Source organism: Gorilla gorilla, chromosome 4 (assembly GCF_029281585.2).
Source record: "Gorilla gorilla gorilla isolate KB3781 chromosome 4, NHGRI_mGorGor1-v2.1_pri, whole genome shotgun sequence".
NCBI lineage: Eukaryota > Metazoa > Chordata > Mammalia > Primates > Hominidae > Gorilla > Gorilla gorilla.
Genome location: NC_073228.2, coordinates 136,314,022 through 136,457,259, shown reverse-complemented (window position 1 = coordinate 136,457,259; position 143,238 = coordinate 136,314,022). Strand labels below are relative to the sequence as shown.

At 46.1% G+C, this 143,238-nt stretch overlaps 3 protein-coding genes across 5 annotated transcripts; 2 read left to right on the top strand and 1 right to left on the bottom strand.

Annotated features, from left to right (window-relative positions):
* The first annotated feature begins 8,482 nt into the window (after window positions 1-8,482).
* IL5 (interleukin 5) lies at window positions 8,483-10,582 on the top strand. The gene is made up of 4 exons (XM_004042475.4): window positions 8,483-8,711; window positions 8,920-8,952; window positions 9,903-10,031; window positions 10,137-10,582. The coding sequence occupies exons 1-4, from the start codon at window positions 8,568-8,570 to the stop codon at window positions 10,233-10,235; spliced, it is 405 nt and encodes a 134-aa protein (XP_004042523.1). The 5' UTR covers window positions 8,483-8,567; the 3' UTR covers window positions 10,236-10,582.
* A 44,497-nt stretch (window positions 10,583-55,079) lies between these two features.
* On the top strand, window positions 55,080-62,900 carry IRF1 (interferon regulatory factor 1). Its single transcript, XM_004042471.5, has 10 exons — window positions 55,080-55,410; window positions 56,465-56,556; window positions 57,923-58,022; window positions 58,823-58,999; window positions 59,109-59,158; window positions 59,267-59,396; window positions 59,580-59,702; window positions 60,241-60,290; window positions 61,461-61,596; window positions 61,883-62,900. The coding sequence occupies exons 2-10, from the start codon at window positions 56,470-56,472 to the stop codon at window positions 62,005-62,007; spliced, it is 978 nt and encodes a 325-aa protein (XP_004042519.1). The 5' UTR covers window positions 55,080-55,410; window positions 56,465-56,469; the 3' UTR covers window positions 62,008-62,900.
* Window positions 62,901-69,864: 6,964 nt separating this feature from the next.
* On the bottom strand, window positions 69,865-135,363 carry LOC101137216 (transcription factor ATOH8). 3 transcript variants are annotated; one of them, XM_031010941.3, is made up of 4 exons: window positions 134,862-135,359; window positions 125,962-126,079; window positions 96,219-96,258; window positions 69,865-70,243 (listed from the first exon to the last, which is right to left on the bottom strand). In XM_031010941.3, exons 1-4 carry the CDS (start codon window positions 135,293-135,295, stop codon window positions 69,873-69,875), a joined length of 963 nt encoding a protein of 320 aa, XP_030866801.2. In that variant the 5' UTR covers window positions 135,296-135,359; the 3' UTR covers window positions 69,865-69,872. The 3 variants fall into 3 exon arrangements, with proteins under 3 accessions (XP_030866801.2, XP_055242551.2, XP_055242549.2); XM_055386576.2 differs by lacking the exon at window positions 69,865-70,243 and adding an exon at window positions 76,410-81,224 and having other exon boundaries at window positions 134,862-135,363; XM_055386574.2 differs by lacking the exon at window positions 69,865-70,243 and adding an exon at window positions 83,539-85,348 and having other exon boundaries at window positions 134,862-135,363.
* Between the last annotated feature and the right edge of the window lie 7,875 nt (window positions 135,364-143,238).

Genomic DNA, 143,238 nt, shown 5'->3' with positions numbered 1-143,238 from the left:
CAAATGTGAGCAATAGATACATTTAAGAAAGATTCATAAAAGCAAGTAAAATAAGTATTTACCCAACTATTCCAGTTCAAGTTTGCAGGTGGCTGGAGCTTTTCCCATCAGCTCAGGGTGCGAGGTGGGCACCAACCCTGAACAGGATGCCATTCCATCACAGAACACACACACACGCATGCACGCACACACACACACACGCAGACTGGGACCATGTAGACATGCCAATTCACCTCACATGCACATATTTGGGATGTGAGAGGAAACTGGAGTACCCAGAGGAACCCCACACAGACATTAGGAAATGTGCAAACTCCACACAGCCTGGCCAAGAATTAATTATTGTTTTCTCGTGAATGTTATAACAAAGTTATTCTAGGACCTGCTATATATCTTTGCATCCAACCTTCCTATGTTGTTTTGCATTGTGTATCTCTTGAAGATAGCTGATAGATGATTTCTAATGCAATTTTATAGTATTTGCCTTTTAATAAATGACTTGCATCTGTTTTCAATTACTGTGATTGCTGGTAAATTTAGGCTTATGTCTTATTCCTGTGCTTTTTCTTTGTTTCTTTGTCTCCTTTCCTGCTTTGTAGAATATCCAGGCTTTCCTTATTCCTTGTTTTACTCTACTGATTTGGAAGATACACATTCTATTTCTATTCTTTTAGTGGGCACTCTTAAATTTTTCACATTACTATTTTGAAGTCCAGAGTTAATATCATTAGGATCCTTCTGAACAATACAAGGACTGTAAAATGTGCCAGAAGATCACCCCCCACCTTCCACATTATCACTATTTAGCATTTTTGTTCCTCATTGTCTTCAAATAAGAAACAAAACAAATGAAATCAGTTATTTTTAAACCAGCATTATTCATTTAGGTTTACCAGCATATTTATCAAACTCTTTGATTCCCACTGCTTCTGCGTCACTTCTTCCTTCTGGGTTCATTCGCTCTCCATTAGCAAAACCTTTAAAGCCTGGTGCTAATGGACCTTCAGAGAAAGAAATCTATATCCTGGTGCTAATATCAAGATTAAACAGGCCAGGCGCGGTGGCTCACACCTGTAATCCCAGCACTTTGGGAGGCCGAGACGGGTGGATCACGAGGTCAGGAGATCGAGACCATCCTGGCTAACACGGTGAAACCCCGTCTCTACTAAAAATACAAAAAATTAGCCGGGCATGGTGGCGCGCGCCTGTAGTCCCAGCTACGCGGGAGGCTGAGGCAGGAGAATGGCGTGAACCCGGGAGGCAGAGCTTGCAGTGAGTCGAGATCGCACCACTGCACTCCAGCCTGGGCGACAGAGCGAAACTCCGTCTCAAAAAAAAAAAAAAAAAAAAGATTAAACAAAGCTATTTTTGTGAAAATGCTTTATAAATTGTAAAACCCTGTGAAAATATAAGAGTTATTTTTTCTGGCCAGGCGCATTGGCTCACGCCTGTAATCCCAGCACTTTGGAAGGCCGAGACGGGCAAATCACGACGTCAACAGATCCAGACCATCCTGGCCAACATGTTGAAACCCCGTCTCTACTAAAAATACAAAAATTAGCTGGGCGTGATGGCGCGTGCCTTTAGTCCCAGCTACTCCGGAGGCTGAGGCAGGAGAATCGCTTGAACCCAGGAGGCGGAGCTTGCAGTGAGCTGAGATTGTGCCACTGCACTCCAGCCTGGCGACAGAGTGAGACTCTGTCTCAAAAAAAAAAAAGATTTCTTTTTTCTGCATTGAATATTTTCAGAGGGTAATCTGGTAAAATGTAACAAAAGCTATAAACATGATTATACAAGTTCATTAGCATAAGGAAAATTTTTAAAATTTTACACAGGTGTTTATAGTAGCATTGTTTAAAATTGTGGAAGGCTAGAAACAACCCCAGTGCCTAAAAGTTGGGAAATGGTGATGGAAACTATGGTACATCAGTTTCACCTAATAGCAGGTTATCACTAAAATAATAAGTAGGTAAATTGTATAGATATGTGAAAAAGAAATACTCATAAAAAAGATAAATACAAACTGCATATATTCACTGATTAAAACTGTAAAACTGTCTATGTGTTGGTAAGGATTAGAAGATGATTTCAAAAAACTGATAGTTGCTATACCAAGAAATTCTGTGCTTATTTTCCTATAATGTTGTTTATTCAATTAAAAAATCATATTAAAGGGAGATTGAAAGGATAGAATTTCGAATAGAGTCAAGAAGAAAAAGAGATGTTATCAATTTACATTTAGTCATCATGAAAATTGCGAGGCATCATGCCCAGTTGATTAGAATCAGTTCATGGAAAAGTCATTTGACCTTAAGGACTACACAGTAAAAACCACAGTTATCAGTTTTAAAGACATGTTGCCAATTTGTTACCCACTAATAGAGATAAAAGTTTTAGGGCAAAAGGATGGATGTTACCCACCAATGTAACTTTTCAATATTAATCAAAGTGCTTTTTTTAAATTATAAAATTACCAACCAGTAATTATTTAAAAATCAAAGTACTAATTGTTTATTTCTTTCTATTTCCCTAAAATAATGTGGATTTTAAAAAATCTAAATGGTAGTTCACATTGCCTCCGTCTCTGTAGCTGAACTTTAAAGCTTTGCTCTCTTTTGCCCAGGAGTTCTGCCAAAGAACTCCTGTTGTTTGTTACTTTAGGCTCCTAGCTGCAGGTAAAAGACTCCTTGAGGCCGGGCACGGTGGCTCATGCCTGTAATCCCAGCACTTTGGGAGGCCGAGGCGGGCAGATCACGCGGTCAGGAGTTTGAGACCAGCCTGGCCAAGATGGTGAAACCCCGTCTCTACTAAAAATACAAAAGTTAGCCGGGCATGGTGGCAGGTGCCTGTAATCCCAGCTACTCAGGAAGCTGAGGCAGGAGAATCACTTGAACCTGGGAGGCGGAGGTTGCAGTGAGCCGAGATTGCACCACTGCCCTCTAGCCTGGGTGACAGAGCAAGACTCTGTCTCAAAAAAAAGAAAAAAAAAAGACTTCTTGAGTTTCCACAGTATAGTAATCCTCACTTAATGTCATCAATAGGTTCTTGGAAACAGACTTTAAGGGAAACGATGTATAACAAAACCAATTTTACCGTAGGTGAATTGATATGAACAAAGCTTACATTCCTATGGCATATTTCTGGCCACAAAAATATCATCACACTTCTAAACAAAGACCAAACACTTCTAATATTAAACATTGAAACAATTATGAACTATATGTACATTTAAGAAAGATTCATAAAAACAAGTAAGATAACTTACCCAACTATTCCAGTTGAAGGTTGAAGATGGCCGGAGTTTATCCCGGTAGCTCAAGGTACAAGGTGAGCACCAATCCTGGATAGGGCGTCATTCCATTGCAGAGCACACAGACACACACACATACGCACACACACACACTCACAGACTGGGACTGTGTAGACATGCCAATTCACCTCGCGTGCACATCTTTGGGATGTGAGAGATTGTGCAAACTCCACATAGACAATGGCTTTGGCTGGGAAGCGATTGTTTTTCTTATCAACAGTATAATGAAATAACGTGGAACTAAGCAAAGTTATTCAAGGACCTGCTGTATTCACATTAACTCAACGAGTACAACAAAAGATAAAGTTGTTGTAAGTGCCTGCTTGTTCATTCAGTTACTTATTTAACAAATCTTTATTTTACTGTCTACAATAGGCTAGTCCTCAAGGATGAAGAGATCGATTCAATAAAAACCTTATTCTCAAGGAGCTCATAGTCTACTGGTGAAATAAAAAGGTGCCAACTGCATTACACTCATGGAATTCAAAGTTCTGCTTTTTTTTTTTTTTGAGACAGGGTCTCACTATGTTGCCCAGGCTAGTCTTAAACTCTTGGGCCCAATTGATCCTCTGGCCTCAGCCTCCTGAGCAAAGCCTTTTAAATAATAATGGTAAAAACAATCATTAACTTTTTCAATGTGCAGTATTATTTATTTATTTATTTATTTATTTGAAATGGAATCTCGCTCTGTCACCCAGGCTAGAGTGCAGTGGCACTATCTCAGCTCACGGCAACCTCTGCCTCCTGGGTTCAAGTAATTCTCCTGCCTCAGCCTCCCAAGTAGCTGGGATTACAGGCGCCAGCCACCAAGCCTAGCTAATTTTTGTATTTTAGGAGAAACAGGGTTTCACCATATTGGCCAGGCTGGTCTCGAACTGCTGACCTCAACCAGTCCACCCACCTCAGCCTCCCAAAGTGCTGGGGTTACAGACCTGACCCATCACGCCTCGCCGCAGTATTATTTTTAATACACTTTTTATTTTAAGTAGTTTTAGATTTATAGAGAAGTTTCAAGACTGTTAGAGAGCGTTCCAGTGTGCCCCGCACCCAGTTTCCCCTGTTGTTAACATTACTATGGTACAATTGTCACAACTAAGGAAATAATATTGGTACATTACTAAACTCCAGGCTTTTTCCAATTCCCTTAGTTGTGCCCGTTGTCCTTATTCTGTTCCTGAGTGTCATCCATGATACCACATTGTATGTAGTCATCATGTCTCTTAGAGGCCTCTCTGGCTGTGTCAGTTTCTCAGACTGTGCTTGTTTTTGATGACCTTAACAGTTTTAAGGAGTACTGGTCAGGCATTTTGTCTTTCCATTTGGGTATGCATAGTGTTTGTGTCATGGTTAGGCAGAGGTTACTGGTTTTGGGGAGGAAGATGACAGGGATAAAGTTCCTTTCTTATCACATCAAATCAAAGGTACATGCTGTTAACATGATGTTTCACTGCCGCCATTGACTGGGATCACCTAGCTGAAGTAGTGTTTGATCAGGTTTCTCCACTGTGAAGTTATTCCTCTTATTCTCCCCTTTCCATACAGTTCTCTTTTTTAAAAAGTTACTCTGTGTATCCCACTCTTAATGAAAGGGGGTTGTGTTCCATCTCCTTGAGGGTGTAGTAGCTACATACATTATTTTGAATTCTTGGGCACAGGAGATTAAAATCATTAACTTTTATTTGGAGTTTTGCATTAATAAAGCTCTTTCTTTTTTTTTTTTTTTTTTGAGACGGAGTCTCGCTCTGTCGCCCAGGCTGGAGTGCAGTGGTGCAATCTCGGCTCACTGCAAGCTCCGCCTCCCGGGTTCACGCCATTCTCCTGCCTCAGCCTCCTGAGTAGCTGGGACTACAGGCGCCGGCCACCACGCCCAGCTAATTTTTTGTATTTTTAGTGGAGATGGGGTTTCACTGTGTTAGCCAGGATGGTCTCGATCTCCTGACCTCGTGATCTGCCCGCCTCAGCCTCCCAAAGTGCTGAGATTAAAGGTGTGAGCCACCACGCCTGGCCAATAAAGCTCTTTCAAATACGTTATTTTACAGGTCCAACTCCGAGACAGTTTACAGTCAGGTTGGGGAGATCACACTTATAGAGGAAAAGTTAATGACATGAAAACTTTATAAGAAATTTAATTTTGTACACCCATGTTCATAGCAGCATTATTCACAATAGCCAAAGGATGGAAGCAACATTAGTGTCCATCGACAGACCATGGATAAACAGAACATGGTATAGACATCCAGTGAAATATTATTCAGCCTTAAAAAGGAAGAAAATTGACACATGCTACAACATGGATGAATCTTCAGAATAGACATTATGCTAAATGATATAAGCCAGTCACAAAAAGCCAAGTACTGTATATCAGGTACCTAAAGTCATCAAATTCATAAAGACAGAAAGTAGAAGCATGGTTGCAAGGTGCTAGGAGAATGGGGGCGGGGGTTGGGAGCTGTTGTTTAATGGGTACAGAGTTTCAGTTTTGCAAGATGAAAAGAGTCCTGGAGATTTGTCACACAACATTATGAATGTACTTAAGGCTACTGAGCTGTACACTTAAAAAAATGGTTAAGATAGTAAATTTTATGTGTATTTTGCCACAATTAAACATTTCTAAAAGAAATACAATTTTGAATAAGAAGTATTTTTTATAACTAGCCTTCCAATAAGAACCCACAGTTTTGCTGTAAAACAGAGGCTGCAAAATGGTACATTATACAGTTGCCAACATTTGAAAAATCCAGAGATTATATATAATAAGCAGGATTTCAGGCTTCCTTTTTTGTTGTTGTTGTTGTGCTTTTTTTTTGTTGTTTGTTTGTTTTGAGACAGAGTCTCACTCTCTTGCACAGGCTGGAGTGCAGTGGTGCAACCTCAGCTCACTGCAACCTCCGCCTCCTGAGTTCAAGCAATTCTCCTGCCTCAGCCTCCCGAGTAACTGGGATTACAGGCACACACCACCACGCCTGGCTAATTTTTGTAAAGGCTTCTTTGAAAAACAGAATGATCGGGTAATGTGAGCCCAGGTGTGTCACCTGGCAACCATCAGCTGGAGCTGAGCAGCACCTGCCACCTTTAGACAGATCATGCATGCTATAGTTTCATGTGACCCCCACCAGCTTTGATGTATTACACCCTGCCCATTTCACTCACTGGTCTTGAACTCCTGGGTTCAAGGGATCCACTGCCTGGGCTTACCAAAGTGCTGGGATTACAGGCGTGAGCCACTGTGTTTAGCCCAATTTTTTATTTTTTCTAGAGATGGAGTCTCACTATGTTGCCTGGGCTGGTCTCAAACTCCTGGGCTCAAGCAATCCTTCTGCTTCAGCCTCCCAAAGTGCTGGGATTACAAGCATGAGCCACCTTGCCCGGCCTCCTGTGATAGAATTTAAGCACTCAGAACTTTGTGTATTTAAGGTACTAAAATAACAAGTTATTTGGCAATTCCCGTGAAACTTTCACCTAAGCCCTAACTTCCTCAGTGTAACACAAAGGTGTCAGGGGGAATCAGAGAGAACGCTCTCATATTCTCTGGGAAGAGAAAGCTCCTGCCAGAACTCAGCTTCTTTTCTGAGAATACCATTTTAAGAGCACTTTGACCAAGCCTATTGTGATTCCTACCTCACTCCCGAAGGATTTTCTGAAGTGAGCCAAACTTCTGCAGTCTCAAGGAAACATTTCTCAAGGAAAACATTTCTCAAGTGCGCAAATCAGACACGTCTAACCAAGAGTCCAAAACTTCAGCACAAACAAAACCAAACGTGGTACAAGAAGGCCGCCACTGAAATCCAAGACTGTCTTTATCTTTCCAGTGCAGAGCTGGGATTGCATATGTATGAAAGGTGTGTCTACCTCCCAGCTGCCTCTACTTCTCATACACAACTGCACCTAGCTTTGGAAAACTGTTCTGGGCAACAATTTGTGTTTGGTACCATCTGTTCTTGATGCTCAAGACAGGCCTGAAGTCAGGCTTCTAGGCTGCCAACATAGAGCCACTCTGGGATGCTCACTGAAGCACTCTATTAAAAACAATGACCCACATACACCTCCTTCATATGTGTTCAGGCCAGGGAAAAAGGAAGTGTGTGATCTAGGAGGGGGCCTCATTTGTACCTTTCTGGGATTACAGGTCTGAGCCTAAGGAACAAAGGCTGATTCCCCTAATTTCATGGCCTGCCCAAGGTGTGAAAGGACACCTCCACCCTTATGGGACATAAAGGAGAGGACACATCCATGTATTATGTATCTGTGACAGATATTTATTGGTTGCCTTCCTAGAATCTGTGTCCCCCTTACTACTGGGACCCCACATTTCTCAGCTATGCAGTTGAGGTGGGATTAGGGTCACCTCTAGCTCCAGGGAGAGCCAATCAGTATATACTACACCCTGGTCACAGTTGAAGGATGAACATGCGACCCTTGTCAGAAAGAGACTGAATTTGAAAGCTTTTGATTAAACAATCAGAAAAGCACAGCTTGCTTTTTCCTGCCGCTCATGAACAGAATACATATAGATCCAGGAGTCTGGACATCATCTTGAGACCTCAATGGGAAAGGTGCCCAAGGATGGAGTCAAGGAAGAGTCACTGAAGCCATCAAAATGTAAAAGAGCCTCCATTCCTGGACTGTTAGGTTCTATGAGCCAATACCTTCCCTCTTTATCTTCAACAACTTTAGGTTAGGTTTTTAGTCACTGGCAACAGAAAGGATCCTAATCAAGACCCCAGTGAACAGAACTCGACCCTGCCAAGGCTTGGCAGTTTCCATTTTAATCACTGTCTTCCCACCAGTATTTTCAATTTCTTTTAAGACAGATTAATCTAGCCACAGTCATGGTAGAACATAGCCGATCTAAAAAAAAAAACATTCCCAATATTTATGTATTTTAGCATAAAATTCTGTTTAGTGGTCTACCTTATACTTTGTTTTGCACACATCTTTTAAGAGGAAGTTAATTTTCTGATTTTAAGAAATGCAAATGTGGGGCAATGATGTATCAACCCAAAGATTCTTTGTAATAGAAAATGTTTTTAAAGGGGGGAAATAGGGATTTTTATTATTAAAAGATAAAAGTAAATTTATTTTTTAAGATATAAGGCATTGGAAACATTTAGTTTCATGATATGCCATTATTAGGCATTCTCTATCTGATTGTTAGAAATTATTCATTTCCTCAAAGACAGACAATAAATTGACTGGGGATGCAGTCTTGTACTATGCACTTTCTTTGCCAAAGGCAAACGCAGAACGTTTCAGAGCCATGAGGATGCTTCTGCATTTGAGTTTGCTAGCTCTTGGAGCTGCCTACGTGTATGCCATCCCCACAGAAATTCCCACAAGTGCATTGGTGAAAGAGACCTTGGCACTGCTTTCTACTCATCGGACTCTGCTGATAGCCAATGAGGTAATTTTCTTTATGATTCCTACAGTCTGTAAAGTGCACAGGTAATCATTTGTGATGGTTCCTTTACTATATATAGAGATCTGTTATAAATAATAAGATTCTGAGCACGTTAGTACATGGGTGATAACTACATCACCAGCAAACATTCCATTAAAAGTTATGAATGCTGGTGTGCTGTAAAAATTATTGTATTTCCTTTCCTCTCCAGACTCTGAGGATTCCTGTTCCTGTACATAAAAATGTAAGTTAAATTATGATTCAGTAAAATGATGGCATGAATAAGTAAATTTCCTATTTTAAGCTGTAAATCATTAGTCATCATTGGAACTATTTAATTTTCTATACTTTGTTTTCATATGGGTGGCTGTGAATGTCTGTACTTATAAATATGAGGCATGACTTTTTATCAAGTAGAATCCTTTAAACAAGTGGATTAGGCTCTTTGGTGATGTTGTTAGTTTGCCTCCCAAAGAGCATCATGTCAGGGATTCTTTCCAGAAGGATTCCACACTGAGTGAGAGGTGCCTGCTAGTCTCCGTGCAGTTCTGACTCTTTCTCACTCTAATGTGTTTCTGAAAGTATTAGCAACTCAGAATTATATTTTTAGAACCGTGATCAGTAGACATTAAAATATATAACAAATGCCCTATATTAATAATTTCTGCATACTTAAATAATTATGACTATATGATGGTGTTGTATGCATTTGAATATGTCCTGGTCATATTAAAATGTAAAATATATAGTTTTATTAGTCTAAATAGAATAAAACTACCAGCTAGAACTGTAGAAACACATTGATGTGAGTTTAATGTATAATGCATTACACTTCCAAAACATTTTTTTCCAGTTACATAATTAAGTTATATCCTTTATAAAACTCCTCAGTAATCATACAAGCTTCATCTACTTTTTGAAAATTTTATCTTAATATGTGGTGGTTTGTTGCCTAGAAAACAAACAAAAAACTCTTTGGAGAAGGGAACTCATGTAAATACCACAAAACAAAGCCTAACTTTGTGGACCAAAATTGTTTTAATAATTATTTTTTAATTGATGAATTAAAAAGTATATATATTTATTGTGTACAATATGATGTTTTGAAGTATGTATACATTGCAGAATGGACAATGGACCAAATTTTTATACCTTGTCTTGATTATTTGCATTTTAAAAATTTTCCTCATTTAGCACCAACTGTGCACTGAAGAAATCTTTCAGGGAATAGGCACACTGGAGAGTCAAACTGTGCAAGGGGGTACTGTGGAAAGACTATTCAAAAACTTGTCCTTAATAAAGAAATACATTGACGGCCAAAAAGTAAGTTACACACATTCAATGGAAGCTATATTTGTCTGGCTGTGCCTATTTCTATGGAACTGACAGTTTCCTATAATACCTATTGTCATTTTTCTTTTTTCACAGAAAAAGTGTGGAGAAGAAAGACGGAGAGTAAACCAATTCCTAGACTACCTGCAAGAGTTTCTTGGTGTAATGAACACCGAGTGGATAATAGAAAGTTGAGACTAAACTGGTTTGTTGCAGCCAAAGATTTTGGAGGAGAAGGACATTTTACTGCAATGAGAATGAGGGCCAAGAAAGAGTCAGGCCTTAATTTTCAGTATAATTTAACCTCAGAGGGAAAGTAAATATTTCAGGCGTACTGACACTTTGCCAGAAAGCATAAAATACTTAAAATATATTTCAGATATCAGAATCATTGAAGTATTTTCCTCCAGGCAAAATTGATATACTTTTTTCTTATTTAACTTAACATTCTGTAAAATGTCTGTTAACTTAATAGTATTTATGAAATGGTTAAGAATTTGGTAAATTAATATTTATTTCATGTTATGTTGTGTTCTAATAAAACAAAAATAGACAACTGTTCAATTTGCTGCTGGCCTCTGTCTTAGCAATAAGTTAGCACAGCCCATTGAGTACATGCCCAGTTTGGAGGAAGGGTCTGAGCACATGTGGCTGAGCATCCCCATTTCTCTGGAGAAGTCTCAAGGTTGCAAGGCACACCAGAGGTGGAAGTGATCTAGCAGGACTTAGTGGGGATGTGGGGAGCAGGGACACACGCAGGAGGTGAACCTGGTTTTCTCTCTACAGTATATACAGAACCTGGGATGGTGCAGGGTAAATGGTAGGGAATAAGTGAATGAATTGCTTTCCAAGACTGATTGTAGAATTAAAATGAGTTGTAAGGCTTCCCCTGGAAGAAGGGCAGTGTGGGAACCTGTAACTAGGTTCCTGCCCAGCCTGTGAGAAGAATTTGGCAGATCAATCTCATTGCCAGTATAGAGAGGAAGCCAGAAACCCTCTCTGCCAAGGCCTGCAGGGGTTCTTACCCCACCTGACCCTGCACCATAACAAAAGGAACAGAGAGACACTGGTAGGGCAGTCCCATTAGAAAGACTGAGTTCCGTATTCCCAGGGGCAGGGCAGCACCAGGCCGCACAACAATCCATTCTGCCCGCTTATGGCTATCAGTAGCATCACTAGAGATTCTTCTGTTTGAGAAAACTTCTCAAGGATCCAGAAAATATGCTCTTTAAAATATTTTAAAACTGATATAGACCCAAAGGAGAGACCCAGTAACAATATTCAGCTATATTATCCATTCTCTCTTTCTTTCATTCAACAAATCTGTATTGATCACAGGCTCTCTGCTGGGTGTGGGATGCAGCTGTGGGCCTGTGCTGGAGGTCCTTAGAGGCCAGTACTCCTAGCCTGGGCTTTATCTGCATGGATTGCTGCAGTGTTGGGCTCCACTGCTGTGTGAAGCAATTGCTCCTGCTCTTTCTGGGCATGGGAGAAGGGTCAGAGCAGTCAGACACAGATTCCCAGGCAGGAGAATGGAATTCCTTCCAAGGAAGAAGACGTGTTTTCCTTCCAGCACACACCCAGGCATGGTGGTCAGGACCGTGGACCAGGTCCCCAACTTGTGCATGCACCAAGCCCCAGGATCAGGAGCAGAGCTAGTGAGGGAGCAAGATGGATGAGCACAGCACGGTGCTGACCACTCTAGACAAAGACAGGAGACAGGAAACAGGAAACTCAACTTGCAAAAAGACTGAATCTCAACTTGATTCAATTAGGCAGATACTGAGTTCCGGTATACTCCAGGACTATTCTAGGGGCTAGGATTCAACAGTGAATAAAACAGACAAAATCCTTTCCCTTGTACACTTATATCCTCCCAAAAAATCTCCTTTCCCCTCTTTCTTATCAGGGTCTAATATAGTTAATAAGGACTTAAGACTGGAATATCACATCTAAATCCCCAATAATGAGCCCTCACCAATCTGCCAGGTCCCAGAGAAGCTAAAAACAATCAGGGCTGTTTGCAACTAACTGAAATAAAACTTGATTCGAACTCGTCGTGTCAAGCCTGTTGACAACACACACACATGTCCACGTGTCACTGCTGTGCATAGAAACCTCTGACTCACTACCATCTGAAGTCCAGGCTCCTTCACAGGTCATTCGAGGTCGACCTCTGCCCCCTCTGACCCCTGACATACAGAAATACAGGCATCATCCATGTAACAACCTTGGCAAGAAAACATTAACCAGGTGTTTCATTCCCATTATTTTAAGTGGGAAAAATTTTAATGCATTATGTCTCAACCCAAAATCTTCAACCAACTTCTTAAAACATAAAACATAGTAAAATGCCTGTATATAAGGAAAAAACACATTAGGGTGTAAAAATTTAAACAAAATATTTTGTATTTATTTATTTAATTGTAGTAAAATAAGGATATAAGATATTTAAAACAGTACTTCCTGATCACTCAGCAGTTAATATAATGGTTGCTTTGTCTGTATAACATGCTGCACGTCCCCTTAGTTAACATTCAGAGCCTTTCCGATTGTCTTCTGTGAACTCTGATTTGCTGCTAATCATATGTGGAATAAACCTAAAGACTTTGTCCATTGACTCCCCTCATCACTTGGTTAAAGAATTTCTTATGTTTAGGGGACATAAATATTTTTCCAATATAAATATTGGTGGGAAAGCATTGTATTGAGAGACACGTTCTATGAAGAAGAACTGTATGTGGAAAACATTAATTGTGGAGATGTTCAGGCCAGGCATGGTGGCTTATGCCTGTAATCCTAGCACTTTGGGAAGCTGAAGCAGGAGGATCACTTGAGTCTGGGAGTTCAAGACTAGCCTGGGCAACATAGCAAGATGTCTCTACAAAAAGAAAGAAAAGTAGCCAGGCGTGGTGGTGCACATCTGTAGTTCCAACTACTCAGGTGGCTGAGGTGGGAGGATCACCTGAGCCCAGAAGGTGAGGCTGCAATGAGCTCTGATTGTGCCACTTTGGGCAACAGTATGAGGCTGTTTAAAAACAAAAAACAAAGAGATGATCTGTAAAGTACGCTAGCTCTTATTCTTCACAGAATATCCATGAATTTTCATACCTCTGTGCCTTGGTCCACACTATACCCTCTGTCTCAGTATCTTTTTTCTTTCCCACCCAACAAACTTGTAATTGCCCTTTAGATGTTTTCATTCACCATATCCTTCTTTTTTTTTTTTTAGAGACAGGGTCTTGCTCTGTCTGTCACCCAGGCTGGAATGCAGTGGCGTGATCATTGCTCACTGCAGCCCTGAACTCCTGGGCTCAAGTGATTCCCCTGTTTCAGCCTCCCCAGTAGCTGGGGCTACAGGCACTTACTACCATGCCTAGTTAATATCTTTTAAAATTATTTTGTAGGGATGGGGTTTCACTATGTGACCTGGGTTGGTCTTAAACTTCTGGCCTCAAGTGATCCTCTCACTCTGGCCTCTCAAAGTGCTGGGATTACAAGTATGAGACACCACACTGCCCTCTTTTTATTTTTATTTATTTATTCATTTATTATTTTTTTCAAGACGGAGTCTCACTTTGTCACCCAGCCTGGAATGCAGTGGCATGATCTCGGCTCACTATAACCTCCACCTCCTGGGTTCCAGTGATTCTCCTGCCTCAGCCTCCCGAGTAACTGGGACTACAGGTGCATGCCACCACGCCCAGCTAATTTTTATATTTTTAGTAGAGACAGTGTTTTACCATGTTGGTCAGGCTGGTCTTGAGCTCTTCACCTCAAGTAATCCACCTGCCTCAGCCTTCCAAAGTGCTGAGATTATAGGTGTGAGCCACCGTGCCCGGTCTTTTTATTTATTTATTTATTTATTTATTTATTTATTTATTTTTTGAGACAGAGTGTCACTCTATCACCCATGCTGGAGTGCAGTGGCATGGTCTCAGCTCACTGCAAGCTCCACCTCCCAGGTTCATGCCATTCTCTTGCCTCAGCCTCCCTAGTAGCTGGGACTACAGGCACCCACCACCACACCTGGCTAATTTTTTTGTATTTTTAGTAGAGATGGGGTTTCACCATGTTAGCCAGGATGGTCTCGATCTCCTGACCTCATGATCTGCCCATCTCAGCCTCCCAAAGTGCTGGGATTACAGGCATGAGCCACAGTGCCTGGACTGTTTTAATTTTTTTAAGAGATAGAGTCTTGCTATGTTGTCCAGGCTGGACTCAAACTCTTGGGTTCAAGTGATCCTCCCATCTCAGCCTCCTGAGTAATTGGAACTATAGGCAAGTGCCACCATGTCCAGCAGTTTTTTTAATCTCAATGTACCTGCCTGTGGCCAGCTGACCTACTGCTTTCATGGTCTCACATCATTGTATACATTTACCATCAGGATCATGACATAGAGAGAGTAAAATGCACAGGCCTATAAATGTAATGAGCTGTTACAAAAGTTTCAAAGCCACAGGAAGGTTCTACCAGGCGCTTAGAATGTTTATTCCATTTATACAATAAAGAACTAGAAAAACAGTCCCAGAATATAAAAGACTCAAGCCTAAGAGTCTCCATTTATCACTTGTCCGATGGAAGTCCCATTCTTACCAAAGAATCATGGCAGATTTAGGTTTTCCTGGTGTCAGTATTAGCTCAGACCTCATATCTAACAATGTTTGAAAAGTTTGGGTATCTCCTATACTAGTGTGTACTTATCCTGATGAATGGCTCCAGATCGCTTTGGTAAAGGATTAAAGAAAGTTTACTGCATGTATATGTAGTGGGATTATAGAGTCCTCCTGTTCAATCAATGGACACTGGGTTTATGAATGCCTTAGATGTGGGAACTGGATGAAGAGCTTGATTTCCACTGTGGTGGCTGATGTCAGCCCTTTACCACCTGATTACATATACATGCTAATTGATTATCAACGTTTCTTGTCTCTAGGAACACTTTAATTTCTTAGCTACCACAATAGATCCCTGAAGGTTAAGAGTCAAGGCACCCTGGTTGGCACCATGGCCTTGCTGTTTGTGGTGGTAATTATGTCCCCCTTGCCTCTAATGTTTGTAAGTGCTTCCAACCTGAGCTCTGCCATTCTAGGGATCTCATGTTGCCTATTGATATTAGGGAGTCCATGTCATTGGCAGCATCTTTCACCTTCAACCCAGCTTACAGGGGACATCCACCACCAATGTTTGCAATGATGCCTGCTTCTCTTCACTAGTGTATCTGTTGCTGTGTTAGTAAAAGGAGTATATTCTGTGTCCTCCAGGAACATACTCAGATAGTAGGTTCTCAGGCCAGATACAAAAAAAATCCATTTTAGTATTCCTGCTTCTCTGAGCTATCTGCTCTTTTCTTCAATACTATGGGAGGAAGTTCAGGTGTCTCCACTTCATATTCTGTACACCATCATCAGGATCAGGCTTCAAGGAGCCACTCCAGCAAACTATTAGGACTAACTCCAGTTGTTCTTGCGAAAACTTAATTCTGAGTCATAAGTATACCCACACCAATAAATCCAATCCCATTCAACTCTATATTCTTCTGGACAAACAGCTGCAGGATGCACTCGATTCTGGATTCTGACAGTACATATTAGTAAACTCCTGCACACCTTACACTTCCCTGACAAGACTGTATGTCAGCTGTGAAGCTATTGTCTCTCAGCTTCAAGCCCACTATACTATACTCTGCTGCAGCTGGGATTCTGCAAACCAATTTCTCCTTTGCCAGCTGCAACCCTGTTAGGATCTGTCAATGGAGGGTGTAGACTAGGAGGCTGGAGGAAGAAAACGGGACTTGTTTCTTCCTGTAGCTTCCTATTCTTTGTTTTTGTTTCCTGTTCCTGTCCTCTTATATTCCTATTCCTAATCCTAATCCTAACATTAACCCTGGAAGCAGTAGTTGACTCTAGTAGCAACATTTGATTATAGTTTGCAGTTCTTCCACCATTCATAGAACCGACCTTAGCACACCTCATTTCCCTCTGAGACCCCAGCAACAGCCAACCAGCATCCCCTTAGAGGTCTGGATCCCATTTCCATAGGACCCCTTTTCTGAGCTCAGGAACTGCACTGCACGCAGAGCAGTGTCCCCTCTACAGATGTCTGAGTTTCAAGTCCACAAAGCCCGTCCTCCAAATTTATAAGTTTTAATAATTTTCACCTGTTCCCTTTGCTGCCCAGACATAGAAGTGCTAGCTGCTTCCCACAATTGCCACCTCCTTGATACCTTATTTTTCCCTTTTTGCCTGCCTAGTTTTCCAATACCTGGCTAACAGTTCTTTATATTTAATTCTGCTTATTAAAATAACTGGTATAGTTCGTGTCTCCTGGTTGGTGCCTAGTTAACACAAGATGTTCTTAGATCTGACTTTAATTATTGGCCTTGAGGCAATAAGGGGTGTTGAGGGAGGGTTGTGGGCAGAACAAATGTCATCTTGTGAAGTATATGTTTCAAGTGAAATAGTTATTCTGTTTCCAGGCAAGGAGAAGCTAGTCTACTCTGGCAAGGGGGAAAGGTCTGCTTCTACCAGTTAAGGAGGGCTCAGAGAATTTGGAGGTTGAAGAGTTTTAGGTTTGTCCACCCAAATGTTTCTATCCCAGGTCTCATGGTCCCAGCCTTTTCTCATAAGAGCCCTGACTTTGACACAGAATGTCCAAAATCCACTCTTCTCCTTTGAAGCTCTTCAAAGGCTGCAAATAATCAGATCCTGAGCCTAATTTTCAGATCGGTTTGCCCTGCAGTTGCTGGAAATAAGAGTCTCCTCTAAAGTTGCCATGGGAGTTGTCAAGCATTCCGAGAATATGTTAAGTTAGAATTAGATTGCCATGAGCCTATCATTTTCTTTTGGTGAGGTCTTCAGTGCTGTCAGAAGAGTCATTGTACTCTGCAATCTTTATAATTAACATGGTTCTCATATAACCCTGCCACTTTATCTTTCATTGTCTTGCTGTCCACCTGCCCCTCATCTAAATTAACCAGAGCTAAAAGCTTAAGAAATTGCAAAGCCACTGCCTGCCAGAAGTTATTATCAACCTACTTATATTCAGCAATAGGTTCATATTATTTTAAAATAGTGAATAATCCAATGTCAATGTTCCATTTCCAAGTGTTTGTTACCTAAAACTACATCTGATACTAATTGTCATAGCCAGGTCTCTTCAGAAAGCAGAGCCTGAGATCAGGCTCTGCTTGCCTTCTATGCCTGGAAATTAAGGGTGCTGTGTTGGTGTTGGTGCTGACAAAGAGACAGATAGGAGGCAATGAGGGCAATCTGAGAAGGCACACAAATATGTATCCAATATAAACATAAATTTCCACAACTGATGCAAGAAGACATAGAAAAATCTAAACAGATCTAGAACCACTAAAGAAATTAAACCAGTCATTTAAAATCTTTCTTGAAAGAATACACCAAGTCCAGATAGTTTTCTAGGTGAGTCCTTCTAAACTGTCAGGTCACATATAATTCCAAACATATATAAACTCTTATAGAAAATAAACAAAATGAGATATTTCCCAGCTCATTTTGTGAAGCTAATATGTAGCATACGAAAGTCAGAGGAGGAAAATATATGAAAGAAAAATTATGATCCCATACTCACTCATGAATGTGGACATAAACATTGTTATCAAAGTTTTATAAATCCAAATCCAGCATGTATAAAAAGATATTACATAACAACTAATGTAATGTCTTTCTTTCAGGAATATAAAATTAAGTGTCAGGAATATGAAATATTCCTTTATTTCAGGAATATAAAAATTAAATGTCAGAAAATCTATTAATGTAATTTACCACATTAATCACTTTTTAAAGAGAAGAATCAGGCTGGGCACAGTGGCTCATGTCTGTAATCCCAGCACTTTGGGAGGCCGAGGCAGGTGGATCACCTGAGGTCAGGAGTTTGAGACCAGCCTGGCCAACATGGTGAAACCCTGTCTCTACTAAAATTCCATAATTAGCTGGGCATGGTGGCGGGCACCTGTAATCCCAGCTACTCTGGAGGCTGAGGCAGAAGAATCACTTGAACCTGGGAGGCGGAGGTTGCAGTGAGTTGAGATCGTGCCATTGCACTCCAGCCTGGGTGACAAGAGCGAAACTCAGTCTCAAAATACAAAACAAAAAAAAAGAGAGAGAGAGAGAGAGAAGAATCACATGATGATATCAATGCAGAAAAAGCATTACTGAGATTTTACATTCATTTATTATAATTACTTTTTAACAAAGTCAAAATAGGAACTTTTTTAACCTGATAAACTTACAGAAAATACTGTGCTCAATGGTAATATGTTCAAATCATCTCTTTGAAAAAAGAATAATGCAAGAATACCTGCAGGACCACTCTGTGCACTGCACAATCCCAGGAAGCACCATTTACATCAGAGACATTATATATTTGAGTATGTATGACAATTTCATACCAGATAGAAGTATCTTTTTCCAATTTGCACAGAGGCTTTATATGATGTAGTAGTGTCCCTGGAGACTAACTTTGTTTCCATTAAAAACTGACCAAAGGTCCCAGCCTTTGCAAAAAGATCATTCATATTAATAGAACTAATAAATATGAGGATTATAAAGGAAGAAACAAAAATCATATATATATTTGCAGATGATACACTATGATAAAAATGGAACTCAAAAACACGTAGAGTCAGTAAAATGATTATAAGGAATAAGAGAGTTCAGCAAGTTGCTGGATAAATATGCAAAATCAATTACAAATTATACATTACCAAAAAACAGATAATGTAATTTTAAAGAAGACATCATTACAAATAAGTATAAGCATTATTATAATACTTATAAGACTATAAAGTGCCAAAGAGCAGGGTATGGGGGCACGTGCTTGTAATCTCAACTACTTGGGAAAGGCTAAGGCAGGAAGATCATTTGAGGCCAGAAGTTTGAGGCTGCACTCCAGCCTAGGCAACAGAGTAAGACCCCATCTCTCTCTCCCTAAAAGAAAAAAAAAAAGCAATGTAAAGTGCCAAAGAATAAATCTAACAAAACACGGAAAACATTTAAAAACTTTATTGAAAGATAGTAACAACAGCAAATGCAGAGACCTAGTATGTCCACGGATCAAGACTTGACACTGTAATTTGCAAACTGATTTATACATTTAATGTGACTCCTATCAAAATCCCAAGCATTTTTTTCATGATCATACTATGCTGATTCTAAAATGTACATGGGAAAATGAGAGTCCAAGAATAGCCAATACAATTCTAAAGAAGGAGCTCAAAATGGGAGAACTTTGGCCGGGTGTGGTGGCTCACACCTGTAATCCTAGCACTTTGGGAGGCCAAGGCAGGCAGATTGTCTGAGCTCAGGAGTTCGAGACCACAATGTGCAATATTGCAAAACCCCATCTCTAGTAAAAATCCAAAAAAATTAGCTGGGCATGGTGGCATACACCTTTAGTCCCAGCTACTTGGGAGGCTGAGGCATGAGAATCGCTTGAGCCGGGGAGGCAGAGGTTGCAGTGAGCTGAGGTTGCACCACTGCACTCCAGCCTGGGCAATAGAGTGAGACCCTGTCTCAAAAGCAAACAAACAAACAAAACAAAACAAAACCCAAATGGGAGAACTTGCCTTGCTAGATATCAAGCCTTAATAATTAAGTGTGGTTTTGACAAGGGGTTATAACAGTAGTTCCCAACAGAGGGTGATTCCCCAACCCCAAGGGAACATTTGGCAATTTGGGGTTGTCAGAATTGGAGGGCAAGGAGGGGATGCTACTGGCATCTACTGGGTAGAGTTCAGGGATGCTGCTAAACATCCTACAGTACACACAACAGCCCTCCACAACAGAATTCTCCCATCCAAAATGTCAGTAGTGGCAAGGTTGAGAAATCCTAGGGGTAGACAGATAGACCAGTGAAAAACTAATTTAAAAACAGAAAATATGACCTGGGAGTGGGCTTATCCAGCAGGAAACAGATGGGACACTCATATTGAGTAACTTAAGGCAGTTTATTTAATAAAGGGACCATTATAAAAGAATAGAGCGTAGGGAAAACAAAGCCCTTGGCTACTGGTAACAGGAACTGCAACAGGAGAGGGACTATTTACTGAAACTCAGAGATACAGAGCACTACATGCAGACGGCCAATTGGCAAGAGCTTGGACCTTAAGTCAAGGGACACAACCAGCTTGCAGCAACCTTGCAAGGAGAGAGCTAAGGGCATACATACCTTGCTTCACGCACCTCCTACCTTTTGATCACCTGTCAATGCTCCCATGGTCAAACCCAATGGGAACCTGTGGGCAAATAAGCTATTAATGTAGTTCATACTGGTCAGCCTCCCAGGACACAGAGGCTAAAAGGGGGTGGAGAGCAGATCTGGAGAGGCAAATAGGAGCTTTCCAGAGGGAATGGAAGGATTTCATAAATAAAACCCCCAAAGAGCAGAGCACCAAGGAAAAGACTGATACATTCAATATTCATCAAATTTACCATAAGGAGAGTGAAAAGACAAACCGCAAGCTAGGACAAATATTTGTTTCATATATAAATGACTAAGGATTAGTTTCAAGAATGTCTAACAAAATCCTCTTAATCAGTAAGAAAAAGATAAATTACCCACTAGAAAAAAAAAGGTAAATGACATGAATAAGTATTTCTTAGAACAGGAAACACAAATGGCCAATAAACATATAAAGAGATGTTCAACCTTGTTAGTAGTCAGGAAAATCCAAAATTAAACCACAATGAGATAACATTTCACACCCACCAGACTGGCAGAAATTAAAAAGTCAGACATTACAATTCTTGCCCAGGATGTAAAGTAAAAGGAATTCTTACACATTGTCCACAAAAGAGTAAAATGGTACTTTTGAAATGTAGTTCTTAGTAAAAAATCGAACGTGCATGTACCTTATGACCCCGAATTTCAACCTAGTGCATATTCTAGGGAAATTCTTGCCCATGAACGTCAGGAGAGATAAACAACCACAATCATAGTAGACTGTTTTCTTAAATAAACTTATTTTAGGAAAACTTTCAGGTTTACAGAAAAATGGGGAAGATAGCACAGAAAGTTCCCATGTACTCCATATCCAATTTTCCCTATTCTTAACATCTTTTTTTTTTTTTTTTAGACGGAGTGTCCCTCTGTCACTCAGGCTACAGTGCAGTGGCACAATCTCAGCTCACTGCAATCTCTGCCTCCCGGGTTCAAACAATTCTCTTGCCTCAACCTAGCTGGGATTACAGGCATCCGCTACCGTGCCCTGTTAATTTTTGTATTTTCATTTTTTAGTAGAGATGGGGTTTCACCATCTTGGCCAGGCTGGTCTCGAACTCCTGATCTCATGATCTACCACCTCAGCCTCCCAAAGTTCTGGGACTACAGGCGTGAGCCACAGTGCCCAGTCCTTAACATCTTACATTAGTATGCTATACATGTCACATTAATGAATCAATATGGATACATTATTGTTAACTAAAGTCCATATCTTATTCAGATTTCTTTAGTTTTACTTACTTTTTGCAGCATGTTCTTAACAACTAAAACTTTTAAACCCCCCAAAATGGGCCAAGAGCGGTGGCTCACGCCTGTAATTCCAGAACTTTGGGAGGCCGAGGTGGGCAGATCACCTGAGGTCAGGAGTTCGAGACCAGCCTGGCCAACATGGTGAAAGCCCGTCTCTACTAAAAATACAAAAAAAAAAAAAAAAAATTAGCTAGGCATGGTGGCACATGCCTGTAATCCCAGTTACTCGGGAGGCTGAGGCAGGAGAATCACTTGAACACAGGAAGCAGAGGTTGCAGTGAGCCGAGATGGCACCATTGCACTCCAGCCTGGGCAACAAGAACAAAACTACATATCATAAAAAAAAAAATCTGTAAAATGTCCATCAATAATAAAATAGTTAAATAAATTATGGCTTACTCATTTAGAAGATTATAGTAAAGTAAATACAGTAAATAAATAAACTACAGTTATATGTATCAACATGGATGAGTCTGAAAACATTTTGTTGACCAGTAAAAGCAAATCTTAAATAAATACATCCAACATGATTCCATTTATAAAGAGGGCAAAAATAGGAAAAATGAAATCATATATAATTAGAGGATATTTACATATATAATAAAACAAGAATAACAAATAAATGATTAACCAAAAACATAAGGATAATGGTTCCCTTTGGTGGGGAGGGACATGGAAGCTGTTGGAGGGACACCTTCATGGGGAGAGGGAATGTTCCCTTCAGTTGGGTGGTGGACACATGGGTTTTTGTTATGTTTTAAACTATACATAGAGATTATAATTTTTTTGTATGTATGATGTTTCATAATAATAATTTTAAAGGCTCTGATCCCTGCTCTTTTCTTTCCCCTTGAAAGCAGGTTGTCTAAATAGTCCTCATCCTCCAACATTCTGGCTTAAGGGAAAAGGTGACACTTTAGAGTCAGAGCAAACAGGAACCCCAGCCCTCTGTGCCCCAACCAAAGAAATGTGATTATGTCTCTTATCATCTTCTTCAAGCCCCACCACACATCATGATGCTTCCTGTTTCTCAGAAGCTGAAAAAGGTGCTGACATAATGTAATGAGTAGAATCGAGGCAGTATACACAGATCCACCCAGAGCCATGTGTGTCACCCAAGGGGCAGGTTGGACTCTCAGCTGTGGTTGGGAACGTAGGCCAAATCTCTGCCTTTAGGTGGGAAATGACCCCAAATTTGAAGATTCATGGAGCAGGGTGACTCTTGCTGTTAAGAATGAGAGACTCACCGTCATCAGCCCCAAGAGATGCCTTCTGCAACAGCGAAAGGCCACCTCTTGGCAGATCCCTTTACGTGGGTACAGCTGGACTGGGCACTGGGCTCCAGCTGGGGCCTGGGAAACTGCCACACTGGCACCCCCTATTCCTCCACAGTCATCCCTCACTTGTCTGTTCATTTGGTTGTTTATTCATTCACTCAGCAAATACTCACACAGCTGCAATGTGCCAGGCACTGTTCTAAGTATTGGTGACACAGCAGGGAGCAGGACATAGCCCTGCTCTAGCAGCATCATACACATTTAGGAGGGTCAGACAACAAACAAATAAAACAACTATAAATTGTGGTAAGTGCCTTCAGTGAAAGTAGTAGAAGCAAAACAACCCAGTGTTAAGATGCTAAAGTCAGGCTACCTGGGTTTAAGTTCTGTTTCTACTGCTACCTGCCATTGGGCAAGTTAATTAATCTTTCTAGGAGTCAGTTTTCCTTTCTATAGATTGGAAGTGATCATCAAACCTACTGAACAGGATTGATTGAAGATTTATTCTTTCCAAAAATATTTATTGAGCACCACTATGTGCCAGGCACCATGCCAGGCACTAAGGATTAATAGTGAAGGTGACAGACAAGGTTCTGCCCTCCAGGAACATACATGATAGCAGAGGAAGAGTCACTGGACAAGCAAAGGCCATGTCGGATGTGATAAGGGCTAGGGACTAACGTGATCCAGGGAGATTCAGGAAGTGCCAGGGAGAGAGGGCCACTTTATATGTCTGACAAGGTGACATTTGAGAGCTAAATGATGAAAAGGAGCCATCTATGTGAAAGCCTGGGGGCTGGCGATAGTTAAACAGAGGGACAGCAAGTGTGAAAGTATAGTAGCAGGAATGAAGTTGGTGTGGTTGAAGAACAGCAGGAAGACAGATGGCTGGAGCACATTAGCAGGGAGGTAGGAGATGAGGCTAGGGAGGGAAGAGAGGGCTCATGCAGACTCATGCAGGCCAGAGAAAGGACTTTGCATTTCATTCTAGTAATGGGAAGTCCCTGAGGGTTTAAAGCAGAGGAGGGTCAGATGACTTACTTTTTTTTTGAGACAGGGTCTCACTCTGTCATCCAGGCTGGATTGCAGTGGCACCATCACAGCTCACTGCAGCGTCAACCTCCTGGGCTCAGGTGATCCTCCCATCTCAGTCTCCTGGGTAGCTGGCACTATAGGCATGTGCCACCATGCCAGGCTAATTTTTGCATTTTTTGTAGAGATGGGATTTCTCCATGTTTCCTAGGCTGGTCTCAAACTTCTGGGCTCAAGCAATCTGCCTATGTTGGCCTCCCAAAGTGCTGGGATTACAGGTGTGTGCCACTGCACCCAGCAACTTACATTCTTAAAAGATCTCTAGCTTTTGTGTGGGCACAGATGAGGTTGTAATGTTCGACCAGGGAAACAAGTTAGGATGCTATTGCTCCATGGTGAGTGACATGGTTATACAGGGTGAATGGTGCAGGGTGGGCAGGAGGAGAAGACGGAATCCTACAGTGCAGGGCATTGTAGTGGGCATCTGATCTCTCTCTTCTCCCACCTCTATGCAGCTGCTTCTCTCTCCTCAGAATCCAGACCCAAATTTTACCTTCTGCTGGGAAAGCCTTCCTTCCCCATTTTTTGTTTGCAGGTGGCGGGGGCTCCCTGGACCTGGGATTCCCACCTTCTTCCTCCTAACTTGCTGCCTCGTGGCCCTAGACCCCTCTTGTGTAACACAGACATCAATCAGGCTCTCTCAGGCTCCTAAGACCTGGCGACAGGCTCAAGCTCCTATTTGCTCACGTGCAAGTGGAAAGCTTTTGCCAGGGTGTTTGCAAGTTCCCTTGTGCATGACTGTGCATGACTAGCACTGACTCTCTCCTGATACAGCATGGTTAGATCTGTGTGTGGCTCATCAGGACATTCAACAAGTAATGCCCCTGTTCCGCACCCCACAGAAGGCAGTCCTTTCCACTGAGTCCCATTCACACAGCCAAGCTGACCACTCACCCGGATCTGCCTGTGGCAGAAGCAACTTCAAAGTGAGCGCTAGTGCTCCTATTCTTGAAGTCCTGTGGTCACGCTACAGTGGTAGAACTTCTTCTTCTTCACCCCCTTTCCATTCTGTCTGCAGCTTTGTGCCATCTTGCCAGTTCCCCCTCTCTCTTCACCCAATTGCAGTTTATTTCTAATACACAGAGCAATTTCTGTAGCCCTTTTGTAACAATTCATTGCTCACCTACGGACCCAAGATCTCGGCTTCCTACCTCCCTCTAGTGGCTGATGCAGGTATTTCCAAAAAAAGGTCCTAGAGCAGGATCCTGGCTGGCCACACGGCTGTCGAGTGCTGCTCCTGCCCACAAGGTTCTAAGAGGTTAAGGCTTGACATATCAGAAAAGGAAAGGAAGCCTGTGTGACACGGAAGCCTGGGTTGAGGGAGGCTACGCTCTGTGTACTGTCCTCGGGCAGAGGCGGTTTTCTGGGTCACCTGGATGTCCCGACACCGGCCTCTGGTGGTCGGCAGATGTTAATCCTAAAACCCTTCTGTCCCCACCTCAGAAGTGAAGTACCTGTGCACTAGCCTTCCCCGTCTGGGTCCCCCAAGGCCCCCACACTGGGCGCACAGGGTACAGGGAGGAGCCAAGCCCTCTGCTCCAGTTCTGCCTTCTGCGCAGGAGCCCTTTGACTTCTGGGAGTCAACCCCAGCTCACCCAACAAGGAGATAGGGCAGGTGGGAGACACCCTAAGCTCAGAAGGCCTACAGGAGATGGAGAGCACCCATCCTCCACCTCTACTCCTTCTCCAGACCACTCCACACCTCGCAGCTTCTTGCTCCTCACCCTCGCATTTGGCCCAGTGGGCACCAAGAACAAGCCAGGGTGACTGGCTAAGCTGGGGCCAAACTCACTGACAGAATTGGAATTGTGTCAAAACACCACTTTTGTGTCCTCACCTTTCAGGCCTGCATCAGTGTGAGCTCTGCAGAGAAAGGGGCCTGTCTTACTGAACCCTCAGATCCCAGCACGCTGCTGTCCTATGGAGGCATCCATGCATATCAGCAGCAGAATGAATGGATGGAGGGAGGAATGAATGTAATGAATGCTGCTCCTTCACTGCCACCTGCCTTCTCACCCTGCCCCTAGAGGGCAGAATACTATGGCTTTTCTTTCCTTCTTCTTCTTCTTCTTCTTCTTCTTCTTCTTCTTCTTCTTCTTCTTCTTCTTCTTCTTCTTCTTCTTCTTCTTCTTCTTCTTCTTCTTTTTTTAATGAGGTCTTGTTCTGTTCCCAGGCTGGAGTGCAGCAGTGTGATCATGGCTCACTGCATCCTCCACCTCCCAGACTCAAGTGATCCTCCTTCCTCAGCCTCCCAAGTAGCTGGGAACAAAAGTGTGTGCCACTATACCTGGCTAATTTTTTAGCTTTTGTAGAAGGGTCTCACTATGTTACCCAGGCTGGTCTCAAACTCCTGGCTTCAAGCCATCCTCCCACCTTGGCCTTCCAAAGTGTTGGGATTACAGGCGAGAGCCACTGTGCCTGGCTTGCTATGGCTTTTTAGAGTTTCTCACCCAATCACCTCCTCTACTCAATTTCTAGCTCCCATTTTTGGTTCCTCCATGGCCTTTGTCCCCCAAATCTGCCCTTGTTGTCAGAGCACTGGACTAGGAGTCAGGAGTACCAGATTTGTCATCATTTAGCCCTTTGTGTCTCATGGCCCCATCTGTAAACTGGAATGGGGTTTTCTCTTGATCTCAGGATGTAAGTGGGATGGAAAAGTGCCCAATCTCACTTAAGACTGTGGTTTCCTGACCCAGAGTTTCAGTTCTCTCTTTTCTTTTTCAGTATCAGGAGTGTTACATGCCTGTTATCCTAAACACACACTCACACTCATAAAGGTATAAAACTGAGTCCTCCCAGAAGTATTATCTGTCAGTTGGGTATCTGTTGTTATGTTACAGTTGATTCCTTCACTCCTTACACCAACCCTGGCAGTTGGGTATGTGGATTACCCATGTGTATTAGTTCATTCTCACACTGCTATAAAGACATACCCAAGACTGGACAATTTATAAAGGAAAGAGGCTTAATTGACTCACAGTTACACATGGCTGGGGAGGCCTCAAGAAACAATCATGGAAGAAGCCAAGAGAGAAGCAAAGGCACGTCTTACATGGCAGCAGGCCAGAGAGACTGCAAATGGGCGAAACGGGAACAGCCCCTTACAAAACCATCAGATCTCGTGAGAACTCACTTACTATCACGAGAACAGCATGGGGGAAACCTCGCCCTGATCCAATCACCTCCCACCAGGTCCCACCCTCCACAGGTGAGGATTATGGGAATTACAATTCAAGGTGAGATTTGGGTGGGGGCACAGAGCCAAACCATATCACCATGTTTCATATGAAGAAAGTGAGAATTAGAGAGGCCAAGGAACTTGCCCAAGGTCACATGCTGTGAATGGTAGGCTGCTGTACCGCAGGAAGACATAAGATGAAATGCATGAAGAACATTCTGAAAAAAGTGAAGTTTTCTCCAATGCTTGGCTTTATCGTGAGCTGATCTTGTGATTTCTGTCACTCAGGCTGTGGATGCAAGTTAAAAAGCATCAGCTGTAACCAGTCACAGGAGGATTTCTGAGTTGGGCAGGGCTAGGGGAGAGAGATTTCTGCTTTGGGTCCCCATAGTTTCTGTAACTCTGGTTTAGTTTCCTTGTCACTGGATCCTGCATTCCTTGAGGGTAGCCATTGTATTTTATCTTTCAGCTTTACTAAAGTATATGAAAAGCCGGGCATGCTAAAGTGTACAATTCAATAAGTTTAGAATATGTATTCACCTGTGAAACTATCAGAACAATCAAGATACCGAACACATTAATCACCTCCAAAATGTCCTCATGCCTCCCAGCAATCCCTTCTTCCCAGGCAATCACTGACCTGGTTTCCATCACTATAGATTAGTTGGCATTTTCTAGAATTTTATAAAAATGGAATCATAGTCTAGTTTCTTTCTTTCTTTTCTTTTCTTTTGTTTTCTTTTTTTTTTTTTTTAAGAGTCTTGTTCTGTTGCCCAGGCTGGTGTGCAGTGGCGCAATGTTGGCTCACTGCAACCTCTGCCTCCCGGGTTCAAGCAATTGTCCTGCCTCAGCCTCCCGAGTATCTAGGATTACAGGCGCGTGCCACCATGCCTGGCTAATTTTTGTATTTTTAGTAGAGACAGGGTTTTGCCATGTTGGCTAGACTGGTCTCAAACCCCTGACCTCAGGTGATTAGCCTGCCTCGGCCTCCCAAAGTGCTGGGATTACAGGCGTGAGCCACCGTGCCCGGCCAGTCTGCCTTCATTGACTTGGAATAATTATTTTGAGACGTATCCATGTTGTTGCATATATCAAAACTTTATTCCTTATTTGGTTTATTATATTTTTAACATATAGTAAAAATAACATCCTTTGGTGAACAGTTCTACAAATGTATAGATTTGTGTAACCACCACACAGGATACAGGACAGTTGCATTAACCCAAAAAACTCTCTCATGCTATCCCTTTGTAGTCCTACTTCCCTCTACCCAGTACCACGACAACCACTGAACTGTTTTCCACGAATATAGTTTTGTTCCCTCAGGAATATCATATTAATGAGACTGACTTTTTTACTCATCATAATGACTTTGGAAGTCTCCCAAATTTTGTGTTTGCTCCTTTTTTGCTGAGTAGTATTCCAATGCATGGATGTATTACAATTTGTTTATCCATTGGTTGAATGATATTTGGGTTGCTTCCAGTATTTGACAATTAGGAATAGAGCTGCTATACACATTCTTACAGGTATTTGTGTTATCATATATTTTTATTTCTCTAAAATAAATACCTGGAGTAGGACTGCTGGATCACATAGTAAGTGTATGTTTATAAGAAACTGCCAAATTGTTTTCTAACATGACTGCCAGCCTGGTGCGGTGGCTCACACCTGTAATCCCAGCACTTTGGGAGGCCGAGGCAGGTGGATCACCACTTTGAGCTCAAGAGTTCAAGACCAGCCTGGGCAACACGGCAAAACTCCGTCTCTACAAAAAAATACAAAAATTAGCCAGGCATGGTGGTTCATGCCTGTGGTCCCAGCTACTCAGGACACTAAGGCTGAAGGATCCTTTGAGCCTGGGAAGTGGCAGCTGCAGTGAGCCAAGATCAGCCTGGCTAAGTGAGACTGTATCTTAAAAAAAAAAAAAAAAAAGGGACTGCCATTTTGCATTTCCATCTGTAATGCGTGAGAGCTCCAGTTGCTCCATAGCCTTGGCCTTGCCAATATTTTTTATTTTAACCATTCTAACAGATGTGTAGTGGTATCTCATCATAGTTTTAGTTTGCATTTGCCTAACAGCTAATAATGTTGAAACATTTGCATTTAATGTAATGGTTGATATATTATGGCTTGAGTCTGCCAGTTTATTTTTTGTTTTCTTTTGTTTTCTCATTTCTCATTGCTTTTTCCTGCCTTCCTAAGAGTTACTTAAACATTGGTCATTCATATATCTTCTTTGGTAAAATGATGATTCAAATTTTTTGCCCATTTAAAAATGGGTTTATTTTTCTTATTATTGAATTGTAAGTGGGCTGGGTGCAGTGGCTTATGCCTGTAATCCCGGCACTTTGGGAGGCCGAAGTGGGCAGATCAACTAAGGTCAGGAGTTTGAGACCAGTCTAGCCAACATGGTGAAACCCCCTCTCTATTAAAAATACAAAAATTAGCCTGGAGTGATGGCATACGACTGTAGTCCCAGCTACTCCGGAGGCTGAGGCAGGAGAATTGCTTGAATCTGGGAGGTGGCGGTTGCAGTGAGCCAAGATTGTGTCATTGTACTCCAGCCTGGCTGACAGAGTAAGACTCCATCTGAAAGAAGGAAGGAAGGAAGGAAGGAAGGAAGGAAGGAAGGAAGGAAGGAAGGAAGGAAGGAAGGAAGGAGAGAGAGAGAGAGAGAGAGAGAGAAAGAAAGAGAGAGAGAAAGAGAAAGAAAGAAAGAAGGAAGGAAGAAAGGAAAGAAGAAAGAAAGAAAGAAAGAAAGAAAGGCATTTTTTATATGAGTCCTTTATCCATTATAGGATTTGCAAATATTTTCTCCCAATCTGTGGCTTGACTTCTCATTTTCTTGATGTTGTGTTTTGATAAGAAAACATTTTAAATCTTGAAATCCAATTTGTTAATTGTTCACATATGAATTATGATTTTGGTGCTGCAGCTAAAAAATCTGTGCTTAACCCAAGGTCACAAAAATATTCTTCTATGTTTTCTTCTAAATATCTTATAATCTTATAGCATTTGCTCTTGCATTTTGTATTCATTTGGAATTAATTTTTGTGTATGATGTGAGGTAAGTGTATAAATTCTTTTTATATGTAGATATTCAATTGTCCCAGCACAATTTGTTGAAAATACAATTGAATTGCCTCAGCATCTTTATTGAAAATGAACTGACTATAAATGTGAAGGTTTATTTTGGTACTGTCAGTTCTGTTCCATATAAATATATCTTTATGTTACTGCCACACTGTTTTGATTATTATAGCTTTATAGTAGGCTTTTAAATAGATGAGTGTGAGTCCTCCAGCTTCGTTCTTTTTAAATATTGTTTTCGCTATTTTGGATCTCTTTCACAGGAATTTTGTGATCAGCTTGTTGATTTCCATAAAAAGCCTACTGGGATTTTCACAGGGATTGTGTTAATTTAGGAAGAATTGCCAACTTAATAATATTGAGACTTTCAATTTTTAAACATGAAATGTCTCTCCACTTATTTATGTCTTCTTTAATTTCTCTCATCAACATTTTGTAGTTGAGTGTATAAATCTGGTATCTTTTTGTTGTATTATTCCTAAGTAGTCTCCTTGATACTATTACGAATGGAATCACTGTCTTAATTTCATTTTTGATTTGCTAGCATATATAAAAATATAATTGATTTTATATATTGATTTACTATTCTGAAAACTTGATGAACTTGTTTATGGTTGTAGTAAATTTTTTCTCGTGTGTGAATGCCTTAGGATTTTCTATATACAGGATCCTGTTGTCTGCAACAGTTTTACAACTTCCTTTCCAATCTGTGAGGCTTTTATTTCTTTTTCTTGTCTTCATGCACTGGCTAGAACCCCCTGTATAATGCTGAATAAAAGTAGTGAGACATGACTTCCTTGCATTGTTCTGAAACATCCGGCAAATATGATGTTAACTATAGGCTTTTCATAAATGCCTTTTATCAGGTTGAGGAAATTCCCTTCTATTTCTGGCCTGTTGAAAGAATTTTTTTGTTTCACTTTTGTTTTTGCTAAATCATGAATGGGTATTAGATTTGGTCAGTTGCTTTTTCTGTACCTAGTAAGATTTTTTTTTTTTTTAAGACAGAGTTTCACTCTTGTTGCCTAGGCTGGAGTGCAATGGTGTGATCTTGGCTCACTGCAACCTCTGCCTCCTGGCTTCAAGAGATTCTCCTCCCTTAGCCTCCCGAGTAGCTGGGATTACAGGCAGGTGCCACCATGCCCAGCTAATTTTGTATTTTTAGTAGAAATAGGGTTTCATCATGTTGGTCAGGCTGGTCTTGAACTCCTGACCTCACTCAGGTGATCCGCCCACTTCAACCTCCCAAAATGCTGAGATTACAAGCTTGAACAACTATGCCCAGCCCAATCATATGGTTTTTGTCGTTTATTCTGTTCTATTAGCATGGGGTATTAAATTTCCTTAAATTCCTGGGATAATCCCATTTGGTCATGGTGTATGCTCCTTTATATATGTTCCTGGATTTAATTTACTAATGTCTTATTGAGGATTTTGCATTTCTATTCAATAAGGAATATATCTTAGTCTGTTTTGTGCTGCTATAACAGCATACCTGAGACTGGGTAATTTATAGTGAATGGAACTTTATTTTCCCATAGTTCTGGAGGCTGGGAAGTCCAAGATCAAGGTGCCAGTAAGGCACCTGCTACATCATCATGTCACAGAAGGTGGAAGGGCAAAGAGGCAAAAGGAGCCCAAACTTGCTCTTTTATAATGGTGTAAATCTTATCTTTGATCAGGTTGAAGAGTTCCCTTCTATTTGTAGTTTATTGTAGTTTATTGTAGTTATTAAAAAGATTATACCCAATAATTGGATTCTGTCAAATGTGTTTTCTGCATTGATATCTGCATCAGTCAAAGGTAAAGAGATTTTTCCTCTTCATACATTTAGCATGGTGGATTACACAGATTAATTTTTGTATGTTTAATAACTCTTACATTCCTGGGAGAAATCCCACTTTGTCATGGAATATAATCCTTTTAATACGTTGCTGTATTTGGTTTGCTAGTATTTTATTAAGGACTTTTTCATCTATGTTCATAAAGTATATTGGTCTGTAGTTTTCTATTTTCTCTTGAGTCAGTTTTGGTAGTTTATGTGTTTCTAGGAATTTGTCAATGTTATCTAAGTTATCTAATTTTTTGGCATACATTGCTCATAGTATTCTCTTATAATCTTTTGTTGGTAAGGTCTGTAGTAATGTCCCCATTTTCATTTTTTATTTTAGTAATTTGAGTCTTCTCTCTCTCTCTCTTTTGGTCAGTCAAACTATAGGCTTGTCAGTTTTTAACTTTTCTATTGTTGTTCTATTCTCTATTTTGTTTATCTCTGCTCTAACTTTTATTATTTCCTCTCTTCTTCTTGCTTTAGGTTTAGTTTGCTCTTCTTTTTCTAGCACCTTAAAATGGAAGGTTAGGTTATTAATTTGAGATCTTTCTTTTTTTAAAATGTAACTGTAAAGGTGTAAATTTTCCTCTGAACACTGCTTTTGCTGTATTCTATCAATTTGGGTACATTGTATTTTCATTTTCATTCATCTTAAAATATTTTGTAATTTCCCTTTTGATTTCTTCTTTGCCCTATGGGTTCTTGAAAAGTACATTGTTTAATTTCCACATATTTGTGTATTTGCCAGATTTCTTTTTGTTGTTGCTTTCTAATTTCATTCCTTTTTCATACAAGCTATTTTATTTGATTTCTTTTTTTTCTTTTGTTTTTTTGAGATGGAGTTTCGCTCTTGTTGCCCAGGCTGAAGTGCAATGGTGTGATCTCGGCTCACTGCAACCTCCACCTCCTGAGTTCAAGCAATTCTCCTGCCTCAGCCCCTCAAGTAGCTGGGATTACAGGCATGCACCACTACGCCTGGTTAATTTTGTATTTTTAGTAGAGGTGGGGGTTTCACCATGTTGGTCAGGCTGGTCTCGAACTCCTGACCTCAGGTGATCTGCCTGTCTTGGCCTCCCAAAGTGCTGGGATTCCAGGTGTGAGGCACCACACCTGGCCCTGTTTGATTTCAATCTTGTCTAATTTATTGAGACTTGTTTTGTGGCCTAACACAATGTCTCTTCTATAGAATATTTCCATGTGCAGAGAAGAATATGTATTCTGCTGTCATTGACTGAAATGTTCTGTAGATGTCTGTTAGGTTTGGTGGCTTTTATTGTTGTTCAAGTCTTCTATTTCTTTGTTTACCTTTTTTCTAGTTGTTCTAGCTATGATTGAACATGAGTATTAAGTCTCCAACTTTTTTTTTTTTTTTTTGAGATAGAATCTCATTCCATCATGTAGGCTGGAGTGCAGTGACATGACCTTGGCTCACTGCAACCTCTGCCTCCTGGGTTCAAGTGATTCTCGTGCCTCAGCTTCCTGAGTAGCTGGAATTACAGGTGTGCTTCACCATGCCTGGCTAATTTTTGTATTTTTAGTAGAGACGGGGTTTTGCCATGTTGGCCCAGCAGGTCTCGAACTCCTGACTTCAAGTGATCTGCCTGCCTCAGCCTCCCATTGTGCTGGGATTATAGGTGTGAGCCACTGCACCTTGCCTCCGACTATTTTTTAACTTTTCATTCAATTCTGTCAGTCTTTTGTCGTAGGTTCTTGGTCTCTGTTGTTAAGTGCCTATTTGTTTATAATTGCAGTATCTTCTTAGTACATTGAGCATTTTATCATATTAATGTACTTCTTTGTTTTTTGAAACATTTTTGTGTTGATGTCCATTTTGTCTGATATTAGCATAGCCACTTCAGCTCATTTTTGGTTACTGTTTGCATGGTATGCTTTCCATCTTTACACTTGGAAATTATTTGTGTCTTTGAATCTAAAATAAGTCTCTTATAGACAGCATATAGTTGGATCATGGTTCTTTTTAAAATCCATTCTGCCAATCTCTGCCTTTTCATTGAAGAGCTTAATTCATTTACATTTAATATAATTACTGATAAGAGAGAATTTAATTCTGTCATTTTGCTATTTGTCCTCTATTATGTCTTTTATCTTTTATGTTCCTCAGTTCCTCCATTATTGTCTTCTTTTGTGTAAGATAGATTTTTGTAGTATACTCTTTTGATTCCTTTCTCATTTATTTTACTACATATTATATTCTTAGCATTTGTCCTGGGGATTACAATTAACATCTTAATTTACAACACTCTAATTTAAATTAATAGCAACTTAGTTTCAATGGTATACAAAAAACGTTACTGCTGTATAATTTCATCCCTAACTTTTGTTGTTAATGTCACAGATTACATCTTTATGTAATGTGGCCGGGGTGGTAGCTCATGCCTTTAATCCCAGCACTTTAGGAGGCTGAGGCAGGCAGATCACTTGAGGCCAGGAGATCAAGACCAGCCTGGCCAACATGATGAAACCCCATGTCTACTAAAAATACAAAAAATTAGCTGGGCGTGGTGGTATGTGCCTGTAATCCCAGCTACTCAGGAGGCTGAGGCACAAGAATTGCTTGAACCTGGGAGGTGGAGGTTGCAGTGAGCCAAGATGGTGCCACTACACTCCAGCCTGGGTGACAGAGTGAGACTCTGTCTACAAAAAAAAAAAAAAAAAAAAACCCAAGAAACAAAAAACAAAAACAAAAACACCAAACCATCTTTATGCAACCTATGCCCATCAACATAGTTTTACGATCATTGTTTTATGATTATATTTTAAATCATATAGAAAATAAATAGTTTAAAACAAAAAATATATCATTAATACTAATGTTTATATTTACCTACATAGTTATCATAACTGGTGTTCTTTATTTTTCATGTGAATTTAAGTTACTGCATAATGTTGTATTAGTTGTATTAGTCAGGGTTCTCCAGAGAAACAGAACCAGCAAGCTGTATATATATATATTATATATGTATATACACATACACATGTTTGTGTGTATGTGTGTAGAGAGAGAGAGAGGAGATTATAAAGGATTAATTCTCATGATTACAGAGACTGACAAGTACCAAAATCTCCACGGTGACTTGGCAAGCTGGAGACCCAGGAGAGTTAATGACTTAGTTCTAGTCTGAAGGCCAGCAGGCTCCAGACAAAGAAAGAACCAATGTTTCAGTTTGAGTCTGAAGGCAAGAAAAAGCCAATGTCCCAGTTCAAAGATAGGCAGGCAGGAGAAACTCTCTTTTACTTGGGGAAGGGTCAGTCATTTTGTTCTATTTAGGCCTTTAACTGATTAAATGAGGCCCACCCATATTAGGGAGGGTAATCTCCTTTACTCAGTGTACCAATTTAAATGTTAATTTCACCTGTAAACATCCTCACGGAAACATCCAGAATAATGTTTGACCAAACATCCAGGCACCCTGTGGCTCAGTCAAGTTGACACATAAAATTAATCATCACAAGTGTTCTTTCATTTCAGCCTGAAGGACTCCCTTTAGCAACTTTTGTACAACAGGCATACTAGCAAAGAACTCTGTTAGTTTTTGTTTATCTGGGAACGTCTTAACTTCTCCTTCATGTTTGAAGAATAGTTTTGCCACATATGGAATTCTTGGTTGACAGTTTTTCTTTCAGCTCTTTGAATACGTCATCATATTGGCTTTTGGCCTCTGTGGTTTCTGATGGGAAATTAGCCATTAATCACATTAAGTATCCTTGTATATGACTCATCACTTCTCTCTGACTGCTTTCAGGATTCTCTCTCTTTGTATTTATCTTGACCATTGGATTATAATGTATCACAATATGAATATCTGAGTTTATCCTACTTGGGGTTTGTTGAGCTTCTTGCATGTATAAATTCATGTCCTTTACTTTTACCAAATTTGAGAAGTTTTGAGCCATTATTTCTTCAAATATTCTTTCATCCCCTTTCTTTCTTTCCTCTCCCCCTGGGTCTTCTGGTATGCATATGTTGGTACCATCAGTGGTATTCCACAGGCCACTTACGCTCTATTTGTTTTTTTCTGTCCCTCAGACTGGGTAATCTCCATTGACCTGTCTTCAAATTCACTGATTCATTCTTTGCCTACTCACATAGCTGTTGACCCTTCTAGTGCATTGTTCATTTCACTTATTTTACTTCTTAACTCAAAATTTCTAAGTCCTTTTTTATAATTTCTATTCTTTTACTGATATCTGCTATTAGGCGAGACACTGTTTTCATGCTTTCCTTTAGTTCTTTGCATATGGTTTCTTTTAGCTCTTTCAGTACATTTAAAAATACTTGATTTAAAATCTTAATCTATTAAATTCAATTCCTGGGCTTCCTCAAGGACAGTTTCTATTAATTATTTTCGCTGTGTATGAACCATACTTTCTTCTGTCTTTTCATGGCATGTAATTTTTTTTGTTGAAAACTGGACATTTTTACTGTTATAATGTGACAACTCTGGAAATCACATTCTGCTCCCCTTTCAGGTTTGTTGTCATTGTTTGCTGGTTGTTTTTTTTTTTTTTGTTGTTGTTGTTGTTTACTTAGTGACCTTTCTGAACTAATTTTTTAAAGTCTGTATTCTTTGTCACGTGTGGCCACTGAAAAGACTTTTCCATTAAACTTTTCCACTAGTGGTTGGCTAGTGATGACTGAAATTTCCTTTATACCTAGAACAACATAAAAAAAAAATTCCCAATATCTTCAGATGAGCTCTGTATGTGTTTTGAGGTGTGGCTTTTAACACTTAGCAAGGCTGTTTACAACTCTGCTTTAACCTTCCTTTTCTGCTTGCAGAGTCTGGAGGTCAGTCAGAGGTGAGAGTGTAGAGTCTTCTAGGATATTTTCTGAGCATATGTGTGACCTTCTTAGATATCCAGAAAGCTTTTTAAAGCCCTTATTTCTTAAAGTGTTTCCTTCTCCAGCCTTTCTTAAGCTTTTGGTTTGTCTATTATTTCCCTAACTGTTACTATTAGTGAATGCATTTGTTTTTAACTCTGTGCGTGTGTGTGTGGTTTGTTTGTTTTTCCAAATGCCCCAGGTAGCTGCTTCAGCCCTGGGAGAGTTCTAAGTTAGGTGAAATTAAAGTAAATCTTTTGTGCTCATCCTTCAGGGAGCCAACAGACAGGTCAAAACAGGCAACCACAATCCTTTGAGAGTAAGTTCCATTCTGCTCCCTCGAACACTAAGAACCTATATCAAGAATGCAGGCTGTTGTCTTCAAGGCTGCCACCAAGCTGGGAAAGAGGAGAATGGAGCCCAGGTATGTTAAAACACCACAGTGTTTTCCCACTGAGATTTAGCCGTTTTTCTTCTTGATTAAAATTTATTGGCTGGGCATTGTGGCTCATGCCTGTAAACCCAACACTTTGGGAGGCTGAGGTGGGTGGATCATTTGAAGTCAAGAGTTCAAGACCAGCCTGGCCAACATGGTGAAACCCTGCCTCTACTGAAAATACAAAAATTAGCTGGGCATGGTGGAGGGCACCTGTAATCCCAGCTACTCAGGAGGCTGAGGCAGAAGAATCGCTTGAACCCAGGAGGTGGAGGTTGCAGTGAGCCAAGATCACACCACTGCACTCCAGCCGGGGCAACAGAATGAGACTCTCCCTCAAAAAAAAAAAAAAAAGAATTTATTTTATTTATTAAACTTTTTATTAGTCTCCAGAGTTCTAATAAAGTTGATTTTGCCAGTTTTTTTCACTGTTTTTATGGAAAAAGGAGTTTTGGAGTTCTCTATTCCATTTTTGCTGATACCATTCTTAGATCATTTACATTTAATGGAATTACTGATATGGTTGGATTTGTGTCTACTATTTTAAGGACATTTATTGTGTTTTTAACTTTATCTGCTTGTATAGTTCTGTTTGTTTTTGTTTTTGTTTTTAGTGGTTGCTCCAGGGATTACAATATACGTCTTTACCTTTTCATGGTCTACTTAGAATCAATATTTTACCATTTTAAGTGTAATGTAAAACTTTAGTTTCTTTTATTCTACCCTCTTTATGTTGTAGTTGTCTTATGTGCTATCTACATATAACATTGAAAACACCATCAAAAAATGTTATACTTTTTGTTTTAACCATAAAACGTATTTTAAAGAACTCAAGAGCAGCACAGAATGTTGCATTACCTCAGATCTTTACCATTTCTGTTGGTCTTTTTTTTATTCCTGATATTCCAAGTTAACTTCTGGTATCATTTCTCATCTGTCTGAAAAACTTCTTGTAGCAATTATTTTAGGACAGGTCTGTTGTCAAAGAACTCTCTTAGTTTTCCTTCATCTGAAAACGTCTTTATTTCACTCTCACTCCTGAAGCATATTTTCATTGAGTATTCTTGAAATTGTGAAGAGAATGGTGGGTTGATGGCTCTTTTTCTTCATTTTAAAGATGTGATTCCACTTCCTACTGGTCTCTACGATGAGATTTCCTTCTCTCCTCATGAGAAAGCTGAAGTCATTTGAATTGTTCTCCTATGTGTGATGTGTCATTTTTCTCTAGCAATGGTACATGTATGCTTAAATGTATGTATGTGTGTATATATATATATGTACATATATTCTTCAGTTTTATGTCCTTTTCCAAATTGAAGATGTTTTTAGTCAATATTTCCTCAAACATTTTTGTCTTCACTGCACTCTCTCTTCTTTCCTTCTGGAACTCTAATGACATAAATATTAGACCTTTGGTATTGTCTCACTAGTCTCTGAGGTTCTATTCATTTTTTAAAAATCTTTTTCTCACTGTTTTTCTGTTTGGATAATTTCTGTTGGTCTGTCTTCCAGTTACTGGCTTCCTCTTTCCTCTCATTTATATTCTGCTCTTGAGTTACCTAGTGAGCACTGAAATTTTGGTTCTTATATTTTATTTATTTATTTATTTATTTATTTATTTATTTATTTATTATTTATTTATTGAGACGGGGTCTTGCTTTGTCACTCAGGCTGTAGTGCAGTGGTGTGATCACGACTCACTGAAGCCTCGAACTCCCAGGTTTGAGCTATCCTCCCATCTCAGCCTTCCAAGTAGCTAGGACCACAGGTTCATGCCAACACACCTAACTTATTATTATTTTTTTTTAGAGACGGGGTCTCACTTTGTGGCCCAGGCTAGCTTCGAACCCTTGGGCTCAAGTTATCCTCCTGCCTTGGCCTCTCAAAGTGTTAGGATTATAGCATGAACTACTATGCCCGGCCCTTATATTTTTAAGTTCCAAAACTTTTACTTCCTTATTCTTTATATCTCCTATTTCTTTGCTGAAACTGTCCATCTTCCATTCATTCCAAGAGGGTTTACTTGGAGCATTTTCATAGTAGTACTTTAAAGTCTTTGTTACTTAATTCCAACATCTCATCATTGGTCTCTTTTGATTGTCTTTTCCCACGCAAAATGAGATTTTTCCTATCATAGGCCAGGAAGATCATACTTTGGTTTTGTATCCTGGACATTTTAAATTTTATGAGACTCTGGGTATTATTTGAACATTGTGGAGAGTGTTAATGTTTATATTTTAGCAGGCAATCAATGCAGCTGGGTTTGGGCCACAACTTCCAACCAGCCTTCTGTGGATTGTAGTTTCAATGTTTGTTCCATTTTCAAAGCCTTTATAGTGCTGTTTAGATCTGTCCTGTGCATGCACCCTCCAGTGGTCAGCTTGAGAAAAGGGTGGTAGTTTATCCTTACGTTCAGTTCTCAAGTCTTTGGTATGCTAGATCCATGCAAGCTCAGTTTGGAGTTGAGCCCAGGAATTCATAAACAACTTTGTGGGTTCAGTTTCCAGCATTCCTCCCTTTCCATGATCTCCCTGGTACTTTCTGATTCCCTGGGTCTCCTCCTTTTGGTCCTCTGGCCAGAAATCTGGAGTTTTAGCTACCTTGCTCTGCTGTGTACTTACTGCGACTGTGCCCTCAGCTAAGGTCAACTGGCAAAAGGAGAGAGATATTGAGAAAGAGAGAGAGAGAGAGAGAGAGAGAGAAGGGGGGAAGGAGGGAGACCCTCTTGGGGCTTGTCCAACAGACAGTTTTCTCTCCCTTAGAATTTTAGGTGCCTTTAGTCCTCTCATGCCATTGCAACAAGAATGCCAGGGGTCTGAGGCATGAGAGAATGGAGAAAAGAAAAAAAGGTGGGGTGGGGGTGGTTATTTTCTCACTCTTTCTGAGCATTAGGAGTTCCCTCCCCACTCCTCAAAGCAGAACTAGAGGGCTCTGGGATTCCCACTGTCTGTGCCTGCTGCTCACTTCCAGGTTTCAGGCTGTTTTGAGTCTAGCCCAGGAAGTACTAGAGGGAAAAATGGGAAACTCCTTCAATTCCGTGGTACTCCAAATTCTGATTTTTCTTTCCTAATTCATCTGCTGCTATTTACTCTTCAGAGTCCTTCATACATTCTGCACAGGTTCTATTGCTTCACTTAGTGGAAGAGACAGGGTGGAGTATGTTTACTTTATCTTACCTAAACCTGGAACCTGGTGGTAATCCACTGCATAGATACCATAAGCTATTTATCCACTGTCTTGTGGATGGTCATTTTTGTTTCCAGGTTTTGGCTATTACAAATTAAGCTGCTGTAAGCATTCATATCCAAATCTTTGTGTGAGCACACACTTTCCTTTATTGTGGATAAATACCTGGAATTGAATGGCTAGGTTGTATGATAGGCATATATTTAGCTATTTAAAAAACTGCCAAATTGCTTTCCAATGTAATCATGTATTGCTTAGTAACAAGGATACAGTCTGAGAAGTGCTTCATTAGGTAATTTTGTCCTTGTGTGAATATCATAGAGTGTACTTACACAAACCTAGATGGTATAACCTACCAAACACCTAGGCTATATGGTATAGCCTATTGCTCCTAGGGTACAAGCCTGTACAGCAAGTAACTCTGCTGAGCACTGTAGGCGACTGCCACACAAGGGTAAATATTTGTGTATCTAAGCATATCTAAACACAGAAAAGGCACAGTAAAGATACAGCATTGTAATCTCATGAGATCATTGTCGTATATGCAGTCTGTCCTTGACCAAAAATCATTATGCAGCACGTGACTGTAGTTGTATTATTTTACCTTCCCAGCTGGGCATGGTGGCTCACGCCTGTTATCCCAGCATTTTTGGAGGCCAAAGTGGGAGGATTACTTGAGCTCAGGAGTTCAAGACCAGCTTGGGGAACTTACTGAGACCCTATCTCTATTAAAAAGTCAAGAAAAAATAAATATTTTACATTCCCACCAGCAGTTTAGGAGCATCCCAGTTGTTCCACGTCATTGCCAACACTTGGCACAGTTAGTCTTTTTCATTTTAGCCATCCAGGTAGATGTGTAGTGGCATTTCATCGTGGTTTTAACTTGCATGTCCCTGATGACTAATGATGTTGAGCATCTTTACATATGTGTATTTACTATTTGCATATCCTTTTTTGGCGAAAAATTCATTCAAATCTTCTGTCCATTAAAAAAGTTGGTTGTCAAGATGGGTGCAGTGGCTCACGCCTGTAATCCCAGCACTTTGGGAGGCTGAGGTGGGTAGATCACCTGAGTTCAGGAGTTTGAGACCATCCTGGGCAACATGCTGAAAACCCATCTCTGCTTAAAAGACAAAAAATTAGCTGAGCGTGGTGACACGCCTGTAGTCTCAGCTACTCAGGAGGCTGAGGCGCAAGAATCGCTTGAGCCCCTGAGGTGAAGGTTGCAGTGAGCTGAGATCGTGCCACTGCACTCCAGTTTGGGCTACAGAGTGAGACTCTGTCTCAAAAAACAAACAAACAAACACACAAACAAAAATGCATTGCCTTATTGAGTTGTAAGCATTCTTTACATATGCTAGATACATACCCTTTACTAGATATATGTTTTGCAAATATTTTCTCCCATTCGGAGCCACCACATTTTATTCATCTCTGTGTGTCCTCCCCTCTATACTCTGCCTGGGTTCATTCCCCATTCTCATCATTGCCACCACCACCACTCTAGTTCATCCCTCCTACTCCAATCTCCCCAGTGGTCTCCTTATTTCCACACTTGCCCCACTGCAGCCCAGTCTGCAAACAGCAGCCAGTGAGCTTTCTAAAATGCACACTGAGCCAGGCACAGTGATGAGCACCTGTAATCCCAACTACTCAGGAGGCTGAGGCAGGATAAATGCTTGAGCTCAAGAGTTCGAGACCAGCCTGGACAACATTTTTCCATCTAAAAAAAAACAGAAAACTTAAAAGTTTAAAAATAAGTAAAATGCACACTGGCCCATTTCACCCTGTGCATAAGGCCCAAGCCCCTGATCAGAGGCCCCAAATGCCCACCTTATCTGACCCCTTCCTACCTTATGAGCTGCATGTTCTATCATTCATCGTCTATCAGTCACCTCCTTGCCCACTATGCTGCAGCCACACCAATCTTTTCCTGCAAACAGACTGAGCTTGTTCTTTTCCCAAGGCCTTGGCACTATTTATTTCCTCTGCCTGGAATGCGCTTCCCCTTGTTCTGCACATTGTCGCCCCTTCTGTCACTTAGAGAACTAAAATGTCACCTCCTCAGATAGACAGTCCTAGAGTGCCAAATCTAATGTGACCACCTCTGTACTCTGTATGATATCATGCTATTTTATTTCTCAGAATAATTATCACGATGTGACACTTTCCTTGTTTATTTGTGTGTTGTCTGCCTCCACCGGTATATGAGTTTCATAAGAGCAGGGGTGTTGCCTTATTCATTTCTATATCCCTAGGGTCTAGAGCCATGTCTGGCACATAGTATGGGCTCAATAAATTCTTGTCGAATGCCTGTGCCCATAGCACCTACTTCTGTGCCTAGCATCTGGGCACAGAGTAAATGTGAATGTGTCAAGTAATCCACTCCCAATAGGCCACCAGTGGTCAATAAGCATTTCTGGGCTAGAAGAGAGAGGGAAAAGACATACATACAGGAAAATGACAAGAAAAAATGAGCAGAGAAGACTAAAAAAGAAGATTGATTCCTCCAGAAGTGTCTTGGGAACTTTATGACACAACTGCCACTTCTCTGGTCCTAGTGTTGGCTGCCACCCAAGGGAGGGCCAATGGGCTTCCCTTGGCCGCTGGGGCTGTTAGGTTCACACAGAACACACACAAGAATACACTACAGTTGGCAGTGCAGCTCAGAGGCCTTCCTGAGGCCTGCTTGTCCAAGGAAATTGGACCCTTTTGACCTCAACTGTTGTTTACTCTGCTCCTGTACTTCCTGGTGGCTGCAAGTTGATTTTCCCACCCCACCAGCCTCAGCATGGCAGCCCAGCCCTCCCATGCCTGATGACAGCTTGTTGCATCTATGGCTCCCACCTGCTCTCAGGCTGTGTGGCACCAGGGCTGCTAGCTGAGCATGGCATCTGGGGTGCGTGGGCAGTTTTGGCAGCCAAGCCAGTTTTTTCTCTTTGTGGACTCTCCAGGAGGCCTCATCTCTCCCTGAGAGCCCGGTAGGTGAGGGTCTGAGGGTGGTGTGTGGAGCTCACATTGTCCTGGTGAATCAAGATGGCTGCTGAGCTCACATCCAGGGCATGGGAAGGAGCAGCTCTCCTGAGCACCAGGCCCACACTGAGTCATAAGAGAACAGCAGCCATCCACACCATTGGCCCGGGAGAGAAGTTTCCCTGGGGTAGGGCAAGGCCCCGGTCTTCACTGTAATCAAGAGCCATGATGTAAGTAAACTCCTAGAAGTACTGGCTTCTTATCTGAGGTGAGGACTCCAGGTGCCAGGGTCATGCAGGGCAGGGAAGGCCACTCTCTGTTTTGCAGCAGAAACTTTTCTGGGAAGTGGCTGCCCAGGGCATGGCCCTGCTTGTGGCTGTGTCTGCCTGGACTTCCTGGCTCACAGCTGAAGGGTCAAGGTGGCATACACTGGGTCCTCTCACTCCTCTGTCCACTGGGCACCTCATCCAGCACTCCGAGGTGGTCCTTGTGCCTGAGCCATGGGCCTAGAGCTCAGGAGAAGCGTATGTCTAACCAGGTTTGCATCTGAAGAGCCAGGCAGCTGCTCAGGGACGCTCTGAGATTTTGTTCTGCTGATGTGTCCCTGCCTCTGTTCCTAGCCTTGGATAGTTGTGGGAGGAATTTTAGGGACAAATCCTCTTTTTGGGGTGCCTGGGGCACTACCCTGTCTTAGGCCTAGCTCTCAGCCTTCAGTCCTAGGCCAAATCCTCTGTGGGGCCAGGGGGCTTGCTCAGGGGGAATCTGAGGGAGTTCCTGAGCCCACCTGAGGAGAACAGTGCTCAACAGAGGATGCAGGCCTTCCTGGGCCATGATGCTGTAGGAGAAGGCAGGGACTCCCACGAGAGCCAGCCTCGCTCAGCAGTTACCTTAGAAACCCCCATTTCTGCCTTTGCTTGTGTCCTGGCCTCTCTGGCATCTGTTCAAAGGCTACTGATCAGGAAATAGGTGCTCTGTTTACCAGGTGGCACCTGCTTATCTGCCATAGCCAAAGTCCATCCTGAATTCCTGCCCCCACCCTTTCCCGCAGCATTGTGCCTGCACCCTTCTCTTTCTCCAAGACCCCTAAACTTCCGCCTGCTAGAGGAGGGAAAGGGGTTGGTTTTCCATATTAGCCAGCAGGGGGTGCTGTTGCCATAGGGTCAGAGCTTCTAGGGGTGTGGGCTGGGGAACCAAGCTGCTAATCCCCTGGGGAGCACCTAGGGGTGGCCCCTGGTCTTGCTGGGCAGACAGCAGGGGGAAGATGGACTGACAGACACGCCCCATCCAGCAGTGGAGGCACCCTTATCACTTCCTTCCTGCTGTGCCCAAGCATCCAAAGGGCAAGGCCGAGCAGTCTCGGGACATGGTTGTAGGTTCTAGCTGTGGTCTCCAGTGGCCTGGGCCTTCCTGGGGCAGCCTGTGGCTTTTTCACCTGCTGCCCTACTCTCTTTAGCTCAGTGTCCTTGGTTCCCTAGACTCATAACCTAGGACAGAAGCCAAGGCCTAAGATCTTGTTTTGGCCCTGGCTGTGGACATATAGACTCCTAGGCAGAGTGGGGGGTCTCCTACACTTCTCCCAGAATGGGGCACCCAGGGAGGGCCTGGGATGGGTCCTGCTCCAGCCAGTCTCATGTCCTGGCAAATCCTGTCATCTGATTCTGCTCTCAACTAGGCCTATCTCTATCCCCTGTGGCCACAGCCCTAATATGCCTGGATCACTTGAGCTGCCTCTAGTCTACCTCCCAGCCTCCAGTGTGCAGAAGGGACAAGATAGGGTGGAGCAAGCAGGCAGGGCAGGTGCTTAGGGTGAAACCTTTAAGGAGGCACTCACCGTCAGACTCATACAAGTATAGGGTTGGCCCCTGAGAGCGAGTACCTCCTTAAATGTTGTGCCTTTAGGAAACTATCTCACCCTAGTCTTGCCCTGGTGTGCCACAGGCGTAATCCTCTGTAGCAGCCACAGAAAGTTTTCTAAAGCATAGGTCAGGCCACCAGTGGCCCTCACAAGACCTGCCCTAGCATTTAATTCAACAGACACCTGATGACAGACCCTGGTCTGGGCCTTGGCTCCAGAAAGGGAGGCAACATCAGTCCAGCCCTGAGCGGCCTCTGTCTACCAGGATAGAGTCCACTCTTGAGCACAGCATCCAGGCTCTTCAGAGTGTGGCCCCTACTGGCTGGTCCAACCTCAGCTTCTGGGGCAGCTACTCCAGGCCACACCAAAAGCAAGATCCATTCTGCACTTCTGAGCTGCCAAGCCTTTCCTTGGGCTGTTTTCACATTCTGGAATGCCCTCCCCTACTATTAGCCTATTAACCTTTGACTCATCCTTTGAGGCTTTGCTGAACTGTCCCCTCCTCAGAGTAGCCATCTGTGAACAATGACTGAGATAACCTGCTCCGTCTCCATACTCCCAGCATCTCTGCCTCTTTGCCTCTTACTCGAGGTATGACATATGTCTGGCACTGCAATCAGAGCACACTTACTAAGTGCCTACTGCCTGAGAGCAATGTGCTGGGTGCCAGAGTGGGGGTGTGGGGGTGGCTCTGAGCATCCTCTGCCCTTGGAGAGCTCACATGCAGGTTAGTAGTGGAGACCACGGTGCTTACTTCTAAGTCCCCTCACAGGGCCCAGCGTAGGCCCAAGGCTGAGAAGCATTCCAGGACATCAGCTGTCCCTAAATCTTTAGCCTTCTGGAGTCACCTCCTCCACTAAAAGCAAAGCATAACACACTCATGCCCCAGCCCATGGGGCTGTGAGAAGCCCTCTCCAATATTCACGGGGATTCTCAAGGAAGAAATAACGGCTTTTGCTTCCTGGAGGTGACTAGCCACCAGAGGCCTCCTGGCTTAGAGCTCCCAGCATACCCTTGTCCATTTTGCTCCCAATTATGCACCCAGACCTTTAAACACTCGCAGTGCAGCAATTCATGCTGGCTATCTGATGTAGTGACACATTCACTGTGGTTTGTCACCTGTCAAGCTGGAGGGCAGTCATGCTTTCTCCCACACCATCCAGGCAGGTGGGTCTCTGCTGACCCTTTGCTCCTCTTGCCAGTCAATCAGTCAGTTGGTCAACAGATGCTTTCCCAAGGACTTACTCATGCAGAGAAAAAAACTGGAATCTTTCACACCTGGCTGAGGTCCTACCTAAATTTCTTTGTGGACCTACTTTCCAGGAGAGGAATGGAACAGCCAGCTAATGTTAACAGCTCCTTTCCCCTGTTCTGTGTCTGGGTGGCCCTTGCCACTAGGCTCCCAGTCTCTGCAGGACTTTGAGGGGCCACACATTTCAACAGGGCTATGGGAAAGGGAGCAGAGGTCCCCTTGGAGAGACAGAACCTGGCAGAAACAACCACAGCGCTGCTTGGAGAAGCCACATTCTTCCTCCCCTCCTTCTGGGGCACCCACCAGTTTCTGTGGAAATTGTCTTATTGCAAAGACCATCGTGGGGAAAATGTGCATGCTGCTGAGGCCATCTGAATCCATCATCCATATTCCTATCTATCCATCTGTCTGTTCGTCCATCCATCCATCCATCCATCCATCCAACCATGTCACACTGGTTCATGGGGCACCTGCTCTCTGCTCAGCTGAGGCTGGCTCCTGAGGCTACAACAGTGAACAGGGCTGAGCACCCACAGGGACACCTGTTCTCCTGTCTCTGCCCTGCTTTCCTTCCATAAATATACCAATAACTCAGCATTTGCTGAGTCCAGACCACAAAGACACATTCCTGTGGGTATTTATTAGCTTGAGCTACATCTACCATTTCTAAGATGTAACATCAAATGGAGCCCAACACAGACATTCTGACGACCAGGTCCTCTCCCAGGTCAAATTTATGGGCTAGGATTAGAGTTGGGTTCCCTGGATCAAAAACACTATTTGGACTGGGCAGAGGACCAGCATCACTGTTTCTAACCCTGGGCCACAGGAGAAAGAAGGGACAACAACCTATTTGATCTGTGGCCTCACTAAAAGCTGCCATGGTTGGTGGGCCCCTCCATGGCACTCCTTCACTGTCCTGAGCCTCATTTCCAGGGCTGCCCCTGGAGTTGGGATTCCCAGGTTGAGTCACCAGCGTTGCCAGGCGCTCATGGCACAAGCTCCACTCTTGCAGTATTTGGACTTTCCCTGGCCCTCTCCCAGGCCAGCCACCCTGATCCTAAGCCTGGGCTGGTGAAAGTCAGTGTTGGCCCATACAGGGATGCTAGGGAGGTCTTGCTGCCTCTCCTTCCACTGGCTAGCTGGCTGCTTCCAGAATAGCCACCACTGCTACCTGCCCCAGCCCCAGCTCTTCTGGGCTGAGGGAGCTCCATTTAGTCTGATTTATGTCTTTCCAAGAGCCATGGTCTCAGGGCCGTAAGGAAAGAGATCCTTACCATAGACTTGTGGTCTCAAAGGCATGCATTTAGGAAACACGGGCTTGCCAGTGACACTGTCCACCTTGACCCCAGGTACTGCTGTGGGCTGCAGAGATCAGGGAGGGTACTGGACTCTCCCTCTGCAGCCCAAACTCCCAGCCTTCTTGTCTCAGATCCAGGGCCAACCCACCATAATCCCTGGCCTGAGCTACAAGCCCTGGGGAGGGAAGGAAGTGGCTGACCCCACGGCCAGCATTCCTCTGTGATGACTACAGTCCGCCTTCTGCCCAGCCATCCCAGCTGGAAGGCAGTTCTCAGGGAACTACAAGGGAAGCCCCTCCCACAAAAGCCAAGGCATCTTCTGCAGAGTGGGGCTTCCTTCAACTGGGGACATGGCAGGACCTGAGTGGGCTAGGGGTCCTGTGGGGGAGCAGGTCAGAAGGCATATGGACCTCACAGATGCCTCGAACTCACCCTACTCCTTTTCTCACTTAGTAAACAGTCACAAGCCCCCCGTGGAGGCTGGCGGGTTCTAGATCCAGGAGACTAGACCAGACAGTCAGGGCTGACTCTCAAGGGCTCCAAGTCATGTTCGGGGAAATCCCCCAACAAATAAGCAAAAGAGGACACTACGGATATGATCTCAGTAAGGAGACCTCATCGTATAAGGACAATAAGATGGGATGTGACAGTGAGGGGACAGCTGGGGACCTCAGTCATTTGAGGGGATATCCCAATTCCTCAGATCCCACCTGCCTGCGCACAGTCCCCTCTTTCCCCGCGTGCACACCCTCAAACCCCTTAGCTTGTAGAACTCCTCCCTCATTCCCTAAAGGCCACCCTGCAGGCAGGTCCATCCTTCACACCCCCACCCTCAGCATGAACACCATCCGGAGAGGGCTGGGCAGGTGCATTCAGGTGGGGCTTTTCCGGGGCCGGTTTTCCCCGGCTCCCGCTGGAACTTCCAGCTGGCCACTGGCCGGTAACACTGGACGCCCGCCCGTCCCCCGGCCCCCGCCGCTGCGCAGACCTCAGCGCTCCCAGCGTGGTTCGGTTCCCGGAAACTCCTCGATTTCCCTGTTGCCGCCGCGTTTGCAAGAAACCGAAACCCAGGCTCCGCCCCTTCGGCGCGGCCCCGCGGAACCCGGCGATGGGGCTGACCCCCACTGGATGGCCGGACCCAAGCCCTCCCCTACCCGGCCCCTGCGCCCCGCCCCACCGCCAGCTGCAAGGCCCAGGCGGAGGTGGGAGCCATCTGAGTGCCTGCGCGCCGACCCCCGGCGGGCAGCATCGGTCCAGCCGCTCAGCACCACCCGCGCCTCCAACGGGAGAGCCGCAGGTCTAACCCAAGTCTCAGGCTGCAACGGATGGCAGTGCCCCGGCAAGGGACGCAACACGGCCTTCCCCTGCGGCAATTTACAAGCGGGCGCCTTTTCTGTGCATCCCCTATGTCCCTGCCAAACCGAGCGGAAGGGGAAGGTGGGGGGGAGCAGGGAAGAGGGAAGTGCAGAGGTGTTCGCGGAAAGCTCTGCACCCCGATTGTTGCTAGCTCCATCTCGCAGGGTGAGATAATGGGCACAGAGAAGTTTAGTAACTTGCCTGGGGTCACACAGCCTGTAGCTGCTGACCCGGCTGCAAACTCATGGCCTATAGCAAGAGGCTGGGCGGGGAAGGAGGAGGAAGTGCCTTGGTCGCGGGCAGGTGAGCCGCCTGGCAGGGGCGGGGCTGCCAGCTTGCTGGGGGTAGGGGTGGAAGTGGGGTGGGGAGGAATAGGTAGGGAGGAGGCGGGCAGCCACCAGGGCTGGGAGGATCTGCAGTTCTCCTGCTGGCCCTCCCTTTCCAGGAAGCCGGCCAGCTTGGAGCCGGCTGCTCACCCCGACTCACCCCCCGCCTGGGCGGAGCAGGAATGTGGAAGTTGGCCCGAAAGGACTGTGCCCCCTCCCCGTCAAACAACCCCCCCCCCCCCACCGCGTCCCCCACCAAGTTCTGGCCGGGGCTGTGGAGCGTGGGTCACCTAGGGGCGAAGGACTCCACATCACGGTGAAGTGGAGGTGCTGCAGCCCCCACAAAGACCGAGAAGCCTGCCAGGGGCGCCCCGGGCGAACGGCAGTGGGCGTGGGCCGTTCTGCAGCACCCATTGGCGCGGGGGAGGAGAGTGCTGATCCCATCAAGCCCCGCTCCAGGTCGCGGCCGCTGGGCCTGGCCCAGGAGCCTCCCCCGGCCTCGGGGCCCCATGGGACTGACAGGAGGCTGAGTTCTCTTTCCTCCCAACGGCGGTGTTTATAAGAAATGAAGCTCCGCAGCGGCCATCAGCGGCAGCCCACACTGTCACCCCGCCCCGCTCTCAGGGGGTTCCGGAACAGCCCTGAGCACTGGAGCAATTCCTTGGCTCAGTATTCTATCATGACCCCCTAGTGATTTTCCAGCCAGCTTCAGCCCCACATTCTGCATTTAGGAATTTTATAACAGTGCAACGTTTATTCTGCTGTGTCATACAGCATATTTTGCCAAACCTTTGAGAGGGGAGGGGCTGGTCTGGTGCCCCAGTGTATCTCCAGGACCAAACCTGGGGTTGACCAAAAAGCAGGCCTGCATGATTCATATGTGTTGAATGAATTAAGGGACTTTCTTTCTCTCCAATTAGGCTCCTTGCAGGCAGGGTGATGACCCTTGGATTCTGCCTTCAAGCTTTTGGATGCTTTTATTTCTGGCTTGTGTTCTGCAATTCACAGTTTAGGACTGCCTGCCTCCCAGGTTTCTGTGAAAATAGAGATGAAGGCTTTGAGCATTTCAGAGAGCCCTACTACTTCTGGACCTGGAACCTGGAAGGCATGCTGGGGAGTTTGTCTGCTTTGGGGACCATGGCCCCCTCTCTGGGTAGCAGGCTCCAAAGGTAGCAGGTCTCCCAGTCAAAAACCTAGTTCGGGTCGGGCGCCGTGGCTCATGCCTATAATCCCAGCACTTTGGGAGGCCGAGGCGGTGGATCACCTGAGCTCAGGAGTTGGAGAACAGCCTGGCCAATGTGGTGAAACTCCATCTCCACCAAAAATAAAAAAATTAGCTGGGCATGGTGGCGGGTGCCTGTAATCCCAGCTACTTGGGAGGCTGAGGCAGGAGAATTGCTGAACCCCTGGAGGTAGAGGTTGCAGTGAGCCAAGATCACGTCACTGCACTCCAGCCTGGGTGACAGAGCGAGATTCCGAGATTCCGTCTCAAAAAAACAGAACAAAAAAACACCTAGTTTAAACCTCACTGGCACCTGCACCTCAGCTCTCACAAGCTCTCATTTCTGAGCACACACTCATCTCTATCAGCAGAGGATTTAACCACAGGTTGCCAAGAAATGTCTGTATCTGAGAGAATTCATAATCTGAGATAGAAGGAACACTAAACTCCAGAGGAAGAGGGGTCACACATCAACTTAACTAGGATTTACTGAGTGCCTACCATGGTAGCCACTCTTCGGGGGAGTGCAAGGATGGCAGCATCACCTTAGTGTGGTCCGTGTGGCCCTGTGCATTGATGTGTGTGTGCATGGTGACATGTTGGGAGCCATGCTTCTGGGCTTCAGGACTAACTGCAGCCCACTTAGGGGGTGAACAGTGTTTTGAGAGCCTGAGGGAGGGGACTGGGGACAAGAATTGTCTGTCAGGGTAGAGGCTCCCACAGGGTGTGTGAATGTGTGTGTGAGATGATCTTGCCTTCAGCATCCTGATTGCAGAAGTCACTTCAAAGGAGCCCCTGCCAGCCAGTTAGCCTCCTCTTGCCAGCACAGAAAAATCCAGGCCCCAATACAGAGAGGCCACACAATGAATTCACCCTCATTGAGTGAGGCTGTGGATGAGAGGCATCTGTAAGGAAGACCTTGCACAGTGCAGGGTGCTGGCTACCCTCAGCTAACCCCTAGCTCGCTTCAGCTGCTGGGCATGAGGAACCTGCTTAGATTTCTCACAGAAAACATGGAGAGTTCTTTTTCTCACAGAAAAAATGTAGAGTTTGTTCCCCAGAGTTTGTTCCCACCATGTAGAAAGTGACCAGTGGTGAAAAGGAAACACAGGAAAGTTAAGGACTAAAGGGTCCAAGGAGGGAAAAGAAAGGACTTCTGGTTGGTTGCTTTGTGGGCATTTTGAAGAGATCAGGCATACGCTCTGGGCCTTAAAAAAAGACACAGAGATTGAAGTGGTGGGGTGGGCAAGGGAGAGAGAGATTGAGAGAGGGTGAGTGTTGCCAAGTATCCTGAGGAGACAGGGATGAGGGGACAAACACAGTGTGTTCAGATAATGGAAATACAGTGAAAAGTTCATGCGTTCCTGTTCATACATTTCATTTGACTTATGTCTTACAGTTTGGAAATAATTTTGATAGTCTAATTTTACAATTAGGAGAGATGGAGAGAGATTATCTCTATTTTACAGATGAGAAAACTGAGCCCCAGAGAGGGACAGTAACTTGCTAAGATCACATAGCAAGTGGAAAAAGCACAATAAGAACCCAGGCTTTCAGACTCAAATCCTGTGTTCTCTTTTCATCCCCCTTTAGTTTCATCTTCCCTACTGCCAAGGGTAGGGAAGCTGTCAGGGACAGAAGGTTGGAATGGGACCCCAGGACAAGACTGAGCAGAGATTTGAATGTGGGGCTGAATGTAGGGGAGCTCAGAAGGCTCCTGGGTGGCCCCGAGTGTTAGGGAGATCATCCGAGTTAGGGAGATCATTCCAGTGCAGAGGCACCATCTTCCCCATCTACCTGGGCAAGGCCAGGAGGCCCAAGGGGAGGTTGGGGCAACAATAGTCTGGTCCTGGACTATGAAATCACAACCCGATACAGGGAAGGAAGACCCAGAAGACCAGGTGGGAAAGAAAAGGGCTGGCTCCGAATTACTAGGAGCCTACAGGAGCCTATGTGTTCTGCTGGGGATCACAGAATGTTCTACATCTTAGAATGTGATTCATCAAAAGCCATTACAATAAAAATGTTGGGTACTTAAACATGGCTTAGCTTTATTTCACTGATTTGGAGTATAGCACCCCTAGTCATAATAAGCATATTCTTACAGGCTTCAAAATAAAGTAAGAATCCCTAAGGTTAAAAAAAAAAAAAGGTCAAAGATGTAAATGTAAATGACAGTTTCATTGGTAAATCCTAACTGGGGAATTTCTCCTAAGCAAAAAATTATTGATGTGCACAAAGATTTAGCTAATAGTGTTGTCTGTATTATGAAAAAATGGAAATAACCTAACTGTCCTACAATAGGGGATTAATTGGGTAAATTTTTATTTATCCTTATGAAAGAATAATATATACCTATTACAAATGACATTGCATAAGTACATTTCATGACATGGAAAGATGCTCATTATGGCTAAATATACATATGCATATACGGGTATATTTATACCTGTTATCTGTGAATTAAAATTAAGTTTTTGTTTTAAAGCATTTTTTATAGTGTCCTGTTGCCTTCACAGGGTCACTGTGGTCAGCTTATCAGACCACAAGGATGCAAACTTCCTTTCCCTAATCTCATCCTGAATTTTCCAGTGGATGTGTCAGGTTCTCAGGGGAAGGACAAGTATCTATTTGTTGTACCAAGAAAGGATCCCACAACTCAGGAGTCACTTGTTTTCTCTTATTCTTGCTCAGAAGGTCTTGGTCCCTGTAGCAAGTCCCCACTTCCATTTGTCACTTAAAGTACCCCAAAACCCACCTTTCCATTCCAGAGTGTCATTGCCCTCCACTTTGCTTAACACTCAGTTAGGTTCCTTCCTCAGTTTCTCCTACCTCCTTTCCTCTCCTAGCTCCTGACCCACCTCTATCTGGTAGACAGTTTTGCCCATTCCTGCTGGTATCCTGGGAACCAGGTTTGGCATTGGTCACAGCACTCAGATCGCAATGCGCCAGAATGGGATTAACCCATGCATTTCCTCTACGGGAGGGAGGTAGAGTGACTGGCAAGTCGAATGTTGCATGGGTGTGTCTATTTATAGCCTGCAAAATGGGGTGCTGCCCTGGAGGGAGAGCTGGGGTGAAGGAAATGACACGCCTGGGAGAGTAACTTACTTCTGCAGGAGCTTTAGGGAGATGAAGGAAGAAGCCTCCTGGGCCAGAGTTTTGGATGGAAAATGAACACCCAGTCAAGTCTCTAGGACTATACGTGGGGCGGGGACTAGTTGTGCGCGAGAGTTAAGTAGGGGCCCTTACCAAGGAGCATGGGACCTGGGCTCCCCAACCCTTTGGCTAGCCCCATGGCGTTGATCAGCCCTGAGCTAATTCCTCCATGCTGCCCAGAACCTCTCTGGGCCAAGCCCTGTGGACTCAGAGATGACAGCAATGCTTCCATTGCGGAACTCCCATACGCGGGCCACAGGGAGGCTCTGGAGGCGGCCTGAGGCAAGAGTGCTAGGAGGGATCAGAGCTACCCCACCCCTACCCTCACTCAGCCGTCTGGGCTTCACTGAACCCCTTCTCCTCCTCTGTTCCCTAAAGCCAGCCAGGGGGAGTCCCAGGGAGGGGTGTCATCCTGGTCACTATTAGACCCTGCAACGGCGACCTTGAAAACTACTCAGCGTCTGTTGCCCGAGTGGAGCATAGTGCTTTACAATCTCTTCCCATCACAGCAAACCATCAAGGTAGGGCTACTGTTATTTTATGGTTGAAAAACTGAGGTCCTGCGTCCCTTGGGGGCTGTGCCAGCAGCGGCCAAGTTGGGATTTCCCCTGGTCCAGCAGCCCCAGACAGCACACGGGGCAGAGTAGGCTTTCTGCCTCCTTCACTTCCCCAGGGCAGGTGAGTGACCTGGAGGGAGAGGGTCACCCCTAAAAACAGGGGTAGTGCTAGGACTGAAACCCTCCCTTCTTGATATCCCACCGGCAAGCCTGAGGAGCCAGGCTGCCAGTCGGGAGATTCGGCCCAGTGTTCCCACTGAAGAGGGCGGCAAGTGCCCGGGCGATCCCCTCACCTGCGTTTGGGAGATATACCCCCGCCCCCGCCCCGCCAGGAGGGTGAAAAGATGGCCCCAGGAGCCAGCCGGCTGGGAGAAGGCGGAGTGAGAGGACTGGCTGGGGCCGGGGGCGCTGGGCTGTCCCGGGCAGCCCTCCTCCGGGCAAGCCGGAGCAGGGGTGGATTGGGAGCGCTCGGGGCGGGCCCGCGGTGGCCCCGGGGCGGTGGCGCCCGGCCGGAGAGGGTGGGGCGGAGCAGCCGCCCTGTACTTCCCCTTCGCCGCTAGCTCTACAACAGCCTGATTTCCCCGAAATGACGGCACGCAGCCGGCCAATGGGCGCCCGCGCGGCTGTCCGGGGGCGGGGCCGGCCAGGGCTGGGGAATCCCGCTAAGTGTTTGGATTGCTCGGTGGCGCCGCTGCCCTGGCAGAGCTCGCCACTCCTTCGTCGAGGCAAGACGTGCGCCCGAGCCCCGCCGAACCGAGGCCACCCGGAGCCGTGCCCAGTCCACGCCGGCCGTGCCTGGCGGCCTCAAGAACCCGGCAACCTCTGCCTTCTTCCCTCTTCCACTCGGAGTCGCGCTCCGCGCGCCCTCACTGCAGCCCCTGCGTTGCCGGGACCCTCGCGCGCGAACGCCGAATCGCTCCTGCAGCAGAGGTGAGTACGCCTTTGAGGCGCGGGGCACCGGCGGCGTCGAATAAAAGGCGCGCGGGGCACCAGGAAGCGGGGGGTCGAAAGCTCCAGGCTGGAGACTCGCGGGCGCGCGGCGTTGCCCGGGCCTCCGCGCGGGCTCCGGGGGGCGCCGGAGGAGCTGCGAGCCGCGGCGCGGGGAGGGCGGGACGCGGCGTGGACCGCCCACCCGGACGAGGCTGCCGGCGCCCGGCAGCTTTCGCAGATCTGCGTGCGCGCAGCCGCCAGGGGCCTGTAGGTGGCCCGCTACGTTCGTCCCGCGCATCCACACGCCGTGCCGGGGACCGAGTGTTAGCCCACGCGTGGGCGCCCAGTGCTCCCGGCTTTCGGCGGTCCCAGCTCCGCCCCCAGGCGCCAGGTTTTGGGCTCCCTGTGCTGGTGGCAAGGGCTGGCTTACTGCCCAGGTGGCTGGAGGGAATCGTGACCTACGGAGACTGCGGGAAGAGGCGCCACAGGTGTTCCTTGGGCCACTTCTCCAGAGGAGGGGAAACCGGGCCGGAAGGGTTAGCGTCCTGGTCTTAGCGTTGTGGGCGCTGTGGCTGTCAGGAAGGCGTAGAATGGATTCAGGGGGGCGGGAGGGGGCTGTTCAGGGTGACGGCTAGCCCTTTGCTAGCTAGTGGTTACAACTCAAGTCAAGGGAATTTCTTCTTGGCATCAAGCAAAAGAAGTCCCTCCCTTCCCAAAGGATTTGAATTTTGAGCCAAAAGTTCTGAAATTAGGGTATCTGTGCATTTTGTCTCTTTTCCTGCATATGAATCCTGAAGCCATCACTTGCATGCCTGTCTCCTCCAGAGACTGGCTGGGAGGGGCTGAAGGAAGGGGCAAAAGCATTTTTGCCTAAGATGCTGAAAAAATTTGGAGAGCAGTTTTATTCCAGCGCAGCTCCCCTCCGCACTGAGTGTAGTACCTAGTAGCTGGCTGAGGGGAGGGGAGGGTAACTAAGTGACTTCGGGTGGGGCAGGTCACTGCCCAGGTACTGTTCAACAGATTCCAGACTGGAGCCTCTGTCTTCTCTTTACAGCCAACATGCCCATCACTCGGATGCGCATGAGACCCTGGCTAGAGATGCAGATTAATTCCAACCAAATCCCGGGGCTCATCTGGATTAATAAAGTGAGTGTAACTCTTTGGGTTTTCCTGCCACTGTTTTAACCCATGTACTTCTGGAGGGACCAAAGCTTCAGATGCAGCTCAAAAAGGGAAGTGATAACGGGACAGGCAGGTGTTTCTCCCAGTGGGTCCTGCATGCAGGGAGTGTGCACGGCCCAGCCTGGGCCTCACTTGCATGACTCTTGCCTTCCTCCCTTCTTGAGGTAGGGCACCCACCTGAAGGCACTTCCAGTTTCCAGCAGCAAGACTTTCCAGCATCTGCAGAGCTGGAGTTCTGCTCTCCTCTAAGCGAGACCCTTACAAACATACACAGCACTCTGCAGGGCTCCAATCGAACAAATAGAAGACTGAGAAGTGGATGCTGCTGGGCAGAAAGGTGGCTGGCTTAGCAGAGGACAAACGAATTAATCTTGCACCAGTCACTCTGGCCCAAGAAGCCTATAGCTGGTGCACTTGGGGCAACATAGACCCTATAGACTTAGTAGCAATGATAGTATTCATAATAATAGCTAATGCTTACTGAACACTCCCTGTGTACCTGGCACCTGGTAAGTATGTTATTTACATTGTGTCATTTAATCCTCGCAGTAGTCCTGTGGGGTAGATCTTACTAATGTCATCATTTTCGGATAAGTAAACAGAGGCACTGAGAGGTAGATCATAAGATCACACAAAAAGTGATGAAGCCAAGATTTGAACTTGAACGGTCTGACTCAGAAATCTTTACTGTTAACCATAAGTGATATAATAACAGTAAGATCTTAGACTTCATATTTGTCACTGTGTCCCTACACATCCTCTGGTTTTTAATCCTCAAAATTTTGTTGGATATGTTTTCTCATTTCCGAGAAGAGAAAACTGAGGGGCAAAGAGATACAGTGACAATGCCAGGGTTACACAGTGTTCACCATTCAAGTCTAGCCCAGAGCTCCCTCAGTGGTATGACCAGGACCCCCTGTGTAAGAGCCCATGCTCCCAGGTGTCCTGAGGAGTCCTTTCTAATGGAAGAAGTTCTTACTTCCATGTGGGTGCTTACAAGCCAGAGAGAAACATCCCAGAGCTTCAAAACCAGGGCTTTGGGGGAGGGTGCCCTGTGTGGGTCCTAGCACATGTGTAACAGGCAGAGGGAGGTCTTTGTGAGCTAATAATGCTGCAGCTCATCCAAACTAGGTGTCCCTCCTGAGAGATCGAGAGTGGTCTGTTTAAGCCAGCCTCAAGATGGGTCAGTCCAAGCCAGATGTCAGGGGAAAAAGGGAAGTCAGCCTTTTCTCAGACCTGTCTGGCTGGGCAGGCCTGGGTCTCAGACTCAGCCCCAAAGTCTGTGGTCTCTGAGCTGACACAGCCTCATGTGTATGTGTGTATTGTTCAGGAGGAGATGATCTTCCAGATCCCATGGAAGCATGCTGCCAAGCATGGCTGGGACATCAACAAGGATGCCTGTTTGTTCCGGAGCTGGGCCATTCACACAGGTGTGTGCCTGGGACTCAGGCCTAGGAAGCCCAGGGTAGAGACAAGAGGAGGCACTCACGTTAACACAGAGGCTCTTCACTGGGGTCCCTGAGCTCCCTGAGACAATATGCAGAATTACTGGGAAGAGGGGCTGGTGGCAGACTTGTGTTTCTGAAGAAGAGAGTCGATCATCTCAGCAAATTCTCAAAGGGATTTATAAAGCCAAGATCTTAGAAAGTGTGTGGCTTCAGGGGGTTTGTGGCTAGATGAAAGTTCTCCCTGGCAAAAGCATCTGTGAAAAGCAGCTGTAAGCCAGGGCACTGAAAGAGACCCAGGTCTGCCTTTTTCTTCGTGTTGACCAAGGCCCTTGGTCCAAGCCTCATGTGGTTGGTGGCCTCCTTTATCCTTGAGAGATGGAGCTCTAGGCCCATCTCAGAACAGTCAGCCCACCTATTCAGTAACTGTTCTCTGCTGCCCAGTCTGTGCCCACTCTACCCTCTGGCTGCTGATAGCCCAAGGAGGAAGACTGGGCATAGTCTGGGACACAGATAGTACACTTTGGGGATATGGGGACTCTAGTGCTTCTGGCTGGGCCCTTCACTGAGGCCCGCTAGATGTGTTTAAGCCAAGCCTGGGCATTTGAGAAGGTCCAGGGCCTAGGACCTGCAGAGTGTCACCAGGAGTACCTGCTGATTTGACCACTGTGGCTCTCTGGTAGCATGAGAGGTCAGGGGTACCTTGCCTTCCTCCTCCAGGCCAGGGGCAGCTGAGGATCCCTACCCATGGCCCTGACGATCCTCTTTTTTCACCTGCCCTCTAGGCCGCTACAAAGCAGGGGAAAAGGAGCCAGATCCCAAGACGTGGAAGGCCAACTTTCGCTGTGCCATGAACTCCCTGCCAGATATCGAGGAGGTGAAAGACCAGAGCAGGAACAAGGGCAGCTCAGCTGTGCGAGTGTACCGGATGCTTCCACCTCTCACCAAGAACCAGAGAAAAGGTATCCAAGGACTCTGGGTCCTTGGGAAGCCCTCAGGGAGGGAGGGTAGAAGAAGGTCAGCTGGGGCTGGAGAGCCTGCACCAAGGCTGACAGCCTGTCTGCCCCACAGAAAGAAAGTCGAAGTCCAGCCGAGATGCTAAGAGCAAGGCCAAGAGGAAGGTGAGTGTGGTCCTAAGCAGCCAGGCCTTTGGTCACCTGTGGGCCAGGGTGAGCAGTGGAAGAAATGCTAAGGTGGGCCTGGGCCTAAGCTGCTTTCTCCCTCAACAGTCATGTGGGGATTCCAGCCCTGATACCTTCTCTGATGGACTCAGCAGCTCCACTCTGCCTGATGACCACAGCAGCTACACAGTTCCAGGCTACATGCAGGACTTGGAGGTGGAGCGGGCCCTGACTCCAGGTGAGCTGGTCCAGGTCTGGCAGGGGACCCCACAGGTCAGTGGGATGACTCTTTCTCTTGGAGGCGTGGTGCTGGCACATGGTGGCCCATTAGTGCAGGCTGCAGGGTTGGTGGGGGGGCGCTCGATGTCTTGCAAACTAAGAAAGCACACAACCTTGACCCATGGCTTCTGCTGTCCCCCAGCACTGTCGCCGTGTGCTGTCAGCAGCACTCTCCCCGACTGGCACATCCCAGTGGAAGTTGTGCCGGACAGCACCAGTGATCTGTACAACTTCCAGGTGTCACCCATGCCCTCCACCTCTGAAGGTTGGTGCTCCTGGGGCCTGGCCTGCCTGCTTGACTGTCTGGGTCCTGTGAAGGGCTTCCTGAGAGAGAAAAGATGCTCAGAACTCCACCTGGCACTGAGCTGATTGAGTTGGGCATTGCCCAGTCTTAGCCACCATAGGGGGAGGCAAGCGACGGGGACACTAGGAAGGCAGTTCAGAGTGGGCTGCAGCACAGTGGGGGCTGGTGAGAGGAGGGAAGGGGCCAGGGGCTGCATTTTGGGGTGCTTGTTCTCCTTCCTCCTCTGTAGCCCAGCATCTGAGGGTGAGGAAGGAAGTGGGGTGGGAAGCGGCGTGGCTTCAGGGTTTGAGAGTCTGAGTCACCAGGCCAGGGTCCTGTTCTGGAATCTCTATGGCAGACAGGTCCACCGGGAGGGGTGTGTGTGTGTGTGTGTGTGTGTGTGTGTGTCAGAGAGAGAGAGAGAGAGACAAAGGGCAGGGGGATCTGATGGGCTGGAACTGGAACTGCAGGGTGAGTGTGGCTGACTGCCAGCCAACCTCTCTGCTTTCCCCATCCACAGCTACAACAGATGAGGATGAGGAAGGGAAATTACCTGAGGACATCATGAAGGTAAAGCCCCTTCCTACCTGGGCACTCTTGAAGTGACCGTTTCTCAGTGAGGAGAGAGAACCAGTGAAGCTTCCAAATCAGAGGATGGGTAGCTGCTGTTGTCACCTGGCTGCTTGCATTGTCCCACAAGTGCCACATTCACGTGGCTTGACTGGTGGGAAAGCCACCATGGGAAGGGAAGGCAGGTGGGAGGCCTGGCCTCTGACAGGCCGTCCTGAAGCAAGCGTTGGGGCATCAGACAGCTCTGTGAGTCAGGCACTATCAGCGATGGGTCCCTGGCCTGCATCCTCCGCCCCAACATGCCCCAGCCCTGCAAGTTCGGGAAATGCACATCAGGCTTCAGTAATCAGTCTTTAGGATCTGTTAATATGATGATGGCTTTATAGAAAAAGTTAGCAAATTATCCTCCAGGTTTTTTTTTCTGCTTCAGTTTTGAAAGTGAATATAGTTTTTGCAGCCGGGGGCAGTGGCTCATGCCTGTAATCCCAGCACTTTGGAAGGCGAAGGTGGGTGGATCACCTGAGGTCAGGAGTTCGAGACCAGCCTGACTAACATGGTGAAACCCATCTCTACCAAAAATACAAAAATTAGCTGGGCCTGGTGGCGCATGCCTGTAATCCCAGCTACTCTGAAGGCTGAGGCAGGAGAATCGCTTGAACCTGAGAGGTGGAGGTTGCAGTGAGCTGAGATTGTGTCATTGCACTCCAGCCTGGGCAACAAGAGCAAAACTCCATTTCAAAAAAAAAGTTTTTGCAGTAGTTGTACGCCAGCTGTTCCATTAGCCCAAAAAATTGAGACATGGATGTAGTTCCTTATCTCTAGCTTTTCTAGTCATCTTTTCTTGATTTGTTATGCTAACCTTTATTTTAAGCCACATTCCCTCTTACTGTGTCCTTACACAGTTGAGAGGGAAGTTGTGGAGATGCTATACCAGAGAGTGGGTGTGAGAGGGGTGGGAAAATGAATTGAGGACCAGTGCCAACATGCATTTCTGCCTCCTCCCTTCCGGCCCCTTGTCCTGACTGCAGTGCACTTCTGCATCCTATCTGAGATTGTGAAAGTGGCCAAGGGTGTGATACTGGCTGAGAGGAGCTGGCTCATTGAGGGCAGGGCCACAGGGTGAGTCTGCACTGGAAGGGAGTTGATAGCCTCTTGCTCTTCTGTCCCCAGCTCTTGGAGCAGTCGGAGTGGCAGCCAACAAACGTGGATGGGAAGGGGTACCTACTCAATGAACCTGGAGTCCAGCCCACCTCTGTCTATGGAGACTTTAGCTGTAAGGAGGAGCCAGAAATTGACAGCCCAGGGGGTAAGAAGGCCCTGGATCCTTATGGCTTCTTAGATGAGGGAGAACCACATAGGGATGGAGAAAGCTTGGGGGCAGGGCCAGGGAGCAGGGCGGTAAAGCATCTGGGGTACTGACACCTTGTGAATTAGCTACTGCTGCCATGCCTTAAGGTTTGCCTGAAGCTGAGTGGATGTTTACTGCTGTGCTGGGAAGAGCAGAGGCCATGTCTGTGGCCTTCAGGGGTAGGGGGAAGCACACCTGATGCCACCGTCCCCTACCCTCATACAACCTTCTTCACATCTTCTAGGGGATATTGGGCTGAGTCTACAGCGTGTCTTCACAGATCTGAAGAACATGGATGCCACCTGGCTGGACAGCCTGCTGACCCCAGTCCGGTTGCCCTCCATCCAGGCCATTCCCTGTGCACCGTAGCAGGGCCCCTGGGCCCCTGTTATTCCTCTAGGCAAGCAGGACCTGGCATCATGGTGGATATGGTGCAGAGAAGCTGGACTTCTGTGGGCCCCTCAACAGCCAAGTGTGACCCCACTGCCAAGTGGGGATGGGGCCTCCCTCCTTGGGTCATTGACCTCTCAGGGCCTGGCAGGCCAGTGTCTGGGTTTTTCTTGTGGTGTAAAGCTGGCCCTGCCTCCTGGGAAGATGAGGTTCTGAGACCAGTGTATCAGGTCAGGGACTTGGACAGGAGTCAGTGTCTGGCTTTTTCCTCTGAGCCCAGCTGCCTGGAGAGGGTCTCGCTGTCACTGGCTGGCTCCTAGGGGAACAGACCAGTGACCCCAGAAAAGCATAACACCAATCCCAGGGCTGGCTCTGCACTAAGAGAAAATTGCACTAAATGAATCTCGTTCCCAAAGAACTACCCCCTTTTCAGCTGAGCCCTGGGGACTGTTCCAAAGCCAGTGAAATGTGAAGGAAAGTGGGGTCCTTCGGGGCGATGCTCCCTCAGCCTCAGAGGAGCTCTACCCTGCTCCCTGCTTTGGCTGAGGGGCTTGGGAAAAAAACTTGGCACTTTTTCGTGTGGATCTTGCCACATTTCTGATCAGAGGTGTACACTAACATTTCCCCCGAGCTCTTGGCCTTTGCATTTATTTATACAGTGCCTTGCTCGGCGCCCACCACCCCCTCAAGCCCCAGCAGCCCTCAACAGGCCCAGGGAGGGAAGTGTGAGCGCCTTGGTATGACTTAAAATTGGAAATGTCATCTAACCATTAAGTCACGTGTGAACACATAAGGACGTGTGTAAATATGTACATTTGTCTTTTTATAAAAAGTAAATTGTTTATAAGGGGTGTGGCCTTTTTAGAGAGAAATTTAACTTGTAGATGATTTTACTTTTTATGGAAACACTGATGGACTTATTATTGGCATCCTGCCTGAACTTGACTTTGGGGTGAACAGGGACATGCATCTATTATAAAATCCTTTCGGCCAGGCGCGGTGGCTCACACCTGTAATCCCAGCACTTTGGGAGGCCGAGATGGGTGGATCACCTGAGGTCAGGAGTTCGAGACCAGCCTGGTGAAACTCCATTTCTACTAAAAATGCAAAAATTAGCTGGGCGTGGTTGCGGGTGCTTGTAATCCCAGCTACTCAGGAGGCTGAGGCAAGAGAATCGTTTGAACCTGGGAGGTGGAGGTTGCAGTGAGCCGAGAACATGCCATTGCACTCCAGCCCAGGCACCAAAAAAAAACCCTTTCATTTGGCCGGGCATGGTGGCTCATGCCTGTAATCCTGGCACTTTGGGAGGCCAAGGTGGGCAGATCACCTGAGGTCAGGAGTTTGAGACCAGCCTGGCCAACATGGTGAAACCTCATCTCTACTAAAAATACAAAAATTAGGCCGGGCATGGTGGCTCACGCCTGTAATCCCAGCACTTTGGGAGGCAGAGGCGGGCGGATCACGAGGTCAGGAGATCAAGACCATCCTGGCTAACACGGTGAAACCCCGTCTCTACTAAAAATACAAAAAATTAGCCGGGCCTAGTGGCGGGTGCCTGTAGTCCCAGCTACTCGGGAGGCTGAGGCAGGAGAATGGCGTGAACCCCGGAGGCAGAGCTTGCAGTGAGCCGAGATTGCACCACTGCACTCCAGCCTGGGCGACAGAGCGAGACTCTGTCTCAAAAAAAAAAAAAAAAATTAGCCGGGCCTGGTGGCGGGCGCCTATAATCCCAGCTACTGTGGAGGCTGAAGCACAAGAATCACTTGAACCCGGGAGATGGAGGTTGCAGTGAGCTGAGACTGTGCCACTGCACTCCAGCCTGGGTGACAAGAGCGAGACTTTGTCTCAAAAAAAAAAAATCCTTTTGTTTATGTTCACATAGACAATGGCAGAAGGAGGGGACATTCCTGTCATAGGAACATGCTTATATAAACATAGTCACCTGTCCTTGACTATCACCAGGGCTGTCAGTTGATTCTGGGCTCCTGGGGCCCAAGGAGTGTTAAGTTTTGAGGCATGTGCCATAGGTGATGTGTCCTGCTAACACACAGATGCTGCTCCAAAAAGTCAGTTGATATGACACAGTCACAGACAGAACAGTCAGCAGCCCAAGAAAGGTCCTCACGGCTGCTGTGCTGGGTAGCACTTGCCATCCAGCTTCTAGAGTGATGAAATGCTCTGTCTGTACTGTTCAATACAGTAGGCACTGGCACTAGCCACATGTGCCAGCTAAGCACTTGAAATGTAGCCAGTGCAATAAGGAATTGAACTTTTAATTGCATTTAATAAACTGTATGTAAATAGTCACATGTGGTCAGTGGTTACCATATTGAACAGTGCAGGTAGATACTGGACTGGGGGCAGATCTGAGGGAGAGGGGTTTGAGTAGTGGGAGGACACTGGGGATAGGGGCTTGGGGCTATTTACCTGCCATTTTGAGTAGTTTGCTATTTTAGCAGCCAACAATAACTATTGGTGCTGAATACCAGCCCTGCAGTGTAGCATGAGACAGGTCCATGCACACATGCATTAGGAAAACTGACCTTCATGAAACAGGATTCTGCCTGGGCTGATGCACACAACCTCTATGGAGGGTAAACAGTGTTTCTGAAGACCGTAGTTTGGGAACCCCTGACATATGACAATGCCCCCTTCAGATAAGCTCAAGTTACAGGAATGTCTGAGGGTGGAAGGTGTGGATATGTGCTTTTCCTGTCTCCCTCTTCAGTGTCTGGCCATGGGGCATAAACACTACCCAGCAGTAGGTAGGCTGGCCAAGAGAAGCCAGCTTGCATCACCAGCATCATCTAGGGAATGGAATCATGGCAGTAATACGTTGCTTAGGAAACAAAAGCTCTATGGACACATCTTCCACCTTGTCAGTCCCAGAAACCATATGGACTGTGACCCCGCTCACTAGGCCCAGCCCTCTGGAAGAGTGTGGGCCCTTGAAAAGGGAGGACTGAGTGAGAAAATGATGAGAAAACTACAAAATGGGCAGAGGTCAGTCTGACACATTCATTCTCTGTCAAGCTCGGGAAGTACTGGTCCCTGATCTTGGAGATGCTGTGTGAGTGGCAGGTGGACTCCTGCTGGGTAAATATTCTATATGTGGATGCCTGGACAGGCCCCCATCCCAGGCCCTGCTTGTCAGAAGCTCCCCTTGGGCCGAGCGCGGTGGCTCACACTTGTAATCTTGGCACTTTGGGAGGCCGAGGCAGGTGGATTGCCTGAGTTCAGGAGTTTGAAACCAGGCTGGGCAACCTGGTGAAACCCTGTCTCTACTAAAAAAAAACTAACCAGGCGTGGTGGTGCATGCCTGTAATTCCAGCTACTAGGGAGGCTGAGGCAGGCCAATCACTTGAACCCGGGAGGTGGAGGTTGCAGTGAGCTGAGATCACGCCACTGCACTCTAGCCTGGGCAACAGAGCGAGACTCTGTCTCAAAAAAAAAAAAAAAAGAAGTTCCACTTGGAAGCTCCACTTGGATTTCTCAAGAATAGCTTCACCTGGGAACAGAGGGATAGACAGGATGGACTTTTCCAGCTCCTTCAGGGACCAGCCCTTTTTAAGATTTGGATTGAGGTGGCTAGCCACCTGTGGCTTCCATCTGGGTTCTCCTAGTGGGTGATGGCAGGTGGTGCAGAGCAAGGTAGAGTGGACTGACGGGAGGAAAGTGATACCACCCAGAACAAGCAGCAGCTCTGGCTTCTCTTTCTCCTGCCCTTCAATCTAATCCCTGATGGAGGGTAGGCAGTGAGTATGTGAAGTCTTAGGCAGCTGTGGAAATCTCTCAAGTTCTAAAAGCAAAGTTAATTGCTTGTAAATTACCAAAAAGAGGAATTATGTCCATCAGCTTCCAATCTCCATAACCAAGATGGAGTCCTCAATTTCCCCATCCCCTCTGATCCCAGGAGTCCTAAATGATTGGTAGGAATTGCTTGGAATCTCCAGGGAGGGACCTCAAAACTCTCCCCTGGCCCCCATCACAATGGAGCTGGGTCCTAGGGACCAAGCCTGGAGTAGTGTGGGATAGAGCCAGACCTTTCAGGATGGAGAGCTGTCCCATCACATCCTACCAAGACTTCAGCCTTTTCCTAGGAAAAGAAACTAAATAAGGTCTGACAGCTCACCTAAAGGTGATGGCAGCTGACACTACCGAGTCATTAGCCAAACAATGCCTGAAACGGAGCAGTATTAGTAAGATCTGAACCAAGTTTGTGCTTAATAATTAGATCATTCTAAGGACCTGACAGTGCTTCTGTGGGTCATTCTCAAGAGTTTCAGTATAAGCACTAATGGTAGAAGTTCTAGGTTGAGGGAGCTAGGAGGTTGTTGAAAGATCTGTTTTGCTGGGGTTGTGATGAGATAACTGTCATCAAGGACCACTTTCCACTGGGGTAAACTGACAAAAGTGGTGCTCAGCCACACCAGCTAGATTTCTCATGTTGGGCCAAGTTTACAGACATTTGCGGGCATTTGTGGTTAGTCATGGGTTTCCTTGCCTTAACTCCAAAAGGGTATAGCTGGCTGGTCACTTTCATTGGGCTGGTTTATTCATTCAGCTCACTTGGCAATAGGAAGAAAGCTAGAAGCTAATATGCAAACCATCCCTTCTTGGTGTGTCAGCTTTCAACATCTCTCAGTGCACTGTGTGCAGGGTGTTGTGACCATTACAACTCCAAAGGAAAGAGCTTTCTCTGATTTTTCTGGAAGTCTCCAGTGGGGCCTACCAAAGTGGGAACTGAAATCCTGGGGTAGCCCTGGGAAGTGGAGTTTTTTTCTCTAGGAGTGATGTCTCCTGGTTGGTGGGGCTGGGAAACAGCCAGGTTGTCATTCTCTGGGACCACTTGATCTTTCACACTGTGTACAGATCCAAAAATCTGCCCTTATAGTTGGAGGGGAAAGGGGGTACAGATGTCCTCCAGGCAGTCCTGTTGGAGCACCCAGGGCTAATATAGTGACCCTATAGAAAGCTTTTGTCTCTGTCAGATGTAATGCTGTTCCTTAACTTGGGCACAACTAATCTTCCAATTCATCAGAACTCAGCACTAACCTTTCCCCAGTTCTGCTGGCTGTCACAGAGGAAGGAGGCCTGGGGTGGGAGAAGGGGAAGCTGGTGCCCTCCTTTTCCAGGGGTGAAAGTACTTGGCAGGGTGGAGCTTGGCTTTATCATCCGGAGCTCCCTTGTGGGGCCAAGTCTAAGGCCTCAGAAGGGTATAGCTGGCTGGCCACATAGTTTTCCTAGCTCCAGGCAGCTCTCAAGAGACCCATTTATGCTGGTTTTCTCAGGGTGAGGAGTTACAGAAGTCCACCTCTGCTGGCTCAGTGGTAAGACACAGGCCTGCAGAGTCTGCTGAGTGAAACTTCAGCTGGGGAGATACTGGAGGCTGTGGAGCAAGGACATGGGGACTGAATGAAAGAGGGGAGGCAGACGTCCAGCCCACCATTCCTCACCCAAGGAGATGATCCCACAAGCTCACAAATGAGCAGAACTGGAAAAGACCTCAAAGTCTGGCTGGATAATGGCAACACAGGCCTCGAGTGCTCACTTTGTGCTGGGTGCTGTGCCAAGCACCACGTGTGTACCACGGCGCTGGCACCCCACCACGGCCCTTGTTCACAGACCAGGAAACCAACTCTCACCACCTAATCAGTACGGAGCCTTGGTTCCAACCCACATCTATCTGTGCCCAGAATCCAGGTTGGTTCCGTATCAGGATGCCTGAGAGAAGAACACGGAGGCCTGCACAAGAAGCTGGGGAGAGCTAGCAAGGGGCAGGGCCCGAGCGCCTTATGCCAAGCAAGCACTTGTGGATGCTGAGGGAAGGCGGCAAAAGCTGCAGCTGCTGTGCTGCCCTGCCTTCAGCTCTCCTCCCTTCCCCCAGCACACACACTTCCAACACCCCTGGCAACATGGCTCTGCCGCTACAGGCCCCAGGGCCCCAACAGGGTAGGGTTTGCCCCACCTATGCCCTGGAGGCCACCTGCAGTTTCGAAGGGTGGGGCCCCAGGAGGCCGAGACACAGACAGGCTTGTAACTTGGCCTCAGTGCAGGGGGCAGCTTGGCCACACCAGGCCTGTTTGGAGCAAACGGGACTCTGGCCTGCTAGGCCTTATCTCAGCTCCCAGGATCAAAGAGGACTTTTTAGCCATGTTTCTATCTCAGCAAGACAACCTAGTCTCCTGTTCTGCTTTAAACCAGACCCTCTGTTGGGTCCTGGAGTTCCTCAGAGGTCTGGACCCTGGGTGGCTGTGAGACTCAGGACCATGCACAGATGCATCCTCATTCCCAGCCACCAGGCTCGGGTCGGACCCTATGGCTCTGGTGGGCCTAATTCCTGGTTTCTTGATCCCTGAGAACACCTGGCACCTCTGGCAGCTGGCCAGTTGCTGCCTTACATCAGGCGGGCGCTGGGATTCACCTGCAGGCTTCCTTTAGGGAAGGCCCTCCCCTGCCCTCCTGTGCCAGCCCAGAGGGGCAGCCTGGGTGAGGTCTTCGCATCCATTTCGGGCCAAATGCCTTGGATTGGCCGGGTCCCCTCCTGTTTCTGCCCTCCTTCTTTCCTTCAAAGCAACAAGGTTGTGGGGGTGTCCAGTTCTGCTACCACCTCTCCCTCACACTGTCAATCTGGAATTTGTCCAGAATTGGGGCCCAAGTAGTGAGTTCTTACACAGTGGTTAAATAAACAAACAAACAAAAACCCCACACAACTCAGCTACACCTTGGCTCAGAGAGGCCATGGGATATACTGAGGATCTCAGATCAGGAGGGAGGCCCCTGGAGAGGTGTGGCAGGGATCATGTGCTTCTCTGGTTTCTCGGAGAAAGCTGACTTTGTGTAACAAGGGAGGCATATGGACATGGAGTTGGTGTTTGGGGATGTGGGAACCATTAGGCCAGAATTACAAGAAGTCCTGTCATGTCGGCCACACTAGGGCAACAGTGGACTGGGGCAGGGGCTGATGACCTGATTGTGGAGGCAGTGGAGGGCTCTTTCTGCTGGGGACCCAGGGCTCCCCTCCAAGTTCTCCTGCTTGGCTTGTTGGGATGGGGAGAGGAGCTGGAGTTGGGATGGGTCACAGCAAAGGCTACAGCCTGGCATTCCCATATGGGGTAGGGGTGGGGTGGGGTGGGACAGGGAGGAGGACCTGAAGAGGTGTCCAACTTTCCGAGAGTTGGAACAGCCTGGTGAGTGTTCATCACCATTCTTCTGTCATAGGTGGTGAGCAGCCAGAGTTCTGGGCACAGGAGACCATCTACCCCCAAGCTTGTGCGGCCTGCCTCAGGTCACTGAAGAGGACCCCATTTTTGGTCTTTGGCCATCCTAAGACTTGTACAATGGAGCCCTGGGGCCCTCCCTTCTCTGACCAGTGACAGCCCTCACAGGCAAAGCCTCACCCTCTAGGGCCTGTCCCTTCCTGTCTGCCAGTCCCCACAGGGTCTGCAGGGTACCCAATCTCGCCAACCAGACTGGAAGCTCCCTAGGGGCAAGCAGCTCATCTCTTCCATATTCTCACAGTGTTCAGCCAGGATTGGCACTTCAGAGCATCTCCTGCTGCTCAGCAGAGATGTAGTTAGCATCTCTCTATAGTAGCACTTTCTGAGTCCCTCCCCTGGGGGAACCAGGCTAGACTCTGGGGTCCAGAGGAGCAGGCAGGCTGAGAGGCAAAAAGGGCACAGAGGAATAACCAACCCTGCCCCTGCAGTAGAGCCCTGGGCAAAACAGGCCATGACCAACCAGCAGCCAAGGTCAAAGTCCCCAGAACAAGGGCCAGTGTGTGCATGACATGCAGCATGACCGCTTGTCTCTTTCGGCAGGACTGGAGATAGAAGGTTGAGTCATTAACAACTTTCTTTTATTAAAAATGTACATAAGTAAAAGGAACATGGTTTAATTGTGCAAAGAGTAAGAAATACAGATGAGCAAATAACACATATTAAAGCCACCTGCAATATACCACCCAGAAGTAACCAGGCTGTTGAATTTTTAGAGACTGGGGTGCAAACACATTTTTTCACTCCCTTGTGCATATATCTGGGAGCTCTGCCATATACAGACACAGACACGGTGTCCACAGGTGATGCCTCTGCTGGGAATGCTGCAAGCAGGAGTCTATCCTTTCCTGGTACTGGCTCGGGGGCCCTCCTCAGCGCCCAGGTCACTCTAGCATCCAGGAGTCCAAAGGCCCGGCTGTGCAGGCTGCAGAGGTGATCTAGAGTAGATTAGGAGGTGCAAAAGGCTTGGAGATAGGCTGACCAACTGTTCCAGTTTGCTTAGGACTGAGGAGTTTCCCAGGATTTGGGACTTTCAGTGCTAAAACTGGGAAAGTCCCAGGCAAACCAGGGCCAGTTGGTCACCCTCCCTGAGGGCCAAAGGCTTTGTCCTGCCCGTCCTGCCCCTCCTGCCCTGTGCTCCCCATCTGCCCTCCTGCTGGGGTTCTGGATCCCCCATCCCCACACCAAGCAGCCCAGGGACAGAGGCCTGGCTGGGGCCTTGCCTCCCGTGGAAGCTCCTGAAAGTTCCAGCCTGAGGCCTAGGGAGGGACAGGGGAAAGGGAATAAATGAAGGCAGACAGTCTGTCATCACCCAAGAAAAGGGCCAGGTGAACTGTGGCTGTTAAGGCAGCTAGGGATGTACAAGCAGAAGGGTTCCAATACTTGGCTGGCCACCCCTCCAGCCCTGGAGCTGAGTGTATGGCCCCCAGAGGCCCCAGAGCCGGAGAAGTGCAGGGTGTCTGGATTGAAAGGCCTCAGCTCCCTGGGCTCCCAGAGCCCTGGTGCCTCAGGCCTTACCTTCCCCCTCCTCCATCTCCACACCCCCTGGCACTTCCTGCTCAGCTCTTCTCTACCTAAGACTGGGAGCAGAGGATGAAGGAAGAGGAATCCAGGACAGACCGAGCTGAAAGAGGAGCAGGCAGGTGGGAGGGGACTTGGGCAGAAAGGACCTCTCTGATAGTGGTGGGAACATCCTGACTGTGGTCTGGCCCAGCCTGCTGTCTATGCCTGAGGATGCCTGAGGATGGGGGGCCCTTGGAAAACTCAGAAGAGAGGCTAGGTGTGGAAGGCAGAGTACTGGTCCACAGTGGAATAAAGAGGTCCACGTCCTAATGCATGAGCCTATGAATATGTTGCTACATGGCAAAGAGGAATTAAAACTGCAGATGGAATTAAGGTTGCTAACCAGCTCACTTGCAAATAGAGAGATTACCCTGGATTATTGGTGTGGGCCCAGTGTAATCACAAGGATTCTTAAATGAAGAAGGAGGAGGCAGAAGGGTCAGAACCAGAGAGATCGCATTGTGAAAAACCTGACCAGCCAGTGCTGGCTTTGAAAGTGGAGGAAGGGGTTGCAGGCCAAGGAATGCAGGCAGCCTCTAAAAGCTGGAAAGGGAAAGGAAGGAAAGGGATTCTCCACTAGAGCCCCTAGGAAGAAATGCAGCTCTGTTGACACCTTGAGTTTAGCCCAGTGAGACCTGTTTTGGACTTCTGACTACAGAACTGTAAGAAAAAAAACGGGCCAGGTGCAGTGGCTTACACCTGTAATCCTAGCACTTTGGGAGGCTGAGGCAGGCAGATTGCTTGTGCCCAGGAGTTTGAGACCAGCCAGGGCAACATAATGAGACCCTGTCTCTATAAAGTATACAAAAAATTAGCCAGGTGTGGTAGCACGTGCCTTTAGTCCTGGCTACTTGGGAGGCTGAGGTAGGAGGATGGCCTGAGCCCAGGAGGGAGAGGTTGCAGTGAGTCAAGATTGAGCCACTGCACTCCAGCCTGAGTGACAGAGCAAGACCCTGTATCCAAAATAAATAAATAAATAAATAAATAAATAAATAAATAAATAAATAAATAATTGTGTTGTTTTAAGCCCCTGTTTATGATAATTTGTTAGAGCAGCAATAGGAAACTGATCCACTGGGAAACCATTTGGGGGATGCAGCTGCCCAAAATCCCTGCATGTGGGTTGGACTCAGCCTCACAAGGCTCTACAGCCTCTCTGCGAAAGACTCCATTCCCTCTGGGAGAAGCTCAGACTCTAAAGCCCTGGGCAGGGAGTGGGCCTCCATGGCATGGAGGGGGTCAAGAAGGATGCCCCCCAGGATAGTGCCTCTGCTGGACCTCTCTATAGGAAGCAGCTGCCTCTTTGAGCCCCCTCCCCAAACCTCAGTGAGCTGAGGTGCTGGCTCTGAGTGGTCATGGAGGGGCTTCCCTGAGGTCAGGCCACCTAGGACAGCCAGTCAGAGGCCACAGGGCTTGGCTTAAGATTCCCAGGAAGGAGTTGCATGGCCCCTCCACACATCCACGATACTCATAACACTCTCAGTCCTTGGCCTTACTAAGGGGATACTAAGGGGACTCAGTTTAGCTCTGGAAAAGCTAGGACTACTGGAAAAAAAAGTATAGAGGAAAAAAAATAGTTCCTGGATGCCAGCCAGATCTGCATAAAGTCCCCACTCTGCCACTTACTAGCTATGTGGCCTCAAATAAGCCACTAGACCTTTTGTAGCCTCAGTTTCTTCATCTGTAAAATGGGTATAACATCATTTGTCTTATCTGTCTCACAGGGTGTGTGAGTCTCAGGTGAGATAACACAGGAGAAAACATTGTGCCGCACAACTTGAGATGCAAACAGTAACGATCACAACCCCACATGCCTTTTGATAGGGTGAATGATCACAGCATCCTGTGTTAGGGAGGAAAGGGTGAGTGCAGACACTTCAAAACTCTGTCTTACCCATAGGCAGGAGGGTGTAGCCTGGCCAGGGGAGAAAAGGACCCAGCCACTGCCACCGCCCCGCAGCTCACACCGGATGTGCGACAGAGCCACCGTACAGCCCCACAGGATGTCCTCCAACCACTGCAGACTGTGGGGCTTTGCTTTTTTTTTTTTTTTTTTTTTTTAAGAAAAAGGTTTTCTAGTTTCTTCTACATTAAAAACAATCCCTCCTTCTCATAAAGCACAATTTTACAGAGGAAAAGGGGGACGTGAAACTATACACAATTCAAATCTAATTAATATATAATTTTTTTGTGGAATACAGATGGAGGGAATACATCACCATACTAAAGGTGATTATCTTTGGATGGTGGGATTACAGGTGATTATATATTTTTTATATTTCTATAGTTTAAAAATGTTCATGATGACCTATAATTACTTTTACTTATTTATTTTTTGAGACAAAATCTCACTCTGTTGAGCAGGCTGGAGCGCAGTGGTGCAATCTCGGCTTACTGTAGTCTCGACCTCACAGGCTCAAGTGATCCTCCCACCTCAGCCTCCGGAGAAGCTGGGACTACAGATGCATACCACCACGCCCAGCTAATTTTTTGTAGAGACAGGATTTCGCCGTGTTGTCCATGCTGGTCTCGAACTCCTGAGCTCACATAATCCTCCTGCCTCGGCCTCCCAAAGTACTGGGATTATAGGTGTGAGCCACCTTGACTGGCCTATAATTACTTTTATAATCAGAAAAAAAATTATAAATAAATATGAAAAGTGCCAGGAACTTTCTTTTGTGGAGCCACACACTGGGCTCAAGGAATCATTTGAGCTGGGTTCTGCAGGGGTGGGAGTCTTGGCGCAGGCCCTGGTCCTTGCTGTGTGACCCTGGAGACTCACTACTTTCCCTCCCTGGCCTTTGTTTGCCTGGTAAGACAAGATGCTCCCTAGGGTCCTTTGCAGCTTAATAAGTAAAGTATTCGCCTTGGTCTCATCCATCCCAGCTCTTTGCCCAGCTTCCAGTGACTCCTCTGTGCCTGGAGAGAAGGGCAAGCGCCTTACTCATGCCTTGAGGTTGCTGACCACTTCCGTCACCAGCCTCGCTCCTTCCAGACCTGCCCTGGGAGTCCCTGCCTCCTGGCCTTCACCTGCATCACGGTCTGCACTTCTCAGAGCCCTGCCCTTCCTTGAAGAACAAAGCCTGGCCAAATTGTGTCAGCCTGCTGGCCTGCAGTGACCCCTGCTTACATCATACATAACAACAGCTATACTTATTGACATTAACTTCAGGTCACATAGCAAAAGTGCTCTCATTTAAATCTTAGGCCACCAGAGGATCCATAGACTAAAATGTTAACAGCATCTCCTGGAGTTGTGGAGTGTGGTGACCCTATGTGATCCTCCTGTGCCACTGAGAGATATATTATTAACCCAGTTTCACTGATAAGATAACTGAGGCTCAGAGAGGTCAAGTAACTCGCCCATGGTCACACAGTGGGTCCATGGCAGAGCTGGGAGGTGATCCCTAGTCAGTTCCCTCCAAGTCCAGGATTTTCTCACTCCCATAATGGTGTCTCCCTTAATGACTCTCACATTCCAGCCTCTGAGGGCAGGAAGGGTATGTTCTGAGTTGAACACACAGAGAGCACTCGATGTCTGGTGGTGAAGATGTTAATCACGAGCTCAATCAAGGTTTATCATTAAATCAACAAGTCTTCCTAGCGTGTCTGGGAGCTCTGGGGCCCAGGGACAGGCCTACTGTAGTTCAGTGTTGTATTCTGGCACCTGGTGGTTTCTGGCACATAGCCCATGCTCATTAAATGACATGAATGATTGTCCATTCAAATAATAAAACAATAAATAAATAATACTAGCTAACAGGTATGGAGTGCCTACAAGCCAGCCACCTCAGGGAGTTTCCAGGACAGTTGAGGAGAAACATAACACTGTTGACAAGAGCTACAACGTAGGGTTTTACACCAAAACAGTGTCTACGTAAACAGTGTCTATCAAAGAGAGAAAAATGATGGGCAGACACCCTGATCCTTCCCACAGTGCTAAAGGCCATGCCAGCCACTGTCCCCATTACAACTTGGATATACTGACTGCCGAAGCACACAAACCTGAGTTTTCCGTCTGCATCCATCATTCTGTCTGTTCGGATCACATCTGGATACTACTGTTGCCTCTCCAGACTGGATAACCAGTCTGCTGAGGGCCAGAAGATGGTGAGATGGAAACTAGTCATGTTTAGCTTGGAGAAGAGAAATGAAGACCGTCTTTAACACCTGACAGGTTGCTCTTCCCAAGAGGGGCCAGTGGGCAACAGCCGTGGTCAACAGCTCCAGGCACCCCTGAGGAAGCCTGCTCCAGCTGGCAGGGCTGTCTGGCAAGGGACCAGTCCCTCCTCTGGAGAAGTGAGCCCAGTGGGCTGCCTCTCCAGCAGGATCCTATAGAGACCTTACTCTCTACAGTGCACACTCCACACACTTGCTCACTTGACAAACACTTATTATAACTGTCACCCTGGGCCCATTCCAGGGGGACATAAGGATGAATAAAACAAGGTCTGTACCAGTAGAGAACATCAGTTCCCTAGGGGAGAAAGTCAGGAAAGCCTCATCCTGAGCCTTGGACTCCTTACTGTCCATCCTGTAGGCTCCTGTCTCAGCTTCTGCTGAAGGCTATTTTCTTCCTTGTATTCTGCAGTGACCAGGCATATGGCAGATAATCAACAAATACAGGCATCCCTGAAGAGGGTATCCTGGGATAAAAGCCCCAGCTGGATCAGTGCTATACAGGGGCCAATTGGGGCTGGGTCCCAGGCAGGGTCATTTGCAGGGGTTCCTCTGCCCCTTCAAGTCCTGCCAGACAGGCCATGGCCATGGTTTCTTCCTGCCCCTGTCCCCTGACCACAGTTGATCTCCCCTGGCTGTTATGAAATGTCAAAGAATGTCCTGCAATCCTAAATTCCATAATGATCTTTATCTTCTGTTCCCTCTGAGGCTCCTCAATCTGCAGTAACAGCTGTGGTTCAGCAAGCAGTGCGGCACTCTGGAGTGCTGTTCTGAAACAGGGCCGGCGTGGGGCAGAGCTCATCTGCTGCCCTGTCCATTCACTGTGCTGTTCGGGGCTAGAGAAGATTCATGTGTGTATATGCTTTTTAAAAATTGTGAAACAATAATTATGCAGAAAAATACACAGAATATATGTTCAGTTTAACAAATAATCATAAAGCAAATCTCTATAAAACCACTGCTGCTCTGCAGTGACCCCTGCTTCCCCTAAGTCGTGCATAACAATAGCTACAATTTACTGACCATGAACTTCAGGTCACACAGCAAAAGTGTTCTCATTTAATCTTTGGCCACCAGAGGCTGCATAGACTAAAATGTGAACAGCGTCCCCTGCAGTTGTGGAGTGTGGTGACCCTATTGGATCTTCTCACGCCACTGAGGGATATACTGTTTTCTGTAGAGATGTCCAGCAGAGGCACTGTCCTGGGGGGCATCCTTCTTGATCGCCCCCATGCCATGAAGGCCCATTCCCTGCCCAGGGCTCTAGAGTCTGAGCTTTTCCAAGAGGGAATGGAGTCTTTCGCAGAGGGGCTGTGGAGCCTTGTAAGGCTGAATCTAACCACGAGCAGGGATTTTGGGCGGCTGCATATCCCAGATGGTTTCCCAGTGGATCAGCTTCCTGTTGCTGCTCTAATAAATTAACATAAACTTAGGGGCTTAAAACAACACAAATTTCTTTTCTTATAGTTCCGTAGGTCAGAAGTCCAAAACAGGTCTCACTGGGCTAAACTGAAGATGTCAGCAGGGCTGCATTCCTTCCTGGGGCTCTAGTAGAGAATCTCTTTCCTTTCTTCCCCTTTCCAGCTTTTAGAGGCTGCCTGCATTCCTTGGCCTGCGTCCCCTTCCTCCACCTTCAAAGCCAGCACTAGCTGGCCAGGTCTTTCATATATTGCAATCTCTCTGCTTCTGCTTCTGACCCTTCTGCCTCTCTCTTCTCCATTTAAGAATGCTTGTGATTACATTGGGCTCACCCACCCCAGTTTCTACCCAATAATCCAGGGTAATCTCCCAAAGTTAAAGAGAGAAAACAATACTAGCACCCCCAAAGCACCTACGTGTTCCCCTACTAATCACAACCCCAACCCTCCCTTCTGCATAAGTAAATAGACATTTGTAATAATTCTGTGCTTTTTGTAGTTTGACCTCCTCTGCATGTATCCTTAACAATACAGTTTTGCCAGCTGTTAGATTTTTGCTAAAAGGAATTATACTGTATGCATTCTTTTGTAGGTTTTATTCATTGATGAGTCATTTGTTATTACAGTATTATTATCCAATATGACAATATTACAGTTATTGCAAGTCGCTGTAGTTCATTTCACTCCAGGAACACTGCACAATTTATTTGTACTCTCCACTGTTGATGGTCATTTGGACATTTTCTGGTGCTGTGTGGGTATTCTGGTGCACATGGGTAAGAGTGTGGTTAGAGAAGATTCTGAGGAGTGGGACTCTTGGGTTACAGGGTATATATATGTTTTCATCTTTTAAAAAAATTTATATTATTCATTTTTTTAAAGACTAGTCGCTGGGCGCGGTGGCTCACACCTGTAATCCCAGCACTTTGGGAGGCCGAGGCTGGTGGATCACGAGGTCGGGAGACTGAAACCATCCTGGCTAACACGGTGAAACCCCATCTCTACTAAAAATACAAAAAATTAGCCAGGTGTGGTGGCAGGCACCTGTAGTCCCAGCTACTCAGGAGGCTGAGGCAAGAGAATGGCGTGAACCCGGGAGGCAGAGCTTGCAGTGAGCTGAGATCACGCCACTGCACTCCAGCCTGGGTGACAGAGCGAGACTCCATCTCAAAAAAAAACAAAAAACAACAACAAAAAAAGACTAGTCAAGGGCAGTAGTGAGAAGGGGGAAAAGAGTAGAACAAGGAGTTCGATCTGTAACTGACTGTGAAGTCAATTGAGATAATTCACTACCTTCAGATCAGCCATGTTTTCATCTTTACCAGATCACCTATATGCTTTATTTTCTTTACTTATATACTTTTTAATCCTGAAAGTGTTTCTCAGGGAAACAGTGGTATTATACCCAGTTGTTTAGGTAGAAGAAATGGGGTATGTCTGCCCCTACAGTGTGACCTTCCCACCTTCCGTCTTCAGAACACTGTCCCCTCCATCCCAGATAGCCCTGTGCCCTCTGGAACCCACAGGCTGGCCCCTCAGTAGCCTCCCTACCTTGCAGTTGGGTGGGGGGTGGGGGGAGGTCAAGAAAGAGGAAGTGAAAACCAAATACAAGGGCTACAGAGAAGTCCGGTCCACAAACCTCAATGTTTCAGCAGCACACGCTGTGAGAAAGGAATGTGCAAGCTGTTTGTGGAGCATGCCTTGGGGGTGCCAAGGCCACTGGTGCAAAGGTGTGCTTCTGGACATAAGTCACTCCACACAATGCTCACCCCAACCCTGTGAGGTACGGTACTGTCATCCCCATGTCACAGAATGAAGACACTGAGCTGCACGGACATTGAGTGTCTGTCAATACAGTGCAATGGTTAATAGCATGGGATCTAGGCCTGTTTAAATTGGGTTTAAATTCTGACTTCCCCACTTACTAGTGGTGCAGTCACCTGGGCCATTACTGACTTCCTTTGGCGTCAGTTTCTGCACCTGTAAAATGGGGCTAATTGGCTCACAGGGTTGTTGAGAGAGGTAAAAGACGTAATGTGTAGAAGGAGCTTAGTCAAGTGCCAAGCACAAGGGAGAACCCAGTGGAACTAAAATGAGCAGAGCTATGAAATGATGACCATTATAGAGTTCAAGGTTGACAGGGTGGAATGGGGGGTTGTCCTGGCAAGCTGGGACCAGGCCACCAAGGTGCTGGTTTGGTGCTATGTGAGAATGGAATGCTGGCCAGGTGGACTCTGAAACATGGACACCTGGACAGTCCTCCCACTGACCTTGTCCACCTTTGTCCGGAGCTCTCTACCTATCTGTGGCTGCTTCCAAGGACGGTGATTTCTGACAGAGGCAGCTGGACCTTGGCACATGCAGAAGTTTTAGCTCAGCATCAGTGCTGGCCTTCAGGAGGCCGCATTGGCAGGCGGCAGCAGTGACAGCCAATGGGCAGCAAAGCTTGTTGCTAAGGTCACTGTGAGCCTTATTTGGTGACACAGGGCTGACCCTGCATTCACCTCTGAGAACCCTGGGAAACGCCAACCACAGATGTGAAATATGAACATCTCAAAACCACAACTGCATTTCCTTTGAGAAAAGATTCGGCTGTCCTCCTCTCCAGCCTGCCTCCCTCCGCTGGATGTCTTTTGTACAATGGCTCACTACTGCAAGAGGCAAGAGCCTAGGCTACAAGAAGAGTCTGCTACAAGCTAGTCCTGGGCAGGCCTGGACAGGGAGAGGGCAGGGGCTGCTGTGCAGGCGGCCCCAGGACCTTCAAGGACCTCCAAGACTTCCGTTCACACCCAGCAGCTGCCAACCCCTGCCCAGGCCTCCCCCAACACAGCCGGAGGGCCTGTTCCTGGCCCCACTTCCTGCAGCCTTGGGAAGCCGGCTAGCTTGAGGAAGGCGCGTGGCACTCATGGAGGAAGTGGGCCGGCACTGGGGCTCTCACCATCTGCACCAGCCACACCGCTTCGGTGCAGCCTGGAGCTCAAACGGTTGGTGGTTTCAGTTTTTCACCTCCCTTTGGTGCATCTTCCAGCTTATCATTAAATAAGTAAAACTGTTGCTCCACCCCAGACAAATGTGGGAGGGAAGTTATGTCTTCAATATTTCCCAAATAACACTCACTGCTCCCTCCCATTCATACAGCACCTTCGGGTCTGGGAGCTGTGCTCACATCGGTCATCTCATTACATCCTTGCAACCCTGGCAAAGGTAATGACTGAGCTCACACCATGTGTCAGGGACATGAATGAATTCACTGTAATTGTCCCCATTTTACAGAAGAGAAAACGAGACAGAGAAATTCAGTCATTGGCTCAAGGTCATCACATAACTAGGATTTTCTCCCAGATGGCTGAGTTCCAAAGTCTGCCCTATTCTCTTCTGCTACATTGCCTCCATGGCACATACACAAGAACGAGTTCCATTTACTGATGAGAAAGTGAGGCTGAGGTGAAAGGGTGGTGTGGGGCCTGAGGTCAGCGTTGCTTCCTCAGTCCACATCTCCTCCCAGAGGATGGTCCACCAACGTCCTTCATCTGCCCTCCCCCTTTAAAAACCACTGTCAGCCCGGCACGGTGGCTCATGCCTGTAATCCCAGCACTTTGGGAGGCTGAGGTGGGTGGATCACCTGAGATTGGGAGTTCGAGACTAGCCTGACCAACATGGAGAAACCCCGTCTCTACTAAAAACACAAAAATTGGCTGGGTATGATGGTGCATGCCTGCAATCCCAGCTACTCAGGAGGCTGAGGCAGGAGAATTACTTGAACCCAGGAGGCAGAGGTTGCGATGAGCCGAGATCGCGCCATTGCACTCCAGCCTGGGCAACAAGAGTGAAGCTCCATCTCAAAAAACAAACAAACAAACAAACAAAAACACTGTCATGCCCCCAGCGCCAGCTTGTCTCCCTTTCTTTTTAGGTGTGGCCCACGGAGCTCAGTGCCCTGCCTATCTGGAAGAGGCTGTGAAGCCCATCTATGTAGGTAAGGGGGGCAAAGCAAGGGCTAGGGAGAGTGTGCCATGTGGGACACCTCCCCCATCACCTCCCCACTGCCTGCGCACACTGGGGACAGTCAAAGCATTCCTCAGGCTGGGGGTAGGAGCTGTGGGCAGAAGAGCTGGGGCATCTGTTCACAGAATCCTCCCCTGAAGTTGCTCGGAGGGGCTGGGATGCAGTCCAGACACTGGGGAGCCTGATGCAGACTCCTCACTGGAGCACTGTCCTTCTCTTGGGCTCTTCAAGCCTGCCCTCACTCATGAACACATATTTTTTGTGTGTACTTCCTGCATGCCAGGCACTACCCAGGCACTGTGGACGCACAGTGAACAACACAGACCAGGTCCACGCGTCAGACTTTACTTCCCTGAGGGAGGCAGGCATTAGGCAAATAATCACATGGATCTCTGAAAAACATAGTTCCTACGAGAGGGTGCAACTTCAGGGGTCTTAACCTACAAAGGAGTGTGTGGGATTAGGGGGTTAGGGCAGCTGTTCCTAAGGATGAGACATTTCAGGTGAGGAGAGAAATGGGGTGGAGTTGGCAGGGGGGCTGGTTCTCGGCTCTCCCCGACTGCCCTCCTTCCCCGCATTCCAGTCGCTTCAGCAAATCTGCCGCTTCCATGAGAGCTTCTTTGGTGGTGTCTTCCAAGCTGCTACCAAGCGATGGCTTTGCCAGCTGTTGCTTTCAGTGTTTGTGCCTGGGTGAGCACAGCCGGTATGAAATGGCCCAGATTAATCGAGAGCCAGGGCCCCTCCTAAAGTACCTCTGAAAAGAGTTTTTCAGCATAAGTGTGACATTAGCTTTTCCTAGAGAGGAAACCACCCCCGGGGCTGACAACAAGCAGGCCAGGCTTAGAGGAAGCAAGTGCAGCGCTGGGGCCCCTCCATGCCCTGCTGCAGACAGGACACCCTCATTGCCTTCCCCCAACATGCTCCCCCACTCCCACTCCTGCTTCTTTCTCCCTGGGGGACTCTCCTTGTGGAAAAGAAACCCCAACAGCAGGGGGAGCGAGTGAAACTGGAAAATGAAACTGTGATTTCCAGTTTCATTTTCCAGTTTCAATTTAGAAGCAGCTCTGCCAGCTTTCCACTGCCCGTGCCTCAGGGCATCACAGAGGAGCTGAGGGGCAGGAAAAAGTGTTCCAGCCAGCAAGCACCCTGCTCCCTGGGCACCCTCAGAGGGCGGGTACTGGACTGGTAGAACCCACTGAGCAGGGAGTTGTTGCAATGCAGATTCCTGGCTCTCCAGGCTCTGAAGCCGTACGTTTGGGCCCTTTGGTGATTCTGATGCAGCCTATGGACCTCACCATGGCAGTCGTGGCCTCAGAGACCATCAGAACAGCTAGAGCACACCTGAGGCACGGCCTCATCCTCTCCAAGTCACTTCCTGCCACAGATGCTCGGGAAGTGCTGCTTCTCTGTGCAGCATCTCCTGCCCTCCTCCATCTGGTGTTGGAGGCATCTTAGATGTTCTCTGGGACCTGAGGTCTGTAGGAAACCCCGGCTGTGGACTTCACACAAGGGTCTCTCATTCCCACACTGCAGGTTTCCCTTTAAGCTGCTAATTTGTAACAGGCATTCATAGAAACAGAATAAGATAGAGAAATTCTATTAAAGGACCTTATGTGCTTTTGCTCTGTCTGTTGCTCCATTTATTTGCAATTTATAGCCTAATCCAAGAGGATTTAAGGATAATTAAATATTTCTTTCCCCTCAGTGTGTGTCTGTGAGTGCACGTGTAAGAGTGTGTAGGGGTTGGGTCTTCCAATGTACCTTTGCCCTGGTTTGACCGTGGCGGGAGAGGGTGGGCAGGTCTCCAGGCCTGCCAGATGTAGACCTTTCCTAATGTCTACAGCAAATTTGTTCTTCAGTGTTTCTAGCATCAGTTTTTGATCAATCATTAATCAAAGTTGCAATAAAAAGATAATCTTCTCAGGACTAGGCTATAAAGGTCCTGACTGCAACCTTAAAAAACCCTTCTGTGGAGGCCTCAGAGCCAAGAGAAAAGGGCCATGTGTCTGTGGCTGGATTTGGAGGTAAATGAACGTGCTGTCCCTCTCTAATTGGTGTGCACGAACATGAACTTCAGTCACTTGCGTGGCCATGGCCTCTTTCTTCACCTCTCCCTGCCAACGAAGCTGGTGGTGCCCTGGCTCCCAAGCCAGGTGGCAAAGCTGGGGAAGGAGGCTGTAATTGGGCCCAAATATGGGGGTCTGGGGGCACCTCCACAGGTTGTGACCACTGCAGCATGCTCTGGGGCCAGGCCTATGGCAGTGGAGGCAGGACAGCCCCCAGGACCACAGAGCCCCCATAGTGGAAGGAGCCACTACTTGGGTGGCTCAGCTCATTCCTGCTGACGTGCTGCTGTACAGGGCAGAGGGGTGCCTGAGACAAAGAGGAGACACACTTCTCCCACAAGAAATAAAGCAAGCAGCTGCTCCTCTCTTGGGCCCAGCAGGGGTCAGAGGCTGTGGGACCTTCACTCCTTCCCTCTCAGTGGAGAGGGCAGATCTGCTCTTTGGGGTGTGAGGGCACAGCCTCCTGACAAGCTGGAGAAGCAGGATTTAAGAGCTAGAATCAACGGAGAATGTGAGGCCCAGCATCAGGTTCAAGAAGCAAGGAGATCAAGGTTGGGGGGGAGGCAGGGAGCCTGAGCCTAGCGCAGCCCAGACCAACAGACTGAGGAGTCCAGAGAGCCAACATGCTCACTCGGCCATCACTATGATGTGTAGTGTGTGAGAAGGTGTGAGAGGCACTCCCGTTTCTCTGCAACCCCTTCCAACATATTATTGGGTCGTGAGTGCCATGTTTTTAGTAGACACATAAAATAAATGAGTATTTTCAGAGAAGTGCAACTCTGGAGGTGCAGGGGAGTGAACTCAGCCATGAGAAATCGTTCAAAGGATTGACCTATGGAACAGGGATAGACTTGCTCTCCATGGCTCCAGCAGGGAAGCAGCAGAGAGGGGAACCTTTCCTGAAAGTCCAGTGTGACATCTGAAGACAAACAGGCACACTCACACACTTTTTTGAGAGAGAGAACGAGAATGAAAAGATACACACTGATCTTTCAACAGTCGTTGTCTCTACCTGGTGATTGCGAATGATTTTAATTTTTTTCCTCTTGTGCTTACAGTATTTTCTAAAATCTCTAAAATACACCCAAATTACTTTCTTGTTATGGCAAAATAGACATAAAATGTCTACATCCATTTTAACCATTTTTAAGTGCAGAGTTCCATAGTATGAAGTACATTCTCACTGTTGTGCAGCCATCACCACCATCCATCTCCAGAACTTTTTCATCACCCTCAACATAAACTCTGCATCCACTAAGCAGTATCTCCCTGTTCTTCCTCCTTCCAGCCCCTGGCAACCATCCTTCTACTTTCTGTCTCTATGAATTTCACTATTCTAGGTACCTCATATAAGTGGGATCATCTGGTATTTTTCCTTCTGTGTCTGGCTTATTTCACTTAGCATAATGTTTTTAAGGTTCATCTATGTTATAACATGTACCAGAATTTCATTCCTTTTTAAAGCTGAATTATGTTCCATTGTATGTATTCACCATATTTTGTTTATCCACTCATCTTGTCATGGACATCTGGGTTGTTTCCACCTTTTGGCTATTGTGAATAATACTGCTACAAACATTGGTGTACAAATATCACTCTGAGTCCCTGCTTTCAATTCTTTTGGGTATATTCCTAGAAGTGGAACTGCGGGATCATATGATAACTAAGTTTTTAAGGAACCACCACATTGTTTTCAACAAAGGCTGCATGATTTTATGTTCCCAATAGCAATGCACAAGGGTATCTATTTCTTCACATCCTTGCCAACACTTATTTTCAGGTTGTTTTTGTTGTTTTAAAATAGCCAACCTAACAGATGTGAAGTGGTATCTGACTTATTATGGTTTTCATTTGCATTTCCCTAATCTAAATTACGTTTTAAAATCCAATCCTCTCTGAATTGAACCCTTTGTTCTTTATTTCTCAATAAAATGGACCTTGCCCCCTTTTTTTCCTTCTTTGTACCTATGCTCTGCATTTTAAAAAATTGTGGCAAAATACACATAACTTAAAACTTTACCATCTTAACCATTTTCAAGTGTAGAGTTCAGTATTAAGTATATTCACATTGTTGTGCCCTAACCCAAATATAGTATGTAATGGCAAAAAGAAACAAAAGGCTCTCTCTAAAGAAAAAGAAAGCCGTGAATTCTTGGACCCCAGAGATGTTCACAAACAGATTGGATCAATCTCAGCAGGGACTTTCATTCATCTTCTGAGCATCTCTGCTGGGCTGGGCTCTGTGCCAGGCAGGGGGCTCCGAGGTGAGTGTGGCCTGGACTCTGCCCTCGGGGTTCAGCCTCTGTGGGGAACAGTTATACCCAAGGGCTGCTGTGGGCACAGAGGGACACCCTGTTGTGTGGGCACGGCATTGGGAAGGGGCATAAGTGAGGTAGCACATGAGTTCAGGTGGGAAGGACGAGCAGACATGTACATGTGCAGAGAAGGGAACTGGCGTGTGTGGCTGGGCTGTGGCAGCACACCTCACAACCGCCATTACAGGGGCATCTATTAATCATTTATGTCTGTCTCTCTACTTGATTATAAGCTGCATGAGAGCAGGGCTGGTGGTTTTGTTCACTGCTGCATTCCTGCCATGCCCAGCACAGGCAAGTGTAAAAGAAACACTTGCTGAATAAATGAGTGGTTGATGACGAGGAAAAAGGAGACATTTCTTTCCAGAATCTTGGCTGTAAGAAGCAGACAGCATGGCTGTACTCCACAGGGAAGGCAGGACGGCAGGAAGCATTATACAGGTGATGGAGACAGGAGCACAGCAGGAGCCAGTGGAGAAGAAGAGTTTGAAGATTCCCTGGTTGAGAGAATGGAAGGGCGTAATTGCTGGGGAGAGGTCCCTGAAGAAAGGGGAGAGGCTGGGATGCAGGCTCAGTGGAAGGAGAGGAGTCTCCTTATGAGACTCAGATGGCCAATGTGAAAAAGACAGAAGATACCAACTGCTGGTAAGAATGGGAAGCACACTGCATGGGGAACTCTCCTACACTGCTGGAGGCGTGTTCTTCCTGTTATTCTAGATTCAGACAGCACTCTGGTCACTGGTTGGTGCAGGCCACCATTTGGGCCAATTAGAGGAACCCCAGTATCTGCACTTGGACTATCAGAAATGAGAGCTCTACGCCCAGAGCAATTTCCAAGATGGGCCTGAATCCATGAGTCATGGCACTACATGGAGCCCAGGGTTGGCTCTGAGCCTAACAGCCTCCAAAATGTCAACTTTGTTCACGTGCCACTTTGTCCCTCATCTCATGCCATGCAGCTGGCAGGACTTCAGTTGACAGAAGGTAGACCCTGCTCTTTTCAAAAAGCACACAGGACAGGTGCTGATAGGCCAGCCCCTCCCACTGAGCTCTAGTTACTGCGGTGAACTTCACCAGGAGGCTCAGCGCCCACTGTGGCTCTGCCTGAGGGGCCTCTGTGCACACTCAGTCCAGGTACTAGCATCCCAGCGCCCGGCCAGTGGTCCAACTCCAGACTCACTGCACAGAGCCCCTTGCAACCGATGTGTGCCAACATGGAGCCCACACAGGGCAGCTCAGCGTGACACCTGCACAGCTCAAGACTGAGGGAAGGAAATGCATCTTCCTTCTCAAGTTGGAAGAGGCTGTACTGAATTACCAAATGGCATTATACTCGCTGTGGGGGAGCACAGAGGAGTGTCCGGCAGTCCCTGGGATGATGTTACAGTCCAGAGGTGGGAATGAGATGAGCCCAGATGATGCAATGGGGATGCAATCAAGACACGATGTCATTAGAAGCCACAGTGTGTTCTCTCATGCCACGTGTTTCCCAGCTTAGATGAGTAAGGGGTCAAGGAGGGGTGGGGTGGCCCCCTGGGACCCTGCTCTAGGACGCATGCATAAGGACCCACATGCAAACGCACAGAATTCAAGAGCTAGCCAGGCCTGGACCCATGTAGGAGAGCTCCACTGGCTGATTTCCAATCTGGGACAAAGGCCACAGACAGGAGGCCTCCCTTGGCCACACCCAGGTCCCCAGAACATATGCTCCACTGTCCCCAGTCTAACCACAACCCCATATGAGCTGTGTCCCATTCATGTTGGCCTAGAAACTGGGAAGTACCTGGCATGGGGCCCTCCACTTCCTCCCCATGACTGCCTGGAGCTCTGGGGAGACCACCAAGGGGCCATTTTTGTGGTTAGGAAATGTCTGTGGCAGCTGTGGACACCACAGGCCCTCCCTGGACCCTTCTGAAGTAGAGGTCACATTCCTAAAGATTCTTAACTGCCAGCTCCAATTGCTTCTTCCTGACAGGCTCATCTTAGTAGGGAGTGAATATAATCTTTTCCCAGTTCCACGAGGTCCTCTCAGATCCAAAATGCTCTAAGTTCAAAGGCAAAGCACGAAGAAAGGGAGACGCAGATACTAATTTGTGGTTTTAGTTCAGTGGTTTTCCACCTTGGCTACACAGTAGAGTTACCTAAGGAGCTTTTTAAAAATACTCATGTCCAAATATTCCAACAGGCACTTTGCAAAGAGAAGATCTAAATGGCTAACAAACATATAAGAGGTTGCTCAGCTGTATTAGTCATCAGGGAAATGCAAATTCAAACCACACTGTGATACCACTACATACCTGCCAGAATGGCTAACATGAAAAAGATAGAAAATATCTATGGTTGGCAAAAATGTGAAGCAACCAGAACTCTCATACATTGCTGGAGGGAGTGTAAATGGGTACAGCCACCTGGGAACATTATTTGGCATAAGGTACTAAAGCTGAACATACTCATATCCATGCTTCCCCAGCAATGGATACACATGTACTCCAAAAATACACACTAGCATGTCATTGCAATAGTCAGAATAGTTCCGAATTATAAATAACAACTCGAATATCCAAAAATGCATCACAGTAGAATGGATAAATCGAGGAATATCCATAGAGCGGAATACTCTATAGCAAGAAGAGTGAATAAACTGCAGCTCTAAGTAACAACTTGGATGAATCATCTCACAAAGATAACAAGAGGATATATACTGCCTGATTCTATTTACATCATATAAAGTTTGAAAACAGGAGAAATGACTGTACACCATTAGAAGCCAGAATGGACATTAGCCTTTGGAGCCAGGTAGTAAGTGGAAGGGGTGCCAGGGGTTGCTGGTGATGTTCTGTTTCATGATTTGGATGCTGGTTACTCGGGGTAAATTCATTTTGTGAAAATTCACTGAGCTTTACACTTACGGTTTGTGCTTTTTTTTTTTTTTTTTGCATATATGTCATCCTTTAACAAACATTTAAAAAATGTTTGAAAACCACATCAATTCAGTCAGAGTCTTTGGGTGGGAGCAAGATCCAGGCATCAGTATTTTTTAATATCCCAGATGATGGTAATATGCAGCCAGGATTTAAAGTCACTGGTTTAATATCTTGGGAAAAGCAGATCCACTCAAGACCTCACAGGGTCCTGACAAAGGCCACTTCCAGCTCAGTGGAGTGAGACACTGGGGTGGGAAGATGTTCATTTTTTGGATGTGGGTCAGTCTCTTGCACAGGCAGAGGTATTGCAGCATGCTGTTGTAATGTGTATCTTCCTTGGCAGTGTCTGTTGAAAGCTGGTTGCATCAGTTTGTAATGGGGTGTAATGGCAACAAGGTGGGCCCAGCGCCCCCCCCCCCCCCCCCCAGGAAGTGGATCACTGAGCACAGCTTCTACAGGGCCATTTGTAGAGAGGTGGCAGCTGGGCTTCCCAGGGCTGCCACCCAGGGCAGAGCCAGTGCTGAGGCTCTGACAACCTCGGCAGGGTGGGGAGAAGGCCTGACTCAGGGTGTTTATGTTTGTGGGTAATGACAGTCAGCTCTGGGCTCCAGATGATGCTTACTCCCTGGCCTCTGTGTTCAGATTAGGAACTTGCAACATCTTGCTGAGGACCATGTCAGGCTCAGCTCTAAGTGCTGTGGCTGAGAATTTTCCTTCCTCTCTGTGTGGTTAGTGGCAGCCTCCCTAGCAATGGCTGACCTCTAGCATACTCTGTCAAACTACAGGCAACTGGGACAAGACAGGACATGGGGCTCACAGACAGGTATTCCACCCACCTGGGCCCTGTCAACCCTCCCAGAAATGCATGGGCCATGAACCTCCTGCTGTGGGAGGGGCAGTGCAGAGAAGTCTCAACAAGCTTCTCTTGGCCCTCTGGGATCTCCACCATCCACAGTGTGTAGGGCTGAGCTGCAGGCTGGGTCTTCAGGTGGTGTCCCTGCACATCTGCTTTGCAGCATGGCGTCTATAGAGCAAGAGTGAACAGGAAGGGGCCTCAGGCCTCCTGTAGCTCTGCTGGGCAGGGACGCTGCAGGGCCTCAGCTGGGCTTCCTTGGCTAAAGGGCACAGAGTGGCGTAGGCTGCAAGAGGACAAGCTAAGCTGATGAAGGCTCTATCACTCAAGGGTAGCCATGTAAAAAAAATCCCTACAGGTAAAAGAAGCATGAATAAGACAGGCGGGGCATAACAGTGTCTCCCCACTGAAGCTGCAACTCTCTGCTTCACTGGCTTCAGCCTCCTCTCTGTGAAATGGGGGCAATGTCCCCTAGGCCTTTTCCTCCTGTCCAGTAGGGCTGAGGGTCTACAGGCCAGAGGGAGGCCTGGGCTCTGAGGCCTGTGCCTGTGTGGCCTCTGGCTGGGACCTCAGCCCCCATGTGCCACGTCACCTCCCTTGTCTGTGAAATACCACAACAGCAGCTCTTGCCAGCCAGTGACACTACCCCTTCCTGTTGTCTTCTTTACAAAGCATTTATGAAATGTTTCCTTTTCATGCTTCAGGAAACTGGTGGCCAGGAGGAGTTCTTGATTTCATTTTTTTCCCTAGAGATATGTGTGCTTCGAAATACACAAATTAAACAAAAACGAGGGCTGACTGGGACCAGGAGAGTGAGTGATCCTGGCTTCCCTTGATTTACATGCTTATTTTCCTTCTCAAATCACTCCAGTAAGTACAGAAGTCACTAATCTATTGCCCTCTATTATCTGCATTATAGTTAAAAACATCGACATGAACAAACAAAAGCCCTTGAGTAGCCTAGAGAAGTCACAAAGCTCACACCCAGACTCTCACCTAAGAGAGTCTCTCAGGGCTCACTCAGGGACTATTTATTCTTGTTTTATTTTTTTAAATGTTGATACCCTCTCTGCTTGAGTATCCTTGTTTTAGATGCAAATCAGAAAAGGTTGCTGTATTGATCACAGTCCCAGCAGGAAACAGATGCACACTCCACTGGTAACAGGAGAGACTGAGGAAAGGACCGTTTCCAAGGGTGAGCAAGATGAAGAGAAACCCTCAAGGAAAGGTGAAGCATCCTGCAGCCAGCAACAGTGGGAGCTGTGACCACCAATCCCCAGAGAGGAGGTGGGAGGGCTCCTGGAACCCAGAGAGACCTGTAGGAGGGGACTGCCAGCAGGAGCTGTGGTTTTAGGGTGAAAAACACAGGCACTATTGACCTGAGACCTGGCAAGGGAGGGAGCTGGGGGGATAAAGCACCTCCCATTTCCCCTCCCAGCCTCCAACCTCTGGTCAGGGGAGGGGTCTTCAATTGGCCAAACCCAACTGGAAGCATGGGGACCTGGAGCCTGGCTGATGGAATCCACAAAGGTCAAATCCTGGGAGGAGTGGGAAAGAGCAGAAAATCAACAGGAGCAGGGATGCGTGGGGGGGGGTGGGGGTGGCAAACAAACAATGCCCGGCAGAGTCACCGAGGCTGGCCATTTGAAAAGAGTACATCAGAAGCTAACGTGCTGTAATGTGGCACTCTCACCACAAATACATAGGATGAAAGGCAGCCAGGGACAGAGGCAGCCACAAAGAAAGGTTTAAAGAATCCCAGCAAAATGACTGGGGTCCTCATGGAAGAACAAATAGCTCTACTTAATAATTCCAAGGTAATAGCTTAATAGCTTAATAATTCCAAGGTAAACAAGTATTTTCATAAGGAGGACTCTGAATGATCAACAGAAGGTTAAATGTCACTGTACCACTGTACTGCTTCACAGAGCTGTTACAGGGCAGGGAAGACTACAACACAATGTAGAGATAGATCCATACAAGAGAGGTACAACAGGGTTTCCAGTTCAACACATCAGTTATTTACACTCCTAGTTTCCTTTCTCTCCTGAAGCACCACTAAAATGCTAGTCTAGAAATCAAATGGGGCCAGGTGCAGTGGCTCACGCCTATAATTCCAGCACTTTGGTAGGCCAAGGAGGATCATTAGAGTTCAGAAGTTCAAGACCAGCCTGGGCAACATAGCAAGACCCTGTCTTAAAAAAAAAAAATTGGCTGGGTGTGGTGGTGTGTACCTGGAGTCTCAGCTACTCAAGAGGCTGAGGTGGGAGGATCACTTGAGCCCAGGAGTTTGAGGCTGCAGTGAGCTATGGTCACACCACTGTACTCCAGTCTGGGCGATGAAGCGATACCCTGTCTCTTAAAAAAATCAAATGGGGCCAGGCGCGGTGGCTCATGCCTGTAATCCCAGCACTTTAGGAGGATGAGGAGGGTGGATTACTTGAGATCAGAAGTTCGAGACCAGCTTGGCCAACATGGTGAAACCCAGACTCTACTAAAAATATGAAAAGTAGTCAGGCATGGTGGCACATGCCTGTAGTCCCAGGTACTCGGGAGGCTGAGATATGAGAATTGCTTGAACCCGGGAGGCAGAGGTTGCAATGAGCCAAGATTATGCCACTGCACTCCAGCTTGGGTGACAAGGCGAGACTCTGTCTCAAACAAACAACCAAATGGTATTAACTCTCAAAGGCAAAGAGAATGGTAAAGGAGACATGAGTGGCTGAAAGAGTTCCCCAAACTCCAGGAAGCTGGGAGGCAGGTGGAGGAATAATGACTGACATGGAGGAAGCTAGGCTCTGAAGGGCTTGCAGAGGGGCACACTGACAGGAGGCAAGCCACTTTACCCCTGGAACCCTGCAGGAGGAGCTCAGACTTGGGGAGACCAGGTGTTGTGGCTGGTGGGGCTGAGGTACAGCAGCCAGTGGGGGTAATGAATGGAGGAAACTGGTTGAAATCCTCCCCAGGTCTCACCTCCACACCCTGCCCCACACAGCTGGAGACAAAGACACTGAACAGGAGAGAGACAGGCAGGAGGGAGGGCAGATGAATACAGGGATGAAAACAGGGAGGTGAGGGAAAAAAAGTCTGAAGAATGAAGCGTGGGACTCAATGTCCCACCCACTTACCTTGCCCCGCCCCACCCCAGGTATATATCACTCTGGATGAGGGTATGGTGAATTTAAAAGATGGTTGCAAATTCTTTGACATTTCTCCAATGGAGAGGTGGGTCTGTGTCTCCTTCCCTGAACCTGTGTGGATTTCTGACTACAGTGGAAATGAGCTATGTGACTTCCAAGACTGGGACATACACAGCCATGCTGCTTCTGTCTTGCTGGCCAGAACACTCACACCAGAGACTTGAGGTGCCTCATAAGAGGTCCAATGACCAGGCCATGGTGCTGGAGACATCATGTGTAGTCTCTCTGGTCAACAGTCCCAGCTGAGCCCAGCCTTCCAGCTCTCTTTGCCAAGTGAACAACCATCTTACAAGTGGACCCTTCAGCCCCAGCTGTTCCAACTCCCAGTTATTCCAGTCACCTCGAGTCATTCCAGTCATCCTAGCCATTGTAGAGCAGAGAATTGCCCTTCTGACTCCTTGACAGTGGCCCAAAAAATGGTTGTTGTTTTATGCTACTAAGTTTTGAGGTGGTTTGTTATGTAGCGTTCAATAACTAGAACTAGGAGTTAGAGTGCTTCTCTTGAGGAGCTGAATGGCTTCAGGGTGGTGGTTCTCAACAGGGTGATTTTGTCCCCCAGGGGACATTTGGCAATGCTTACAGACATTTTGGTTATCACAGCTCTGGGAGGGGGGTTACTACTGGCATTTAGTACGCAGAAGTCACTGGTGCTGCTAAACATTCTACAGTGCATGAGACAGCCTCTGACAACAAGGAATTCTTTGGCCCAACATGTCACTAGTACCAAGGTTAAGAAACCTAGCTCTAGAGAAAAGATGCTCATTGGAGGCTTGTTAACTAAAAGACTAGCTTGCTTCCTGTAGTGAAACCCCAGTTGATAAATTCTCCCCAAGCAGAGTTTAGTTCAGCCTTTTATTGCTCCATTAATAAATACCAACAGATAGCTGAGATATTTGGCATTTAAGGAAAGCCTCCAACAAGGAGAGATGGAGAGACGGGGGGGGGGGGGGGAGAGAAGAAGAAAGAAGGAAAAAGGAAGAAGGAAGAAGGAAGAGGGAAGAAGAAGAAGAACAAGAGGAAGAGGAGGAAGAAGAAGAAGAAGAAGAAGGATGACGACGATGACAACAACAACAACAAGAAGCAGCCACCACCGCCGCTGCCACCTCCAGGTAGAAACAAAAACAAAATAGAGACTAGAAGACTATTAAGACAAATGGACAAATGAAAAATAAATAATGCCTCAAGAAGAATAGGATGGAGATAGTATATGCATAAAAAAGAATGGTATTTTTGAAAAAGAACAGGAAGAACAAGAATGAGTACTAGGATATTAGAAAAAGAAAGCCAAAATTAAAAAAAAAAATCAACAGAAGGGTTGGAGTATGAAGTCAATGAAGGTTTCCCAAGAAAGTAGACCAAAAAGGCAAAGAGATGAAAAGTAGGAGAGAAAATATAAGGAAACTAAAACATTAATCCAGATGATCCAACAGATGAAATACAGGGAAGAAAATTATTAAAGAAATAATATAAGAAAATCTTCCAGAACTCAAAGATGCTACATAACTCAGCAGTGATGAATATGTCCACATTCACTATTGAGTTAACCACAGATTGTGTTATGTTCTTATTGGAAGGATGGAGGGAGGAAAAGTGGGGATGGTTCTGTAGGAAAGTTCAATCCTCATCTATCACAAGAAGTCAACAAATGCCTAAAATCGGTAGATCAAAAAATAGTATAAACAGAAATGGAAACTAGTAAATGGTTGAAAGAGGCAGCCTATAGAGAGGGGGAGTGAGAAAGGTGGGGAAGGGATTTTTATTATGGGCTTCTCAGTACAACTGATATTTAAACCATATGCATGCATTATTTTTTATTTTGTTTTTAATGGATACATAATAATTGTAGATATTTATACAGTGCAGTGTGATGTTTCCAGACATACATATAGCATGACATGATCAAATCAGGGTAATTAGCATATCTATCACCTTAAACACTTGTCATTTCTTTGTGGTGACAACATTCAAAATCATCTCTTCCAGCTATTTTGAATTTGTGCATTATTTTGATAAATTTGATAGGATAGAAATTAATTTAAAAGGGTACAATTTTAAAACTGCAATGTGATGGGATCAAATTTAATAATTTGGAAAATTCGCTTATGTAGAAGAGTCATGCCTCTCTAAGAATGCTCAATGAACTGGCATAGGTGGGCACAAGCACCATCAGCATGGAAGGGTTCCTCCTGATGTCACTGGCCACTAAGGCAGTTGGTGGGGTGAGGGTGGGGATGAGAGCCAGGCATGGCAGCCCTTAGGTGGTCACCGTTTCCCTTTCCTGGCAGCCTGTATTTGCTTGGGAGACCTATCTCTTGGGTATAGATCCTACTGGGCTGCTAAAGAAGAGAGGTGCTAATCCTTTTAGGATGACTTCTGGGAATTCACTAGGATGCCCTGCCTCTCCTACTCCTGACATGGAAAAAAATGCTGGGTTTACCAAAGGTGGATGAGCCAGGCCCAGGACTAGAGCCACGGGGCCTCTCCCTGGACGTGCCATAGTCAGGCTGTCTCGGCAGCTAAAAGAGGCTACACACATTTATTGTCATCAGAAGCTGGGACAGATGAGCCTTGGGTTACAAGAACTCCTACCTGGAGCTCTCCCGGAAGGTGCCAATCATAGGGGATGGGAGGACAAACACATGCTTGGTGGGGCTCCAGCGTTACCGCCGAGGTGCATCTCCTTGGCCATTAGCCCTGGGGTCTGACCTCCCCTTCTCTTTTCCTTCACCCATTGTTCTCCCTATTCCCTTTCTTTCCCACCTCTCTCTCAGTTCTCCAGAGCTCTGTGCAGGGACTACTTAGCAAACTTACCTGCTGAAATGCACTGTTTTTTTTTTTTTTTTTTAACCTTTTAAATTGTCACTTTTTTTTAAACTATACCATCCTTAGATAAGCAGGAGATATTCCTTGTAGAAAATATTAATAATCACCCATGATTCTATCAGTCAGAAAACTCCACTGCTGGTGTATGAATTTCCAGAATGTTTCCAGGCTTATAAACGGGTAAAAATACTATCACAGTCCATGTCTCATCTAAGCACCCAGCTACTGAGCAATCATCACCTACTGGGCTGTGCTGAGGCCTTTAGATGTGTTAATCTCTTAATCCTTCCAACTTCACAAGCTAGGTGTTATTGTGCCCCATTTACAGGCAGGAAACAAGTTCAGGGAGATCACATTACTTGCCTGAGTTCCCAAGTTGGTTAAGAGACTAAACTCGATTTCAACCCTTCAGGCTGAATCCAAAGCTACTTTCCTTGAATGGTTTGTAAGATTTTTCCATTTCTTTTTTTAAAAAATGGTATGTTCAAATATCTTTCTCATCAATAAATATTTATCTTCATCATTCTTCCTAATGACATTCCCTTGTATGAATGTGCCAATGTGGAATAACCAGTTCTGTCTTGTTGGGCTTTCAGATGTTTTCTTTTTGTAAATGATAAACAATGCAGTTATAACTATCTTTATATATAAACTTTGCACAAGTATGAGTATTTTCCTAGAATAAATACTGGAAAGTGAAATTGCGTGGTCAAAGGCCAGACACATTTTTAAAAGCTGCCTCTTTCCCAATCACACATTTCCCACATCCATTTATTTGCTGAGGATCTTCACAAAATTTGGACTGAGATTAAACACAGAATCAGAGAAGCCCTATGCTGGAAAGATCTTAGTATATACCTCTTGAAAAAAGAAAAAAAAAAAAAGGCCAGGCGCGGTGGCTCATGCCTATAATCCCAGCACTTTCGGAGGCCGAGGTGGGTGGATCATGAGGTCAAGAGATTGAGACCATCCTGGCCAACATGGTGAAACCCCATCTCTATTACAAATACAAAAATTGGCTGGGCGTGGTGGCACGTGCCTGTAGTCCCAGCTACTTGGGAGGCTGAGGCAGAAGAATCGCTTGAACCTGGGAGGCAGAGGTTGCAGTCAGCTGAGATTGTGCCACTGCGCTTCAGTCTGGCGACAGAGCGAGACTCCATCTCAGAAAAAAAAAAAGCCCTAGACCCTCCGCAGCAGCCTGCTATGCCTTCAGTGGGCCAGGGAGCACTTCTGGGCAAGTGAGGAAGGGGAGACCTGGAGGGAGGTAGGGAAGTGAGGGCAGGAGGGCCATGCTGTGGGCCCACAACCAACTGGCTTGGGGGAGGCTGCTACATTTTCCCAAGTGAAACACTGTCTTCCTGAGTCTAAAGACCTCACAGCCATCACTGACTATACTGAGCTGCCTCACTGTCCCCAAGACTCTCACTCTATCCAGGAAGTCAAGACAAAGTCTCTTGGGCCTTCCCTTTATCCAGCTGCCAACACTTAGCACCCTGGTCTTCCTTGGACAGTTTCCAAGGCTACGTTGGGCAGTCCCAAACAAGATGTGGTCTTATTGTTGTCTTACCTTGGTGTGTTTTCCTCCAATAGGCTACAAACTCTGGCACCTGCAAAAAACAAGGAAAGTAAATGATTGAAGCAGGGCACTGAAGGTGGGCCTTTGAACAAAGCAAGCCTGGATGGAAGTTGAAAGATGAGAGCCCATCTGTGGTGAGTTCTTTGAAAGCTGCTGAGGTGTGAGTTGGTAGGATGCTGGCCCAGGGCAGACACGGGCACAAGCTTCCACCCAGCGGCATTCTCCACTCAGAGGGTTTCTTTCTCATTCGGCCTGTTAATGCTCCTATACTGGCAGAAACCTCAGTGCCCTTCCCACTTTGTCTCAAGGCCTTGTATAAAAAATAAGTTGTCCCTTCATTCATTTCCATGGATATATCCATTCATCAGCTATTTACTGAGCACCTACTATATGCCAGGCACTGTCCTAGGGCTCTGGGAATAGAGCATTGGACTAAAAAGGCTAACACCCTGCCCTCATAGAGCTTGAAGTCTACTGGGTAGGGGGGTGGGGCTGTGGTGGTAGTGAAGAGACCAAAAACTAACAAGATACATAAATTAAAAATATAGGAATCAGAAGTGGTAAATCCTAGGGAGGAAAAAATAAGGCAGGAGAGAGAGGTAAGGAATATTTGGGCAGAAGATGAGAAGCGGTGTAAAAATTCTAAAATGTGTGTCCAGAGAAGGCTAGACACCTGAGAAGGTAAATTATGAACAAAGTTACCTGAAAAAAGTGAGGACATGAGCCCTGAGAATTAACGGGGAAGAAGCTTCCCAGGTGGAGGGAATGGCAAGTGCAACAGCCTGGCAGTGAGGGCCTGTCTGACGTGTTAACAGATAAGTGAGGAGGGTGGTGTAGCCAGAGTAGAGAGAATAAGGGAGAAGCAGGAGAGGGATCAGAGAGGTAGCGAGAGGCTCCACAGTATTCACGGCATTCAAGGGAGGTCCTTGTGTGAACTTGGGTTCTGATTCTGAGACAGGAGCCACTAGAGGGTTTTTTACAGAGAAGTGACATGATGTGACACACATTTTAACAGGATCACTCTGGATGCGGTGTTGAGAATAAACTGAGAGAAAGAGTAGAACCAGTTAGGAGGCTATGGCAGAAATCTTGGCAAGAGACAATGGTGGCTTGGACCAGAGCAGTAGCATGGAGGATTTGCTGATGGATTGGAAGTGAGAGATTAAAAAGAACGGGATTAGAACCTGACTGAGGCAGGTTAAAAAGAAAGGAGCTGAAGCTGTGAACTAGGAGACAGAGTTGGCTGGGAGCAGCAGGAAGATTCCCAGTTTTGGCCTGAGCAACTGGGAGGATGGAATTGCCATTTTCTGAATGGAAGCCTACAGATGGAGCATGTTTTGTGGAGAGATAAGGAATGCGGTTTTGGACGTAAGTGTGAGATGCCTTTTAGGCACTTAAGTGGAGAAGACTGTAGGCAGGTGGAACTGTGAATCTGGGGAGAGGTCCAGGCTGGAAATGAGTATTTGTGAGTGCTCAGCACATAGTTCTTTAAAGCTGTGACACAGGATGAGATCATCAAGAGGGTGGATGTCAATAGGGAAGCTGTCGGCCGGGTGCGGTGGCTCATGCCTGTAATCCCAGCACTTTGGGAGGCCAAGGTGGGTGGATCACCTGAGGTCAGGAGTTTGAGACCAGCCTGGCCAACCTGGTGAAACCCCGTCCCTACTAAAAATACAAAAATTAGCTGGGTGTGGTGGTGGGTGCCTGTAACCCCAGCTACTCAGGAGGATGAAGCAGGAGAATCACTTGAACCCAGGAAGCAGACGTTGCAGTGAGCAGAGATTGTGCCATTGTACTCCAGCCTGGGTGACAGAGCAAGACTCTGTCTCAAAAAAAAAAAAAAAAAAAAAAAAAGAAAAGGAAAAAAAAAAAACCAGGGAAGCTGTGCAAGGGGCTGAGCCCCATTCAGTAGCTCAGCAAAAGAGACTGAAAAGGACTAGCAAATACAGTAGGAGGGAAACCTGGAGAAAGACTTCTGAGGAGGATGGCATAGTCCACTGTGATAGATCAACTATTTAATAATATGAAGACAAAGATTTAGCATCTTGGAGTCACAGGTGATCCTGGTCAGGGATGATTCAGTGGAACAGTTGGAGTGAGAATCTGACTACAGCAGGTTCTAAAGAGAGGAGCTGAATTTGGGAGCTGAGGGATGGAGTTGGCTGGTGACAGCAGGAGGGCTGGAAGCAGAGGGAGAGGGATCTAACCTACATTGGTTCCACCTTAAGAGAAAACACAAAGCTGGTACTTCCTCAACACCTGTACGTGGCCGCTGTTGTTACTAACACTGGGCCAGGTCCTCCAGCTTGCTGAGCACCACCCAGGTCTGGTCCTATAAGCTAGCTCTCCACCTGTTTCTAGATTCCTATGAAGTTATTTCCTTTTTCTCACTGCTGTGTGTAGCCTTAGGATAAATGCCCATAGCTTGGGGCTGCTGAGCAAGTCCTCAGTTGCTTGTTGACCAAGATCTGGCTTGGGTCCTTTCTCCTAATGGGAAGTCAGAGTGAGCAAGGGACTCTGCTCTTGGAGAGCTTGCCTTCTGTGCAGGAGATAAATAATCACCAAGGAAATGGATATGCAGGCAGGTAACTTCAGATGCACATAGGTGCTATGAAGACAGTAAGCTGGGGTGAAACATACAGAGTAAGTGTGGGAGCGACCTCCTTTCGCCAGGCTGTGTGGTCAGGTGCCTCTCTGGGAGGTGACATTTAGGATGACACCTAGACAGCGATGCCCAGCTTATTCTCCTCAAGCTGGCCTCTCCTCTGCTGCTCCCAGCCTTCCCTGTGGCTTCTACAATAACTGCACTCTTGGAACAAGGCCAAGGCCTTGGGCCATCTAAGTGCAAAGCCAAAAGGAAACAATCCTTCTCTTCTCTCGCCAATACACACCATGGGAACTTTTTCTCCATGATTACAAAATACATGCATTTTCACTGAAGGAAACTTGGAAATATTGAAAACAGGAGAAAACGTGTCATTCTACTACCCAGAAATAACTACAATTAACTTTGGAGGCATCCTTCTAGACATTCTTCTATGCATATATATAGGTTTTTTTTTTATTTCCTTGGGTTAAAAATGAGATCATGTACATTGTGTTTTATGATCTGAATTTTGACTAAATCTGTTATAAAGCACTATTCTCATGAAATTAATTTTCTTCTATATAATGAGTTTAAATGGCTGCATTAAAAGTATTTCATTATATGTAGATTTTTACCATATTTTATTTAATTCCTAAACATTGGCCATTTGCATTGTTTCCTATGATTGTTACTACCAGCAAATGCTCTAATGAACAATCCTGTATTTTTTTCCTTGGAGAAGGGGGTTTGCCAATCTCTTATTTCCTTGGGTTAAAACAAAATGTCACTGCCCAGTGGCAGTGCCATGGGTCTCATGGCAGCCTGAGGCTGAGGGCATGGGAGGGCAGGAATGAGCCCCAAGCCTAAGGAGCCACTCAGATGCCAGAGGCTGATTTAGTCCTATGACGTGCCAGGTCTTGAGTTTTCCTCCCCTGAGGGCCTGATCAGTACGAAAACAATAGGCCTCTCCCATAAACCCAGAGAAATCCAAGGGGATTCCCCACCTCAGCAGGAAGAGGGTGTCACTCTCTGACCCCAGAATAGAGACCACCTCCATCCTCCCTTGAAATCCCCTGGGGAAGCTTCTCCTGCCCTCCCTCCCTGGGGCAAACATTGGCACGGTCAGGCCTTCAATCTCTCTTTGGGGAGGGGCTGCCAGGGAATGCTCAGGAAACAGAAGGTTCCATAGGAATAGCAGGGCCTGTCCTATCCCTGACCCAGCCTTTTCCCTAAATCCTCAAATTCCCCACAGGGGCTGGCAGGGACAGTCTATGCTCCCCGTAAGAGGATGTCCTGAGGGCTAGTGAGTTCTAGGGTAAGGTGGGAGGCCACCAGATGAGGGTTTGAATCCAGGCTCTGACATTCCAGCCTCATCTTGGGCAAGTGACTTCACCTGTGGAATGTGAGCTACGAGGAAGGAACTTAGATTTGCGCCCTTTAGCATTCAACAGGGGCTCTATAAATACCAGGCCAGGCCAATGCATGATCCTTTCTGAGCCTCAGCTGCTCATATGTGAAATGGATGACACCTATCTCACAGGTTTGTTGTAGGGACTAAATACAACTTAACACAGTTAACACTCTACTGTTTAAGAAACATTAGAGTCCAAAGCCCTGGAGGGCTACTTCCACCACGCCCCATGCTTTGCAGTCTCCTCTTTTTGGCAGAACTAGTTTACCTCCACACTGCTACTACCACACCCCAGACATACCTCTGGTGTAGTATGCAGCACATTGTGTGTGTACTTGTCCAACTCCTCCATGAAGCTTCAGGGCAGTTAAAGACAAGAATTTTGCTTCTCTATCGTCTGTGCCTCTGAATGACACTACGAAGTAAGCAAGGGCATTATTTCCATTCTACAAATGAGAAAACTGAGGCTTAGAAAGTTTAGATGCCTTGCCCAAGTCACACAGTGGAGAGTAGGAGAGCAAGACCTAAACCTGGTTCTCATTTCTGGGCCTGTGTTCTGTAAACCAAAAAGAAAATTCCAAGGCACCCCCAGCTGTCTGAATAGACCCCTCCTCTTGGCCAAGGGCATTCCAAAGTTAACCTGAAAAACTAGTTTAGGCCATGATGGGAAGGGGGAGCCAGACATGCCTCGTTATACCCTCTTCCCTTTTGGAATTACTGACTCTTTAAGACTGATAAGAGATATTTACAGTCCATTCTCTCTGAAGCCTGCTACCTGGAGGCCTCATCTGCATAATAAAACCTTGGTCCCCATAGCCCCTTATCGTAACCCAGACATTCCTTTCTGTTGCTTTCTATTGATAATAACTCTTTCAACCAATTGTCAATCAGAAAAATCTTTGAATCCATCTATGACTTGAAACCACCCCCACTCCCCAACCTAGTTGTCCTGCCTTTTTGGACAGAACCAATGTACATCTTATATGCATTGATTGATGGCTATGTCTCCCTAAAATGTATAAAACCAAATTGTGGCCTGACCACTTTGGGTACATGTTCTCAGGATCTCCTGAGGGCTGTCTCACAGGCCATTGGTTACTTATATTTGGCTCAGAATAGATGTCTTCAAATATTTTACAGTTTGACCGACAACTCTATTCTAGATGATTCTCTTGCAAAAGGGAGTTGGAGGTGAGAAGGAAGTGAGCCAATTCTCATGTCCCTGAGAAAAAGGCAGGCAGAGCTTAGAGAGGAAGGAGGTGCTTGGGGAGGCAGCAGGACACTGCACTTGCCTCAGCCCCATCCTGACTCCCCGTGGATCATCGTGCATGCAGCAGCTGTGACCCCCAGAGGCCTCTAGTTCGGCATAAGCTGAGGCAAAGGGGGCCCCCAGGTTCCCTCTACTGGTGTGAAGCCCAGCCAGCAAGGGGACTGGGGATCGGCGGCCCAGAGTTGATTGTTGTGGCCCCAGCAGCAGGATGATGGCTGTAGAGCACCTGCTCAGGAGTTGGCCTATCTCCAGCTATGGGACGGGAAGGCTCCCTACCAGACCACACACATCTTGATGTACTCACCCTGTGAGCCCAGGACCCCTGTGATACACCTGCTGAGGTGAAGGCTGAAAGAGTGAGAGCTCCCAGCCTTCAGCATCAGGGCATTAGGGAGAAGAAGCAGCTAGACTCAAGCCAGGGATGCAGAGGGAGGGAACAGGCATCAGGTAGTAGGTGTTTTAATGTCACCCACCTCTTATTATGTTGTGTGTTTCTGGAGGATGGGTCCATGGCTGATCCATCCTTATGTCTCTACTACAACCAGTAGATTACTTTACAGAGAGTTGATACTCAGTAAGTACAGCTTATTGAAGGTCTAACCAAAAGCCAGTAGGCAGGATGACAGATGGCATCCGCCTTGCATGTCTGGGTCATCAGGGAAAGGGCCAATGTCCAGTGTGTCCTGGCCAGGATGGTTCTGACAAGGACATCCATAGCATCCACAAAGGGTGCTCCCTCCCCAGGCAACAAACTCTCCCTCCCTCCTTTCTTTCTTCCTTCCCTTTTTTTTGAGATGGAGTCTCACTTATTGCCCAGGCTGGAGTGCAGTGGCACAATCTCGGCTCATTGCAACCTTCGCCTCCTGGGTTCAATTGATTCTCTGGCCTCAGCCTCCCAAGTAACTGGGATTACAGGCATGTACCACCATACCTGGCTAATTTTTGTATTTTTAGTAGAGATAGGCTTTTGCCACGTTGGCCAGGCTGGTCTCAAACTCGTGACCTCAGTTGATCTGCCTGCCTGGGCCTCCCAAAGTGCTGGGATTACAGGCATGAGCCACCGCTCCCAGCACACTCTCCCTTTCTTAGCCAAAGAGACACCACTTGGAGGAAACTACCTGGATCTAGGTGCTTCCCTAGTGACAAAAATGGACTGGGGATGTGGTATAAATCCTTGCCCCTGGGAATCTGGAAGGGACCTACAATATGAGAAAAAACAAACAAACAACCAAACAGACCAATTATCTCTTTATTGAGACCAAAACTGCTGCTTTTGCCTGAATGGTCAGATTGACTGATTCCTCTTCCACTTGCCATCCCCATTGCACGCATGGCTACAAATAATCCTGATGTTGCACATTTAAAATAGTGCCTTGCTTCAATTGCTTCAGTCTATCAGTGTAAACTGTGTCTCCCCTGGCAGGTATGCTGTGGGGGACAGTGCAGGGCTTGTCTCTGTAGGACCAAACTCAGTATGAACTTATCACCTGCCTGTGTGTACAGCTTTAAGCTTCAGGTAGAGGGTGTTATAAACCCTGGAGTAGGACTTCCCTAGAGAACAGGTCATTACACTATGTCCATCTATTGAGGCCCTAAATTAAGTCTACAGAATTAGGCCTAAACTCCGCAGACAGTAGCCAAAGGTCTCAGGCTCTGGCCCACTCCACCTGTCCATCCACACCTCCCTCTCATCTTGCCCTTCACTCACTTAACACAGTGCCCAAAGGGAGATGCAGTTGCCTGGACAGGCTGGCTTTGGCTTAAGCTAGGGGTTCTTAAAGAATAGTCCCCAGACCAGCAGCATCAGCATCACCCGGGACTTGTTAGACCTCCTGAATTGGAACCTGTGGGATGAGACTCAGCAAACTGTTTTAATGAGTCTTCTAGGTGATTTTGGTTGCACTAAAGTTTGAGAACCACTGGGTGAGCCATTCCCTGAGCCCAGGTTGCCTTTCTCAGCCATTTTCTGCCTATTATAATCTCAACCACCTTTCAAAGTTCAGCTCAATACCATCTCTTTTGGGAAGCCCCCGTAGTCCCCCAAGTACTTGTGAAGGCCTCTTCCTTGAACCAACAGCTTCTTTGTCACCCCATCCCCCATTCTAGTGAAAGACCTTCATTTCTGCTTCTCTTTGCAGCATGTATTTTCTGCTTTGTTTTATAGTAAACTTTGAGCAGTTGTTAACTGCCTTCCCACACTGATTCCCCTCTAACACACAAATGTTACTCTGTAAAGGCCATGTCTTACTTCACTCATTCTTTTTTATTTTTTATTTTTGAAACAAGGTCTGGCTCTGTTGCCCAGGCTGGAGTGCAGTGGCATGATGTTGGCTCACTGCAACCTCTGACTCCTGGGCTCATGTCATCCTCCCACCTCAGCCTCCCAAGTAGCTGGGATTACAGGCCTGTGCCACTGCGCCCAGCTAATTTTTGTATTTTTAGTAGAGACAGGGTTTCCCCATGTTGGCCAGGCTGGTCTCGGTCTAGACTCAAGTAATCCGCCTACCTTAACCTCCCAAAGTACTGGGATTACAGGAGTGAGCCACTGCGCCTGGCGCAATTTGCTCATTCTTTGAATAAATGTCCACTGAGGATCTGCTCTACATGGCGGGGGCTGTGCTAGGCACTGGGGTTCAGACAAAGGTGCACCCTTATACTTATCATCCAGGAGCCAGTGGGGTGAATGGCAAGGTGGCTGGCAATTGCAATACTTTGAGTAGCACTGAGACAGAATGCTTCCAACAACAGGGGGCCCCCTCATGCCCCTCCCTGTTGGGACCCACCCAAAAAGTAACCTCTGTTCTAACTTCCATCACCAGAGATTAATTTTACCTGTTTTTGCCTTTTGTTTGAGACAGGGTCTTGCTCTGTTGTCCAGGATGGAGTGCAGTGGTGCGATCATAGCCCAGTGCAGCCTCAAACACCTAGACTCAAGCAATCCTCCCGCCTCAGCCTCTTGTGTAGCTAGGACTACAGGCATGTGCCATCATGCCCAGCTATTTTTTTTTTTTTAAAGAGACAGAGTCTTGCTATGTTGCCCAGGCTGGTCTCAAACTCCTGGTCTCAAGCATTCCTCCTGTCTTGACCTCCCAGAGTGCTGGGATTACAGGTATAAGCCACCGCACCCGGCCAATTTTATTTGTTTTTAAACTTCATATAAATAGAATCATACAATGTACCTTTCAGGTGTCTGGCTTCTTCTCACTAAACATTATCTGTGCTATCCATGTATGCTGTTATGTATAGACACAGTTTGTTCTTTTTTAAGATTGCTGTGTTGTATCCCATTGTGTAGATATGACACAATTTAACCATTCTACTGTTGATGGCCATTTGTGTTGTTTCTAGTTTGGGGCTCTTATGGAGAAAGATACTATTAGACATAAGACAAAAACATTTTGGTTTATGTCCGCTGGTGGACATTCCGGACATTCCCACTCATTCCTCTTGAGTATGTACCCAGAGGTGGAACTGATGGTTTATGGAATGGGTATAGTCGTAGCTTTAGTAGATACTATCAAATAGTTTTCCAAAGTGATTGTACCAATGTACACTCCTACCAGCATGTAAAAGAGTTTGCCAACATTTGGTATTATCAGTCTTCAATTTTAGTCCTTCCTGTGGGTATAGAGTGGTATCTTTTATGTTTTAATTTGCTTATTGGCTATTTATATATCCACTTTTAAGATGTTCCTGTTTAAGACTTTTGCCTATTTGCTTTTTTCTTATTTACTTACAGGAATTCTTTGGACCTTCTGGATATAAGCCCCAGTCGTCTGTCGGATATGTTACAGAGAATATCCTCTCGTCTCCCAGTCTCTGGCTCGCCTTTCCACTCGGTTTTTTTTTTTTTTCTGAGACAGAGTCTCGCTCTCTCACCCAGGCTGGAGTGCATGGCATGATCTCGGCTCACTACAACCTCCACCTCCCGAGTTCAAGTGATTCTCCTGCCTCAGCCTCCCGGGTAGCTGAGACTACAGGTGCCCACCACCATGCCCAGCTAATCTTTGTATTTTCAGTAGAGATGGGATTTCACCATATTGGCCAGGCTGGTCTCGAACTCCTGACCTTGTGATCCGCCCATCTCAGCCTCCCAAAGTGCCGGGATTACAGGTGTGAGCCACCGCACCCAGACGCCTTTCCACTCTTTAATGGTATTTTTGATGAACAAAAGTTCATAAATGTTCAATTTACCCATCTTTTCATCTATGGCTAGTGTATCCTGCTTAAGTAATCTTAATTCCAAGAAGTCCAGTTAACAGAAATAACAAAAATTACTAATATTAAAAAAGACAAAGAAGTGAAGGAAAAAATTGGACGGTGGGTGTGGGAGAAGGACTGCATCAGATCGTGAGAGTGTGCTCACTTGACTGTGCTGTGCAAAGCCCGGGCCTTGTCCTGTGTTGTGGTATGGATGGGAGCTGAACCCCCAGGCAGTGCAACAAACATGCGCCCTGTTTGGATCAGATGCTGCGCCAGGTGGTGGAAAGGGCTCTGTGGGGTATAGGGGGACCCTGGCTCAATGGCTTAAGAGAAAGATCACTCCTTTCCATGTGTGTTAAGCTGGGTCTGACCCCCAAACCCTGGAGACTCCCTTTAGTCCAGGCCCTGCTCCTCTGTGCCAGAGCCTGCAAAGACAGCAGTGCTGACACTTGTCCAGCTGGCTCACAAAGGGGAAATTCTCCCCTCCTTGAGTCACCACATAGACAGGAGGAGCTTCAAATAACAAGCGCTCGACTCCAAACGATCCCTATGCTCATTTCACGATGCTGCATCACTTTCAAAATCCCCTGTGATGCTTGTGTATGAAGTCTAGATCCAGAAACTTTCCCCATGTTTTCCCCAGTTTGAGTAGAACAATACCCTGGGAGTCACAAGCTACATCATACAACTGACTTCCCTAAAAAAAAAAAAAAAAAAAAGAGATCTTGCACTCAAGGTTATGAGTTTGCAGTGTCCTTTGCAGGGTCTTTTAAATCCCCTAGTGGCATATGAAACTCTGGATGTTTGTGAATTTTCCTGGGGAAAGGGTCTATGTGTGCCATTAGATCCTGGAAGGGGTGTGTGACCTCAAAAAAAGGTAAGACCCACTGGACCGAGTCCTCTTTAAGGATAGTTTGCAGTCCTCTTCTGCTGGGAGGTGATGGTAGTAGGCTTGCCAAGAGGACCTCAACCTACCAGATGGATGCGATCTGCCATCCACCTCCCCAGCATAAAGCCAGCTCATAAAGCCAGCTCCAGCATCTCTGGGGCAGTTTTCTTCCCATCCAGGGTCAAGCTCTTGGCGGCTTAGAGATGCAGTGTGCCAGTCCCAACACCATGGCTGTGTGTCACTGCAGATGAAGGCATACTTTTTTTCTAGGACGTGCAGTGACCCCACTTGGCAGCAGACACTCATTTCTGATATTTTTGTATGCCAAGTCTTGGGTAAAACAACTAAGTGATCTCTTAAGGACCCAGGTTCCTTTTTTGTCCCTGTTCCTTGCCCCTCACCACCACTTTTTCCATGTGCCACCCTCTCATAAGAACTCAGAAGCCCAGGGTGGAGTCAAAGGGGTCTTTTAAATCCCCTAGTGGCATATGAAATTCTGGATGTTTGTGAATTTTCCTGGGGAAAGGGTCTATGTGTGCCATTAGATTCTGGAAGGGGTGTGTGACCTCAAAAAAAGGTTAAGACCCACTGGACTGAGTCCTCTTTAAATGGAAGTGCATGGATCAGTTTGATAAAATTAATTTATAGTAATGAGCTATGTATCTTTAGCTAACTGCACTTCTAAAAAGACATCTGGGAAGGGAGAACGCTTAACTAAAATTATTATTATAATTATTATTTTTTAGATGGAGTATTGCTCTTGTCGCCCCCAGGCTGGAGTGCAATGGCACGATCTCAGCTCACTGCAACCTCTGCCTCCCGGGTTCATGCGATTCTTGTGCCTCAGCCTCCGGAGTAGCTGGAATTAGAGGTGCCCACCACCATGCCCAGCTAATTTTTGTATTTTTAGTGGAGACAGGGTTTCACCATGTTGCCCAGGCTGGTCTTTAACTCCTGACCTCAAGTAATCTGCCCACCTCAGCCTCCCAAAGTGTTGGGATTATAGGCATGAGCCACTGCACCTGACCTAAAATTATATTTCTAATGACAAAACTGAGGTACAGCTCATACCTAAATAGGGGAGAATGACATTAAGCCACTCCCATCACTAAAAAAGACCAATTTTTCTGGTCTAGATGGCTTTTTGGAGGCTCCTGGAGCAGGAACAAGGGGTTAGTGACTACGATGTGTCAAAAGAGACATAGGCATTTCTCAGATAAACCTCAGCTCTTCCGGCTTGAGAGAAGGAAACATTCCCAACGTGACTTAGGGGCCCAGGGACCCTGTTTCCACCTCATATCAGATTGTCAAATGGGAAGGGTGTGCCTAGAGCACACACTCCCTCCCGAAAGGGCTGAGTCCCCAGAAGACCTATGTCTGCTCCATCCTGGGTCCCTGCTCTCTCCTGGAGACAAGATACAGCTGCCTTTATGAGTAGCAGTCTGGGGCCTCCTCCTCCCTCCCTCTGCCCCACCCCACTCCCCCCCGCCCGCCCCCATACACACTGGGTTCTTCCTCCCCTGCTCTCTCTCAAGAAGCCAGGCCCCTGCCCCCACTCACAGTCAGAAGGAAGTGATTCTGCAAGGCCTCCCAGGGACTCCCAGGACTGGCTCAAGGCATCAGACTGTTAAATAAGTGGGATTTTTTTCAGTGTTTGTAGAAACTGTTGTTTAAAAAGATGTAACCATCCAAACTGTTTATGTAACCCTTGGGAAGTCTCAACAGATATGGTTCCCTATTTATAACTGTGGCCAGGACTTAAAAAATACAAGTGGAGGGGGACTGTCAAAATCAGAGAGGTTGTCACGTTACAGTTGTATGCTTGCATAACTGAATTCAGTATTTTGCTCTAATTTGAGAAGTTTCTTTTTATTCACTTTTCTCCTTTTCTGGTTTTCTCTTCCTTTGTTGTCCACTGCTGTGCACCATACACTCCTGACATTTTCTGAGAACATCAGAACTATTTCTCTGAAGTGGAGGTTCAAAATAGGGGTTTTTAGAATGAACAAATAATAATGAACACTAAAATTCATTTCAAAGCCTAGGACTAGTCTATTCATACTGATATTCCTAGTCTACAAGGGTAAACATAGCTGTCTTCTCGCCGCCAGCCCCTACACCTGCAGGGGCCTGCTCTGTCTCTGGGTTGTCCGCTCTGGAGGTAGGTGTCAGACCACCCGGTCTCACTTTCCTAGGTCCAATCTCTGGATCTATGGCAACAGAATCCACAGGTCCCTATTCCCATACAGGGGGAATGCAAAGTTGCTGGGGGACAATCACAGTGCAAAGCTGAGATCTGGGCTTCTTTCTAGAGCCATTCTGAGGTCTTCATCACTCACACTAACAATCCAACTAAAACCTGGCTCTTGTAGGAACACATCCTCTTCTTTATTAGGGAGGCTGTTCTCTGAGTTAACATAGTAGCAGTTTCGTTCACAGATCTTTCTGGCAAAAAAGAATCCGACGAGAGCTATGCCTCCACCAAAGGCACAGTTTGATAACACTTTGGGGAAGGATGGTTCATAACTCCTGAAGAAGAAAGAGTCCGTGATAAGAACCTCTGGCCCACAGGCTTCTTCACACTACACAGCTTCCAAAAATCCCTAACCACTGCTAATAGCTAGAAGGAGGATAGTGACTGTTCCCAACACAAAGAGATGACAAACATCTGAGATGGTGGATATGCTAATTACCCTGATGTGATCACTATACATAATATGTATTGAAACATCATTATGTACCTTGTAAATATGTATAATCATTATAACACACAATAATTATGAGGTCCCAGACAATGATAATACATAATAATTATACATGTTTACGGGATACATAGTGATGTTTCAATATGTATAAATTGAAGTGGTTTGAATTATGTATAAATTTTAACTACATTAAAAATTAAAGAAAAATAAATTTTAAAAAACAAAACAAAACAAAATTCTTAACTGCTGTCAAGCTAGCACTGACAACCGAAGCCTCAGCCCAGTACCTCCCTGCTTCCACCTGTGCTGACCACCCTAAGAGAGAAGGCAGAGGCACACAGCCCTTACATCTTGGTGGGGAAACCCTAGGGTTTCCTCTGAGGGCCTGACAGATTGAAGGGGTTGAAAATGAGTGGAGGGTGTGACCACCTCAGCTCTAGCCTCCTCCTGCTGAGGGACAGTGGCCAAGGAACATCCTCATAGATCCAAAGGAAGGTGGAGAGTCCCTCTCTGTCCTCTCCACCCACCTCATCCCCACCACGCCCTGATGTCACTCCCTGCTGTACCCACCCCAGAAACCCTTAGCCACTTCCCACAGGTCCACTCCCAGGGAAGTTCTTTAATTGGTGGATGTGGGAAAGAGGAAGAGGAAAAATATCATTTCTACCTTCCCAACTCCCTGTATCCCATGAGCCTCCAGTCTGAAAATGATTACTCATCTGACCTGGAGCTCTAATCCTAGGTATCATAATGGCTCTTCTTTTACCCATAAGGAGAATGGGTAATGAAGAAATGCAAAATCCCAACTCATGAAAATGTGGTTGAAAAAGGGAAGACCCATAAAAGTTCTCATTTGTTGACCAGAGACAATAAAATGATTACTTAAAAAAAAAAAAAAAAACCCACCTCTGGGGTCTTTCCAAATCATGGAGAAAAATAAAAACAGGGGAAGACATGCTCTAGTCTTAAAACTCCAATGTGGCCCCAGACTGGTGAGCCCCAACAACAGTAAATACCCACCCTCAGCAGCCTTCTGCCCACCTCACCCCACCAATACTAGGTCCCAGATAAGTCAACAAACACTTATTGACCATGTACTGTGTGCTTCCAACCATTCCGGGAGTTGGAATTCTGCAAACTCAAGGTGCTTTGCGAGGAGCAGGGAAACAGCTCAGTCAACATTTACTGTGTGCTGACGTTTTGCTAGGTTTAGAGGAGGCAAAAATCTGAGAAAAAAACAGCTAGGAATACTCCAACCTGGGAAGTACTAATCTACACATAGCACCATAGGAGCAAGGAACAATTAATTCTACATGGTGAGGTCAACCAGAGAAGATGATTTTTAAGTTGGGCCTTGAAAGCACATTAGGATTTTGCTGGGTATAACTGGGAAGGAGTGGCATTCCAGGCAGAAAGAACTGAGTGAGCAAAGGTCAGGGTTGGGGTTGGTATGGGCAGTTGGTCGTGTGTGATACGGCATGTAGTCAGGCCAGTGTTGCCAGAACACGGGGTCAGAGAGCAAGAACAAAGGAGGTAAGGCTAAAAGGCAGGCTGCAGTTTATGGCAGCCACGAACACATGCCATTCAAAGGACCTGTTGCATGGAGTGCAGACAGCTGACAGGCTGCAGCCTCGGATCCACCACACCATTCAAGTCAGACCATGTTGCCTCCTGGGTGGCCCCCAGCCAATGACAGAACATGGCAGGGTTGCTCGGGCCTGTCCATTTCTGCCCAAAGTGGGACTCTTCCCCTGGGCAATCTTTGGCTGGAACTCCCCACTGGGCTCGTTGAGACACTCTTACAGCCGCATCACAGTCTGATGCTCTTTCAACAGAATTATCCTTCCCTCTCTTGCGTCCCAGGAGTTAGATCTGGACTGCAGTCTGAAAGCTGTCTTTTCTCTCTGTACTTCTGCTCCTTTCTCCTTTATCTTTCATAGGCATTAGCTCTTCTTACCCCCAATAAATCTTCTGCACTTTTCATTCTGTTTTGGTGTCTGCTTCCCAGAGGACTCCAACTGAGAAGGAGCTTAGATGAATGTTTGGGTTTTGCTGGCAGTGAGGAGCCACTGAGGTATTTTAAACAGGGCAAGCCATGGTCAGATCTGAGTTTCATAAAAGCAATTCTAGCACTAGAGTGAAGAGCCGGGGGGTGGGGAGACAGGGAAGCAACAGGCAATGAAAAGACCATTTAAAAGGACACTACACTGATTGGTACAAGGTTTCAACAAGGGGCAACTGGAAGTATATACAACTTACTATGTATATACCCTTTAACTCAACAGTCTCAATTGTAGAAATCTATTTTATAGAAACACTAGCACAAATGCATAAAAGTATAAAAATGAGGATGTAGTGGCCTATAAATACTATCAGGACATTGAAAAACTTTGTGGTCATCTGTAGGGGAGGAGATGAACTAGCAGTACATCTACGTGGTGGAATACATACCAAGCAGCCTTTAAAAAGAAGACAGCAGGTCTCTATGTACTGTCATAGAGAAATATACACAATAGACTGCTATTTGTAAAAAGCCAGTTGCTAGCCGGGAGTGGTGGCTCACGCCTGTAATCCCAGCACTTTGGGAGACTGAGGCGGGTGGACCACCTGAGGTCAGGAGTTTGAGACCAGCCTGGCCAACATGGTGCAACCTTGTCTCTACTAAAAATACAAAAATTAGTTGGGCGTAGTGGTGGGTGCCTGTAATCCCAGCTACTTGGGAGGCTGAGGCTGGAGAAGCGCTTGAACCTGGGAGGTGGAGGTTGCAGTGAACCAAGATTGTGTCACTGCACTCCAGCCTGGGCAACAGAGTGAGACTCTGTCTCAAAAAAAAAAAAAAAAAAGCCAGTTGCTGTACAAAGTATATAGCATGCTCCCATTTTCATGAACAAAGCTGTGCATACGTATATTTATAAAGATCCACATTTGTTTGTATAAATAAGTCTGGAAAGAGATATATCAACTGTTGACAGAGGTCACCTCTTGAAGGTGGTAGGGCTTCCACTTTTTACTTTCTATGTTGTTTTTATTTTCTTTGGTGATTTCTATAATATATTTTCTACTTCTTAAAATGATGAAGATGGTTCATTTCTCTTATCAGAACACAAAATTTTAATTTAAAAAGCTTCATATCTACTTGGAAAACCATATAAAAATTCTTTATATTGTATTTCCAGAGAAGAAATAACAAAAAGCTCCTAGAATCGTTGAGAGGGCTGTCAGCGGCCTGGTCTCAGTAAAGAGAAATTAGAGATGAGTTGGAATAGAGCCGAACACACGGTGGTGAAGACAGAAGTTCCAGAAGAAGCCAAGAGTGCTGTCTTGAGTAGTGGGCAGGTGACCCACAGAAGGGCGGTGGGTGGGAAGTAGGAGTGAGAGGGGTCTGTACTAAACGTGCCAGCCTTCAGGAGGCTCAGGCCAGGACAGGGTGTATAAACAAGAGGTGACGCTGGCTCCTGCTTTAGAACTCAGGAGAGTACTTAGGCCTAAACACTTATGACCTACAAAAGATTAAAAACTTACCAACAGTACTCACCAATGGACTAAAATGCTAATTGTAAACAGTGAAGTCATTGAAAAACCAGAAAAATATTGGTGAATACTTATCTAAGGGGGGAAGAATTTTGGATAAAAGAGCAAACAGCATTTTAAAGAAATTTTAGCCATATTAAAAACAAACACCAAGACTTTAAAAACAGAACTCATAAACAAAATCAAAAGACAAGCAAAAACAAGGGATTATATTTACAGCAACACTGACAGAAAGGACATGTCCTTCATATATAAAAAACATATGGTTGGGTGTGGCTCATGCCTGTAATCCCAGCACTTTGAGAGGCCAGCATGGGTGGATCACTTAAGGTCAGGAGTTCGAGACCAGCTTGGGCAACATGGTGAAACCATGTCTCTACTAAAATACAAAAATTTAGCTGGGCATGGAGGCTTGCGCCTGTAATGCCAGCTACTCAGGAGGTTAAGGAAGGAGAATCGCTGGAATTGAGGAGGCAGAGTTTGCAATGAGCTGAGATTGCACCACTGCACTCCAGCCAAGGAGACAGAGTGAGACTTCATATAAAAAAAAAAAAAGCAAAAAACAAAACAACAACAACAACAAAACCCAAAAAACACAGATGAGTTTGTAATCAGTAATAAAAATACACGCTCCAAAGAAAAACAGCACTGGAGCTGGGCATGGTGGTATGTGCCTGTAATCCCAGCTACTCAGGGGGCCAAGGTGGGAGGATTGCTTGAGCCCAGGAGTTCAAGACCAGCTTGGGTAACACAGCAAGATCCCATCTCTATAAAAAATAAGTTAGCCAGGTATGGTGGTGCACACCTGTAGTTCTAGCTACTGTGGAGGCTGAGGTAAAAAGATTGCTTGAGCCCAGGAGTTCGAGGCTGCAGTGAGCTATGATTGTGCCACTGCACTCCAGTCTGGTTGACAAAGCGAGGCCCTGTCTCTTAAAAAAAGAAAGAAAAAGAAAAACAGCATTGATTATGGTATTGTGTATTATAAACATTATTTTGTATTGGTTAGAATTTTGTTCAGTTACATAAAACAGAAAACAATAGTGGCTTAAGCAAGATGGGATTTTATTTCTTTCTCTCACTGAAAAAAAAAAGGTCTAGAAATGATCAGTTCAGGGCTGGTTTGGTGACTTCAGGTGTCACCAGGGACCTACGCTTCTTCTGGCTCATCCTGCCCCTATTCCTAAAGTGCAGCTCTCATTCTCATGTCTTGTGGTGGTTGTTAGAGTGATAGTCACCACATCCTCATTTAAGAAAGTAGCATGGAGAAAGGAAGGTGAATAAAGGGCACACCCCCTCCTGTTAAGGAGCTGGCTTCGAAGTCCCATATGACACCCACTTGCATCCATTGTCCAGAACCCAGCCACATGATCACACTTTGCTGCAAAATTGCCAGGGGAACATAGTTTTCAGCTGGGTGGAAAAGGGATCAGCAAAAAATTGGTTTTGTTACTAAGAAAGAGGGAATGGATACTGTAGAGCAATGAGCAGTTTCTAACATACATGTGAACAAAATTATCAAAAGAAATACAAATGTAAAAGATTTCAGGGTCAACCTTACCAACAGTCAAATATAAGTAAAGCAGGTGGCCTTTTATGGTCTTGTCTGGCTAAGGTATTGAAGAGCTGGCCAGACAAGTCATGAAGACAGTCAAGAATTGACTGTCTTCATAAGAACCTTGGGACAATGCACATGAACAGAACAGAGTTTCAGGGTAAAAATGGCCCTTTCTCCCCAACTAGATGGCTCAAGGACCCAAGGGCCACTTCCTGGCTGTTCCCCCAAAGTCTCCCTCCAACTCCCAAGTGACATCAGATTCTGTAAATGCTGGGAAGTAGAGAAAAATTCTGTACCCAGGGATTCTCTAACTAAACTACGGCTAAAATTAAATTTTAGGTGTTTTTGAAAGTTCCTTAAAAAAAGTAATATCCTCATGCAAACTGAATCAGCAGTTTCAGAACTTAAAAAAAAAAAGAACCTCTGTCGTATTCTTGGGGTATCACAAACTAAACATGAAAACCAGCCACTAAAATAAGGACCAGTGTTTGGATACTACATGGGGGTGATGTTAGGCAACCTCAAGTTATGTCTTTTGGCAGATTCAGGACTTTATGTGAGCTCCCACAGATGGTGATGTCAATGCCACCACCCTTCAGAAGGCACAGAGAAGAAAAGTGCAGAGGACACGGCAAGTGTGGATTCCACAGGCTTCTGAAGTTCATAGGCCTATTTTGAATAGTTATTGTGCCTTTCTCAATCCAGACAAGCACCAGTTACCTCTCACGATTTATTTGAAAGCATTTACTTCTAGTGTTTGCTCTTTTTAAATGGTTGCTGATTGGGAAAAATACCAGAGTAAACTGATGTTTCATGAAGTCTGGGGGAGACGATCTTTAGGGCATGGGAAGCAATATGATATAATGATGAAACGTGCCCATGCTTTGGAATCAGAAACACCTGGATTTGAGACCTAGCTCTGTGGTTTACCAGCTGTGTGTTCTGGGACAAGTTATTAAACTTCTCTGGGGCTCAGGTTCCTTGTCTTAAGATGGGCTAATACAGTGCTTACCTCATTGTATCATCAAGTTGGGTAGGAAACAGATGGTGAACTTGAACTGGGACTGTTTACAAAGGTGTAGGGAGGGCTCAGGGAAATCAAGAGGAGACAGTGAAGCATATGGGGGCTAGCAACAATGGGGAGCTGTTACCACTTGTAACCTGAAGGTATGAAGGAAGGGAATAAATGGGTAAGGGGACCCAAAGGAGGCAGCTATTGGAAGGGTGTCTGGCAGGAGCTGTGGGCTCCAGTGGAGGATGCAGTTGGCCTAAAGCGACCTGATAGGGACCCGGGGGAATAACTTAATCACTTGCCCTCCTCGGGGAACTCCTGACCTCATCTTCCTGAGTCCTTCCATCTTTTGCTAATGCTCCCCATGGACCAAATCTAACCAGAATCCAGAGGCAAGATAGATGAGTGATGTGGCCCATTCAGGTCAGCCTCCCAGCCCAGAGCAGGTAGAGAGGACGGAGAGTGGATCTGCAGGAGCAAATAGAAGATTAATCAAAATAGAGACTGTGATGAGGTTAGCATAATGCCTGGAACATAGTAAGTCCACAAGTCCTCAACAAATGTTAATTTATTTTGGACTTTGGACTCTCTGTCTGCCTGTTTTGCTTATTGCTTACTTCCTGGTTTTCATCAGCTCATGTATAGTTGAGATAACTTCCAAATAATCAAGTATTGTTATCTATATTGGAGTGTTTTGAAGGAGTAATGAGTGTATAAAAAAGATAACCAGATACTCTGGGGATTAGAGATGACAGAGGGAAACAGAGGAAGGGGAGTAAGTAAGAGAAAAGGATGGAGAAAACTGTATGTTCCCTATGAGGCTGGAATGAACGCAAGATTATCTTACTTTAAAATCAAATCATGCACTTACTGGGATGTGATAACAGTGCGTTTGCAATTTTACAGCCCAGTGAGACTTGCCAGAAAGGGATTTTGCAAGGAAGGTCTTCCTGCCCTAAAAGAAAACCTAGTGCTTACTTCCAGATTAATAGGTCTTAACCCATCATGCCTGCTCCCCCAAAACCAAGTAGTCAAATGTGTTAACCTGGATGTTTAAATACCTGCATGTTCCTGCTTGGGTGCCTGGGTCAGGTGAATGTTCTATTCTGATTTGGGAAATGGCTAGAGTGTGTTGGTCGTCGCCTGGGATAGCTCCCAGGTAGGAAGGGAGCCCCAGAGAGTGGTCTGAACAGTGACTCATAAACTCAGTGTCCTTTCCTCCAGCCTTTACCAGCTGCTGACTTGGCCCCTTAGGAATCTGTCTTCATTCCGCAAGCTATTCTCCAGTGTCTGGTTCAGGCTCTAGAGCAGAGCATTCCAGGCTTTCTGTGATTTGTCCTGGCCACCTGTTCCATCTCCAAGACCCTCCAGCATCCTTCTCTCATTTGCTTACCCTACCCTCCAGGCCTTTGCACAGGCCACTCTCTGTGCCTGGGACATACATTCTCCTTCTGGCTAACCTTCCACAGCCTCCAGGACCTCTCAGGTGTCCTCTCCTCTGGGAGCCCTGCTGGACTGCCCATGGGGAGTTGGGAAGCCCTTCTGTATGCTCCTGTTAGCCCTCTTTGATTCTCTCACTCACAGCACTTCCACGCTGTCTTGGTTTCCTGGCTCATCTCTCCCAACACACTGGACACCCCTTGAGAAGAGACTTGACATATTCATCTTGATTTTAATGCCATCTGGCAAAATTTCTGGCACTCAGAGGGCATGCAATAAAACTTTACTGAATGAATGTTTAGCGCGTAATTCAGAAAATAAGCAAGAAAGTGTCACAAACACCAAAGCAAGTTAACCAAGCTATATGTTCTAGAACATTCTTCCTCTCCTCCTGTCACTCTGGCTCTCCTGCGCCTACAGCAGACAGGACAGAGTCTGCTCTTTCACCTGCTCTTTTTTAGTCTTTTCTTTCAGGTATCCCCTGAAATGCCACTTCCTCAGAGGCTATCCTTCACTACCCAATCCAAAGCAGTCACTCAGTCACTTGATTACACTTCAGTCTATTTTAATTTGTTAGAGAGCACTTACTGCTAGCACCAATGTTTTATTTCTGTGTTTTCTTTCTATCTCCACCATTATGCTGTAGCTCCATTTGAGCAGGGACCTTGTCTGTTCACTATTGTATGCCCAGCATCTAGTACAGTGTGTGGCAGAGAGTCAAGTGTTCATTAAATACTTGTTAAATGAATGCATGCCACCGTTACTGCATGCTGAGTTAATTTGATGTATGGCTTCTATCACTGCTATCAGATTAGGCGCTCTAGAGAAACTCAGAAAGGGCTGAGTCTCCTTATGACACTGCAGGGTGGAAGGGGGACCTCAGTTCCCTTCCTAGGCCAAAGTGGGATATGCTGCCTGCTTGCAGCTTCCTTGTGGCCTGGACTTCCCCATGGAGGCCAGATGCTGAGCAATCCCAGCCCATGTGTCTGCAGGCTCTGAATACCGAAATGTTCCTCTAGCTTTCTGTGAGAGCAGCTGGAGCTGCCCATTGCCTACACTGATAGAGGAATGTGCCCAGGGCTCCTGGCTGGCCTGGCACCCAGCAGGAGGCAGGCACAGTGGCCAGCACAGTGAGGACACATCACACTTCTTCCTTTTCCCATATCCCTATGCTGAGAGTGCATGCAGCTGCCTGGCTGGGAGCAGAAACTGGCCTCACTTTCTGGGGCCTGCTGGGCAGACAATGCAGCTCTCTAGCTGTGCCACAGAACAGGGCAAATCTTTACTAGCTGTGGACTCACTCCCTGCCCCTCCCATTCCTGCAGAAATTGCTCTACCAGCTCAGCAGAGGGCCAGGTCTGGAATCTCTCACCTGTCCCTGGCCCTTCCTTTAAGCCCTCTGGTTTACTGGAAATCATAAACTGTGAGACACAGCCTTTATCACACCCTGAACAGTTCACTCTTAATATTTAATGCTGGAGGCTAAAACAACCAGGGACACTGGAGGCCTCCTGCTTACTCTCAGTCACTGATGTTTGCACCTGGTAATTGAGGTCAGGTTGCTTCTCTTAAGTCACATGATTTGCGTCAAAGCAGGAAGGTGTCGGGGCCACTTGTTGCAAAGAGACCAGGAGGCGATCACAGAAACGCTGCAAACCAGCTTTGGCAGCAAAGGCTGTGCTTTCATGGGAGCCAGCCCTAGGAGTGTGGAGCTGGGCTGGCAGCTGGTAAATGACCCTTTTGGGGCCTAAATAAACCCTAGCTTTTCACTCACAGCAAACTCAGGATGCCTTCCTCCCTCTAAAAGACCTGCTGAATTGAGTCACTTTCAATCCTTTCTGGAGTAGGATGGTGCATTAGTTAATTAACAAATTAATTAAGCATGCTAAATAGTCACCCAGAAGATACTGGTCACTTAAGGGTCTCCAAATCATAGTATAGGTCCCACCCTACCCAGACACCTAATCTTGTTTCAGGGTTTGCTTGACCTCAGGCATTTATCTCCTGGTTGTCATGGAATCTGCTCAGATAAACAGCAGCACACCAACCTGGCCCCTCTGCCAGCCTCAGATCCTTCTAAGAGCAGTGGAGCTCCCTGGTGGCCACCAGCCACCCGGGCTCCAGGCAGCCCAACACACACTCCCATGCTAAGTTCTCTCGCATGACCTCTCTAGGCACACAGTAGGTGCTCAGTAAATGCTTGTGGCATGAAGGACCCTCCTGGAGTGTGTGAGTTCTCAGGCTTCAAGGCCCCTAGATAAGCAGATTTCTCTCCCCTATCACCATAGTCACCCCAGGGACTGCAGGGCAGGCTGAAATCAGCCAGTGACTCAGCTCCTTGGGCGATTCAGCTGGCCCACAGACCACTTCCTCTGTTCCCCAGCGCCGGATGGATGCAGATCTGTGAGGAAGGAGCCAGCTGCAGGCAAGCAGCTCGAGGGCAGGTGGGCATGATGTCTGGCTACCACTCGCACTGGACGCCACACACACAGCCAGGGTGGCAGAAGGCCCCACCTGCCATGTGCCAGTGGGACACCACCCTCATGGTCTGCGTTTCCAGGTTTCCAACTAAGGACTGAGCACACTCTCAACATGGACCTCCTAACTGCTCTCGAGGATGGACAGCTGGCCTCAAGGGGACACTGCAAAGTGGCTCTAGGAAGAAACCACTGTCCCTCCAGACCATAAAAATGGCTACCAAGGGCAGAGCCAGCAGCTTTCGCTGTAAAGTTTCTCAAGAAAATCACAGATATTCCCCTCTGTGATGTTCAGCTCAGCCTGGAAAGGAGGTAAGAAAGACCAGACTACCTGATCTCTCAAGGTCACCAAATTCAACCACTATCCTGTTTAAAAGCGGGTAGTACAGAGGCCAGTGTGGGCTCTGGAACGAGACATGTGAAGCCCGGGTCTGCTGCACGGTAGCAGTGTAGTCTTAGGCATTATTGAAACTGTGTTTCTAAATCTGGTTATGTGAATGAAAGGGGCTAATTTATGTAACACTTTTAGTACACTAAGCCCTCAATATAGTTTAGCTACTTAACTATTGTCTTCTTTGAAGGACGCTGAACTAAACAGAAGAGAAACAGGGAAATAAACAGCATGGCAACCTACATCAACAGAAACTTAACTATTCACCCTGGATAACTGAGTGTGTGAGTGTGACTGCAAATAACAATATAGCAAAGAGAAGTTTGAGATCTTTGGCTCAGTCATTCTAGAATCCTGAGTCACAGCAAATGCACAGCCTCCATGAGGCTGAGCCACACATGAAAGCTGCTTCCACCCACAGACTGGTAGAGGCCACTGACATGCTTAACGATGATGATGATGATAAAAATAGCTACCACGGGCTACCACGTGCACACACATGTTAAGCAGTTCAAACAGGTTATTTTGTTTAATTCATACCACAAATCTTTGAGGTAAGTATTCTTGTTCCCATTTTATAGAGGTAGAAACTGAGAGTTGAAGAGGCTGAATAATTTCTCAAGCACACTCCCAACTCGACCACCCACAAGCAAAAAGGCAGAGCTGGGATTCAAACACAGGTATGACTGTGTGTGGACATCTCCCCTGTGCTATGCTCCCTGAAGGAAAATTCTAAGTGGTGTTGTTTCTGGGAGAAATCCACCTGTGTGATCTTTAAACCTACTCTGACAGGAGCAAGGGCCACCACTCTGTATCTAAGACCACTGGGAACAGTCTTTAGGCAACAAGGTGACCAGGGCAGCTGCAGAGGGTATCTATGCCCCTGCCCCCTAGCGCAAAAGTCTGTTTCTCTTTCCAAATGGCCTGCTGGGAGCAACTATTTAGGGAGACCATACCTCCTCCCACACTCAGTTCCCAGGCCTGAGCCACAGAGTCCTGCCACAGGAGGGAGGACCTGCCTGTCCTGCTCCCTCCCCACTCCAGGTTCCTGGAGGCCTCTGTGATGATTCCCCAGGAAGGACTGCAGGATCTGGCAGGCAGCAGGTGGCAGTGGGGGGAGGAGAGTCCTGGGATCACAGCACTCCTAACCCCCTCTGCCTCTCACAGAACAAAGAGGGAGTCATGCCATGTCCCCTGCTCCCACAAATGCCCCTCCCAGAGGGGCTAATGCCTAGGATTGAGGGTCTTGTGTGCTGAGGAAGTCCTGTCCCCCAATCCCCTACAAAAGCCAGAACCAGCTACTAAGGGGTTAGACACAGACAGAACTGTCTATATTAACATTTCCTCCTAAAAAACAACAGGAATCCTGGGGAGAGACCACTGGCCTGGGACTCCGTGAGCCCTGGCTCCTATCTCTGGCTTTATCAGGTGACCACAGGCAAGTCACCTAACCTCCATGGTCTAGGCTCTCCTGCCTGTTGGGTGGGAATCATTACATATCACAATCATTACAGCTGACCTTCAGGGAGGCTGTACTCTGGGCTAGGCATTGTGTTGGGTGCATTATCATATTTATTCTCACAGCACCCTTTGCAGTAGCTGCTATTATCATACCCATTCTCAGATGAGGAAACTGTGGAACAGGCTGGTTAGGGGACATGCCCAAAGTGACAAACTTAGCAAAGGTGGACCTGGCACTCAGTACCACATCTGTTTTTCCATGCTCTTGACCACTGTAACATACAGAGCCCTTTTACAGAGATCAAGGACAGAGGTAAAAGTGTTTTGAAAGCAAAAAAAAAAGCGGGGAGGATGCATAAAATAAACATAAATCACCCCCCGCCCCACCCAGACATAATTCAGGGAAGAGTCCTAACCCCTAAGAACCTTCTGTGGAACTTATTCGCAACATCAGAGACCTCCAACATAGAAATGACCCTCAATAAGTCATTTCTTTCTTCCTCTTTCCCTTCAGGCAGGAATAATATCACTAACTGAATTATACAGGTGAGACCACGAAGGTCAAGCAAGGGTGACCAGCTTAGGCCCCTGGCTGGCAGGTAAGGAGGAGACTGACCCCAGCCTCCTGGCTCCTAGGGGAGGAAACAGTGATGACAAAGGCCCCTTTGCATGGCCAAGGTGGAGCCCTTTCTACCAAAGTTTAAACGTTTTAGTATAATATCCAAGTGCATCTTTTCCAACCTTAAAAACATATTTAATTTCCCTATAAAGCTGGTTGGCACTCTCCTCCTCCTCCAAAGCTCTGTATTAGGCAAGGTTCATAGTTGTAGACAACAGAATGAACAGTGGTTAGTTCAGCCAGAAAAGGGAAGATATAGGAGGATACTGGGTTGATCAAAGGCTCTCTGGGAGGGCTGCAGATTTAGAGCCAGTCAGCCAGGAACGATGCCTGAAACATACCTTAGAGCTGGAGAAAGAACAAAACCCTACCTTTCTTCAATAGCTGGCAAGGTGGCAAGGTCTGGCCCCATGCAGCCTGGGCTCTTCCCACTCTCCTCTCTCCCTAATGCGTTGCCCTACTCGCTGCTTCCCAGGCAATCCCACCTCAGGTCTATGAACTTGCCATTCCCTCTGCCTGCAACCTAGACATTCACATTGCTAGCTCCCTGGCTAGCTCAAATGCCAGGTTTCTGCACAAATGCTCCGCCTTAGAGAGGCCTTCCTGGACCTCTGGGTCTCTGGCCCTAGTACTCTATCCCCTCTCCCTTCTTTCCTCTTCTACTTCACTGCTCCTTAACATTGTGTTATACGTTGTCTGTCTCCCCGACTGGAATGTAAGTGGCACCAGGGCAGGGACTTGGGTTGTTTTGTTCCTTGCTGTAAGCCCAGGGCCCAGGGCCAGACCTGGAACAATTAGGTGCTTAGTTATTTGCTGAATATTCTATGAAGGAATGACAAAGGAATGCATAAAGAACTTCAAAGTTCAACTCCTTGAACTTCAAACTTCAAATCCCCAACTCCTCCTGCCTATGCTGGACGATTAGGGCAGTAACAGGAGTCAACTTGTGCTGTGCTGTCACCTTGCCTGGATCCGCATCAGCCCTGCAGCTCCCACTTTGGAGGAGACTTGCCCAGGGACCTACAGCTCTGAAGCTTCTCTGACAGCCTCTGCAGCTCTTGGAACTTATCTGGGCTGCTGCTGTGCAGACCATGGATGCCTAGCTGAGTTCCTGCCCCTGATTTCCTAGAGTCTCAGAAAGACAGGGAAGTGACTTACCCAAAGTCCCCTTTCACCCTATAAACAGTTCAGCCCAGGGAGTGAGGCTGACACGCAAATGCAGCTATGTATAGACTCAGAGTCATCCAAGGTCAGGGCTGGGTGGAGCCTTGGTCACATGCAGGCCAACCTGTGTCTGGAGATAATGCAAGCCAGTGCAGGGGTTAGCGTGTACATGGACTCTGGAGTCTGGCAGATCCAAGCCCCATCCACCAACCTGTGACCTTGGAGAATTATTTGAAAAGACATTATTTGAAAAGCAGATGTAAAATGGAAATAAAAGTTCCTATTTAAAACAGTCAGTTGTCCCCCATTCAGAAGCCTATTACAGTTGTCCCTCAGCATCTTCGAGGGATTGGTTCCAGGACAGCTCCTCAGATACCAAAAGCCACGATGCTCAAATTCCTTATAAAAAGTGGTGTAGGGCTGGGTACAATGGCTCATGCCTGTAATCCCAGCACTTTGGGAGACCGAGGTGGGCGGCTCACTTGAGGTCAGGAGTTCAAGACCAGCCTCGCCAACATGGTGAAACCCCGTCTCCTCTAAAAATACAAAAAATAGCCGGGCTTGGTGGCATGCACTTGTAGTCCCAGCCACTCGGGAGGCTGAGGCATGAGAATTGCATGGATCCGGGAGGCGGAGGTTGCAATAAGCCAAGATCGCACCACTGCACTCCAGCCTGGGTGACAGAGTGAGACTTCATCTCAAAAACAAAAAACAAACAAACAAAAAATGTGTAGCACAGTCAGCCCTCCGTATCCACAGGTCCACACACAGAACCTGCTGGTATGGAGGGCCAACCGTGCTTCCTATTCTTTCTTTTTTTTCTTTGAGACAGAGTCTCACTCTGTCACCCAGGCTGGAGTGCAGTGGCACAATCTCGGCTCACTGCAAGCTCCGCCTCCCAGGTTCACGCCATTCTCCTGCCTCAGCCTCCTGAGTAGCTGGGACTACAGGCACACGCCACCATGCCTGGCTAATTTTTTGTATTTTTAGTAGAGAAGGGATTTCACCATGTTAGCCACGATGGTCTCCATCTCCTGACCTTGTGATCCACCCGCCTCGGCCTCCCAAAGTGCTGGGATTACAGGCGTGAGCCACCGCGCCCGGCCACTTCCTATTCCTTATGGTATCAAATTCAAACTCCTTGGCTTGATAGTCAAACTCTCACCACCACTGAAATCTGGTTAACCAACCTGTCCAATACAAACTCTCTGAACTCCTCCAAATAATGTTCAAGTTGGACCTAAGTGCTCCCTAGTCCTTCTCACACCTGTGTGCCTGGAAACACCACCCACCTTCTTTTCTCTCATCTGAATTTACTAGAGCCCCAGACGCAGGTCTCATAGTCTTCCCTGACTTGGGTTTTTTTGGCACTGACTACTGGGCATTCATGATGGGACCTGCCCCTGGGGCTCTAGTATTTGGTTTTACAGGGAGGAACACAGTTTTGATTCCCCAAACAGAACAAAGGATCCTTGAGGGCAACTGTCTGTTGTCATTTCATGTCTCCCCCAACCAGGCATTAAAACATGCATAGAAATTCCTGCTGACGGGCTCTTGTGAAGTTACAAGTTACAATTTGGTGAAAATGCCCCCAAATATTTCCTCTATTTCCCAAGGAAAGGAAAAGAAAGATATAGAAATTAAATTAAAGACAAACTTAAATCATTCCCATTTCTGCATGCTTGGTCTGTGTGGGGAAAAAAAAAATCATTTCATCTCTGTCTCCAACGCAGACTTGACAAGTTGAGAAACTCCCTAAAAACAATGCATACAAAAAAAAAATCATACCAATTAGTCTCACTTAAAGGTTTCAGGAAGGAAAACACAGTTAAACTGAAAACGGTTAACTGGTGTTTAAAAAAAAGAAACCAGCCCGGAAATGTTTTTAGGACTGCGTCTATCGAAGTCCCTTAGGGACTGATTTGTCCTTCAATATATTCATAGCACCTGCTTTCACCAAAATCCAGCAGCCCAACGCTAGAGCTTTGTGAGTGAGATGCAGAGTGGAACTGGACATGGAGCTACACAGCTCTGAATCATGTTCCCCAACAGCAAGCAACAGCCACATGAAGGATTCCTGGCAGTGCCCTCTGGCCACTACAGTGGGCCATGGGAAGCCGTACAAACAGCAAATGGCATCCTGCAGCCCCAGCTTCTCCTTCTGCCTCATTCCTCTCTCTGTCCATGCCTCTGCTTCCCCATTGGCCCACTGGCCAAATACACTCAGAAAAAAGTCCGTGCACAAGCCTCCACCCAAATTAATTCCACATTCTTTCAAGAGAGGCCTTGAAAGGTACTGAAATTCAGGGAAGCTCTTCACTAGACCCCTCACTGGAATGCCAAGAAGTGATGTAGTGGCCCTTGACATAAGGGCTTATTCCCATTTATGAAACTGAAATTATTTTATTCTAAGCACAAAGCTAACAAATGTGATCAAAACAGAAAATAAACAATCCTCATTCAAGTGCTCAGAATGCAGCACAAATAGGATCTTGGGATAAATAAGATAGAGCTGTGAAATTAATAGGGGTGAGAAGAGGGGAGGGTCAGCGGGAGAAGTCCACCAAGGGGCTGCAAGGCCTGCGCAGGCAGACGGAAACCCTGGGTTCTGAGGGGCCAGGCATGACAGTGCAGAATAGTCCACCCTGGGAGTGACTGGAAGAAGGACTGCAGGGTCCCCGTGAAGAACATCTCACACTCCCAGCTTGCCACACACTTGTTGAACTATTCTGGGTGGATACCTCCTACCTGGATGGCAAAGGGGACAGGCCCAAGATGCAGAAGGGAAGGGAAGTCACACTTACAATGCAGAGGATGCGCCCTTGTCCCTCATACTCTCTGAAACATTGCAGGAATAATTCTGGTTTCACTGCTATTGTTTGTTGTTTTTGTAAATAAACCGCAAAAATCAACAAATGGCCTCAAAATTGAACACATGTGATTTACACCAATTCATATACCAAAACACAAATAATGCAGAACAAATTAGAGAAAAACTCCGGTCAGGCTCTCCACTCACCCATGGCTGGTGGCTGGCATTCAACTCTCCAGCAGCCAGGGAGTCCATTTTCTTGTTTCTCTGCTGGCCATCCTCAGGACTTGCGGCAGGGAGTGGGGGGCCCAGGGTGTGCTGCCACCTGCAGGCCAAACAAGGAAAAAACATAAGCAACGGCCCCAGTCATCCGCCTGAAGCCCCTCCTATATCCTCAGGCAGCTGGAAGACCTGGATGCCCGTCGTGGGACAAGAGCCAGAAGCACTCACCCAGTGCCAACACCTGCTGGGCCACAAACAGTTTCTGCTTGGGATCCCAACACAGGCAGCAGAGTCAGCAAAAACTCTAAGATATCAAGAAGTCAAGCATTTCTTAACAGCAGCAGCAAACTCTTACACAGGGCTGTGGTTACCAGACACTGCTCTAAATAACTTACACTTGTTTACTTATTTCATCCTCACAACAACGGGTAAATATTTTAGGTCTCTGCCAATTTGCCTGATTACTGAATTAGGTTGAATCATTAAAATGAATAACTTGATAATACCCAATTTCAAAGAGGGGTCACATATGAAAACTCTATGAGAGATTCTCAGCATCTTGCAGACATTCATTCCCTAAATATTCATTGAGTGTTTGTTATGGATGAAACACTGTTCTAGGACCTGGGAAGAGAGGAGCGAACACACAAGACAAAGTCCCTGTTATCACGAAGCTTCTGTTCCAGTGCGGGGAGGCAACAGTAGAAAAGGAGACAAATGCCATGCAGAAGAAAAAGCAGGGAAAAAGAGATAGAGCACAATGACAATGGTGTTAATACCCATTCATTTATTCACTTATTTCCAAGGACTTACTAACCATGTCATTTCTTGCCCACAGCTGCATGCCAGGCACTATGCCAAGGATGAAATTGTGGGTAAGAAATAGACATGGTCTCTGCCTGTATGGAGTACTTACATAAGAGGAACATCTATTATTAGTCAAATAATCACCTAAATAAATGCAAAGATGTTAATCTGTGATAGGTGTGATAGCAGAATTGCATGTAGTCCTTGTGAGAGCATCTCAAGGAGGCCTGACCTTGTCTAAGGGGAGGCCTGAAATGGAGTGTGGGGAGGAGCAATGTGTTAGTCCATTTTGCATTGCTATAAAGGAATATCTGAGGCTGGGTAATTTATAAAGAAAAGAGGTTTAAGGCGGGGTGCAGTGGCTCACACCTGTAATCCCAGTACTTTGGGAGGCTAAGGCAGGTGAATCATCTGAGGTCAGGAGTTCGGGACCAACCTGGCCAACATGGTGAAACCCTGTCTCTACTAAAAACACAAAAATTAGCTGGGTGCGGTGGTGCATGCCTATAATCCCAGCTACTTGGGAGGCTGAAGCAGAATAATTGCTTGAACTGGAGAGGCTGAGGTTGCAGTGAGCCAAGATCGTGCCACCGCACTCCAGCCTGGGTGACAGAGCGACAATCTGTCTCAAAAAAAGAAAAAGAAAAGAAAAGAGGTTTGGCTCACAGTTCTGTAGACTGTACAAGTGTGGCATCAGCATCTGCTTGGCTTCTGGTCAGGCCTCAGGATGCTTACAGTCATGGTGAAAGGTAAAGGGGGAGCTGGCATGTCACATGGCACAAGAAGGAGCAAGAAAGGGGAGGAGGTGCCAAGACTCCTTTAAACAACCAGCTCTTGCCTGAACAGAGTAAGAACTCACTCATTACCTCGGGGAGGGCACCAAACCATTCATGAGGGATCCAGCCCCATGACCCAAACACCTCCCACCAGGCCCCACCTCCAACGCTGGCGATCACATTTCAACATGAGATTTGGAAGAGACATGCATCCAAACCATATCAATCAGTGTCCCTGTCAAAAGCACACCCTGTGCACAGGCTGGATCGTGGGTAGTTGGCAGGGACAGGAGGCAGGGTGAAGCTGGAGAAGCAGTGTAGGCGACCCTTGCATGACACTCCCAGCCACAAGAGGAGTTCGAGCCTTAACCCTGGAGAACTGGAGCACCACACAAGGGTCTTAGGCAGAGGAGTAATGCATTTAGATGTGTACTTTTAAAAGATTATCTATGTAGGCTGAGTAATGGCCCTGCCAAAGATGTCTATGTGTGAATCCCTGGAGGTTGTGTGTATGTTCCCCTACATGGCATAAGGGACATTGCAGATGTGATCGAGTTAAGGGTCCTGAGAACTGGAGATTATCCAGGTGGGCCCAACATAATCACAAGTATCCTTATAAGAGGGAGGCAGGGGGAGATCTGACTTCAGATGAGGAGCCTCAGAATGATGTGGCACGAGAAAGACTTGGCTTCGAAGAGGAGGAAGGGGCCCTGAGCCAGGGAATGCAGTGGCCTCTAGAAGCTGGAAAAAGCAACAAAACGATTCTCCTCTAGAGCCTCCAGAAGGAACACAGTCCTGCCAAAGCCTTAATTTCAGGACTTTTAAAAGAGTAAATTTGTGTTGTTTTAAGGCACTGATTTTGTGGTAATTTGTTACAGCAGCAATAGGAGATTCGGACATACTAGCTCCTGTGAAAAACCAGACTGGACGTAAGGGCGAGGGGAGGCAGGGACCAGCTAGAGGTCACTGCTGTGGTCCAGGCAAGAGGTGTGAGAGCTTGCACCACAGTGGTGGCCATGGGGATGGAGAGGAGTGGTGCAGTTGAAGGACCCCAGCAGGGGAAGAGCTGACCAGTCAAAGGTCTCGCTGCAATCTGGCAGATGTTACTGGAATGCCACAGCAGGCCTCTTTCAGGCTCAGGCCCTGGCTGGCTCACTCTGGCTAGAGCCCAGCACCTTTACAGAAGGAGGAAGCTCACACCAGGGCTGTAGACCACTCCCAGGCAGATGCACCATTTACTCACTTAACCTGCCAACCCCATTCCCACAAAAAAGTTCAAGAGTCTCCAGGAACAAGCCCTAAGAAAGAACACGTGGGGAATTTTTACTAGGCAAAAGGTAGCAATTATTTCTGCCAAGCATTAAGCCTTGCAGCGAACTTTTTTTTTTCCGTGAACAGAGATTTTGTAATTCTGGAAGAGAGGTGTCCAGATTTAAATATATACATCTCCAACACAGGTGATACAGAACCATGATTAAATCCAACATCTAAAAACTTCCTGGTCAGTAGAAAATGCAGAAATTAAAGAAAGACTAAACAAGAAACTAGGAGACTCAGCGTCTACTCTATTCTTGCTTAATAATCCAGACCTACTTAAAAAATGGGATCCTAATTTGGTCCTGTTTATAATGGAGTTGTCAAGAAGAAAAAGCAATAAAAATTATTCGAGAGAATTTTAGAAACATTCTCCCATTCTACTCCAAAAATATAAATATGCACACTCCAAAACCGAGTACCTTGGACTGTACTGAGAGATGACAATGACGTCTTAACCGTACTATTTCCCCATGATGTTGCAGCAGGCCACAGGGACCTAACTGAATTGTAAGAACATGAAAGGACCCAGGAATGCCTGCAGATGACAAAATACCAGGTAGTCCTGTCAGTGTAGGAGCATGTTAATTTAAAAATAGATATATTTTTCTGGTGACAAAAGTGACATGTCTATTATTGGAAAACACAAACAACTCCTGTAGTCCAATGATCCAGAGATAACCCATTTGGAAATATTTTCTTCCAGTCTTTTTTCCCCATTGATTTCGTCACAGGCGCGTGCGCGCGCACACACACACACACACACACACACACACACACACACACACTCATACTTCATTTTTAACAAAATTACAATACTGTATATACTTTTATAACCAGTTTTATATAACAGTATATAATCCTCCATGTATTATAGTTTTTCATAATGCTAGTATTCCATCATATGAAAGTAGGAAAATCACTTAACCAATCCCTAATTGCTGAACAACTGAGTAGTTTCTAACTTTATGGTAACATAGGTCATTGGGAGGAACCTCCTCATCTACGGGAATATCCCTAGATATAAATCTATGTCTATAGCTCTGATTATTTCCTTAGGGTCCTATTTCCTACATCCATGCATTGCCATTACTATTTTGCTATAATTAATTACCATCTGTAATGTACTTAACATTCCTCTTTACATCAACTCATTTCTGTCCTTAAACAAATGTATTTTAAAAGCAAACCTGACTCGGTGTGGTGGCTCACACCTGTAATCCTAGCACTTTGGGAGACCAAGGCAGGCGGATTGCCTGAGCTCAAGAGTTCAAGACCAGCCTGGGCAACATGGCGAAACCCCGTCTGTACTAAAAATACAAAAAATCAGCCGGGTGTGGTGGTGCGTGCCTGTAGTCCCAGCTACTCAGGAGGCTGAGGCACAAGAATCGCTTGAACCTATGAAGCAGAAGTTGCAGTGAGCCAAGATCATGCCACTGCACTCTAGCCTGGACAACAGGACAAGACTCTGTCTCAAAAAACAAACAAACAAACAAACCTTATTTAAGTGGAAAACCAACATCATATGCCATAAATGAAGGCAATCATAATATGTTTTATTGGAATAAAAAACACTGTGGTTAAAATATAGTCAAAATACTGCTACCCCTTTGCCCATTCTTTTATATAAAATGGGAGATTAGAGAGGCTTAGAGAGGTGTTAAAGGTATGCTAGCACCAAGCTAAAGTTTTTCACCTTCCGTTGATCAGAAGACTGAAAAGGAATTGAGCATGGGAATAACTTTCTCACTGTGAGTCAGTGTTAGACAATGTGGCAAATGTGTCCCAACTAGAATTACCCTGCGCCACCTGAAATAACCTCATATGAAAACATGCCTTAGGACATATTCCTGGAAGTAGAACTGGGATAAAAGGTATGGACACTTTAAGCAGCTTCTGATAACCAGAGCCCAAACACCATCCAAGTTAGTTTTACCACAGTTTTACTATGACTGTGTCCATTTTACTTCACGTTCACAAATATTAAGTACTATAAACAAAATATTAAAATAGTTAAAACGTTTCAGCTTTTTGGTGTAAAATATCCAGCAGCTGAATCTTCAAAGGCTATTTTCATGCTCCTCTAGCTAGTCCCTGACCCTAGGGCAGGGCTATTTTATGAACCTTTAGTTAGTGGTAAGCTTACAACAAACTGATACTGAACTTGGTTTCACCAAGCTGAAGTAAACTCTGTAAAAGATGAGGAAGTGACTTTAGCATTTGCAAATATTTCAGAATGCCTTTGTGCCAGCAAAGGTCAAACAACGATCAGAATTGCATGGATTCCAAAGTATACTTTTGGGAAATAAGAGACTCAGAGAAGCATTACTCAAGATACAATTCACTATGAATTTTCAGCAATTCAATGAAAAGTCTAAAAGAAATACATGTTTAAACTTTCCTATCCTGGTATAATATGCAATTGCACAAATAGGTTAAATTGTAGATTAATGGAATTGTTAATATTTCTAACATAGAAAAAGGAAATTGTATTTTGAAGCAAGAAGAATTAATAACAATTGGAATTGTTCAGGTTATTTTAATAATTCCCGGGCAGATACCTATGTGTATATGTGCCTGTGGGGAAAAGGTAAGGAAAAAGAGACGTGAAAAAACATCCTTATGTAATTCCAGCACTTTGGGAGGCTGAGGCGGGTGGATCACTAGGTCAAGAGATTGAGACCATCCTGGCCAACATGGTGAAACCCCGTCTCTGCTAAAAATACAAAAATTAGCTGGGCGTGGTGGGACCTGTAGTCCCAGCTACTCGGGAGGCTGAGACAGGTGAAGTGCTTGAGCCTGGGAGGTGGAGGTTGCAGAGAGCTGAGATTGTACCACTGCACTCCAGCCTGGTGACAGAGCGAGACTCCATCTCAAAAACAAAAACAAAAACAAAAAATAAAAAAAAAGATTTATTATGTTTGGAAGGAGGTTATAGGTTCTGATTAATTTTTGCCAGAGACAAAAATACAAGTTTATCTAAGCTTAAGAACTAAATGATGGCCTATTGTAAGATATAGAACTTCCAACTCACTGAATAAAAAGAAGGAAAGAAGAAACAGGGGACAAATACACTTTGATGAATCCATAGAGTCACAAGGAAAAAAAAAACACACATGATAAATACATGGCAAAACAAGATGGCAAAAATAAGACCACATTTATCAGTGATCAAAATAAATATGAATGAATTAAATTCCATTATTAAAAGACCAAGACTTTCACCCTAAATGCCCATGAATGGAAAATGGATAAATTATGGTATGTATTCCATTTTAATGAATGTGTATGTGTGTGTATGTATGTGTATGTGTGTGTATACACCACAGAAAGAGGCCCATGAGTTTCAGTTTAGAAAGATGTAGAAATATATTTGTATAAGCATAGGAAAGGGTCCAGAAAAACACACCAATATGATATCTGTGGTTGCCTATAAAAAGCGGTTTACCTATGAGTTTCAGTTTAGAAAGTTGTAGAAAAATATTTGTATAAGCATAGGAAAGGGTCCAGAAAATCACACCAATATGATATCTGTGGTTGCCTATGGAGGCTGAAGTGGACTTTCCTGTCTCACTTTACAAATGTCTATACTGTTTGAATTTATTACAAAAGCATATGACCAAAGAAACATTAAAAAATGGAATAATAAACATAAGGGCAGAATCAGCAAAATAGAGGTCATAGAGGACCAAAAAAAAGGTGGTTAACAAAACTTGAAGTATTTATTTGAAAGTAGACAAACCTCTAGTGAGACTGATCAAGAATAACTGACAGAAGATTTTTTAAAAATGAGATTACAGAAAAAGGAAGAAATGACAAATAAAACAGACATTTTAAAACTTATAAAGGAATAATATAAACACATGATAATACATTTGAAAATACAGATGAAATGAATAATTTCTAGACAATAAAAATTGCCAAATTTGGCACAAAAATGTGAATAACCACTTAAGAGACTCAAATAATTTTGAAACCTCTTCCCCACAGAGTTTCAGACCCAGAAGATTTTACAAGTGCCTCCTATTAACTTCCAAGGAGCAGAAAAACTCTATCTTAATGGAGTTGCTTTAGAAAATAGAAAAAAAGAGAAAACATTGCCCAATTTGTTACTTAATTTTGAAATGTTAAATATGGACTGTACAAATAAAAATACAGGATAGTTTCACTTATAAACATAGATGTTAAACTCCTAAATAAAATATTATCTAATCAAATACGAAAGTGTATTACAAATACATCATGATAAAGTAATTCACTACATTAGTCGATTGTGGAAGAGGTTACTAGTGCTCACCAGTCTCTCGTTCTTTTCCTCCTGGGAACACCACCAGGCTACATTTCCCAGCCACCTTACAATTAGGTGAGACCCATGAGACTAGTCCATGCCAATGGAATGTGAACGGAAGTGCATCTAATTTTCTGGCTCATGAAAACAGCAGCATTTTCTCTATTTTCTTTTTTTCTTTCTTTTTTTTTTTAGACGGAGTTTAGCTCTTGTTGCCGAGGCTGGAGTGCAGTGGAGCGATCTTGGCTCACTGCAACCTCCGCCTCCCAGGTTCAAGCAATTCTCCTACCTCAGCCTCCCAAGTAGCTGGGATTACAGGCATGTGCCACAATACCTGGCTAATTTTGTATTTTTAGTAGAGACGGGGTTTCTCCATGTTTGTCAGGCTGGTCTCAAACTCCCGACCTCAGGTAATCAGCCCGCCTCGGCCTCCTGAAGTGCTGGGATTACAGGCGTGAGCCACCGTGCCCGGCAAGAGCAGCATTTTCTAAAAGCAATCAGTACTCAACACCATCCTGCTGAGGTAGGGCAGCGGCGGACCCCATGTTTTGAAACTTAGGAACTTAGACCATCTTTTGTCAAATTCAGATCGTTTTCTCAAAGTAAAGATCATTCAAGTTTTGTTTCAGTAATGGGCCGTATGATCAGATCTGTGTGATTGGCTGAATTCATTATTATTGAGACAAAAATTGAGTTAAAGGGGATTCTTGGTATTGGCCTGCAAAACCTGTCATAACTTAAATGTAAAGTGCCTGATGATTTAGTCACTTTACTCTCAGCTCTTAGCTCTTTCACTCACCTGTCCTTGTTCTACACAACCTGCCTGATGGGTAACTTGAATACATATTTTCTCTCCTCAGGGGATGGGAACGCCCTAAGGGCAGGGGCTGATTCCACAGCCCTGGGGTGGAACCCCCTTCCTGCATACCAAGAATGAGTTGGCTATACTTGACGAAGGGCAAAGACAAGGTGGCACGCATCTTTCATGCTTCTGCTGGCAGATGCAGTGGACTGGAAATTTCCTGGTCTGGGAAGGACTCGGTCTGTGAGTGCACCTATCCCTGACATCTATGCTAGCCCCGGGATGGGGGCCCCAGCAGAGTAAGGCCCTGACTTCACATGGACAGGGCCAGGGCAAGGGGGCCACATCCTGGCCTAGTTGCTCTCCATGCCCATGATCAAGGGAGATGAGCTTCCAGCTTGCTCGGTCAAGGAACACTCGGAAGGCACGCCAAGTGCCCCCAGGTGCACCAGATCTAGGAAACTTAAGCAAACTACATGAGGTATGGGGTGGGGCCCAGTGGGAAAAATGAGTCTGACAGGTCAGAGGGAGTAGATTATGAGCTCAGGTTAGGCATTCTGCTCAGCATTTTACGTACACCCTCCCACTTTTGATTTTTACCAACACCCAGGGAGGTCGGTGCTCTACAAAAGGGAAAGGCGTGCTCAGGTGGCCCGACTTGCCACGGTTCCAGCTCGACCCCGGGCTGCTAGACCCTTGGCACGCTTGTCTGAGGCCTCCCAGGTCTTCCAGCCTGGCCTGGAGGCTCAAAGCCACGAAACCCAAGGGTGCCGCTTCTCAGGCCCTCCCCGCCCCCACGGCAGAACCCCCGACCCTGCCCGGGTCAAACGCCTGGCGTCGGGCCCGCCGGGTCCGCAAGGAGGAGCCCGCGAGGCGGCCGCGAAGGGGCTGCGCTTACCTCGCCCGGCGCGGGCTGCGGCCCCAGGGCCCGCGCTCCAGGCTGGTGGCCGCTGTATTCTGCGCCCCTCGCCTGAAACGGCAGCTGCGCCAGTCCTGGCCACGACCGCTTTCATTTTCCTCAACGACATCGGCAGAAAAGCGAAAGCGAAACCCTCCGGGAGGCGGGACCGGGGCCGAGCGCGCAGTGAACGCGGGGCGCGCGGCGGGCGCGGGCCGGCAGCCAGAGGCGGGGGCCCCGGGCTCGGGTCTGCGCGTGGCCTGGCCCGGTAGCGTTCGGGGTGGAGCTGGGCCAGCCGAGTGCCCGAGAGCTAGTCCGCCACGCACACCTGCCTCGGCGGGACCCGGGCCCGGGCTGGGCGGGAGGCTGGGCAGGCCCGCCGTAAGTGGAAAGGCGCCCGCGGCGCTTCGGCCGACCGGGACAGGTTCCTCCATCTGCCCTTCATTCAGCGTTTACTTGGGCCTGTGGCTGGCAGCCGGCCCGGGACCTGACCGCTGGCGGCGCCTCGGGCTCTGGCCTGAGGAGGCAGATGGCAGCCTGAGCAACTGGGACCAAGCCTCTGAGGAGTCCCCGTTGGAGGGGACTTGACCATGAGGTACCAGGCATCTCATCTGGGGTCAGCGAAGAACCCAAAAGTCAATGACGTCGGTGAAATGGGGGTCCCTTCATCCGATAAGAGAAACTGGAACAGCAAGCCTATGGTTTGGACTCCCTGGTCTAAGCGGTGCCCATCAATATCTAAACATTTAGAGATTCCAGGTTTCAGTGTCTGGCCGTCTCTTACTGTCAGTGATTTGGGGCAAAATATTCAAGTAGTTAGACTTAATTACTTCCCCTGTGGGATGGGAATAATAATAATCATACCTACTGCCAGAATTTTAGGAATGAACAATAGAAGGAAGAAAATACTTAAAATTTTCTGCCAGCCTCTAAGTGGGTTCCTTGAGGGCAGCAACCAAGTCATTATTTACCTGGATGCTTGATAGACATTCTCTAACGGCCAGTCCATCAACTTGGAGCTATCTCCATGATAACAGGTTAGTTGTCAAAGTTTGGACAATATTATCTGGAGTTTAAAGACTGGGGAAGCCCTGCAATTTTTTTTGGAAGGTGTCTCAAACTTAGCCTGACAATTAGCCCCCACAATTATGCCACGGAACCAGGTTTTTGTTAGAGCGGAGCATGGCCACAACGTTTGATGGACATTCCTACAGCGGTGTTCAACGCTGGCCACTGAGGTCTGAAAATACTTTTGCAAGCATTTCTATTCACTTGCTTTTAGAAAACATTGGTAAGACACCATACTCCAAACACAGTTTGCCCTGTGTGTACGTTTGTTGCAAAGCAAACATAAAAGTTTTTGCCATAGAGCAAACATAGAGCAGTCTGTTATAACTGGAACAAGAAACCAAAATGAGCTATTAAATCTGCCCAGAGTCACTTTGGTTTACCTGTTTGTAATTTGGGCACATTCCCTGCAAGATGGAGGCCCTGGTCTGTGACTGATGTAGGGGCTTGTATGTGTCCTTGCAATAGTTCCCTCAAGAGCAGGTGGGAAAGTGGGGCAGGCCAAATGATGACCTTAGAAAAACAACAGCCTGTTTCTCTGTCCAGAAGATGCTACTTTTAGTCTGTAGTATGAAGGAAAAAGAAAAAACAAAAAAGGCAAGCCTTGGAGCCTCTTCCTCCTTATAGGACAATTCTTGACTCCAAGATAGCAAAGTAGAGTTAAATCTGCTTCTGCATAAAAACTATGTTTGGGAAGATGAAGATCAGGAAAAGATAGGAAGAGATGTAAGCAGATAAGCCAAATCCTGGTTACCTTTTATAGACATCACACATGTGAACAGAGAGCATCAGGAGGTGAAGGCCGGCCTGATGTCTTTCATCTTGGCAACTTCCCAAGGTCCAGGTTTGGTCCTTGACTTTGTGGGACCAAAAATCTCATCTGACTTCCAGTGTTCCAGAGTCGATTAGCACTGTTGCATAAAGTCAGAATGACAACTGACTGATTTCATTCACTATTTGCTAGAGAAGTGCTATGCTAAATGCATTACATGCATTATTACCTCATTTACTTCTCCCTACTATCATGTGGTATATTATAATCTATCTATTTTTCATTTGGGAGAAAAAAAGATGAAGGAAATCCCAAGGTCACATAGTTACTATGTATGTTAGTGGCAGGGTTTGAATCAAGGCCATCTGACCCCAAAACCTGAAGCTTATCCATTCCTGTTAGAAGCAAGACTGTCAGGAACACTGGACTCGAGGCCACCTGATGAGCACATTCTCTTCTTGTAGCCATGCAGTTTGGAGCCCCATAGTCAGAAGGTGGCTTAGTGAGCCTGAAATCAGAATCAGAAGAGTGAATTGTCTGACTTAAATGTTTGATGATATCAGGCTCGGGCAATGTGGGATGTCTCTTTCCACAACACAGGTCAAAACCTATAGGAAGTACTGTTCACTCATCCCTGCTGGCCTGGCCAGCCCTTCTCCCTAGATAGGGCCTGGTGGACACCATCTGTTTGTGTCAATGAGGCTCTCTGTATTATGGTACCCAGGCCGCCTCTCCTCAGATGGACATTTTTAGATAGAGCAAGGCGTTACTGAGTAACATTACTCAGTAAGGTCTTGCAGCCCTTATTTTTCTTTATGGAGACATTTTGTATCTTTGCTCTGATTGGCTTGATTTATAATTTAACTTCTAAAGGACAGCTTTCTATCCCACCTTTTGGAGACAGCTCTGTTTTCCTTACTACCCTTCCTGATCTAACCCTGGAACAAAAGTTTGTGCAGTAGCAAGTTCTGTAACAAGAACTTTATCCAGGCCTGCACTGATAGTAAAGACACAAAAGAAGCAAAAGTCCAAGTCCAAGGCCAATCCCAAAAGACTTTGCTACAAAATCAGGCGATGGAGGGTTGGGAGGCGGGGCACAGCTGATGATCACGCAACACAGCTGAAGAATGATATAAATGGAATGAAAGCATGGTGCAAGCAGCATCTAACTTAGGAGTCACTGGTTAGGAAAAAAAAATACCTGATGTGTGATTCAGATAAAAATGAAAAAAATAACCCTTTTAGATATTTCATTCAACAAATATTCTGTGGCAACTACAAAATGCAGCCACCCTGCTAATGCTGGGGATTCAGTGATGAGCAAAAATAAATGTGGTCTCTGCCCTCGGGAAACACACTTGAGTGAGATAATAAAGCAATCAAATAATTGGTCATATATAGAATGCCATCCTAAATACTACAAGATGCATTTGACGCTATAAGAGGGAATGCCAGAGGCAAAACTCCTCTAATAGGCCACCTGTACTCTGGGGCTTCCTGTCAGTCTGGCCAGCACTTTCTCAGAATGGCTCTGCAGTCTGAGGCTCTTCCTATCTACTCCTCCATCCTTCCCTCTTCTCTTTCACAGGGGTCCGACCTGCATTATGGTGTGGGGCTCTCTCTGCTTACTCTTGCTTCTGCTCCTCTTTATTCTTCATAGGCATTTTCCCCAATAAACTCTTCCAGGTTTAATTCCATCTTGGTGTCTGCTCTAGGAGGACCCAAGCTGACACAATGATGCCCTTCATTGACTTGGAGAACCTTGGAAGAGGCCCAAGTTTTGGAGGGCTCCAATTCTGCACATGTTGGCTTAGGTGTCAGGTGGGCAAGGAAGCTCCATATCTGCTTTCCCACTCAGAAGATAATGCTTGTGCTTTGGTACTAAGCTATCAACCATGTCCTCTGTGGGAGCTAGGGTCTGGTCTTGTTTTTAAAATGCTTGTTCCATGGATAATCAGCAATTCTCAGTTTAGATCTCAATACTAGAACTATTTCCCTCTAGAAAAGCACAACCTACCAATAGCAAAAAACATCCCTTAACTTCCTTGAGGAGGAGTTAAAAGTCAAAAAATCGAAAGGAGATGAGCAATTGTTCCTGAACAGCCAAAGGGAAATAATTTTGATGTAGGGGGCCCTTAGTTTTCTGGGAAAAGGAAGTCTTTTTTTTGAGATGGAGTTTTGCTCTTGTTCCCCAGGCTGGAATGTGATGGTGTGGTCTTGGCTCACTGCAATCTCTGCCTCCCAGGTTCAAGTGATTCTCCTACCTCAGCCTCCCAAGTAGCTGGGATTACAGGCACCCGCCACCACACCTGGCTAATTTTTGTATTTTTAGTAGAGACGGGGTTTCCTTATGTTGGCCAGGCTGGTGGCGAACTCCAGACCTCAGGTGATCCACCCACCTCAGCCTCCCAAAGTGCTGGGATTACAGGTGTGAGTCACTGCACCCGGCCTGGAAGTCATCTTTTATAAGTGTTCCTTAAGGAAAGAACTTACATGTTTGGCAGCACAGATGGAAATCTGTCATTGTTGGTAGAAAGAAGCTAGCACTCCAAAAGGCACTTTTGCTCTGAGCTTAGCCTCCCTGAGCAAGGTGCCCTTGGAGAGCTGGATGTCAAAGGATGACCCTGTCACTGAGGTTCAGTCACCAGCAACCTGTTCTGAGTGAATCATCTGTTTGAAGGCAGAGCTCTTCAGGTCCACCACTGGTTCTTCCCATGGAAGGAGGCTTGAACACAAATCATGAGTACTACATGAATATTTGAACATGGCACTCAGTCATAGTCAAGTATAGCATTTCCCTCACCAACTGCACACCCCAGGGAGCCCATATCCATCTCATGGTGGTGTGGAGGCTGACAGTAGGCGAGTTTACATGCTTTGTTCCCAAGCTGTCAGGAAGCCCAGATACTATTAGTCTGCTTGGTCTAAAAAGAGAAAGAAGTAGGTGTGGGCTTCATGAAGGATGTTTTCCTGAGGGCTGTGTCTCTCATTCAAGGATGAATGAGTAAAAGTATTTGTTAGGTTTTTTTTTTAAAAAAACTACCAAATGTACAGTGAGTGTACTACTTAAGCACCTTAGGGATAAGCCTGTCTTTTCCGCCAAAGGTAGTTACAATTTCCCTCATGGAACCAAGCATAATATGATAAGGACTAATTATTTGTAGAGTCAATAATTACATTATAATTTACATTCATGATCTAATTTAATCTTTGTAGAAACCTGATATAGGTAAGGAATTTTACAGTTGAGGAAACAGTCTCAGGAAAGTTAAGTGACTTCCCCAAAGTTATAGAGCTAGTAAGTGAAGACATCTACTTTTGGACCATATACTTTATCTGCTCTGGATCTGGGCACTCAGCCAAAGCCATAGTGCCTCCAAGAAAGAGGATGTCATGGGGTAAACCTTGAACATGAATAGAATTGGGATAATCAGAGATGAAGCAGGACAACGTATGGATGGAGGCAGGAGTGTCAAGGAGAAATAGAGAGCTAAAAGTGTGTCATATCAGGAGTTGAAATGCATTAAAAATATGTGAAGTTTGGACCCTTTTATCATAATATAATGACCTTCTTTGTCTTGTTAAAATCTGTTTGTCTGATATTAATACTGCCATTCAAACTCTCTTTTGGTTATTTGTATGGAAGATCTTTCCCGCCTTTTAATTTTCAACCTATTTGTGTCTTTGAATCTAAATTGAAACTGTTGTAGACATCATAATAGTTGTATCATGATTTTAAAATCTATTTGGTGAATCTCTGCCTTTTAATTGAAGAGTTACATTTAATATAATTGCTGAAAAGGGCTTACTCCTGCCATTTTGCTATTTGTTTTCTATGTCTTTTATCTTTTTTGCTCCTCAATTCCTTCATTACTGCTTTCTTTTGTGTTAAATCCATATTTTCTAGGATAATTCTAAATCTGTATCTTTTTAAAGTATATATTATTTATTTATTTTCTTAATAATTGCCCTAGAGATTACAGTTCATATATTAATTTGTAACAACCTGGTTTAGATTAATACCAAGTTAATTTCAATAATATGCAAACACTTTGTTCTTATTCAGCCCTACTCCCTTTATATTGTATTTCCACAAATTACATCTTTACACATTGTATGCCCATCAACCTAAATTTTTAATTATTGCTTTATGCAGTTGTCTTTTAAAATTATATAGGAAAAAAGAGAGGTTAGGAAAAAAATTAATACTGCCCTTTATATTTACTTAGGTAGCTACCTCTCCCCATGTTCATTATTCCTTCATGCAGATTCAAGTATTCAAGTTACTGGCCAGTGTCCTTTCATTTTAGCCTGAAAGACTCCCTTTAGCATTTTTTTTTTTTTTTTTTGAGATGGAGTCTCCTTGTTCTGTTGTCCAGGCTGGAGTGCAGTGGCACAATCTCAGCTCACTGCAACCTCTGCCTCCCAAGTTCCAGTGATTCTCGTGCCTCAGCCTCCCGAGTAGCTGGGATTACAGACATGTGCCACCAGCCTGGCTAATTTTTGTATTTTTAGTAGAGGCAGAGTTTCACCATATTGACCAGGCTGGTCTCAAACTCCAAACCTCAGGTGATCTGCCCGCCTTGGCCTCCCAAAGTGCTGGGATTACAGGCGTGAGCCACTGCGCCTGGCCCTTTAGCATATTTTTTTAAGTACTTTAAGTTCTAGGGTACATGTATACAATGTGCAGGTTTGTTACATAGGTATACATGTGCCATGTTGGTTTGCTGCACCCATCAACTTGTCATTTACATTAGACATTTCTCCTAATGCTACCCCTCCCTCAGCCTCCCACCCCCTGACAGGCCCTGGTGTGTAATGTTCCCTGCCCTGTATCCATGTGTTCTCATTGTTCAATTCCCACCTATGAGTGAGACCACATGGTGTTTGGTTTTCTGTCGTTGTGAGAGTTTGCTGAGAATGATGGTTTCCAGCCTCATCCATGTCCCTGCAAAGGACATGAACTCATCCTTTTTTATGGCTGCATAGTATTCCATGGTGTATATGTGCCACATTTTCTTAATCCAGTCTATCATTGATGAGCAACTGGGTTGCTTCCAAGTCTTTGCTATTGTGAATAGTGCCACAATAAACATACGTGTGCATGTATCTTTATAGTAGCATGATTTATAATCCTTTGGGTATATACCCAGTAATGGGATGGCTGGGTCAAATGGTATTTCTAGTTCTAGATCCTTGAGGAATTGCCACACTGTCTTCCACAATGGTTGAACTAATTTATACTCCCACCAACAGTGTAAAAGCATTCCTATTTCTCCAATCCTCTGCAGCATCTGTTGTTTCCTGACTTTTTAATAATCGCCATTCTAAGTGGCATGAGATATCTCATTGTAATTTTGAATTGCATTTCTCTGATGACCAGTGATGATGAGCATTTTTTCATGTGTCTATTGGTTGCATAAATGTCTTCTTTTGAGAAGTGTCTGTTCATATACTTTGCCCCTGTTTGTTTTTTTCTTGTAAATTTGTTTAAGTTCTTTGTAGATTCTAGATATTAGCCCTTTTTCAGATGGGTAGATTGCAAAAATTTTCTCCTGTTCTGTAGGTTGCCTGTTCACTCTGATGGTAGTTTCTTTTGCTGTGCAGAAGCTCTTTAGTTTAATTAGATCCCATTTGTCATTTTTGGCTTTTGTTGCCATTGCTTTTGGTGTTTTATTCATGAAGTCCTTGCCCATGCCTGTGTCCTGAATGGTATTGTCTAGGTTTTCTTCTAGGTTTTTATGGTGTTTTTTTGTTTGTTTGTTTTTGTTTTTTGAGACAGTCTCACTCTGTCGCCCAGGCTAGAGTGCAGTGGTGCAATCTCGGCTCACTGCAACCTCCGACTTCTGGGTTCACACCATTCTCCTGCCTCAGCCTCCCGAGTAGCTGGGACTACAGGCACCCACCACCATGCCCGGCTAATTTTTTATATTTTTAGTAGAGATGGGGTTTCACCGTCTTAGCCAGGATGGTCTTGATCTCCTGACCTCATGATCCGCCCTCCTCAGCCTCCCAACGTGCTGGGATTACAGGCGTGAGCCACTGCGCCTGGTGGGTTTTCATGGTTTTAGATCTTAACGTCTAAGTCTTTAATCCATCTTGAATTAATTTTTGTATAAGGTGTAAGGAAGGGATCCAGTTTCAGCTTTCTACATATGGCTAGCCAGTTTTCCCAGCACCATTTATTAAATAGGGATTCCTTTCCCCATTTCTTGTCATTTCTTGTTTTTGTCAGGTCTGTCAAAGATCAAATGGTTGTAGATGTGTGGTGTTATTTCTGAGGCCTCTGTTCTGTTGCATTGGTCTATATATCTGTTTTCGTACCAGTACCATGCTGTTTTGGTTACTGTAGCCTTGTAATATAGCTTGAAGTCAGACAGCGTGATGCCTCCAGCTTTGTTCTTTTTGCTTAGGATTGTCTTGGCTATGCGGGCTCTTTTTTGGTTCCATATGAACTTTAAAGTAGATTTTCCAATTCTGTGAAGAAAGTCATTGGTAGCTTGATGGGGATGGCATTGAATCTGTACATTACCTTGG

Coding starts and splice junctions, on each gene's coding strand:
- IL5 (XM_004042475.4), top strand. CDS start 8,568: ATGAGGATGCTTCTGCATTTGAGTTTGCTAGCTCTTGGAGCTGCCTAC. Junction 8,712..8,919: donor CTCTGCTGATAGCCAATGAG/GTAATTTTCTTT, acceptor TTTCCTCTCCAG/ACTCTGAGGATTCCTGTTCC. Junction 8,953..9,902: donor CTGTTCCTGTACATAAAAAT/GTAAGTTAAATT, acceptor TTCCTCATTTAG/CACCAACTGTGCACTGAAGA.
- IRF1 (XM_004042471.5), top strand. CDS start 56,470: ATGCCCATCACTCGGATGCGCATGAGACCCTGGCTAGAGATGCAGATT. Junction 59,000..59,108: donor CACCAAGAACCAGAGAAAAG/GTATCCAAGGAC, acceptor TCTGCCCCACAG/AAAGAAAGTCGAAGTCCAGC. Junction 61,597..61,882: donor AGAAATTGACAGCCCAGGGG/GTAAGAAGGCCC, acceptor CACATCTTCTAG/GGGATATTGGGCTGAGTCTA.
- LOC101137216 (XM_031010941.3), bottom strand. CDS start 135,295: ATGGAGGAACCTGTCCCGGTCGGCCGAAGCGCCGCGGGCGCCTTTCCA. Junction 126,080..134,861: donor CGCAGCCCGCGCCGGGCGAG/GTAAGCGCAGCC, acceptor TTTGGCCTGCAG/GTGGCAGCACACCCTGGGCC. Junction 70,244..96,218: donor TTGGAGGAAAACACACCAAG/GTAAGACAACAA, acceptor AATCTACTCTAG/ATCACCTCTGCAGCCTGCAC.